Source organism: Trematomus bernacchii, unplaced genomic scaffold (assembly GCF_902827165.1).
Source record: "Trematomus bernacchii unplaced genomic scaffold, fTreBer1.1, whole genome shotgun sequence".
Classification (NCBI taxonomy): domain Eukaryota; kingdom Metazoa; phylum Chordata; class Actinopteri; order Perciformes; family Nototheniidae; genus Trematomus; species Trematomus bernacchii.
Window position 1 is genome coordinate 5,969,125 of NW_022987973.1, and position 117,814 is coordinate 6,086,938.

The 117,814-nt window shown below is 39.8% G+C and overlaps 1 long non-coding RNA gene across 1 annotated transcript; it reads right to left on the reverse strand.

Moving 5' to 3' along the window:
• Nucleotides 1-5,753: 5,753 nt before the first annotated feature.
• Nucleotides 5,754-93,983, reverse strand: LOC117471775. The gene is made up of 3 exons (XR_004554810.1): nt 93,947-93,983; nt 31,393-31,447; nt 5,754-6,436 (listed from the first exon to the last, which is right to left on the reverse strand). It is a non-coding gene; the product is annotated as an uncharacterized LOC117471775 (long non-coding RNA).
• Between the last annotated feature and the right edge of the window lie 23,831 nt (nt 93,984-117,814).

Consider the following 117,814-nt stretch of genomic DNA (forward strand, 5'->3'; position numbering starts at 1 on the left):
AAAACCCGGAATTCTATCGATCATAAATCTATCGATTAGATTTATGATTCGAAAATTATAAAAGTAGGATAGACATGTGGAGATTATCCGGCTGAACAAAACGTGATCTGTCTCATCAATTTGTGTCAACCACAGACCTTATTTCGAGCTATTTTCCAAAATCCTATGGAGAAATTGCATTGGTTTTTGTCGAAGGAACCGGAAGTAGTAAAATGCTAACTTACTTCCGGGTTTTAGGACGCGTCACTGTGGCACTCTATTACTTCCCCATCAAGGTGACTATACATACATAGGGTTAACGAGATAAAATATCACGGTTTCATTTATTGTGAAAACATTTAAACGTTTATTTTCATTTGACATTCCTTTTGCATATTATGGAAATCACTGATGTGTGCATGTTTCAGAGGAAGAGAGAAAGAGGTGTTGATATGTGTGACCAAGTAGAGTTGAGTGCCACTCTGACAGGCTATTAGTCATAAGGCTTTAGCCACCAACCATTATCACTATAGTAATCCATACTGTGGCTACTCCACATATTCCAATACTTACAATACACAGACACATTAACATGTGCACATCATCATAGTGAAAAATATCACTTGACTTACAACAAGGTCAATCGAGACTGACACGTAAAAATATATGTGAATGTTTAAATTGATCAGTGAAGATATCAATCATTGTAAGTCTAAGTGTCGGATAGGCCACAGTCCTGTGTCCTCTCAACTGTCACCTTTTCAGCATTAAGACACACTCCTGGTTTACCACAATTTCAGAGAGCGAAGGAGACACCATTTAGTAGCTTTGTGATATCACTGATGTATACCTATACGATTCATGTCAACATTCAAGTAGCATTTTCCTTTGACAAACATTGAAGTATTCACAAGAAACAATGAATGTTATTCAAAGAGAGATTATCACAGGATGGTGTGGAACTCTAAGAGTTGCTTAGAAACTGAGAGCCAATCATTGTCTTAGAGCCACAGGGGACTAGTTTGGAGCTAATTGCAGTGAATCCAATTTTTTAATTAAAATGAACATCATGACAATCTGACTGGATTGGGATTTGTTATTGCCATTTCTTTCTCTTCCCTCGTCTCATTTCCTCTCCCCTGCAGGACAGCTTGAAAGAGTCCTGTTGTTTTATTTTAATTGGGGCAGTGATGTAATTGGCCTACTCCATGCTGGTCTGTTCAATTTAGATCCTGGTGTGTGTGTGTGTGTGTGTGTGTGTGTGTGTGTGTGTGTGTGTGTGTGTGTGTGTGTGTGTGTGTGTGTGTGTGTGTGTGTGTGTGTGTGTGTGTGTGTGTGTGTAAATATGAGACGGATAGACAATGTGAAGTGTGTTATGTACACATCAAAATTAAAATAGGAAACAAAAGCCCTTTCTCAACATTAGTGTTAGAAAAAAAAAAATCAATTTGACCAGGAATTCTAGTAGCATAAAAGAGCATAAACAAATATCCATCTTAAAAGAGAAATATTAATAATAAATAGCCATCTACACCCGGGCTACACCCTGATTTTGCAGTTGATTACTCACACAGTACAAAAACATTTGATTATTTGGGTGGATTTCAAGATGAACACAACTAAAACAACATTACTTGGTATGGCATTCCTCGACAGTGTCACTGCAGTCACTTAGTCCCACTCAGGTAACCTTTAAACACACCTTGAATATGCCTCACCCAGGAATTATTTATATGCAAATTTCCTGATGGGAACACTAAGGGACAGGGCTGGGTGTTACAGGGGAAGGGGGACGTGGAGAAAAAAAAAATGCAACCTACAAATGAAATCTAAAACAGACTTTGAAAAAATCGATTCTTCATGCGTTGGCTTGGGGAGAGGTGGCACAGTGATAAATATTCATGTATTTCTTGCCCCTCGAAATGACTGTGCTTTTAAAAATCACAGGTCACAGGAGGGGAGGAGAGGGAGTTTTAAAAACAGAGACAACAGCCTAATCATTGCAGAGCAGAAATTCTCAATTCAATTGTGTAAAGTGTGGAGGAGATATAATAGTGACAATGTGATATTCATCGGTCAACCTTCAATCCCCTGATTTGTGAATCATGTGCTGGCAGAGATAGCACAGCTTTGAGCACAGACTCCCACTCATCTAATAATATCTCTGTAATTAGCATATGCTTTGATTATAAAGGTCACTAACTCGGCCTAACGGAACATCATATGGAGTGTATCAGGGGAGGCTTGTTTAACAGTCCATTTCCAACGTTTTTAATCTGCTTTCAACTATTTAACATGCCATATTCCCCTATGTCTATAGCCAGTGAATGAACTGTAAGAAAACCGTGCTAACTCGGGGGAGATGTAGCTCCACAAGAATCTTCTTCTACCTTTAGTCGCATAAAACGAGGTGTATGTTGACTGGATCTATACCTAAATCTTCCCTGGTGTTTCTTGGCTCAGGTTTTGCCTAGTGTTGTTGAATGTAATATATTAAGGACTGCTATGGTTATGGCTACATGTTCCCTTTTTGTTTTAGTTTTTTTGGAGGATGTTGCAGTACCTTTAAAAAAAGACTTGTGATGTGTTTTCAATCTGGTTTTGTGCACAACTGTAAAATCTGAAATCAGTCTTTATTCACTATGAAGTGCATTGTGCATTTTATTTGATTGTGTGAGTTGATTTTCATTTCATTTAATCGTTTATTTGAACCGGGACAGTGCACATTGATGAACATTTTAAACAAAATAATGCTTTTAAATGTAAATGAGCCGGATTTTAGCTTTGAGCTAGTTTCCATCCTTTAAAACTATTGAGAGTGAAACAATCCCGTATCTCAGTTGGGAGGCTATTCCACAAAGAGCTGCCTTTAATGGAGAGGACATTTTGTCCAAAGGTGGTCCGTCTACGGTGGACTTCACAGTCTCCTCTGGTTTCTGACCTAGTGCAGCGTCCAGTGTGTTTTTTGTGGATGAATTCCCCTAAGGGAGGGGGGGGGCCAGTCCATGTAAACATTTATAAAAAAAACACATAGTTTTAAAAGAATTAAAATGGTCAAAACTCAAGAAATTGTGTTTCTCAAGGATGGTACAGTGGTGGTATGAATGTGGCTTTCTGTCAAACACCTTGATAGCTCTCTTGTACAGCTGTTCTATGGGTTTCAGGTTTGTGGCACAAGCAAACGACCAGTTTGTAAAACAGTATTCAATGTGGGATAGAATCATACAGTGGAGGTATGATCTGCTATATGTCTATTTTAAAGTGTTACAAAAAGATTGAATGAGTAAACAAGCCTTTGTAACTGCAAAGACATAGTCATGCATCTACCTAATCTAATCAATCATTGACATGTTGTATCTAGTGTTAAAGTGTGTAAATTACAATTACAGCTACACATGAAGCTGAAGTCAGGATGTCCACTGTGTATTATCCACATAAATAGTATGTATGACTCTGGCCTAAGCAGTAGCCAATATAAAAAGACTCCATTGCTTACAGTGGCTGTTCATGTTTTAACTATTGCATATGTGCAAGCCTATATGCTGTACAGTATGGAGAATGTTAAATCGTTTTTTTCTTATCTTACTAAACCGATGCAACAAAGATCAAACGCAGGAGGATGAGACAGTCTGAATAAAGCTTATGCTGTTTACAGATCAGTAAAGTGAAGCTGGCTGCCGTGAACACACTCACAGCACAGACTGCCTATAGATGGTGCTCTGCTTGAGTTGGAGCTGGTGGGCTATTTTAAGTCTCTCCTTGCAAATACACTAACTAACAGAGAGGGGAGCCCCCTTGGGAGACCATTGTAAACAAGTGGGTATGATGCACTGAGTACAATCCCACTTTCTGTTTTATCGAAAATATGCTCCTTTCATCTGAGACAAACAAGTAGATGAACCAGCGCCTACACTCACACATCCAGCGTTAATTACCACATTCATTTACAATGTTTAATCTGTGTGAAAACTGAAAATACAACAAACAAACACAAGGAAGACCAAGATTTTCCTGTTGTTTTGTTTGTTTATACGGTGCAACATTTAGTAGTGAATTCTTATCTGTAGAAAATTGGTCTGCACAACAATGTCCTGGTTTTGCCTCCCTCCATCATTTCTACAGAAGATATTTCTGGCTTAATGATCTAGGTTACATACAATAAAAGAATGTATTAAAAATATCTGGGTTATGAACATACCAGAGTGAAAAAGTTTTGTTTTATCATATTCAGATTTTAGGTCAAGTAAAATGGATGCCCAACAGCTGATCAAACATTTAAACCTCTGTCCTGGTCGAAAGTCCTTTAGAGACTTGAAGGAAAATGTGACCGTGAATTATTCCTCTCATTAAAGTCAATAGTACTTTGAGTCACTATTCTGAAATGCAGCAAAGGCGACCATATTCAAATACAGGAGATGCTGTTTTCTTATATCAGAGTAATGTAAGGTCCCGCTATTACCTACAAGTCCATCAAGCCCGGTCACCTGAGCTCTCTCCATTTATTATCAAAGCACACAGCACATTTGAACCTGAGGGAAATATGATGCCTGACAGCTACTGTGTCCAGCCAGAAAAAAAAGCTGAAGTTTCACAATTATTGGTGACCAGGCAAAAACGAAATATATAAATAAATGAAAATCCCTCCTACGTACCAACACGCAACCCTACACCTGCTAGACGTTATGGATCGCGCTGCGGTTGCGGTCAACAAGGTGGCTCAAGGTATGGAAAAGTCTGACCATCCCAATGAAAATATCAGCGACTTCAAATATAATAACATGGAGAGGCAGTGTAAACTCTTAGTTCATTTTGTCATATGGTAATTGTTCATTTGACTTATTTAATGGCATCCAACTCTCGATACAAAATAGGTTTTCACATTTTTGAAATACTTATTTGTTCACTTAGATGTGTTCCTCTTCATTGTACAGAAATAACTTGTTCTTCTCTTTTATCTGTAAAGTCTAACAGACAAGCGGCCCACACACAAAGATGCTGTGTGGTTCAAATCAAACTTGATGCTTCAACAAAATGTCTGTACGTTTTACAAAAAGTACATATTTATTTTTGCTGTGACTCCTCTTAAAAGACTCATTACCGAACAAAAATAAATCATACAAGGTAACATTTGACTCATACAGTACAAGCAGTTGCAAAACCCGGATATCTGATAAATGCTATTTTTACTACTGCTATGACAGGGCCACGGACACACAGGTTTATTGTCTGTACTCTCAGGCTTTGATCAAACTGCTGTTAGAGAAGATGAAAAAGGTTCAGAAAGAGCAGCCTCCACATCTGGAGGGAAGTCCCCGGCACAAAGAAACAGGAAGAAGCAAAAGAAAGCGGAGGACACAAATGACACAACATTTCAATCAATCTGTCATAAATGTGCCACTTCCTCACTTAAAACACTGCAGTGAGACAGATATAGACCCGAAAGTGCCTCTTGTCTGAGCGTTTGTTGATAATTTACAACAAAGTGGATATATTAGGATACTGACCTTTAGTATGATGGGTTATTAGGTTAAAGCTTCAATGTCAACACGTTTTCCTTCTTGATTGTCTATTAGAACAAATGAGGACACCAGAGAAGATGCAATCCCCTCATGACACTAGGTTGGGGAGTTTATTTTCCTATTGTTTTTAATGCCTTGTAACTGTTCAAATAGGAATACAATATGTTGATTTGGATTGATTTGATTTGATCTGCCATCTTAGCAGTATCTTATTGAGAAAAAACACTCACACAAATCCTTATCTGTCCCTTTAATACGAAAAACACCAACACATTGACATTTTATTTTACATGTACTTGGAGAAAATATGAATTAATATAATAAATCGTTAAGAACATTTGCATAAAACTTTAAAGCAAAACCGTCTTCGTAGATGAAATGCATTTAAAGTGGGTGTGTTTTAAAACCTCTTCATTAGACAAGAAGCAAAGAAAGTCAGCTCACACCTGCATGCACATTTTATTATCATAACTAACATCCGCCTATGTTAGTTTAGACAGGAAGAGGAAAATCTCTGACACATATGACAACTCTGAATTTAACAGATATTAGAGGTGACCTTCGGCCTGTCTTCCTCAATATGATACACGTTTCCCTTTTTTGAAGATTTTTTTCTTTTGTAGTAATAGAAAAAAGTCTCCACCTCAATGTGCAGCCCTCCCCCTTGTTCACACGCACTTGAATAGCAATTAAAGTAATTCTTTCTTTTTTTTCATCTTGGGTCTTGTAAGGACTTTTGTGTTACAGGGGATTGGGGGAGGAAGGACACATCTTATCTAGCACAGCTTTGTATCTGGTGGAAGACTTATGAAATGAGAGGAAGACTGATCCTTATCAGTGTGGAATTAGTGCTTCTTCGTGCTTTGTCCAGGAAGTGTTTGTAGTGATTCCATTATAGAGGGGAAGCCTTCAAAGAGGCCAGCGCAGCCAGAGGACACCTTGGGAGGAAAGAGGGGACCATTTTGAGGAACAGGATGGAACCTTGCTGAACCAGCACTCTGCACACTGAGATCCCAATCAGGCATTTACACAGGGCCTGCACAATTACCTCCCAAATAAAGGTCATTTTTCCTTCCCTCAAACACTTGTATCGGAAGGTAAACGGATTGTAGTTATTCTAAAAGTAGATTGAATGGGGAATGTATTAAGTTTTACATATGAATTGATAAGCAGAAATACAAGCAAAATACAGGCAGCAGAAAACATGTCTCCAGGTAGGTAGCGAGTAGTAAGTGGCGCTTGCTAAAGGAGTATCGCCCCTTCTGGGGATGATGTACATCCTGGGTAAAAAGGGATTTGTATGCTTACGAGTTTAATAAAAGCTCATAAGTCCCTGATAGTGTTGGATTTCATGAAAGGGTGTTGCAGAATGAAAACATTCAATTTAATGAAGATTAAGGCAAACGTCACATTGTTTTGACCTCCAGAACCTCAACCTTTCAGTCTGTGCTTCGCTGTCTGCTCCTATTTCAAGACTGAGAGTAAGCCAATGGGTTTTACGTATAATGTTCCTTTGACAGGGACATCATTGGTCGAACACATATGCACCATTAGTGGTGCATTATCCTGATGCTTTCACAGCCACACACTCTGTGTGTATTGCTAAACAAGTTACCAGGTTCACACCTGGGGCCGGGGGTCTATTGAAGTGGGCCCACAGGGGCTCTGAAGTTACTGAGGACTGGCATTGTGGTTTAAAGGATCTGGCCCTGCGGAAATGTAGAATTTTACTCATGGCAGTAATTGTACCTCACAGCTGGAATGAGAGCAGAGAGAGAAGAGTGCATAAAAGGGATGGGGGGGAGCACATTTGATAGCATTCAGAGTCGTATCAGAGCAAATGATAATAGTAATAGATCTTTGTTTGTGTAAGAGTTACTGTCAGATTTATAATTTCAGTCATCATGCAACATGTGACTTTAACGAGAAGGTACAATTTCCCTCGAGAAGGCTTCACGGCAAATCCACCAACCATCTCACAGAATTTGTTGAAACTGTATCGTGATAAAAAATATGTTCTGGTATCTCTCTGATGTCCTCCCACTGCTCTGCGTTGACTGTGTGAGTTTCCTTGTTGTTGTTGTTGTTGCAAAATGAACACTAATTGTTAACTGCTACAAGATGTAAATGCAGGCTCAGAGTGACTTGGCCAGAACGGGATCTGGGAAAGCAGAGAACAGAACCGGTACAGCAGCCCCTACATGCATTATTGCTATAGGTGTATATATAGGCAAAGATACCTAAGAGGACGTTAAAAGAGGAAGCTTAGAAGAGAGAAGGAGAGAGTGACAGAGCAAGAGGAAGTTAGACAAGAACAGTTTGGACAGGCTTTTAGTTGTTGGCCAGAGCTTTGCAAAATACAGGATATTGGACAAGTAAGTAAGATTAGCTGGCCTGCTTCATCTTGTTTTGTTGCACTTGTTTGATGTCTGGCTGTGTCAGCAAAGATGTCGAACAACCACACTAATATATGCTCAATGTGTCAGCTTATTAAACATACTTTTTCTATAAACTATGCTGATGTCAAAACGTACCGATAACCGATTGCCAGACGTGAAATATTCATGTTGTGAAGGTTACATCTGTAATGCATACCATCATTTACTATTCTGTTACATGATAACATTATGAACTCATCAGTAAAACCTTTGTGTGTTGTACTTTAGCTAAATGTGTGTCACAGTCCATCACATAAAAAAAAAGGTTTAAATTATAAGTCAAACTATTTTAAACTTTGAGAGAACTTCCTGAACCCACAGCAACCTGAAGTGGGAAAAAAAGCAAATGGTAAACATCTCCTCTGATTGGGTGGCCATTCTGTAGAAGATCTAAAAACTTCCAAATGAGATATTTGTTTATCTGTACGTCAACTAAAGCCCTAGAGTGGGTGCAAATAGGGGAGGTGTACGGATGGTGCGCGCTGGACTGCAGCCCTCATGCCTAATTCATGCTGGGGCGTCTATGAGAAGCAAACGCAGCAACTGACCGGGCAGAGATTCCCTTTCATATTCTAATCAACTACCCTGCAAAGGATGTGTTTACTCCAAAACAGACCCACGTTAACAGGGAGCAATGCAGAACAAACGGTATGCAAACACAGCGCAGACACGTTTTGTGATTGCGAGTAAGAAATTGGTCACGGTATGTTAGTGAAAGATATAGAGTAATGTTAGTGAGGTTAATTATTACAAGATGAAGATATCACAATCTAGGTCCCATAAAGATGAAGGAAGAGAAACAAAATGTAATAATTAACCTGTTAAGCCCCGCGCCTGTTTTACAGGTTTCAGGCTCGAAAATGACATGCCCAAAACAAATGACTACAACTTAACTTCTAAAAGGGTTATATGAATAATGTCTTTTATCAAAGCAAGGTCACATCTGTGAGTTGGACGTAGAAGTGTCAGAATCAATATAGATTTTTCTCAGTCAGAGTAAATTCAGATGGAACATAGCAAAAAAAGGTAAATTCTTACCTCCGCCTAAAGAAAAAACATTACTTACAGTGAAAACCACCCTTGAATGATGGGATGGTAGACTAAAAGCTTTAGGAATCCAAACTATAACAGATAATAAGTACCCTGTATCAAGATTGATGCAAAACAAGTGAAATTTGACTTTTTTAGAGAGGTTTAGCAAAAAAAGGTTCCAGGCGGAATAAGCTTTCGGCACATTTGGGTACATCTGGTTCCATCAGTGCCATTTGACCTTTTTCAGGTACCAGACTTGTGTATTACATTGAATTATCACCATAGGTATTCATTCCATCCAAAAAAAAAAAGACCCGCCGACGGGGTCTTTGGGGCTTAACAGGTTAAGGAACCGAGCAAGTGTTAATAAATGAATGCATACAGTTGCCATGTTGAGAGCACTTGCATAACATTTATAAAAATGGCATACAAACGTTCCTCATGATAAAGCAAAGAAGCATTGGATCGAATGGTGAATATTGACTCTCAAAATAATGAAATCTTTCAATAAAACAAGAAAGTGCTACATTAGGTACAGGAACATTCATTAGGATGCAACTAAGAGGGTAAAAAGGTCATCTTTGATCTGTATCTAATTTAGCTTTTAATAAATTAATTTTACTTAAACCTATTACAAATTAAAAATGGGTTTCAATCTTATATAGGTTATTAAGATAAAAACATTTTTAAGAAATTGGAAGAAATGAAAAGTGCCATCAAATAAAATATAATCCAGAGTCAGGGCTAAAATGAAGCATTTTAAAAATCAATACAAAAGATTTCAGTAAAACTCATTGCCAGAAAGCCATGATTTTATTACAGTTTTACTGTAAAGAGAACTTTGATATCACTTCTTTTTGATTTGTGACGAGCCATCACTATTATGGTCTGATAAGATTTCTTAGAATCCATTGGATAGATGAGCACGTATAGGAGAAGATATCAGACGCTGTTTCAGCACTATTACAGTAGAAATGGAGACATCAGAATTGAAGGGATTATGACCACTGGAAACCAATAATTATAAAAGAAGTATTTCTACATGTATAATGTGAGCGATTGAGGATGAAATATTGTCTCTTTCGGCTCTCTTTAACCTTAAAGTTGGGGGGAAAAACTAGACCATGTACAGTAGCCCCCTCCCATTCAAAAGGATAATGGCAGCTCACTGTAATAGTGGCAATAAAAGTCTGACTGCGTCTTAACAAAGATGAGAGAGCCACTGAGGGAGAGAATAAGTGTGTGAAGACAGATGATTGACTGTCGATACAGCACCAGGATGAGGGAGTGTGTTTATTGATGGAGGACGGAGACGTTTTCTCTGCAGGAGCCCCATGACCCTCCTACGCCCATTGCATCCACGCAGCAGCACAGCGCAAGTTCGCATTCAATGCGGTATAAAAGACAGACCTTAAAAGATTCCCACACAAAGGCACATGTATAGATATGCATGCATGCATGTGTGTATACAGACAAACTGACAAACACAATTTCCATATTTACTGTTGGGTGTGAAAAGGAAAAGAACGGGAGGGCAGGGAAAACTCATAAATAAATGACAATGCACAGCTTGCCCTGGAAATAGAAGCATCATTTTGTGTTTGTATTATATTCAGGCGGGTACAATTTAATCTCCCTTTTAATACCCTCCATTGTATAAACAGGAGAGAGGTTGCTGAAATATAAACATTAGGAATGTAACCTTATGAAAATCGATTTGGCATTGAAAAAATAGTATATCTGCCTGGTTGTTTATTAATGCAACTTCAGGCATGTAGCCACTATCAATGAGAAAATCCCCCTATTACATTTTTATGTTGCATTCGAGAGAATCCATAAGAAGAGGCTGTAGCAAAATGTACTTGGAGGTTACCTGGATACAACATTTGCAGCATTGTTTTTAATAAGATTGTGATCAAAATGCATGAATAAAAAGTCCTTATCTCTGCCAAACAGAGATATTGGAAAAAGTTGCAGATTGAAAATAAAATAGAAAAGTTTAGAAAGGTTAAATGGATGGATAACAAAGTATGATTTCATGTATTTACTTGATTAGTAACGTGTGTGTGATGTAACAATATGAAAGTAAAAATAAAAAAGAATAGCAGAATAACGACACTGATGATATTTGAACCAACAGGACTAAACAGCATGGCTGATGATTTAAAGCCTCACGCATTAGGCCACAAATGTGAAGTGACAGTTGAGTAACAGCGAGCTGAGTTTTTTTTCCCTTTGGCTGAATATCAGCAGCTCTACAGAGAGCTGTGTTCAGAACTGGATCTGATCTGCTGTTATATCATACTGTAAATGGTTGAGCCACAGAAACCAAACAGTTCTGCCAGCAGACTAATCACTTGGGCTGGTAAACCAATCCTCCACGGACATGCACCGCAAGTATGAAAGTGTGTCTGCAGCCCCGATTATTTATTCATTTTGTTTGATTCAGGATGATGTTCCTCCCTTGGATTACCGTTTTTCCTATCTGGCAAGAGTGCTGGCACTATGCCCTATGTTTAAGATATCAAAGATGTGCGGCATCTCGTTGCCTTGTGTTGGCGCGCCTGGGGAGTTTCACTCAACATGAAATGGATAAAGCCACACTGATGTACTGTTGGGAATGAAAAAAAAATAAAGAGAGAGAGAAAGAAAGAGAGAGAGACCTAGACTGAGACAGTGTGCAGGGGGTTGAAATATAGAAAGTCGAAATGGGGTAACGGTTTCAGGGAGAAATGTGATGTTGTTGCCTCTGGAAGCTGATGCCTTCCCTGGGACACGGTGGTCTCAGGAGAGCAAGTCTGTAGGGGCGATCGCTTTAAAATATCACTGGAGAGGCCTGAGTGGGTCTGTGTGTTTCTGTAATCTGTGTACATTAGATAAAGCAGATTAATTCATTTCAATGCTTTGCTTTCATCTCACCATTATGAGGTGGAACACAAACAGAGCTGCTAAATTTAAGAGAACACACCCCATTAATTATGAGCGGCTTCTTTGGACCTTATTCTCCCATTAATTTTAGCTCAACAAGGGAGCTATAGAAGAACTTAAGAGATATCCTAGCAAGTTTAGAAAATGTTTAATATCTTCACATTGTGTGGCTTTAATCAAAGCAGGTATATTTCTGTTATTGTACTGTAACTGAGCAAATGCAAAGAAAGATGGATCAAATCACTGATACTGTAGATCAAGCAACTACTTAAGTTTCCAATACCTCCATTGTATTCTCTAATTGCTCATTAAAAGATTTATCGGGGTTCTTTTTTGGTCAAACACGGACATTACTGTCTGACAGCCATCTCTGTCAAGGTGCTCTTTTAAAAAAAAAAAACAGAACAGGGCACAACAACAACAAGATATGTATCCTTAAAACGGAACCATTATAAAATCACCTCTGCATAATGGGCTGGGATCACAGAAGGAGACACTTGGGCTAATACCACATAGGTTTCTGATTTCCTGTCTAAATCGGCATAAAGCATCTTGCCTTCAGATGGATTACCTGTCAGTGCATTAAGTACAACTTAGACCGCATCTGAAGCCACAAGAGACGCCAGCTTGCTCTTCCAGAGGTGCTTTAACCATGGCCTCTTCTAAACCACAGGGCTATTACATCTGCCCGTTAAAAGCTTTGAGGGAGGCGTCCAGTCAAAGTCAGAGCTCGATGGGAGCCTGTACCAAGGTGACTAAACTCATTCTTCTCTGTCCAGGTCGCAGTTGTTTCTGATGGAACTAGGGTCACTTCTATCGTCTTTGCACTTCCTACATAAACAGCTGAAATGAGACTCACTTTCCTTCATCGCCACCTTGCTAAACTTGCAAAAGAGACAGGTGAGTGAGCAGGACAACTTACATATTGGGGGGATGAATTAGAGAGCAAAACACTGCTTCAGACTATACAAGCCAGGCAGAGAATCAAACATAAAGGAGGCGCATTTGATCAATGGCCTCGATTGAGAGGACATGGATTTTGCATTATAACCACCCTCTTCATTATTGGCTGAGTTAGCGTCTGCTCGCTAACGCCCCCTCTGTCCTTTGCTGTTGAAGAGTGGTGATCAATTTGGAGAGATGTGTTCCCCTTTAGAAACACAGACATACACAGTGAAGTAGGCACACAAAACATCGTAACCCATCACTCCAGAAGCATTGGAGGAAGTGTGGGCTGGAGAGATCTGGGCCAATAGAAAATTGCACTGCTTACATGAACAATAGCTCAATTAGAGAGGTCCGTTCATGTTATGAGATTGCTTTTCTTATGCTAATCTTAACACTTAACTAAATGCTCTTCAGTAAAGGGTTTGTGCTCTCCCAAGTTAGCTTGCCATTTCATTATGTAGTCACGTGTAAGCTGTGCTACGCATTGACTGCCTTCGTAAATCATGTTCATGGGAGGAGGGATAAAAGTGCCTTGCTGATATGTAAGTGGATTTCGGGGGTCGTTTTCCTATCCTTGTATTGATAAAAGCTTCATTAATCAATCATACATCTCTTCCCATTGATGGTGATGGTGAAGTGCAGCTGTGGTAATTTTGTTTGTGTGTATGGGTGTGCATGTCAAAAACTTTGGCTCAAGACTCTCGTAACAGTAAATTACAAATACAATGTTGGAGTTTGATGTTGCATATCTCAGCAAAACATCAAAATAATGTAATCTGAAATGCACATGGACATCATCGTGCTGTCAAAAAGCAATGAGGATATTTATCAAATGGCCAAATTTGAATAATGGAAGTGTCAGCTAATATGTTTTTTGTACACAAACATTAGCAGGTACTTGCAAATTCCTGAAACACATGTAAACCCACTTGAAAACAAATTCATTTAGAGGAAAACACTCTCAGTTAAGAGCCAAAGAGGAATTGGTGGATTTCTTTTGTGTTGTATATTCACAGAAAGTTTTACAATTACAAAATATTTGTTTGGTAGTTTACTCATCTTTTTTTGCATTTTTGGAAGATATTTGAGACGTTAAGATTACTTTTTTACCAACGCATTGTCAATCTCAAGTTTAAAGGACATGGATGTTCTTTACCAAATGTCATGGCAACACAGTACATCCTTCTACAGTTGTTAAGTTAATTCAGTCCCAAGAAGGAATACAGCCAACCAACAAAAGACCAACACTTCCATCCCTTAACATTTAAAAAAAAAAAAAAGCCTCACCGAATATGCTAGTGTACAAAACAAAATGTGGTCCAACTCTTTATATCTTCAACAGCTGAGGTGTGTCTGCACATCTCGCCCATTTGTACACTGTGATGAATGGAGATGATCTCCGTTTAAGGGTGCAGCCCTAACAGCAGAATGCCAAAGTTTGTTTATGTTATAACCCAAGACACTTCATTGATGCAAGTACAAAGCACTCACAGTAAATAAGGCCTTCATCTTTCAGTTGTTCAGTCAAAGGCTGAGGGGTCTCCTCTCTCCTGCGCCCTTCAGGAATCCTATGTTCAGAAATGTAAATACACGTATTTAAGACTATACAACATTTTGAGATGGTAGGATAATTGCAGTCCTAAAGTCATATTATAATTGACTATTGACAAATGTTCTCCTTTCTCTTCTCTACAACGTGTGTTCTGCATTCATATGCCAAGCTTCTATTATCCTATGTACAGTTTTCTTCTCTGCTCTATATTTCTTAGCTCAGCTGTTTCTGTCTCTCATCCTTTCTCTCTCTCTACTCATCCCATAACAAACCTATCTATCATATCTGTAATCAACACAATGGAGTTGTCATGGTGGCCACAGTGACCCTCCCTGGACATGGCCCAGGGAAATTGACTGAAAGAAAAATAGTTGGACTTGCCAAACACTGAATCATCAGATTTATCAAATATTATAAAGAGGGATCAGAGAAGGAAAGACAAGAACAAGGAGGGTTTATTTCACAAGACAGCAGCTGAATAATTGCTTGAGGTTGCAGGGGTGATTCCCTTTGACTGCTCCCTTTTACAAAAACATATTGTACATGAGTAACAGTGCCCAAATCGCCTGTAGTTTCACTTCTTCCACCCTCCTGAAGATTTTGTGAAGATGTATTTAAACTAAGCATCTTAAGCTCCATGCTTGGCTCTCCTGTAATAGCACTTATGGCAGGATAAAAAAATGGTTGAGCATCGAGGTGAGACCTGACAATTGTATGAGCATGAGTTATTTATATTTAGAAAGGCCAACCTAAAGCATGCAAATGTGGCACTGATAGACCTCTTCATAACATTGTTATTTAGCTAATTTACCCTACATTGGCGGAAAATATTGTTTACGGCAATTTACTTTCAAATAAAAAATAATCCACCCACTTTTGAGAATTCCCTCTAAAGCTTGAAATTGTTCATATCCTTAATCGAGGCTTGGACATTCATCTAATACTGTTGCCGTAGGGAAAGGATAAGTGTTGAGAGTTCATATATTATTTCTCTTCGGCTCAATCTGATGTCTGATGCATTCAGATGGCAAAATGCTAAATTTTGACATGTGGAAAACAGCCTTTATATGGCAGTTTTATGAATAATGAATGCTAATTCACTATGAGTGTCAGGAAAACTTATAAATGACTAAATTGGAAGAGAACTGCTTCTTGTTGTGGAGTTAAGACTGTGTCACTGAGTTTGAGTTGTCAACTTTTAGGTATAAAGAAGTGACTCAAATCAAAAATAAAAACTGGTTTGAGTTTCCATTTGCTGACAAATGATTAATTAGAAACCTGTCCATTATACATGTAAAACGTCTGGGATTGAATGTCATGTACAAACTTATTATATTGATTAGGTAGTCTGTGTTTACAATATGCAGGGATTTCATGCACACACATTGACATTGTTAATGACACTTTGTGTATGATGTTTTAAATGATATTTGGCCTAAGTTAGGTTTACAATTGCAGATCCATTATAAGACCGTATATTGGAGTAAGTGAGAAAAAAGGTTGTTTTTCTGCATAATTATTTTTTGTTTTTTATAAAATTGTTTCTCCTGATTTTCCAAATAAAGTCCTGCGGTGCCTTGCAGCAAAACGTCCCATTACCTTCTGCAAATGGCCACTGCAGAAGAAGGGATTAACTAAGCATACATTTAGGGCTATGGAAATATGGACATGTCCACGGATTTATTGGCATTTATTATGGTTGTTCTTGTTTTAAGTGTAAAACCCCCTGTACACTGCATCATTGAATAGGGTGTTAGTCTGCCTCACATACACCATTAGTGAGAGAATTTATGCATTTAATACATTAGAATAGAAAATGAATTTAAAAAGAAAACGCCATAAGGGAACACATTATCTTAGCTGTCGGCAGTTTTCTGGTTTAACATTTGGCAGCCTCGTCAGTAAATGAAAGAATTATTTCAATTATTGTACAGCATTAAATTATAGTTTGTGGAGAAAATGGTGACAGGTCTGCAGAGCTATAACACTTCCCCTGCCTCTGGCTTCTCTGTCAGTTTTAATGAAGAAACCTCTCCACACTACACAGAGCGAGAGAGACAGAGAGAGGGGAGGTATTGTTCACTGATTCTCAAATTTGTTAGAATGACTGTGAATTGCTACTTTGTTTATAAATGAAAAAAAAAAGTATAATAAAGAATATTTACTGTATACTATTCAAGGTCAACAGGAACCACAGTGGCTTGACATTACCTATAATCCACAGACTATAATTGGAAGGGAAAAAAATATAATACAAACTGCAAAAAATGTATAGAATTGGTGTCCTATTGAATTTACTTACAGCATGTCATCCCATTAATAGCCCAACTGTCTTACTGTGCAGCATTTGGCCACAGGGTTCGAAGCTCAAACCAGACTTGCTATTGCAGATATTCCCTCAACAAACATTAGTGAATGTCATGTGTGGAAATATATTGCTATTATACCGGCTAAGAAAAACACCTAGGGGCAGGTGTATCCTCCTTATGCTCACATTAGCTCCCTGCTAGCTGCCCTGTCCTTCCGCACACAATGCCCTCTACAAAGGAAAAATAAAAGACTTGGCTTCCCTATGCCAACGGTTTCCATCCGCCATTGTAATGCTATCCCATCCATACAGATATCAAATGCTTGATCCCTGCAGCATTTAACCAAATTAAATACCACCTTCATTAGCAAGCCAACACCTATCGTAGGCATGCAAAATACCCCCAGCCCCAAGGACACACGGCTAAATGGGCTGGCAGAGCTTAAAATAAGTCCACACACTACAAAGACTAGCCTTCATTTGTATGTTCCTAATGTGCCAGCTTCACTCACTGTACATGGCCCGCTGCTCCGAACACATGGTGAGTAATTGCCAACACTCGACCTCCATACTGCACTTAATCAGCATGGTAACACCATGGGGATAAATTCACGAACAATACAGCCAGAATAATTCATAAATTGGTCAACAGAACTAATGTGCAAAGTGGTGCATAGCGTCAAAGTGTCACATGATTCAGAGCCAAGGTTATGGTGTGTTTTCTGAGAGAAATACCAATGGAGCCATGGAAAAAGAAGAAGAAGATAGTCTGAAACTTTCAATTTGATGAGCTTATCAGAAACAAATATTTCAGTTATTGTTTGTTTTTTATATAAAAACCTTTCTCTCAAAGACAATGTAGCTTTCGACATCACACCTAGAGTTTCTCGTGCAAGTTTTGAAATGTTATTCATAGACGTTTGTTGCGAGAGTTTATTGGAGATGTTACATTTAACAATTTATTAATAAATATATAATACAAATAAAATATCAGGCCAGTCTGAAATGCTTTCAGGATTGTGTGCATTGACTGTTGGGATCCACAAACTGGATGCATGTTTCCAGGTTCAGGACACACTGTTCATCATTGTACAGTTGGCCCATTTGTCTCCATTCTCACCTTTGACCTGCAGGCAAATGGTGATAAAAGCACCCTTCATTGCATTCGACAATAAAAGCAATAGGCAGTTCTTGAGTCAAGCAGCACAGTAAACAAACATAAATAAAAGAGAGTGGGAATCAATGAAAGAGGAAGCATGGAAAAGCAGCACAAAGACCCATATGCCGATACAGTAACACTCAGATATAACCACCAGTACAGATTTGAAAACAAAATCTGATAAAGTCTGACTATGAATGTATAGCTGTAGTACCGTTTATTTTATCAAAGCAAACTAAAGTCTTTAAAACCTGTAATGTTATGATTCGTATTGTTTGAGATAAAAAGAAAATAATTTTCTGACTTTCATCTGTAAACAACAAATAATTTCAAAAGCAATAAGTGACCTCCACAATTTCTGTCAAGATAACAATTTTGTCATGGCACTAGGCAGTGTAGCCTTTAATGTGCTGTTTACACGAGAACGCAAACGGTTGTATCCGCTACTTTTCTCTTTCGTATAGCCTGTTCGTTCATACGAGGCCGTAACGGAAACGCGGAAACGGACCCCGCAAACGATAACGGGTCCCAAGGTGGATAGATCTGCAAACGGAATGCTCTGGGGGGCCAAACGGCTCCGTGTGTACGCCCTATACGATCATTTCCTGATAACGATGAAGCCATAGCCTCATCTCTCCCCACCTCTGCTGCTCACTGCTGTAGCATGGTCAGTAGCTACTGTCAGTTGCTACTGCTACTGCTACTGACCATGCTACAGATGTTAGTGCAAAATCTACAGCTCCTCTACCACAACCATCAGCAACAAGTGGACATGGAGAATTACATGAACTACATGTAAATCCACCGCGGGGCATAAACAGAAGGGCAACCATGGCAACCAGGCTCGGGGGTCTTCTTCGCTGCTTTTGGTGTATTTTGTGGCGAAAGTACAGCGCCACTTACAGGCCTGGCATATGTACTACAGCGTCTCCAGCACTTTAGAGCGGTCTTGTGCGGAAGTACAGCGCCACTTACAGGCCCGGCATCAGTGTTAATTTTGGCAGCTGTTTTTGATTTAGTCTTAGTCTTAGTCTTTAGACGAAAATGGTTATTAGTTTTAGTCACATTTTAGTCATTTCTATCCTTCATAGTTTTAGTCTAGTTTTAGTCGACGAAAACTCAAAACGTTTTAGTCTACTTTTAGTCGATGAAAAATTACATTTTAGTCAACTTTTAGTCAAAATGTTTTCTCTTAAAACCAATTCAGTTAGGCAAATACAGGTATCTGACATTGTAATCAAGGTGACAGCATCAAGTGTTGAAATTCGTAAAGCAACATTTCACTCTCTTAACACTTTACTTGTGTAATATCTAGGGATGGGTATCGTTAAGGTTTTCTACGGTACTACTAGTCTTATCAATACTGCTTATCGATCCGGTACTTTAACGGTATTCTTGTATTTACTTTTTGTTATTTTTTAAAGGAAAAAACTAACAAATTGTTAACCGAATTAATTGCTTTATTTAAATGTGAAATAAATGAAATATATATATAATTATGTTAAAATATTGTACTGTACTTGAGTAAAATGTTGAGGTACTTGTACTTTACTGGAGTATTTAAATGTTTTGCTACTGTGTACTTCTACTCCACTACATGTATTTAATACCTTTAGTTACTTTACAGATGTGGATGAATGATGTGAAATATAATCAAGTGTTAACTCAGACTTTAGTAAATTCACAAGCTACCCTGCAGTATACAAAGTCCTTCAAACTAGCTGCACCTTTACTAGCTTTGAGAACACTTTCATGATCAATCATTATAAAACATATCATATATATTATTCTGAAATGGACCAATCTGCACAATGACTACTTTTACTGTTGCTACTTTAAATATATTTTGATGATCATACTTTGACTTGAGGAACTCTTCCTACACTATGGTATTTTTTTACTTAGCTACAAGATCTGAGTACTTCTCCCACCTCTGCACACCTGATGTGATAACGTTACTCGTAATTGGGGCAACAGAGCTACGAGTTAAGGAAGTCGAAAATTGTGCATTTCTCCGACTGAATATGACGCCTTTTGGCCGGCTGTTTGGACAGACTACTCTACTCGTGTCAACGCGCTAACGCGAAAACATGGCAAACGAGCTTTGTCCACATCGAGTCTTGTAGAGTGTCTCTATACTCTCTGAACGCTCCGTCCCCGGCAGATCTCTGTGTGCCGCTGCAGCGTGTCTGTTAGGCCCCGCCCCCGCACACAGAGAGAGAGGGAGATCGCTCTTCTGGAGTGAAGAGAGCGGAAATAATGATATTGCAAGTTAGAAATGTAAGATGCATTTTGACAGACAAGACGGGCAATTGGGGGAAAATACCCTGCATTTTGAATGTCCGATAGTCCACCATTAACACCTTAGTCCCGTCTCGTCTCGTCAACGAAAACTAAATATACATTTCGTCAAATTTTCGTTATCAAGAATCTATTTTTAGCTCGTCATCGTCTCGTCTTAGTCATGTAAAAAAGGTCGTTGACGAACATTTTTCGTCATAGTTTTCGTTGACGAAATTAACACTGCCCGGCATATGTACTACAGCGTCTCCAGCGCTCCCGAGTGGTCTCGTATGAACGGAAGACTTTTTTGATATCGTATTCGGTTCGTTTGCGTTTCGTATGCGTTTGCGTGTAAATGGGGTCTAAAAGTGTCAGGGATGTATCTTTGATGTATGCAAATGCCTAGAGGTGTGATACCCAGTGAGATCTAACAAAAAAGTTAGGATTGTTAAAAGGTGAGCATCATCAGTCATGAGAAAAGTGTAATGCTCAGTAACAGAGGTTTGTCATTGTGCAGCCTGTATTTGCAGTAGTTCCCTAAGTTAATCCTTCATGTTGGACAGGCCATTGGCCCATTACTAAGTGAGTGTAGCAGTGTCTCTCTAGTGATGAGAATAAAATACAGAGAGAGAAGTTGATAAAAAGAGTGAGTTAAATATCGCCTTAACCTTTAAGAGACAATGGAATAAATATGCTGATTCAAGAGTTGTTTCTACATGTCAACAAAGGAGACTGTACTACACTCACGCATGCTTATCACCCCTGTGTGGCCATTTTTATTTTAAGGATGGAACTCGGTAGCAAGCAAGGCATATAGACAGCCCAAGTTGTAGATGAAGATGGTCTTGTGTGGTTATTATGGGGTAGGTTCAGTTAGCCCAGCCCTAAATGACTAAGACTGGTTTGTCACAGGCCAAAAAAGCAAGCCAATGCATTGACGAAAAATACATTGGTACACTTTGCCGATTGTCAATTTTCCTTTTTGAACACCTTCATGATTCAAAAACCTTAATCTAACTAAAGCTCAGTCCCTTGAAATCAACACTAGTGCATTATTCACATTTTCCGAGGCATTTGGTTAGTATTGGATGTCTATTCAGCTCCTGACATATAAAAACAGTCGAGCTTGACCTTCCTCTTCTATCATCTTCTCTTTCCTCTGCTCCAAGCATCCAGCCCATAACAGATTAGCTCTGAGGAAGACCCATTTCCTCCCTGAGGCTGCTAAAATATTAATCAAAACACAGAGGAGTGTGCAGCAGCTCCCAAGATGCATGTCTTCTAATGGTAATACATGGGGAAGGCAGAGAGGGAGGAGTGCTGCCTGTAATAGCCTCACAGAGGGGGAGGAGAGGAGGAGGGCCAGAGGTGACAGGGGCTTTCACAAGGGACAAAGAGAATGAGAGAGAGGGATAGATGGGCAGGAAGCGAGGTGGAGGGAAGACATGAGGTGTGTGGAGAATCCACGAAGAGACTGCACTGATACAGAGTGCTTCAGAGAGATCCAGCAGGGAAGATCAAACAAGCATCGTGGCCTCTCACTACCCATTTTGTGCAGTACAAGGGTATAAGATAGCCTTATGTGAACTTTAAAGTATAAATAATAGATAAAAAGTGAATTTAGCTTCATATTTTTCTTGGATTATCAACAGTGCCAAATATTTGTTTGGGTTTGTTCGAGGCTATCTGTGAGCAATGTTAGAGAGATAAAAAGACAGAGATGTTACTGTTCAACAAGCACTTTTTTACCCTCCTCATGACAAAATGCATGATGCCATGGGGTCTGTATGAGCAGTGAAAGGCATTTCTCTCATGGGCCAAATCTAAGCCCTTCTCTGGCACTGAGCCACTGCCAGTGGGGAAAAATGATGGGACTATCCATGTTGGCGACACGGTAATCATGTAACTAAGCTTTGTTGCGGTGCGGGCAGACTAAAAGGTTTATTTCAGCTTATTTCCCACGCCTGCCTACTTGTCTTACTGTTAGTAGGTGTCTCAAGCACATTGGCAGATGTCCTGTTGTATGGAATATGGGATGTGAAAACTGTGAAATTAATACATACGTATGAAGCAGGCATCCTCCTGTTACCACTAAAGCAACACTGACAGTGTAAAGCTGACAACTGTTTAGAATACCAAGTCTATTGAGAACAACACCATTTTATGGGGAATGCAAAACTGGATATCCTCATGGGTCATCTTTAGCTAACCTGCAGACAGCTGTGACTGTGTTCCACTACTTGGTAATTAGGGAGATGTGGAGCCCCCATGGGTTACACACTCCCAGCGTGCTGCCACACTCCTCCCTCTTCATCCAACAGGCTCCTGGGAGAGGTGGCCGTTTTGTGAAAGGTGACACAAATCAGTGACCTCTGTCTACCTGACCATGTCGATAATGAAATGCAGCTGGAGCTTCATTGTATTCAAATGAGGCTGCGCGTGACAATAATGTTGAAGAGATACCAGTGGCAAAGGTCCAACGTTAACTTCTCTGAGAATAATAAAAAAGGAAGTGTAAAAAGGCAACAAGAAGCTACCTGACTGAGCAAGTGAAACTGAAAGAGTGATAATTCACACACTTTTGCCCACGTGTGTTCTTCATTTTGGATGGTTAGGGGTTAAACTGGTCTGTCCCAGTCATGGGCCTTTGTCTATTGTGTTGCTTTACTTAATGTAAACCGATAAAGCTGGCTAACCTTGTGGGCCCAATCAATGCTTATTTAGAATACCATTGATTAACAGTTCTGATTATTGATTATGTCATCCCACTCAAGATATGCCAATGGCTCTGATAAGAGGTTAGCCCAGAGCAGATAGGTCTACCCACCAGGCTGCCACACACACACACACACACACACACACACACACACACACACACACACACACACACACACACACACACACACACACACACACACACACACACACACACACACACACACACACACACACACACACACACACACACACACACAACACACACACACACACACACACACACACACACACACACACACACACACACACACACACACACACACACACACACACACACACACACACACACACACACACACACACACACACACACACACACACACACACACACACACACACACACACACAGGGCCCTGCTCGTACAATGGATCCAACGTATTTCTCTTTTTCTCTCATGCATGCACACACATTATGTACACACTTATGTATTCACTCACACAGACTGAAGACAGTACTACTCTCTGTTGACAAAGGGTAATGTCTGCTCATCTGAGACCTAAATATTGAAATTACCCCACCATCTGTTCCTGCAGCATGCCCAGTGGCCATCTTGAAATGTCTTTACTTGGAAAACACAGTACAGCTATATAAAGCATTCCCTAAACTACATTAGAACGTGCTGGGGATAGGAGCAGAAATGCCCCTCACTCTGTCCTACTGGGTAATCAAACCTATTCAGACATTTTCAAAACATGCTACAACTAAATCTACTGGAATTATTATTGACCAGTTGAAGACAATTTGCCATTATCCATGAGATATGTGCAATTACATAGTTCTGAACCCATTTTTTGGGTTTGCTCCAGTTATACAAATGCTGTCTTCTCAAAACTTTTTCAAACCATCAGCCCGCCCTATGTCCAGAAAAGTGTTTATATACTGTACAGTCCATCGTCTGAGGATTGTATCTTATCTTGTAACTGAGTGAAAACTCCTGAGTTTTGAACGGGTCTAGTATCTGTTCTCAGTGATGCAAATTTGATGTACAGTAGCAGTATGCTACATTCGACCTCTGTGACCTCCATCCAATTGACTTCCAGAGGTTAAATAATGTATATGAGAGATCTACATAATTCTCAGCCTAGTGTTATGTGTTAATAACTTAATTTAATTTAGTTTGAATTCAAATTGAAATGTTTTGTTAATATTTTTGGGCATCTTACTTAAAAAGCTGAAATTAAAATATGCAAGATCACATACAAAAATAACAGTTTTTAAAGTGTACACTACAATCCAGAGAGAGATCATAATAACATCCTATAAACAATCTAGCTTCACACAGTGTAAATGGGTCGTAAAAGCAAAAAGCATTTATAACAGAATGTTTAATTGAATGGTATAAATGGAACATGTTGGGGAGGGAAAGAAACCATTTCAGGAGATTTTGTATCCCTGGGAAATGCTCTAAAGCCAGTGCGGTCATTGTCCAGTGCCGTAAAGCCTGATGATAAAAACGTTTACAGCAGGGCCGCTATTAAAGAGAGAGTGAGTCAATCAAAACTGTCAATAACACAGTATCCATGACATACAATTACCAGAGCGTCCACTTGCACACTGGAGTGCGACATTTGTTTTTTATAGCTGGAGTGGAATGATTTAAACATATTGAAAATAATAAGTATGTGTAGATACAGTGTGTAGCACTTAATATCCGTGGATTGAAATTCACTTAAAAAAGGAACACTTTAAGGAAATGTGCTTTTTTGCTGAGAACTAAATTTAGATTGTTGTGCAAACAATAGAGTTAATGCGCGCTAATCAACTTTACAGGTGCTAAGTAAGCATAAGGCTGTCATATACTTAGCATACAGACAATGTGGTGAGAGGTATCAATCTTCTCACCTGACTCCTGGCTAGAAGCTGAATAAGCATATTTCCCAAAATATTTAACTTTTCCTAGAAACTTGGTGAAAGAGTAATAAGATCAAGCATGAATATGTGTTAAAGGTACCAGAAAAAAGTGGTCAGCGTCTCATTTTGTAAGGAGTCCTGATTAACGTGTTAAGCAGCTGCTGCTGGGCATGCTGATGAGGCAGCAGGACAGTGCTGGGGCAGTGTTTTTGAGAGGTGGGCACGGCGCTGTTGTCTTATTGTTAGGTCAGCAGTGCTAGGCTAGCCCCTGTCAGCCAGCCAGTGTTGAGCTCTGCACTTTGCATAAGGGGGCTCTTCCGTAATGAGCCGCTATGTATGGGTATCATGTGAGATATCTGAGCTAGCGCTTACTGTTCCATGGACCAAGGTCAAAGCCGGCCCACCCCACCTCCGACTCCCCTTCGCTATCCATCACCTGAGAACACAGACCGCAGCGAAGCTCACATTCCAGCCCCTCTGGACATCCTCACACCAATTTGGAAGGACTGTCTTTTTCATGGGAACTCCATTCATTATATATGTCAATATACTATCAAGATTGTATACATAAAAACACCGTCAAATGTATGTACAAATGTTTCAATAAACTTTGTTCAAAAAAGGGAAATGAAAAAAAGAGATTGCGAGACTGATTTCTTTGTCCACCCATTGAGGAGAAAAAAAGGCTCCATGGTGTCCGGAGCGTCCACTCTAAATATGTGCCTTTAAAAGACTGTTCCGGCTAATTGTTGTGGTGTAACATAATAGTCTCTTTATCTTGTCTTGCCCATGTGCATGTGCATGTTTGATGTTTGCTCTTTTCCAATGAGTACTTGCTAGCAACATGTCAAAAGTGGATACCTTATGTGGCTCCATAGAGTAACACAGGCGCTTAAGTGAACAGGACCCTGGAACAATCTGTCCACAACCACCATACTACCGCTTAAGTCCCCACAATAATCAATAAACTGCCCTCTCCAAGATCACATATCAATTGCTTGCTGAACTCAGGGGTAGAATAAAAAATGTGTGCCTCAAGAATGAATGACCTCTGTGCTGCTGCTGTCGACACGACATAAGGCATCAACATGCAGTTTAATTACAATTCGTAAATTCATTCTCTACTTTCATAAAAAGCGGTAAAAGTTGAAGCGATACAGATCATTTATCTCTTATATGAATAATTGTTTTATTAATGTTTTTATTTATCTTTTGATTTAGTTATCTTATTGTTAATTAACAATGATTGATGGTGGAGAGTAAAGTCGGGCGTTTTGAAAGATGGTTTGTATTTGTAACTCTGATTCCGCCTTCGATCCCCTGTATGAAACTAACACTTTTGGCTGGACTGCATGGATGCTGATGGATTTCATTATCAATCTCAAATCAATTAAGACTCACATATTCATGTCAGTCATAACACGAGCATTTTTCTTACCCCTCTACCCCACATCCTTTCTATTTAAGAAAGTATGATCGAAAGCATTGCCACTTATTCCTGCACAATACATTTTACTGAACACATTTTTAGTCTTGCGATACAGAAATACTGTGGACTAACAGGGAGACAGATTTTCTCATGCAGAGTAGGGAAAGAACGGGTTCATTTTAACTTCTGAACGGACTCTCTGGTGTGCAAAATCTGTGGGAACCTGTAGAAATAAAAAGGAGGAATGAACAAGGAGAGATGGATTTCCTGCCATTTGTGAGCTATGACCAATCACCCGTCTATCTTCTGATTCACTGTTAATGGCTATCGGCCAGGATTTAAATCCTTTCTTTTGTGCATTCCCCTAAATCAATAAATTGGCATCCATGTGATTGAATGCTCATCAATTGTGTTAAAATTAGAGTGAATGAGTTTTGTCCTTTTGGCCAATGAGGTGACTCATATTATTTCAGCTTTTTCAGATGTTTTAGAAAAAGTAAAGTTGAGGAATCCGTTTATGAAACACAAGCTCCTGGTTTATCAATAAGTTATTTGTCAGCTAATGATGAATTTAACAGAAATGTTAAGAGCAGAATAAAAATCTACTTTTATTCCTAAGCATTCCTATGTGATCATAATTGGTGCCCTTTCCCAACTTTCCATATAGTCTTAAATGATCAATATTTATTAAGCAATATAAATGAATATATATCAAAGCGGCAATGATATAGTGAAGACAGACTATCCTTTTAAAAGGGCAAACAGAAGAGTCGTATAAAATGATCATGAAGAAAATGGTCACAGAAAAGAAATAAAGAAAATGTCAAATCTCCGAAAATAAACAGCAACACCATAAATGTGATGTTAGAAGCCAGCTGAACGGATCTGTTCTGCATTTGACTTATTTTATGGTTAGATTGTTCTTTCTCTTGTTTTGCCGAGGTTAACTGACAGGGGGGATTGCTCTTTCTAATATGCATGTGTGCTTGCAACAGTGTGTACATTGTGTGTGTTAAAGAGGGTTATTCTGAAACGTTAACTATGTGAGGTTGAAACACATGGCACAAACATCATTTATTAGAATACCTTACAAATGAAATGCAACAATGTTTTTATTAGGACTATTTAACCCTAGACAGATGACATTATCTTTTTTTTTAAATAGTTGTTTTGCATTCCCTCACCTGCCACTAGCAGGCCTGTTCAAAGAGAAGAACCTATCCAAGCTTCAGGCTGACAGAACCAGTCATATTTCCCTTTTTGTATTCCTCAAGTTCCAATAACATAAACTGCAAATCAAAAACTGTACATCTACAATAAAACCTGTGCCAAAAAAGAAAAAACGTAATTTTATTTACATAATTTAATATCTCCCTTGAAATATGTGAAAGAAAAACACATTTCATTTATTCCTTTTAGAGGGGGATTGGTTGCAGCTTGATGAAATGAATCCTTTTAATTTGCATCTCATATCAAATATAATATAATAAGTAATTTAATTTGGTAGAGAACAACTAAAGATTGAGTGTGTTTAGCCATTGCATTTGCTGACAAATAGTGAAAGAATATGACATTGATACATTGACACTCAAATCAGTATTCAAACAAAACACATCATATTCAGTGGTCCTAAATGAAGAAAAGAAGAAAGACTCAAAGAAAAACAACAGCGCCCATGGATACCTATATAAACAAAGGATATGCTCGCTTTGCCTGTAGTTAAACAACAATGCCCTCTATTGGTGTGCCGCTGCATCTGTTTCCTCAACAAAGGCCATCACACTAAAAGCAGACTGATGTGTTTTCCAGCACACTCAGCAGAAATATCACATTGAAGTGCAATCACTTCAAACCTCAAAGACTGTCCTTATTAACCTCCTAACTACCACAGAATGCTTTAATATTAATCCACTAACGTTATTCAACTATAACAGTCATTGCCGCCGTGATCAGGGGGCCTTATTAAGGCTTAAAATGTATTAATTAGAACAATAATGAATGAAACCACAGTAGGTTAATGCAAGTGTAGCCAGCATGCCTCCAGCATTAGACGACTGCAGACTCACCGACGGCTTCTCAGAGGTAAGACGTGTGTGTGTGTGTGTGTGTGTGTGTGTGTGTGTGTGTCTGTGTGTGTGTGTGTGTGTGTGTGTGTGTGTGGTGCGTGTGCGTGTGCGTGTGCGTGTGCGTGTGCGTTTGTGTGCGTGAGGATGGTTTACAGGATCCGTGAAGGAGTTCTTGACAGGAATGCACATTGAGCTTCACGTCTCCCTGTTGCTCTCTCTACTGAACCGGAACAGTGGTGTAGACAAACAGGGGCGCCCCGGAGAGTGTGGCGAGCTAAGTGAGTGAGCACAGAGGTTTAATATGACAGCTACACTTCTCCACTGCTGGTTCAGGGTGAAGAAAATGTCCTACACTGTACATCTGTTGTAACATCATGGCCGATCAAACACATGCCACCTAGAAATACTGAACTGGACTCTGGACAGGTGAAGGAGCTCTGATCAGCAAGGCATCAATAACCAAAGACATATTCATTATAGATGTTACCATTGTAAGTGCATGACCCCAGGGTAAGGGCAAAATAAGTTTGTTATGCATTAACTTAAAGCCCTCCTTATAGGTTTTCGTATTAAATGTACATTATAAACAGTCCACTTGTTTACTGAGGGTTAACAAAGGATTGCCATCTTTATATTAGGTGGCGCGTCAGAAAAATGAAACAATCTTACTTATGGCACCATTCCTTAATATTCATATTCATTCATACATATTTGTACGTATTTTAGGGGAATTAATTATTTTAATTTAATTAAGAGTGCAAAACACTGGACTTCAGATCGTAAACACATATTATCATTTTTTAACTGAAAGCAGGAATAAACAACAATCAATACACAATGGTAACACTCCAGAAAAACTATAACAGAATGATACAGTATTTCTTCACTTGACTGTGTTCCCTTGTGTTTTTGCTTCTGCACTTGTGTTCCCTGCTTGTGTGAATGAAATGTGTTGGTATGCTTGCACCATCCTGGCAAACAACCCCTCTCCCACCTCCCAGACGACCATAAAACACCTGCAGACATGGGGCAGAGGTGGGGGCAACATGGCAAAGCAAGAATAGATGGAGAGAAATGGTAATGGCTGCGAAATGTTAAATGGGCTTATAGAAAAGATTGGCAGTAAAGTTTAACAAATCTCCTAGAGAATGATTTGCCAATAAGTGAAAGGATACCTACACCGTTCATGAATAATTTTGTTACACTTAATTTTCAAATACCACATGGACAATTATAAGAGGTGCCTTTCATTGTCAGTTAAAAGGCCTTAAGAAAGAAGCCACACAATGCAACCAAAATACGTTATGATACATGCCTGAGCATAACTATTAGCTGAGTCTCATCCCCCTTTTTATTTCAATTAAAGCTCTCTCTTTGAATCAAAGGCATCCAAATCTAAAGTGTCTTTGATCTCCTAACCGTAGTACAGACAGGCAAATAAGAGTCTCTTTAAACGGGTGGAGACGAAAGTTGTAATTCCAGAACGGGGGACAACTTCTTTCCCTGCTGCGGTTTTAAATGGCACAGGGGTACTTAAAAGACCTCACGCCTGGTTTGGCAGTATTGAACAAAACAATCCACTATAACAAAGAAAGAAATCCCAGACAGGCTGTAAGGGGCTTTCTTTCATTCTGATCTCACTTCCCCAAACGTGATTAATCCATTCTCTCAATATACACAAAGAGGAAGGAAAACACAGCCACCAAAGACTGAAGTTAAGTGCCATGAACAATAACACATCACTAAAAAAACAATTTACAATTCTGCTCAATATTATTTGATTAAACAATCGACTTTAGAATAATTGGGCTTGTAAGGAAGCTGATATTATAACAACAACTGTGCATATAAAATGGCACATCAACCATGTCATGTGAAAACATATCAAATGTAATCAAAGACAAAAAAGTTGTACAAATAAAGTGTTTTCAACTAAACTTCCATTTTGTATATGATACATATAAAGACATCTGTTGACGTCACGCCCCTCTGATTCTTGAAGCTTAAATCTAATTTCTCAATCTTTAATCTGCCACCATTCCCACTTTTTATCCTCTCTATTCCCCAGCAGGGCATGAGGGAACAGGTACATGACAGTCCCAGTGTGAGGGATTGTGGGTATTTAAACCACTCAAGAGCGGAGGATTATTGGCTGCTAACTGCTTTTGTGTGAAAGAAAAACATCAGTGTTGGAGCCCCAGCGAACAACAGTCGCTCCCTGGCAGCCAGGCTGGTCTTTGATGCGCTGCTGAGCGGCCCACACAAAGTGGAGGAGCACAATCAGTCATCTGTTAGAGAGGGTCTCGCAGGCCTCAGTACTACAGAGGGGTCACTCAACACTGGCCACAGACAGACAGGAGGGGAGGGGGGGGGCAGCACCAAGACCACACATTCACTCTCCAAGGTCCTGTCATGTCTGCTTTTCTTTCCATCTCTTAAATATTGTTAATCTGTCTTCTAACTCTCCCTTTGTTTTCTGCATAAGGAAATGATTAACACATCATTTTGATAATGCTGGTGTTTGTCTGTTGTGAGTAATATTCATCCATTTAATCACTGTTCTGTGACTTAACTGGATCTCTAAGCATTTCCGTGCCTTTTCTCTCAGCGCTTTATATGATGCAAGCATGCATATTAAAGCAAGGCAGCCAGCTGTGAAAACAGCTTAATTAGTAGTAATCACTTCTGATGGAACATGTTTCCACTATTTGCCTCCATTAGCGATGCCTTATTTCTCTTATTATATCAGCAGGCTCGTGTGCAACTGCTGCCACTCTGTGCCAGGTGGGGATAGCTGAGTGATGATGGTGTCCCAGGGGTATAGAGATAGTCACTGAAAACCTTCGGTACAATATAAGATTCCACCGGCCCCAGATAATGAGAAGGTGAGCAAAAAGAGAGGCACTCATCATGTCTCACAAAAGTGATCTTCATGTTCTTGTTAAAACAATTAAAGAAGCCAGTAGAACATAAGTCAAATGCCAATATGACAACATGGACTAACCAAGTGTCAAGAGTAACGTCATATTACATATTAATGAGTTTTCAATGGAAAGTTCACCTCTGATATAAAAATAAAATAAATTATTAGGCACTCTTAGTGACTTAGTGAACTTCATTACCTGAGTCTTCCGCTACCGAAAGGCCTCTCCATGGAGCCATTCGCAGGTGGGCACCCTGTGGATACATTTAAAACCATTAAAAGTCAGTCTGTCATACATGTTTGAGTCAAATACAAATGATATTATGTAAGTATGTTGGTGTTACACAGTAATGGTATTACTGCCAGGGACAATTTGACACACAGAATGGACTCCATCGCTCTATTGATCACATAAGCTCTTATTCAAAATATATTGTAACGCACGCATGCACACACACACACACACACACATTAAAAAAGCAGAAAACCGAAGGAAAAGACAATATTAACATTTTACCTGAGTGGCAATCACTGTGCATGGGGGTTAGCACTTGGCCCAAAGGAAAAATTCTCAATTCACAGTGGAGATAAAATACGAGTTTAATCCAATGTTTACAGTATAATGGTGTATTGGAGCTATTGTTATTTAAATTATCTTTTGTGGCCTCTTGAAACCAACAAAGTACATTACTGTTTCAAAGCATACATGAAAAGCTTTGCAAATCCATTCAACCCATTTGTTGAGGAAACTCAGATGGCTTTTTTTGCTAAGAAAACAATGACTGCAAACAAAACTGTTTGATTAAAATGAAAACACCACAGGATGCGTATTTACATTGATCTTATTCAATCTGTTCACTTCAAAGTCAGTCCGTGCAGATACCGAGGTGGAGAGACGAGGCTGTTACGAGCAGGAATTAAACATTGGACCAATTATTAGACAATAAGCAGCGACGATCACTTAGAGAAACATAACAGACACAGCACAAAAGAATGATACTTCTCCAGCCAACCTGTCTATGTTGCATTGATAAGGTGTTGCAAGCCGCCTGCTTCCTGTTGTATCCTCCTTCTAAGAAATCCAATAGTAACGCTCAGTGTCACTAATGCCCTCCGCCAAAACAAGAGGAAACGCTGATCAATGCTCAATCAGCCCATTGATCACACATGATATCACTGGCCGAATCAAGATAGATAACACACTTCCCTTCTTTTTTCAATAAACTGCTAAACCAACAGGTGCTTATTCACATCTATAATAATAATAATATAATACACCGCAGAGATTATGACAAAAATAATAGAGAAGTAATGTGAGACAAAAGAAGTGTGTAATTCAATCATGAGTTGTAGTTACATCTGTGAGGCACTTTTGTTGGTTTATCTGATCAGTTGCCAATCTGCTACAAGAGGTCAGTTGTGTTTCATAAGCTGCTGAGGAGAGCTCAAAATAATTCCTTATGTAAATTGGCTTAATAAAAATGACCAAAGCTGAGATCATTTAGAAAATTAATATTATGATAATTCCAATTTCTCTGCTTCCCGCTTTCATTCTCCTTTTCTCTGTGTCGGTTCTCACAGTCCTGCCTGCGGCCAGTAAGTATATGCACCATGAACACATTTAATTTTCCCTGTTAGTCCACAGCGCGGCCAGAGGTGAGCTTTAATAAGGATCAATGGCACTTTATCTGGGACAGGACCCTCTCCCATGCATGCAAATCACAACACCAGCAATGGATTCAATTAAAAAGAGAACCTCCAACCACCGGCACTGGAAATTCAATTAAAGGATTTATGCAAAGGTTCACTGGCTTTTTTGTGTTGCTGTTTCTGTTTATGTAATGAGCTTTTCATATCAAGAATCAATACGTAATCTGGAGTGGGGCCATGGGGAGGGTGTCGGGTTGCTTTCTCATATGCATTTTGGATACAATTCAAGAACAGGCCTTTCTATAGAGCAGTGAGGAAGATATCTGACCACAGTACTCCACCCACTGCGCATGAACTGCAGACTCCTGTTGTGCTTCCTTGGAACTTGGACATGTCTCATCCTATAGCCACATATTAAGTGTACATTGTGCATTAACTGATACAAACTTTGAAGTACAGTGATCTTCAGTAAAACCACTTACGAAATTCCCCCTCCCAACCTGCAAAGAAGCTAAAAGCCGGTGCCCCTGCAGCAGCCCTATTGTGCACCCTGAGGTGTGTGTTGTAGGCTAATGAAATGGGATCTCAATAGACAATAATCCTTGTAACAAGATTGAACGGGGAGACCCATGTCAATATGAGCAAATGGGATTGCTGGCTTTTCTAGTTTGTGTGCACACACACACGGTCTGTGTGCTCTTATACCCGTGTGCCCATCTATGTGAAAGGGCTCTCTCGTTGCTTCTCCACCTAAGATTTAAGTGGAACACAAAAATAAGAGTGTTCTGGGTGGACCTCAAGGCTGTGGGTGGTGACCCATAACATTTTCCCACACCTAAATGATTACAAAATTGAAGCCCCCCTGAAGATCCTCAAAAACGTTTTTGATTAATCGGCCACAGATGTGCCAAGAGGGGTTCTTCCAAGATAGAGGTGGAAAAAAGAAATGCTGTGTAGACTGAAAAGGGGTGCATAAAATAATATCTAGACTAAATATCTAGCCAGTTAATTAAGAGGTTCACATACATTAGCCACCCCACTACTTGGCATTCCCAGGATGACTGCAACAGTGGCATTCTTACACAACTTAGTCTAGTTTCAGTTACAGAGACAGTTCACTTCAGTAATATTACTAAAAAGGTTTACTTGCGTGTGCGTGCGCACGTGTGTGTGTGTGTGTGTGTGTGTGTGTGTGTGTGTGTGTGTGTGTGTGTGTGTGTGTGTGTGTGTGTGTGTGTGTGTGTCAGAGAGACAAACGTATAAAATATAAAAAAATAGATAAACCAGTCTAACGTGATATGGCCCGGATTTACTAGTTTTAGTTTTGACAATAAATATGATTATTAGAAAAATATAAATACAACATTTAAATAAAAACACCTAAAAAAGCATAGAATTCAGAAATAACCACAGAACTTAATGCCCTCATTAAAGCAATATTCTAAGCTGTTAAAAATGTAATGTTTGACAAAGTTTGCATTGAATTGCACATAGGAGCACTGTGTGTCCGTTAAAGCCGTTACAGCTCGCATTTTTTGCATCTGTTCAATGAAATCACAATAACTGCAACCACATTAACTTTGTCCAGACAACACACCATGAAGGGGCAATGTGAAGTGCTTTATCCTTCATCCCATCAGCACTCTCAGTGAAGGAGAGGGACGAGATGTGGAGCAAAAGAAGACTAAAATTACCATCTGTATGAAAAGTGAAACTAGACAGTCTATTCACATCCTGGCCTGGCTATAAATAGGGTAACACACACAGCTAATGTGGTGGATTAGTAGCAGGAAGCAGACAGGCAGTCATCACAGCTCGTCCTCTTTAGCCCACAAGGCCCTGGATCCCTGCAGACGTCACCCTATCTACCAAATCAGTATCTCGTCCATTCACAAAAGCAGCCCCTACAACTCTCAGCCTTATAGTGTCATTCAGAAAATGGGGAAAGGGTCCTGTTTCAGTAGTTGATATTCCGTCAGGATGTAACTTCCCCTTTCCTCTTCATTGCACCATATTAAGTAAATGGGAAACACTATCCACACCTTAGGGCCCTTTCTTCATATTTATATAGAGGTTGATGGTAGAGATCAGTGTTTAAGTGCCCCATTTTTTCTCAGATTCAATCACATGATGCTCACCAAAGCTCTGTCCCTTGTGATGAGCACTGATTGATGAATACCCTTCTACAGTTATTTGTTTGGCTTCAACCTCGTTTGATCCAGATAACTAAAATACATGACAACACTCAGGCCACATCACTCAAGCAACATGAAAACTGTTAAGGAGGAATGCTCTATTTAATATCATTTAACTCTTCCTCAATTTGTGTTGTAAGAAATAATGGTATTATTTATTGATGTGTTTATTTAACTACAGTTTATAGTTGTCTTCCTAGCATCTGTTTATGGGATGCAGCTAGTGCAGTAAACAGTGACACATCTGCATAAAAACAGTAATTGCTGTTTTGTTTCACTGAACTAGTAAATACAGCAGCCTGCTGCTTCATCCTGCTAACAGCGGACTGCCAGTAGACACTCCCTAACCTTTCCCTCCCTCCTAATCACCAATTAGGACTCCATTAGTCTGGCCTGGCAGCTCATTTGCTCTGGAGGCGACTGAGGGGGCCTGGTGTGTAGGACCTCTGCCCACTGTGTTCCGCCCCAGCGACCACGGCACCACACGGCTGTCACCGTGGCACCGCCGCCATGTCTCCCAGTTTCACAAGTGAAAGTCCCTTTCCTCCTCCCTTACCACTTCCTGCCTAACAATGCCTTGCCTGGGAAATCCTCTTTCACGCTGGCGCTGCGCACAGAGGTTCACCCTCTGAGATTGGAGGGCAGTAGGAGATGCGAGAGGGAGGCATGGGGGGGGGGGAGGCAACTGGAGGACAGTTAACGCAAGTCTGTGGAACCACTTGTTAGGCACTTCATTAAATGTCCATCCCCATGGTGAACAGGTGAAGTGGGACCCTTATTAACTGAGCAGGGAGACATCCTTCAAGAGCTGGGAGATGGCTTGCAGCTCCAGTGCCAGCTGCTTGAGAAGGCTTGGGGGGAGCAGAGGGAAATGCAGGACAGGGGAAGAAGTTTGATGAGAAAGGGAGCAGGGACTGAGTCACATTTAAAGCACTAAACAACCCCTTAGCTATATTGTGAAATTACCCCACTGGCTTGCAAGACAAGGCCCAAAGCTCTGAGCAACTTGTTATAGACGCTGGCTCCCTCTCTCCCTCCCCACCGCTCTCTCGGCTAATGTCACACCAGTGGGCCTTGGTCAAAAGTTCAGCACGTGCATATGTAAAAAGGTAGTTGAGAGCCAAAGGCAGCAGACAAGCAATGAGATAAGGTAAGTGCAAAATGCCATTGAACAATGTGCGCATGTGTTTATGTGTGTACGTGCAAAAATACATGTGTATAGCCTTTACATGGGTGCTTGGGTTTGGATGAGTGTTTTCGTGTAATAGTATGACAAGCCTGATGCCGGAAGGAAACATTTATTTCAGTTCAACCAAAACCACAGACGCGACTTTAATTAAGGATTGCTTTAATAGTAGGAGTGATAAAGTTGCGCTTTTGCTTCCGATATTTTCATCGAAATGTTCGTGCTTGTTGGATTATCAGGAAAATGTGACCGACGCATAAGTAACATGACTGGTATAAAATAGACAAACGACACAGTTATGCTGCTTTTCTGTAGGGTGTGATGTGTCTTAAGTATTAAACTTCACTTGCCTGTCTCCATAGATTTCTTGAATGCATTAAGGATATACAATCACGGAAAGCAATTTTGTCAAGTGAGTGCAAAGCAAATCAAATATAGCTAATGTATATTTTGGCTTTCTTTAGCTTCGTTTTGTTATCCCATTTCCAATATGCTGGCATCTGCAGTCTCTGTAATCTCCATGGATCCCAGGAGCATGTACAAGCAATTAAAACAATAGCATCTTTACGCCCCTGCAACCAATAAACAAGCTAATGTCACTGCTCTATAAAGACACTTGGCGTCTGGGGCAATACCCCAGCTGGATTAGAACACAGCTCTGTGCTTTTAATACCTCACCATAAAGAAGGTTTAAAGAAATGCATGAACATTATTAAAGAGACTCCAAGGAAATAATATCAAATACATAACCAAGACAATACTGAAGTTAGGGTGTAAATTCTGAGAGCATCCCATTTAAATTGAAGTTTATTTATCAACACTCATTCGGCATTGTTGGCGTCTTGGGGCAGTTCTTAAAAAGGGAAGTTATTTTTTAAGGAATTTTGAATGTAGTTATTCTTACCTCTTAATTAACACAACTACAGTACAGTCTCCTTTCTTCTCAAAATAAGTCATTTACTGTAATTGTGAAAAGGATTGAGTGTGATGTAACAACACGCAATGGGTTAGCTTTGCCATCCGTTTGAGTCTGAGGCCTGGGATCTAACCAAAAATGGATGTTGAATTTCTGTGGTGCTGACTGGGCATTGGCAAGGGAATCTCCAGCCATAACCTCCTCTGAAAGGGAAAAAGAGAGCAATGGGATCCCACACAGCCACAGGTGCCATCTGGGCCTGAACCTGAGAACTTCCCCATGTTCGACCACACCACAAGCCCAAGGGCAAGGAAGTCCTTTCCATGAGTCAGTGCATTTTTCCTGCTCAATTCTGACAATAAGAAGAGAGAGACATTTGAGAACAAGTGTATAGGGTCTATTTTATGGAAGGGGAGCGAGAAATGGAGAGAGCACTGGTGTTTGTGAGAAGAGAGAGACATGGAGTGTGTGGGACCACATCTCAGATTGCTAATATTCTGCTTTCATTGGCCTTGCCCCAAAGGTTTAACAGTGCTGTCGTGGGAGCAGTCCAGCGCATTCAGTTTCCTCTTACCCTGGCAGACCATATATTTGCCCTCGCCGCTTTCTCTTTCCTTTTCAGATTACATTTTATTCTGTGTTTTACGAAAGGTCTGGTGGGACTTCCCTTTACCCCAGGTAAATAGAACAGGCAGCTGGGCAAACAGAACCCCAACTTAGCACCGGGGTCAGTATAAAACAGGGAAAGACGAGAATGAAAGAGACTTTGAAAAAGTTAGAGAAATGGAAATATTATATTTGAAATGTATATGCACACACACACACACACACACAATATTTCAGGTTGTGCTCTGGTCAAAGAGTCAAGCTCCACCCTCCAAGGCCAAGTTATGCAATCTTCTGCTTAAGTGATGGAAGAACTGACCAAACTGAACTCAAAGTGACCCTTTGGGAATGAACAGAATATGACTGAAAGGAGCAAATCTTCAAGAGTGAACCATGAAAACATATTATCTTTGAACAGTCATCCATTGCATTAAACAGACACATGTTCTTTCTATGCTGGTGTATCATGCCATCATGTTCCCAAAAGTTTGGACTCACTTTTGTCTATCTTTGCCAAATAGCTTTAAATATGTATTACTCATGTTTACTTATATTCTGATATGAAATATTATCCGGTGCTGAGCAATTTATAGGTATATTTGGAAAAGGCTCAAACTGTCTTTTATCTAATGACCACATGAAGCTGGCTCTAGAAGGGAGCAACCTACATCAACATGTTGAAAGCCTGGCACAAAAAAAGGTTTTGTCACTGAAGCGTAGGAGGAAGACTGTGAACATAGGTGAATCAACAGATGCTTTTTACTGTTCAGAGGTGCAAAGAGTCTGGTCTTGAGAGGGCACAGCATGGAGCATAAAGCCTGTGTGACATACACAAGAATATTAGTATCCTTAAAACAGAGCAGAATATGATTTCCGGTCACAGAAAGAGCAAAGGACAGGTGGAGAGTTGGGGCATCATGAAAGCGAGCACTGGGAATAGTTCAGCTTTAATCGGTCAAGGACCTCAGCAACTGAAAGCTGATCTATTCCCAGTGCTGCCAAGGAAAGTATTATTATCCTGAACGATAGACGTTGTACTTTACCTTGAACAGTTAACACTTGTATTCCATCACCTACCTAGCCTCTTTTCAAAAAGTTATCTTAAACATGGCTGTAGTTGTATTGCAAGTATGAGTAACCACTCTACATGAAATATAACCTTTTGTATGTTATCTAGAAAATGTTACAATGTGTCTATGACAAAGAAATGGTTGGGAAATTACTAGAATTAAAATAAATACAAAATTGTGTTGATAGAAATGTGTGTATATGATCTTGCTTTCTTTGGGATGTATTGAGTAACACACATCATTAAAGGCTGTATGCTCTCATCAAGGCAGGTCATGCTTTATGTCTCAACAAAGTGCGATCAACTTGGTGTACCTGGTTCCATCTATGAAAAGTTGATTTCATCATATGGATAGAGAACAATTCATCTGCTATTTGATAACTTCAGCAGTGTCTTAATGGAATGCAACAAAAAAAACATGATGTAGTCTCAAGTAGATTTTAAGTATGGTTGGATGTCAGTCGTGTCCGAGTATATCATTTCTGACAGGTCTGGCACAAGTCACTTACTTTTTGGCTTCAGGGTTTGTTTATCTTTATGTTGGCCTTATACAATTCAGGGTCGAGTTGCTGGCTGCTCCATTCTCACCTGAGGATTCCCTGATCCAAAAGTACATCAGGAGTGATCCCAGACTTCACCAAAATGAACTCAAAACCCATGTGTCTTCTCATTTGAAAAGTGGGTGTTGTTGCTGCTGTACATCACTGCTTATAACTGAAGCTTAGGAAAGTGATTTACATGTTGTTTAAATAAAAAAAAAATGACAGTGTCTATACAATAACATGTTTACACTTGTATGAGTTACTAACGTAAAAAGAGAGAACGTGTTGTGTGCATGCAACAGATGGATCTGTTTAGTAGCTCTAGGCCTGTTTGTCTGTTCACAGTACCGCTTCTGTGTGTGAGCATAAAGAAGTATAAAACGGAGATAAACGCAAGCCTCGCAGGCACAAGAGTGGAGAGGAAACTGTGCCAGAGAGACAGAGCGAGACTTAGCGTTGGCAGAGCATAGGGATGTTTTCACAGCACATTATGTTTGAGTACACATCAAACATGCCACGCGCCACTCTTTGATTGTCTCTGGTGAAGTTGCTTTCTGACAGGTGTTAGACGAGGTCCCCGGGTAGAAAGGCAAGCATGCTGTAAATACACTTATAATGACACATCAGCCGCTTGGCAAATAGAGAGATCACAGGGACCTCCGTGATGATGTTTATGTCAATGTAAAGTTTGTGAAAGCAACACAATTCATATGCAGGGTATACTGTAATCAGATCATTGTAGAAATGTAACAGTGTCAAGACTTTTACAGGCAAACTTGTTATCATTTATATTCCCCTGAGCTACAGCTTGCAAAATGCTTGAATGAAACATACTACAAACCACATAGCCTTAATAAAAGGTGGCTGTATATTGTATAAGTAACGCCACTCTCTTTAGGCCAGCCTCACTGCTTCACTACACCGGCAATAAGAGCCAAAACCTGTTAAATATCGATTTGATGGGAGTAGGTTTACACTAAACAGACCCCAAACAGAAAGAGCAGACCAAACCACTTATATTGAGTATTTCCTCAGTGTCTGTTATTACCGTGTGTTTAAATACATCTCGTCTCTCTGCGCCTGTTTCCATTCCCTCATCAGACCACAGTGAGTTAGATATTAAACAATCTTGTAATTAACAGTAAAACCACAGTCTAGTGGTCACGTGTAATTTCTCCATAGGACACATTCTCCACCTCCAGCGCTCTGTGTGTGGAAGCTATGGGCTTTAATCGCATTGCCCGTGCGCTAGAATAACTGTGAGTACTTTCTTGGCAAAGGCGTCCACAGCTCAAGGGTTACTGCATGGTCGATCCTCCAGTGAGGTCCTTTCCATTCTGATTCAATCAATCTTTATTCCATCCACTGCCAAAATCAATTGCACTCCGCCTGGGATGCCTGGTTAAAATGTGGGGAGGCACAGAGTCAGGCAGGGTACTCCGGCTATATCTCAACACTCTGAAAGGGTTCCCTTACTCACCGCACAATGCATTGTGAAGAACCACGCCTACGCCTCTGATTAGACTGGATATTCAATTGTTTAGGTTATTTCTTTTACATTTTTACTCTGGAATTAGTTAATCAGTATGAATAGGGTCAAAATATTAATGTTATATAAACCTTAATGCCGACCTTATATTTCTCACGACACAAAATTGTTACAAATTAGTAAATCAGCCTTTTTTAAATATTTGACAGTGGTTTGAGTAAAAATAAACTATATTAGACACAAAGGATTTTGTCTTTGGGAAAGTTACAAACTGCTACATTTAGATCACGATCATATGCTTTTAACATACAGTCAACACATCCTGCAGGTGGCTCGGAGAGAAAACCATCAGTGAAAATAATTAATTGAACTTGGATTAGACGTTTTCTTTATGCTAATTTTGTTTTTCTTTGCAAAACGCATCACCTGCCAGCTTATTGGCTACAATATGTAATGACAGATTTCTTCATCTATTGCTTTCACCTTTTGAGACTTTTTTTATTTAAGTAGAGACAATTAAAATGCTCACAAGTTGTAAGGAGGCAAATATGTGACAGACAAAGGTCAAAGTGCCCCCTTCATTTGGAAACATGGTGAAAATGAACTGAATGTTGAAGTCGTCCATCAAAAAAGAGGGTTCTTTGAATATTCACTGGTCGTCTATCACCCACCAATCCGCCCCCACCACCCACTTTATTGTGGAGACGCAGCTCATAGAAACCTCAACTACTTTTGAAAAAAATTGAAGACAAAATACCTTTTGTTAGAGAGATGTTCCAGCATTTATGATTTCCAAAACAATGTGTATTTACTTAGTGCGATAAAGTTCATAAATGCACTCAAGAATTGCAAGCATTGAGGTTCAAAGTGAAATGCTTTGATGCACAGTCTCTCGACCTTCTATAGTCTGTAGGCCTATCTATCTCTAGCCCGGTCTATATACTCCTTGAAGTAACCTTGTAGTTTCCACCCCTGCCTGGTTTGGACACACTGGCCTCTTCATCCCAGTCTATGGCTGCCGGCCGGCACCTGGCAGCTGAGAAAATATGCGGCCTACTTAATGAGTTCTTTAAGAGAGTTGAAAGTGGCTGGTGTTCATGCTTCAATGCGTTATGAGATAACCATGCAGCAGCAGGGCCTCCACCACAAGCTGCAGATCTGAAACTACAGATGAAGGTCTAACCTCAAAAATGATGGATTGGTTTATTTAGTTAATTTTTTGCATTCACACCTCTTTAGTTTTCAAGATCCAGACCAAATCAGGTCAAATTTACATCTGAACTTAAAGCCAATATTCCTCTTTATCTTATTAAATGTTGAAAATGTTTAAAGCCGCCAACAACAACTTTTGCAGGTGTTAGGACGACAAGAAAATTGTATGAGCATTAAATATGATCAATTTTATTTCCTTGCTTTTACTTGCCAGTCTACAATCCGCCTACAGTTAATGATGAAGTGATGGAATGATTGAGAAGTCTCTTTTAGGAAACCTAATGACTGCCCCTGATTTAGCTGCTGTGCAGCAAACCATCCATATGGGAAAGGAGGGCAGATAGAAGAGGGTATTGGCCAACATCCAACACCAACACAGCCTTGAATCCTTAGCACAGAGCTCTCTGCCAAAACACTGGTTTTCTGTGAAGGCAGAAAAAAGGGGGATAGTAAGGGAGGAGGAGAGGAGGAGGAGAGGAGACTTGATTAGGCAACCTTAATGGGACTACCCTGTCACATCGCATGGGTGTCTGGGCCACGGTCCAAAGCATTACTGACACTGCACTAAAGAAACAAGAAAGAGGTGAGGATCATACAGCTGCTGCACTAAGAGACTTCCCAAAACTTAATTCCTCACTTACACTCTGTTCGAATAATACAATTACACTGAGGCAATAAGTATTCAATGAACTGTAGGCGAGACAACACTTTACTGTACAACACAACTGTTACTAGTAAGATGATGGGCTGTGTAACCACAGAGGCTGCATGTAATTACATTTCTGTTATAGCCACTGTATTAGTTCTGAATTTGAAGGTATTTGCCACAGAGAACATTGTATTATCAAAAATGTTTATCTTCTTTATACAATATTTCCATTCAGTGTTGTGAACTGAAAATAAAAAGGAATGGTATGCACACTGGAATTTCAACCACTTGAAATATAATCATTGTGCCACACGCTCAAACAATTACAGAAGTATTTAAAGTGTGGGCTTGTAGGTGGCTAATTTGGTCCCTTTGATTTTCCTTTTCCTGAGTTTAAATGCAGAATACCGAGCTCCAGTGAATAGATGAAATGCATGAGGTGACTGGGCAGCCCAGTGCAGGTTCACTGACAGCTGGGAAGGATGAAGACTAAGGTGTGGCCCCACAGCACTGAGTCTTGACACACAATATTTCAAAAATCAAGTAAAGAAAGAGACTGTGTTTTTCTGTTCCAGACAGTTTAGGCAGGAATAAAAGCAACACACATAGCACGTTCTACTGTAACTACCAGCAATTCCCGAGAGATATTCAATTTATATTCAAAGGTTTAACACTAAACAACCGTGTTAATACTTTGTGTTAAGATTGTATTGAGTTACAGATTGTTTTTGGCTGGGAATAGCAGTCCACTTTTAAAGCAAACTGAGATACAAGATAAACAAAGTTAAATGAAACGGGGTGAAAAGAGCGTAACTCAGACCATAGTAATTGCTCATTTGTAACCCAAAGCCTAGCTCCCCTGGTGGGTGCAGTGGAGAGAGTGATGGGGTGTGCTTGCTGGGCCCCAGTGTGATTGGGTGCTCTGAGCCAGTACACCCTCACTTGGATTCCATGTATGGTTTGCTTGATTTGAATAGTGACCTTGAGTAAGACAGCGTTCCCGCTCTCCTCCCTAAACCATCTTTTCCCTGTCTCTGTCTAGGGAATGTAAGCTTTGCCAAGCCACCGTCAACACAAGAGCTTCAGAGGAATTACAAGCTGCCCCAACCAGGGCTGTTGGATGAATGAAGCTAGTGTCCTCACTCCTACTGTGTCTTTGTGCCTTTATCCTTCTGTTATCCCGCTCCAGCACTCTGTTCAACATCTAGGAGCAGGTGAGCACAGAGACTAACACAGCAATGCCTCTCTGATGAGATTCCTTTTGGAACAATAAATATAATTACATTGCGACAAGGAACATTTTTAAACAGGGTAAGGTGAATAGCCACATTTAAGGGGAGTATCTTAATGCTTACCTCTTTAAGGGGGTGGCTACATCTAGATTCTCCTTTTACCCTTCTACAGACAACTGGCAAAACAAAGACCCCGTCAGTAATGGGGAAGGCACAACGTTTCAAGGGCAACAGCAAATGTGGGTTTGAGAAGGAGAAAAGGGTTAGAGCCATCAGCCCCCTGCAAAAGATGGACGTGGTACAATCAGAACGCAAGTTTAATGTGGATTTCCCACAAGAAGTCCTGTCAAAAAAACAAAATGAGGCATGTTTAACATAAACTGCTTGATCTTCTGGTGTAAAAATGTCCTTCAGCATTAATTGTATAAATCCTCATTCCAATCCAGCCATTCCCTAATTAGAGACAATTATTGAATAAAGGGTGCTTGAAGACCAAAGGAAGCTGCTTAAAGTGAGAAAGAGTGACAGCCCACAGCCGTACAGTAACACTGAGTCCAGTACTGAAGAGTACAGACAGCTAATTCATGGAACAACCACAGACATTGGAAAATATGGCACCATGATGACAACATAATAATAGGAAAGAGGAATCATCCTTAACAGGCCTTAAAGCCCCCTAGATTTACCCCGTCATATCTTTTAACATGAACAAACTGCCATAAGCACAAGGAGCAATTTCCACTGCTTTGGGGCGCAGTCTGGGTTTACATGAGGATTAAGGTTTGGCTGTCGAGTCAGAATCCAATGTGAAGCCTTCTATAACAAACTGAAGTAATTAACAGCTCACTTCTAAGGCTAACCTCTTTCATTTAGTGTCCTACGGAGCTGCCTCTTCCCAGGAGTGAAGACCTTAACAAATGGCTTTAATAGGCAGACCTTCATAATGTAAACCCATAGCCTTGTGGGACAGCTCACAGCTCTGACCACAGAGCAAATATGAGTAATTTGTATACACGTCTGCTGGGAGCCATAACAACCGCACAGGGAGGAATTACTTTATGTAATTACTTGCGAAAATATCTTGGTAAGACACATGCAAGGCTATGTCATGCCATGAAAGAGAAACACAGGAGCCGGATAGAAAGGGAAAAAGAGGAGGAGAGAGAGGGAGATTATGTGATCTATGCCCATGGTGGTTAGGGCACTCAGTGGAGAGGCTATGAGGCAATCACAAAGGCTCTTCAAATGCACCCAGCACATTTACTCACATGGAAAATTAAGCAGAGATGGTATTCTGTCCCCCTAAAGACTTTAAGATATATGGCTGCTTTTTTAATTATCATGGGTCAGGTCCTAAATTGAGATATGTTCATATACCAGTGATTTCAGTGTAAATCTTCATCTGTGTATGTGATGATTCTTTCAACGGACTACTTGCATTTGTGTCTGGCTTTTTATTCTACTGTTATTTGTATGTGTGTATGTCTGTGTATATGTGTATGTGTATGTGTATGTGTATGTGTATGTGTATGTGTATGTGTGTGTGTGTGTGTGTGTGTGTGTGTGTGTGTGTGTGTGTGTGTGTGTGTTGTGGGTGATATATGAGTTGCGGTAGGATTGAGAGAGCCCTGTCGACAGCTGCTGGCTGCCATTCACACCTGAGAGGACCCATGTCCTGATGAGAATTAATGTACTCTGACATCCTTTGGGACTTTGGCAGCCCCCAGAGGGCCTAATGAAGAAATACAACCTTGCCAAGAGAGAGGGGGCATATCAAAAGGCTCCCTCAGGCCCCAGGAGAGGGCATATAGAGAGGGCATACAGAGAGGGCATGGATAGACAGAGGAGACGCAGAACAAGGATGTTTGGGAGGGAGAGCTGAACGACTGAGATTATTCTTGGGGTTGTATACTTTATTTATATTTTTCTTCCTCAGATACTGTGTGAGCCTCAGATGTTCATCAATATGCTTTTCTGCCTCGCTGTGTTAGTTAAACATGCAGAGAAGGTCACCAATATGGACAATTCTTACCAGTTCATTAAAAACATAATAATCAATCATATTTCTTAAACTCTTGAGAATGAACCAATTGGCTGCAGGTTACATTTCCTGACCTCCCAGTAAACCACTATATAGAAACACTCTAAAGGTCTGCTAGGTTAGAGGACCAACCTCTCTGGGTCATCCGTGCCCTTGAAAAGGTCACATTTGGCCGATTCAAAAAGGACCTGTGTTTGAGATTTAAGTATTGGTCATTATGCAAAATCTATTTGGGTCCCAAGTGATGTATCATCCAAGTACCAATTAAAATGTGTCCCTTTAAATGCAGGGGGACTTGTACATCTCTGAAGGGACAGATGGTAAAGCATAATGGTATATTTGTCCAGGCAAGTCTGCCCAGCTCTCCATAGACCACAAAGTGAGGAGGTAAAAACAAGTATTCCAGTCCTTCAACCTCAGCCTTTACTCTCCCTAAATCCCGTATTGGTGCATCACTTTTCTTCCCCAACATCCTTGCCTCAATATGTCTCCTTGAAACAAAAAGCAGCACATTAGATTTCCAGTGGGTGACTTCCACGAGTGTGGAAGGCAGGCAAAGTTTATTCATCTCAGACTGTGAAATTTGCAAATAAAGACTCAATATGAAAGTCAGACCATCAGGAAAAGAAAAGTAGGAGAGGCAGACAGTCATACGTAGGGCGAACCAGGTTGGGGGATGTGGATTATGAGGGATGAAGATGTCCGAGCAGTTGTTCACTATAAATGATACCATGGGCTTTTTTCCCTGTAAAAGGGTATCTAGGGGTAGCCTGGGGCCGGCACAGTTGAGCTGCTCGCAGAGGTTCACTAAAGGACCGAGGCAGAGAACAGAGCACACTGGGACCCCTGCCAGGAGGACCAGCAGCCTCTGGATCCCCCCATGATGTTGAGTGGCCTTCCACAAACCACCAGGAAACGGCGGTAAGAGCTGACCCAGGCAGAATTCCAGGCGTGTGACCATGTGACGTCAGTACAACCAACATCTATCATTAGCCCATCCACAAGCTTAACCCGCCTGTCCTTCAGCGCATTCGAGCAACATGGAGGAACATCCTGTGTGAAGCTGGTAAGAGCTTTCAGAGTGACCGTATGTCTTTTTTAGCTATTGAGCAACGGCTTATTTAAAGTTCATTTCGACAGATTTTTTAAAAGCTGCTCAGTAGTCTGACAGCAATACTCGTTGCAGATATCCCTGTCTGAATTTGTCTCTGCCACTAATCCTTGAAAATTACAGTGTAACTGCATTCATGGAAAGTCATGGTGGCCACTCAGACCATGCACTTCAGTCACAATTGAAAAAAAGCGTTGGCATGAGCAATTTCATTGAACCTACTGAGAAACATATTCAGAAAAGTTCAAATGTAGGTATACAGCTGTCTTCAAGTTAAACTGAAATGTTTTTCCTGATTCATTTTAAAACAAACTTTCAATCACCACCTTAAAATTACTTTGCTGCACATGCATTAAGAAAAGAAAATGTCATTGAAAAACTGGGCAACAGTTGAAACAATGAATTCCTTAAACATTTTGTTTTTTTCTCTCTATCCTCTTTGCATATCAATTACCATTTGTCGGAAACTAAAACATTCTCTTAAGGGCCAAACAGTGACGTAGAAGGGAAAGGAGGTGCCTTCTTCTTAAGCCCCAATGTTTGCCCAGAAATTTCTCTTTTATCCTCTTAACATTTCCCACACATTTCTGTCAAAACAATCTCTTCAAAGTCTCCTGTCAAACATGTAGATGAGGAACACTCTCACCCAGTCATCCTGTGGGCAAACATTACTTCCAGCTGAGCAAACATGCCCAGACAGAGCCAGCTGTATGACAGAAGGCTCTAGTTTCTCTCTCCATACTGGCCAAACATTATACAGCATTAATACTTAATACATACTGTACTCAACCTGTACTGTTATAATGTGGGCTTGGATACTTTATATCGATATTTTCTTTTGTATACGACTTATGATTATATTTTAACAAAATAAAAACTTTACAAAAAAGAGCAAGAGCAAGTGGTAACCTGTAAGACCGGTAGAACACATATTGATGTTATGTTCCCATCGAGGACAGGATACGGAAACTCACGTTTACTGTTTTTTCTTCTGTGTTGTTCGCTTTTTGCAGATTTCTTATTTTCTGCCAATGGATATAGGTAGGGTGAACTAATTGTGGCTTATTATGATTCATGCACTGGTCTCTTCATGGATTTGGAAGCTGGGGGAAGTTAATTAGGGACTTTTATCAACTCAATCATTTCTCACTATCTCATTAAAAGAGAGACACAAAAAAACATTAATCAAGGTTTGGTTGTGATTTGCTTGAGTGTGGGATTATGGAATAGTCAATGATCCTCTGGACACCAGTTTGATGTAAACATTTTGCAGATGCAGGTCAGGTAAACCCTGACCCTTCACCATTAAATGACAATAGTGAGAGCAGACCCTTGGCCTTTCTCAGTATTAAACCTTGGTCACAAAGTCCACTGTGACCAATAATTGATGGAGTATTTTAAGCCTTGCTTATTTATTGCAATGCATCATTTTAATGAGTGAGTTAATGAACGAGAGAGAGAGAGAGAGTCTGTAATACAGGCAACATTTTCCAGAAAAATGCTGAAACATTTCTAAATCAACATTTAGAAATTGAAAGTTAACATTATCAACAAAGCTAGGAAGTATTAAATGAGGAGGTCATAGGTCATTAGGAGGAAAACAGAGTCTAAATATGAAGATGTTTTGGGAGTGAAAAGGAGTCCATGGCGTGGTGCTTGCAATCGTGAGAGTGGGTCCAAGAGAGTTATGGCTTAAGCTAGCCTGTAGTTTATGTGCACTCTGGGTAAAATGCAGAGCACTTTGAACACATTTATCATAAAACACAGAGAAGGGACCGCGATGTAAAATGGCTGCTCTGCTCAGCCTCAGTATCTGCAATCAGATATAAACTCTCCAGATAAATAATGCATGCCTGGTGAAAAAAATGTCAGAGTGCCTCTTATTTCTTGCTCTTACAATTATAATGCTTTGCAAGGTGTTTGTTTCCCTTTCTTTCCATTTGGGAAAACTCTAGTCCTCTTGTATTTAGAGCCAGACAGTGTGGGTCTGCTTGTCCCAAGGAGAAGCTATTCTTAAAGTTACATAGTGGTGCCTTTTTTTACACATTGGTGTAATACGTTAAAGGACATGAAAGGTAAGGGTTTGAGAAGATGAACAGACCAACAATGCTCAGATAAAGCTCAGGTGGGGGATAGATACATGTTTATGCATGCCAAAGTCCATTTAATATTTCATGTGCACTTAGGAATGTACCTTTATGCTCCCTAGTAGAACTCAACAACTACTTATCACACGTAATGTTCCCCTGACTATAACTATGATAAATTGTACCAAGAATACCTTTTTCACTTACAGGGGGAAAAATTGATAAAAGGGGAAATCTCTGCATACAAAAGGAATTAAAGCCACCATTAATTTTCATTTTTCCAAATTGCCTGACATTCCAAGACATAAAGAAGATGACAAAACATACAAAAAGCAGTGCTATTCATATATATTCTGCAATTCAACTTGTCAAAAAATGTACTTTCTGTTTAAGCACAACCGGAAACTCTTACTCTTCTCTATGTCTTCACTCTTTTCCTTTTATATTTTCCCAATGCCATAAATAAAACCTACACCTACCATTTCTAAAAGGACACAGGCAGTTGGAACTCCATGCACATTGGCAGCGTTTAGCAGGTGACAAATGGAGTTTCCCAGGCTGAACCGGCCCAGAAGGCTCACTCAGATGGGCTGATGAATATGGAAGCGATCCCCGACAGGCAGGTTTATTTTTATTACGTCTGTCATTGTACCTCTGCAATGTCTCCACAGTGAACACACGTACACCTGATATGCTATACCAGGAGGAGGAAGTCTTTAATCACAGTGAAGGATGTGTAGAGATGCCATCGCAACTGCTGGTTGTTATACTGCTATTTAAAATGGCTTCAGAAAATGTTCCATAACATGACTCGTATCTCAAAATTGATAATGGCAAAAAGAACGTCTTGGATCATTGAATGTAGCCCATTTCCTGATAAACAATATTGAGTGATGAGAAACATAAAATAATGAAGAAAAAAAAAATGTATGGTCAATATAGAAATTGGTATACAAAAATACATAATTAGGGTGTTCTGGAAGAGCAATGTCTGAGTGAAACTTAACATGTCTTCTTTGTGCCTAGCTACCAATTGAATACCAAAACTACAGTATGAAGGGCAAGAGTACAAGCAGCAAAAGGACATCCAATAACATTGTATCCCCTTTCTCTCCCACTGAGAGAAACACATGATGGCAGGGGAAAAACACCGTTTCTTTATTTGGTTGCACGTGGACTACTTTATCTATTTGACAGAGGATGTGAAATCACAGAAAAGGAGAGTGGAGAAGGGGGGGAAACATTATTTTTAAGAAAATGATTCATGGGCTCCAGGCTGTGCAACTCATGAGTCAACAATGTACTGTGGGTGTCTTTGGGGGTGTGTTCAGCGAAGGTGTGTATCAATAGGTAATAAATCTCAGAGCATTCCCAGGATGAGGACGGCCTCACAGGTGTCTCACTCTAAACACAGCAGCTTCAGCAGTACACACGGGTCACAGAAATACTGGTACTCAGTGCACACCACAGTTTAGAACATCTCATGTGTGGTGAATATAGCCACACCAACGTAAAATAAATTACAAAAAATGTGGTCATTTATTTCTCTTAAGAATTTAGTTATAGTGAAGTTACAGTATAGTGAAATCATATTATGTTGTCCCTTTCTTATCAATTTGAATGTCCCTGCATTTGTAAAATCTTGATCAAGGTCATGTAATAAAATATATATATTTTTTATATGTGCTTGTTGCATCTGAAAAGTGTATCTAATGTGTTTCCATTGTGCAGGAGTCTCTTACAATATTGCTGGAACTGGCTTGTTGTGATGTGGGTACTAACAGTTAAAAAGAGGAAGTTAATTCTCCCTTTACAGCTTCTTTACATGCTTTTATGTGAGTTTCTTGAGGGGCTTAATATGTACTGATAAAAGGAAAGGGAATGGTAAGTAAAAAAGTATCAATGGTATTGACCAAAAATGTGGACACGCACTTGCTTTCACCTTGTCGCATGTCAAGCGATTCAAGAGAATTCAATCAAATTAGGAGCAGCCAAGCTGATACCCACTCTTTTCTACTCAAAGGAGCAAGGAGAAACACTATGAACTGCTTAATGGTGATAAAATGCTCTTTAATGGGACTGGCGTGAGAGAGATTTAATGTAGTGACTTAATGCCGAGGTCACTCACCTCTTCCTAAGGCTCCAGGGAAGGCCACCATTATGTGATCAAAAACCCCTGCCACCTGATGGTCTAGCTGGAGACCCTGTATAATCAAGGTCAGCCGGGGCCTCTGGATAACACAGTGCTGCAACTAGTGATTATTTACATAGTTTATCACATGTAAACACATGCCCATCAAAAGTTACCTAATTTCAAAGAGATTTAGATGATTACAATGACTTAAAACTGAAAAAACAAGTAACATTTAAAAAATGTAGATGCTTTTATCTGCATTTGGATGTTTGACCTTCACTGTACCGAATGGAAAGCCAATCAGACCAATATGCAACTCCAGCAAATGTGGTGTGGAAACTTAAAGGGGACCTATCATGCAAAATGCACTTTTTGATGTCTGTTATACATAAATATGTTTCCCCGGTGTGTCCGGGAACTCACGCAGCGTCAGAAAATAAAACCCTCTCTCTTTTCCTCCGTACCCAAATCTCTAAAAACGGGGGTACAACGGAGCTGATCCAGATTTGCGTCCGATATGACGTAATATCGGAAATGTGGACCCACGGCACTATCAGAAAGGTGCTATCAGAAACAATTCCCGACTGTTTTGGACGTAATATGGTCGGTGTTTACATTAGCATCGCTAACACTCAGAGCTAACATGTACTGGAGAGCATGTGTGTGAAGAAGCTGGAAATAAAAAGGAACTCACCTTGTGGTATAACCGGCAAGAGAGAAAGCCTTTGAGCTCCATACTGTTTCAGAAATAATCCTTGATAATCCATGATATGGCGTTTCATCACGGCAGTATTTAGTTTAGACAGTAGCTGCCGGGTCCCGCATGAGCTCAGCCCCCTCCTTTTTTATTATTATTTTATTTTTTAAAGCTTTATAACCAAAATCAGCACTTTTGAAACAGGAAGTGAAATAGAGGGATATGAGGCATGGCTAGAATGGGTGATCTGTTTGGTATTTTGAGCAAAACACTTCATAGACATGTTTTTTATATATTTGTATATATCTGAGACCTATGCTATTGCCTAAAAATAGCATGGTAGGTGCACTTTAAAGCCTCCAGTGCATATGCTCTGAAAATGGACTTTCAGTTGAGTAGGATACATCCTGTCTTTAATAATGTAACCGTTTTCAAATGTTATAGGAAATGCATATAGCTGTAGTTCCAAAAAAATGTAGGTAATTTAACTATTTTGCAGAAAACGACATAAGAGACAAATTAATATTCTAAGAAAAAGTTATAAAACATTTCCGGAGCAGTTCTCCAATATATAACTGTATTAAAGGTGGGGTAGGTAAGTTTGAGAAACCGGCTCGAGATACACTTTTTGTTATATTCCATGCAATGCTCTTAACATCCCGGCCCGGCTAAAATAACTGGATGGCCTACCTGCCTGTCAGCCTTCCATCTGTGCACAAACTTATCTCGTGCCCTCATTGGTCATGGGCACGTTCGTGTGTGTTGGAGGAGGGGCTCTATAAGGAAGTGGCAGATTTTCTCCGGTTGTGTATTTTCAAATTCTAGCGATCTCGAGCCGGTTTCTCAAACTTACCTACCCCACCTTTAACTGGTTGATTGTTGGTTGGTGTCATTATTTAATTTGGGCAGTCATTGTTAAATTATTGGGATTTCATTGAAACAACCTATCGTTTAAACAATAGTCCACATGTATAACTAGCTTTTAAGCAGAGCAGAACACTTTGTAAATAGGGCACAATCGTTCAGTGCTGCAACCTGAGGTCAAATGTCTTACTATCTTGGGAAATGAGGGGAAAAAATGAACCTGCAAACTACTGAGAAGCTTTCTCCTATCTCAAGCACAATTACATGAAGAGTGGATTCAGCATTCTATTTACTTTAAATCAAATGATTCTACATGTGATATATCTTAACTCATCTTTCTCTTGTGTCATTTTGGTTTCATTCAGCCAGAGGAGTTTCAGTCTTCAGTTCAACTGGAGTTCAAATGAAGCGTCAGGGATTGTTCACCCTTTTGGTGTCTGTGAGGTGTCTTGTAATGAGGGGCCAGGGAGGAATCCTTTCAATTAGAGTGATTTATGAGAGACCGTATTGAGCTTATTACGCATGGTCTAAGACTGGGAGTTTTCTGCTCTGTACAGAGGGTCATTTAAGTGTTGGTTACATGAAGAATGATTGGAAGCTTCATAAATATCCCTTATAGTATCAAATCTAATCTCGACTGCCATCAATCTACAATAACTTGCACTCCATTAGTCTTAATGAACTTCATCTACCCAACACTTTCCTCTCTATTTTCCATTGTATGCCACCAACAGCAACCAGAAACAACTGAGCAGAAATTGTTTTCAAACACAGTCTTCCCAAATTGTTGCATCATAAAAAGGTGAAAATTATTAAACTCTCTCTGTGCGTATGTTAGATTTGAAAATTGTGCGTATGTTAGATTTGAAAATAATGCATATGTTTGCAGTTTCACAGACAACCTGCCTTCTCTAAGGATATTCTAATAGTGGCACTAATAATGTTATCTTGAATGTACCTGCGCTGCAAAGTGAGTTTTTAAATCTCAAACAATTATGTGCCTCATTGTGCGATTCAGCAAAAACATTTAACAGTAATGCTTTAACTTTGTAAAGAAGGAGAACAATATACATCTCAGGCACAGTTAAAAAGGTATAAACACATGTTATTTTTCCCTTGTCTTGCACAAAATGGGACGGGGAAAAGGTTTAATGACAATTGGGTGATTTTAAAACTTAGCAGAAAGATATTATTAACATACAAAGTACCTTCATGCTGATGGTTTCACAGAAAAACAGCTTAAGAGGATGTCTTTTGGCAACAATATAGGTGAATATGTGCCACTATTGAATGAAATTAGATGATTATACAATATAATCAGATATTACATTTGCATGTTTGGTATGTAATAATGTGAAATATAAGAATTTGGAAGTGTTGGTCTAATTTATGCAACGCTTGATAATAATTAAAAAAAAAAAGCAAAATACATTGAATGTGAATGGTTTCTGACATGGTTCTTCATCTCCATTGTTGAATGTAATACAAGAATGGACTTTTATAACAAGCTTGATCCTCTAAATGATTGTGATGGAGCGGACACAGGTACAAGGTACAAAAATATGTGTTATCAAGACAAGGAGGTTTAATTTTCTGTGGGCAAGGGCACATAAAAGGAAACAATACGTTGATCCCTGGAGCTGTGTGGAAGTCCCTCAGTCCATGCTGATGAAAAACCCCAAGGGTTGACTCTCCTCTATATTTAATACAACGTGTTAAGCTTGCAATATCATTAGGGATAAAAGAAATCCTATCTGACAGCTTTCATCGAGCTTGTCGTTTAGAGATATGGAATCTATGCTCTTGTTCCTTCACAATAGAAACATTGGTTCATTTCCTGTCTACATGGATGAGCTGCCCAATTTTACGCCAGCCTTTGAAGGTAATTTTACATTGCATAGGCCTCTCTGATATCAACTCTGTATGCATTATTTACAGAGAAAAAAGGGGGGCAGGGCAGGTCTATCAAAAAGCTCCTTGCCCCAGGTAATTATCCAGAAGTCTTAGTCCAGCCCCGTTGATGAAATGTGCTCATGTTTATGCACGAGGGGGATTACACATTCAAACAGTCGGACCACTATTTCACTTCCTCACTGTATAATTATAAACGGATTAGACTGCATTCTAAATGCAAAGACACCCCTTATTTTTCAACCATATTCTGTTTCAAATAATATTGCCCAGATGAATGCATGTGCTCTTCTTATCTCTGGTTATTGCATTTGACAGAAAAAAAACAACAAAGTGTTTTTGAGTGTAGAAACCGACATAGTAAGACAATCATTTCTATTTGAAATCCATTGAGCTTTAGAGTGTTAAAGTCATAATGGGCTGCAGGCAATGAGAGGAAAGACATGGTGAATTAATTAGCCTGGCAAATAGAGAGGCGCCCTGTATTGACCCCTCAGTGGTTCCCCCTCCGCCTCTCTGCCAGCCACACAAATCAGCAGTGTCACTAATTAAGAAATACCTGTTCAGATTGTGTCATTAGCTTGCATGGTTTTTCATACCATTGCTACGCTGACGACACTCAATTAATTTAGTCTTTTCCCCGTTCTGAAACCCAGGTTGTCGCACGCATCTTTGCTTGTCTAGCAGACATCTCTCGGTGGATGTCTGCTCAACACCTCAAGCTCAACCTTGACAAGACTGAACTGCTTTTTCTTTCCGGAAAAGATTGTCCCACTCTTGACCTAACAATCAACATCGGCCCCTCTGTTGTTTCCCCGACTCAGACTGCAAGGAATCTGGGTGTGACCCTAGATAACAAACTGTCCTTCACTGCAAACATCGCTGCCACAACCCGCTGCTGCAGATACACTCTTTACAACATCAGGAGGATACGTCCCCTCCTGACCCAGAAAGCGACGCAACTTCTGCTCCAGGCTCTCGTCATCTCACGCCTAGACTACTGCAACTCCCTCCTGGCTGGTCTACCTGCATGTGCCATCCGACCTCTGCAGCTCATCCAGAATGCAGCGGCTCGTCTGGTCTTCAACCTTCCAACATTTTCCCACACCACACCGCTCCTCCGCTCCCTTCACTGGCTTCGAGTAACTGCTAGAATCCACTTCAAGACACTGGTACTTGCGTACCATGCTGTGAATGGATCTGGCCCTTCCTACATCCAGGATATGGTTAAACCATACACCCCAGCACGTGCACTCCGCTCTGCATCAGCCAAACGGCTCGCTGCACCCGCACTGCGAGGGGGACCCAAGTTCCCATCAGCAAAAACACGTTGGTTTGCTATCCTGGCTCCAAAATGGTGGAATGAGCCCCCCCATTGACACCAGGACAGCAGAAAGCTTACACATCTTCCGGGCACAGACTAAAAACTCATCTCTTTCGACTCCACTTCGAGCAATAAAATTACTAACAAAGCACTTATATACTAACTAAAGCACTCGTATACTAACAAAGCACTTATATACCAACTAAAGCACTCATATACTAACAAAGCACTTATATACAAACTAAAGCACTCATATACTAATAAAGCACTATATACTAACAAAGGACTGGCTTATCTAAAGCCTGTTGAGTATCACTTAAAATGGTTTCGCTCTATTAAACCTAATGTACTTATATGATTCCGTTTTCTTCAAGTTTGTATCTTCTTGGTCGAATGCACTTATTGTAAGTCGCTTTGGATAAAAGCATCAGCTAAATGCAACGTAATGTATGTAATGTAATGTGTCCTTTGTAACTTGCATCAGACAAACCCCTGAATTAAAAGAGGAAATAGTGTACACTCACTAAGTGACTTAATGAGCACCGTCTATCTTCTCGTTTGAAGACTGAACTTCTTGTTCCGTTTGCTTTTTTGTATTTTCTGGTCTGTTTTGGAGTAGATTGTCACTATACAGTAAGCTTTTTTTTCATCAAAGAATAGCATACACAAAAGGTAGAATATTATGTTATACACAGATGCAGACACACACACATCTATAATCACATCACCAGTGGAGCAGAGGGTGATAATAAAAGCTGGTAATCCATGTGGTGCTTACACATCCATATAGAGTTCAAAGGTGACACTATAGTTGGAGCTAGAGCAGCCTCTGACTGAAAGATTGATACATTTTCTGACAAATGCAGAGTGTGCCTCTATGTTGATTGTATTTTTTATATTTAGGTTTAGATTTGGAACAGAATGTAAAATACTTGCCGATACCTAAAACTGAAGTCTGTAGCTGCAGTATTCAGAATCTATAATAAATAAGGTGTAAGTATTTTGACTCTACCATAGTAATGACATTCTGTTCCTAAAGCAGGGTATTAAGTACATAATCTTGCATTTTTTCAACACAATGTACATTTTGCTTATAGAAAAAAGTATCCTTATATCACATATTTCCCTCTATCCAACAACTAATACTGAGTTTAATCCATTTACTCTATTCGATTAAATTCATTCATAACATATTGCATTCAGGAAATAATGAACAATGTCCATAAGTCTTGAACAAATGCTGGTTTCCCCTGTAAACATATAAATACATACATAAAGATTCAGGGAATGTATCTCAACAGAAGTTATGCTGAACTTTTAATGCACATACAGTGCTTTACCAAAAGTTTAGTTGCTATTGTGCATTAAGCCAAACCATCAGTTCTTTGGTTCTTTATCCTTTAATCAGGGAGAAGTCCCGCAGCACAATGCCGTAATGCTTGCAGACGGGCAATATTACAGCTAAGGGAGCCCTCCAGCACATTAGAGAGGTGGAGGTTGAGAGAACAGGCCCTAGTCATTCCTACAATAAGGAAGAGTCACACCAGAGACAGAAACAATAACTGCACTTCCTCTACAATGGTGCCCCCATGCACCCAAATGCAGAAAAATGACAGGCGGTGACGTTCCCCGCTGCATTACTTTTGAGTTACGGAGGTGATTTGCAATTCAAAGAGTCTGAGGAGTGCTGACCACAACACTACCGCCTCCACGGGCCTTCTGAGGCAAATAAGACCTGGGGCAATTTGCAGATCATTTTGCTTGGAAACACACTTTTAGGCCAAGTCATGTAAAATAAAAATATGATAAATACCTAAACTAATGAGGTCAAATTTTGTTTTCTGAACTAAAAATAGGCAGGTGTTAGGAGTTAACTTTGTCAAGGCTACCTTTTCTTGGAGCAACTTCGATAGAGTTGGCCTTGACAATGTTGCACAGTAGCTTAGATGCTTCACTTGCAAATTAATGCTTTGCATATCTGCTTGACTGGTAAAATCACCAGTAAAAGCTTACTTATGAAAGCTGCATACAATGTTTAGATTTGCATTAGTTAGAAGCAAGTAGAATTCAAAAAGAAAACCTGTCAATAAGCATTTTATTCATTCAGAATAAAAAATATGTTATTTGAAAACTTTTTCAATTATGACTGCCACAATCTAAAAACGTCTTACCTGAACTATTAATCATAGAGTGTGAATGCTATGCTGCCATATGGAGGAGCAGCATGTGAAGAGCACCAAACTTGCTGATCCTCTGTAACTGGGCCCAATTAATCTTGCCGGCTGCATCATACACAAGTCTGTAGTGTGCTGTGCCCCAGCCACTGAGAAATACTAGGACTGTATTTGGCCCAGCAGCATGTCTGGTCAGAAACAGGAGAACTCAAAGCACCTGTGATTAATGATGGAGAGTTAAACTACTATAGCAGGTCCAAAGTAAAAAACAATCTGGTTGAAGTCAACAAAACAGTTGGCATAAACAGGCATGGTTGACAATCGAGGTGCAAGCTCGCATGCTTACCCAAAACAATCAAATCGTCCTTGTCCCCTGTAAAATATGTAAGGTGCATTCAATTGAGCCAGTGTAAAACAAGGTATCACTGAATAAAAACTCAAATTACTTTCATAACAATGAGGTACCAGGGAATGCACAAAAACAAGCTTACAGGAAAACACAATTACATTTTATATTATAAAAATGTTATAGAATACTACAAAGAAAATGCCACAGAAAGCAGCTTCTAAAATACTGGTTCATAAAAGCATATCAATGGCATTAGATATGCAAATGCTTAACCTGACCTGATCTCATTAAAAATTAAATATAATCATGTCTCTCAGAGCTTTGATATGACCCAAAACGAGGGACTATGCTAATCCTTAACAGCACGGAAACATCACTTACAAGGTGAAAGCAAAGGAACCCTAATTGGACAGGACTGATATCAGATGTTAATATACGTACAATTAGTTATTGGTAACCTTAATGTTATCACTACTAATCAGATTGATCCGGACAGATGTTGATTCTCTAAATAATTTGTGGAAAGTGTTTGTACCAACCAGAAGTTTGATTGAAAAAAAATCTCATGTGACTACCAGTAAAATCAATAAATTGAAAGATGTATTGACCTCAGCAATGTGAGAAGGCAAAAGCCACTTTCTCATGCAAAAGAATCAATCAGCACTTTAAGGAGAATCCATGTTGACTGATCACTTACTGCTTGGCTCAAGGTGAAGAGCCCAATTTTTTGTAAACCCCAGATGCGAGTACAGGATTTAGAGTTGGTCCGAAGATGGATTTGTTTTAGATTTGTTACAGACCCACACTGACCATACATTAGTTCATTTCCAAAAAAGGCTATCAGTGCCAGACTTCATTGAATACAAAAAACACATTTGTAAAGCGTTGTGATACATAGACAGACAAGAGACAAGAGACAAGAGACAAGAGACAAGAGACAAGAGACAAGAGAGTCTGTCATTAACTCAAACTGTTGGCTCATTGCAGCAGAGTTGCAGCACACTTTTAAAACCTCACCATGACATCTCTTGACACCAACTGAACTTCGGAGTTTTGCTTTAGTGTTATGGGGTCTTTCAAAGATGTAAGGGCCAATACGTCAATTAGATTAAAATGATGGATATCTCAACTAAATTTGATTTAGGTCAAAATGTATGAACTTGTGTTTTTGATTTATTATTCTTATTATTGTTCTAACACATTGGAATTAAAGCAAGGCTTCTTTGCTTAATCATATAGGCTATGTAGTAAAAAGGAAATGTTATAAAATCAGATATTTTGAAGTCTTTAAAACTAACAGTGGTGTTGGAAAACATTTAGCATTTTCTTAAAGAGAGTAGCTAAGAGCTGAATCCTTATGACTCATTCCAATACAAATGCATTGTCCTTCTCCAACAGGTGCCGAATAGGATGAGATAAAGAATCGTTGCACTTGTCAGCAAGATGTCAGAGGACAATTTCAACGTTGAATGACAGAGAACAAATACTGTGTGCAAACAATACCTCATGCAGATGCTGTCGAGCCGACTGGCCGTCGGTCTTACTTGTTTTACTCACAGTAATTGACTGACAGGGATGTATTCAGTTATTCCAAGCTGATGTTTACATGTACACAATGATGCATTCACTGTCAATACCGCAAGTGTTGTGATGTTTCAACGTGAACAATAATGTGACGGTGAGATGCAAAAATGTACACCAAACTAAACTGTGCTTAAAACGGGCTATATTCAGAGCTCTGTGATGTCAAACTCAGACTTAAACAGGCGTTAGTAATAGATAGATAGATAGTACTTTATTGATCCCAAATTGGGAAATTGTTGTTGTTACAGCAGCATAAAAGGCATTTAATTCATATTTGTGACATGCCATAGACAATCTTCAAATGCAATAATTAATTTAAACAATTTAATGCAGATTGGGCAATATTTAAGACTGGATTATGAAATAAACAACATCAGCATGCCTATTTAGCTTTATTTGTTTGGTTGTGTATGTATGTGTGACAGTGTGAATGTGTGCTTGAGGTGAAAACAGAGTGAATGCATATATGTTTTCAAGCTAATGATGGAAAGAAACTGAGTAAATGCAAAGGCACAGGAAAAGAAACCCGTTTTGAGGAAGAAAAAGGCTACTTTAAAGTTCCTGGCAGCTTGAAATAAGCAAGTGAACCACATAACGGTAGATAATTATCACAACATGTATCGCATTCAGCAACTCAGCATCTCATTATAGTCCAGCACATATTTTGTTTAAAGTCACTTTGATTGTGTTTGACTTGAGCAATAACCAAGCCTTTTGGACCAGAGTCTATCTGTGTTTGCCTATAACTCAAACCAACGCAGCGCACGCTCGATGCAGCATCTGGCTTTCACATTACATTTGAGGCAGAGTTTTGAGGAGCCTCTGAAATGTGTTGGAATTAAATTAAAACGTGCACACAGCCTGGGTAAACTGGACATTTTCCAAGAGTGCATTTCACACACCATAAACATTACAGAAATCTTTAAACATATAACCTGAAAGGGCACTGCTGAGTGTCTTAGATTCGTCGGGCAGCGTTTAAAAATCTCCCGAATAATAACAAGCTGTTTTGCATTTGAAAGAAAGAAGGAGGCACAAAATTCCTCACAATTTATGGTTCTCGAAATCAAAAGTTTTCTTTTTTTCACATCTTAATATTTCACATTCACTTCAGAATAGCTTGAGATGTGAGGGAGGTATCAGTGTGGGTGCATAGGAATTCATTACTGTAAATAATGACTGCAGAGATTAAAATCAACATTGAAAAAAAAGTTATATTTGCATAATAGTAATCAAGATGTAAATGTGAAATAATTAATCTTACATCCCTTTCTAGTATCTAGAACTTATTAAATTACTATTGTCAAAATCTTTCCTTTCAATTAAAACCATGTAACACACATTTTTGTACATATTGTATGCTGTCCTTGTTTTAAAAAAGGAAATGAAATGATTGAAGTATGGAGGGGAAGGAAAACAGGATTGGCATCACAGCTTCCACAATATCCCTGTAGGTGTTCAAAGTCAATGCATTCATAAAAGGAGTAAACAAGAAGCAGCTTTGAACCACAAAAAGAAAGGTATTTCTCAAGCAGTGCTTCTTATACAGGACCCAGACTGCTTAGAAATCCTTTTAGCCGAACCCAATGCAATATGTTACTCGACAGGTTCACATATCGTTTGGCCTCTGCAAAATCCTAAAAACAAACTGTTACTAAGCCCCAAAATCTATGTCAAATAACCACCATCTGTACCAGAGCCGATTTACAGTAACACCAATGTCTCGTTAGCAGCTTAAGCAAAACTACTGCACGATTTGGAAACAGATATGATTATATAACATAATACAATAACAAATCTGGTTAAAGCCAACAGGAGGGACAGAGAACCCATTGAGAGTTTCAACCTCTTCTTATTATTCCTCTCCAAATCTAATCCTGTCAGACAATAAACTACATAAATGTGTCTAATAGGATTATTGCCAGAGAAAATATGTTGGTGAGAAGAGGGATAGAGACATAGGGGAGAGAGAGTGGGGTGAGCGCATAAACGGGGTAGCTTTTCCACTTTCAAACACTCTAAAGAAAGCATGAATAGGGGGTCAAAACTTGAGAAGGACTACACATTTCCCAAACTGTGGCTCAGGGCTAATTCCTTCTGGCCCAAGGCTGAGTGGTGGGTTTTGGCTTCAAGCAGCAGTGAGTTTATTTAGTAGGTCTCTGAAACATTCCTCAAGTCTCAGCTGAAGCCCAACAATGAGATTTCTGGTCACCAATTGACCTCTGTCCTTTATTTTCAATGTAGATAAAATATTATAAAATGATAAAATCTGGGTGTTCCCATTGCACAACGTTTTTCCAAATGGTTTGAAAAAAATAAAAGTATTTCATTACATGAACTGCCAATGTGTTCTTCAATTGTTGCCATTCACCATTAGCACTGGTCTAACTCTGGTTATACTATGTTTGCTTTGGCATTGAACATGCTTCTCCCCACAAGGTTATAAGGCTCAGTGGAGGAATCTAGATTTGCTGACATCCACAAACACAAGGCAGCAGTCAAATGTTCACAAACTGGCACAAAGGAAAGAACCCTGAAGATGAGAGCAAATTATTAAAAGTTATAGAAAAGGACTACCATTACTTTTTCCACCGCTTTGCATTAGAAGATAAATTATTCCAGTAAAAGCACATCCTCACAGGACCCTTTAACAGGCCCTCCCCTTTAATTGACTATTGCTCTGGGATAAATGGTGCTGTGCCTCCTCAGGACCACCTACCCAGCAGGAGAATCAGGTCATGCACCTGGAAATGGTCAGAGCCACAAACACTAACAAACTGCAGGTGATTAGGAGTGGCTATTACTCAGGAACTCAGCCCACACAGAGCCAGACAAAGGTGGACATAGGGAACAGGGCACACTGTGAGAGGAGGGAGGGACTACACACATCAGAAGGGAGGAATTGTGAATATAAGCAAAGAACCAAATCCAAACACAAACACAGGTGCTGGGAAACACACCCCGATTGACACCTAAAATATTTGGCATATCTGTATTTTCTGTATCCCCTCTGGCTGGCTTTCGAATACATGTACCCTGTGATTTTTTTCCAAGATGCTGTAATGACAATAATCATTAGTTCCAGGCCTATGTATTTTAAAAAATACTGATGAAAAACAATAACATTAAACAAATAATAATGAACACACAAATACAAATGTAGACAAAAAAGTATGTTAAGCTTAAACTGAAAAAAGCAAAGACACATACATATATAATTATACCTACTGATATACATAGTTTGTGTATAGACAGATACAGTATAATGTCCTGACTGGGTCTTCCAATCAAAGGGGAGTGCATTTTACTTACTGAGTTTGATTATATTTTCTCTCACTATATATAACTGGCCTTGCTGTTTGTGAATAAACCCAGAATGTGTCTGCCAAAAGGAGAAAACCATTACACAAAAGTGAAGCCTCTGCTTGACTAGCTGTAGGTGGCTATTTAAGCAGCATTTAGTATATGGACAACATCAGTAATGATCTTTAAAGAACAAATCAGGGAGACATAACAGCCAGTTATCCCTGGCACTTGTACAAAGAATCATATAAGAATCAATCAAAATACATATAATAGTATTAAAAGATCCTTTGGTCTCGGTGTGGTTTATGTTCTGCTGGACATTATTAAGCTGTAAAACTTCTAGGAAGCACTGTCTTTCAGTGTTTGGACAGCAGACAAACATCCTCCCAGTTGTTTGTACTGTAAATCACATTATGTTCCACAACACCCTCCAACAAACCTGCCGTCTACCAACACCTCCTACTGTGACACATTAATTATAACTTCCTGTATACAGCCTATCCCAAGCCATGAATACGTAATGCCCCAAAATGAGTCATATTCACATAGCAGACGCCCAGCAGTGAATAAATACAACCTATCCATCACACGCTGCCCAGTGAAAAATTATTGGAAGGCCCACAGAGGCAGACAGGAGGCTGGGCCTAGCCCACAGGAAGAGTGGAAATAATTATACTTTATCTTTTAAAAAGGGAAAATTCAACAGCCATCACATCCCAACTATGCCCTCTATGCCAAATAAGAGCTGGGAACTGGCAGACTCAATGCAACAACATGTCATGATCAGAGCAGTTAACAAGCAGGTGCTCTTTTAAATTCTGACTTCATATCATTTCAGTACAAACAAGGTTCTCACATGGGCTCTGACTTGATTTTCCTCATTCCTCAAAGCCATCTCTGTCTTTCCTAAGGATGGTAAAAAATGGTGTGGAAACTGGCAGGTCATTCATCTCTTTTGTCCCAGTGGGTGGTGTTGGCTACAGGTTGACTAATGGTCCTGTTGAAATGCTTCGGATATCTGAGTAATGCCAAGCTATAAAAGCTAAGCTGACTACAGAGTTAACTAATCTGAAATCTACTGGTTATTTTCCCGTGATAAGAGCTGATGTAGTTTGACAAAAAGGTAAATGTCAGTATGGAGACTTAGCTCAGAGAGGGTTGGATCTTGGCAGTCATTTAGAGCTTAAAGGTCATACATATTTAGCAAGTTGAGACAATACACAAAAAATAACAGCTGTTATTTCAGCAGCTCGTGCCATGTCCAGGTCATAGCTGCAAGTTGTACAAATTAAAAGAGCTAGCTTAATAAATGAAAATGTTGATTAATTACCTACCACTAAAAGCTATCATGTTATTGGCTGCCAGAAACAGGTGATCACAAATCAAACCTGCATTTTGAAGCTGTAATTGTGTATTACTTTAGTTATTTGAACTTGATAAAGAATAATCTTTTGCTAAGGGATTACAAATATTTAGTTTTGATAAGGGGTTTTCATACTGTAATTTGTTTGTCAAAATGCTAATGAAGCCCATAGTTAACATTGGCTATTTTCCTCAAGTTATTCTTTCACTACTGGAGGAAAAACCATGGTTCTTTGTTTGCAGTTATCTTAGCAGTAAAAAGTGAAATGAATGAAATGCCTGAACTGACAAATCTCAATAGAAAAGCAGAACAGAAGAAAGCATGACAGAAGCAGGCCAGAAAGAAAGTAAGGAGAGGTAAATTCAGGATCGATGCTGCGTCTAAAAATCCACTTCCCATCCCTCCTTACACTCTGAACAGCCCCCCCAGCCCGACCTCCCCTTCAGTTATTGCTCCTTCTGCTCCTCATGTCTGTTAAGTCAGCATGACATTTTATGATGCCTGGATATTAAAAAGCAGTTTCTATTATGTGTACGAGGGAAGTGGAAACAGCTATGCTCATGTTAGGTAATTAGGGGAAGCAGGCGAGGGGGTATTTATGAATGCTGGGGAAAGCTAGGGGGAGACCAGGGGAATAGGTGTGTAATGTCCTGCTGTCAGTAACAGTTTTCTGTTTAACTCTATACTGAACACTGCTAAAAAGGTGGACATCGTTCTGAATCTCATTTGTGATCCATGAATCATCTGAATCATTTGGTTCATCTGTCCTTTGTGACACATCCAACTGAACAATGCAAATTGCAGCAATAATGAAGGAAGTGTTAGAAAACAAGGCCATGGCAGGCTAGATTTGATTATGATCAGACTGCTTAGGGTTGTCAAAAGAGCCTTTACCTTCAGTAAGACCCAACTCCTTCAGCAAAGGAAATTGCAATAAAAATGGCTTTAAACCTTTATCAATTCATTCAAGCTTTTTTCTTAAAATGTTCATTACAACCATGAAAAGTTAAGTCTTGGACCGTATTTTTCATTGTATATACTGTAGCTTGTTATATTCCTGCTGATGGATTAGCATTGTATTCATATTTGATTGGTTTTGATCTCTATTTAGAATCCCCAGGATCATTTTTAACAGAGATAGCATGGCACTGTTAGCAACAACGTTCACAGATTTCCTCAGCAGATATGCTATAAAACCACTTTGCGTTCTACCATGATGTGGTCAGCATATCCGTTACTGATACTCGCTTGAGGACTTTGATCAGCTGACCACAAACTGTGAAAATAACTTTTTTTCTTCAAGTTATAATAATAAGTACATTTGACCTGATTTGAAAGTAGATACACTCTGTGTTACAGCTACATAAGAAGATACATTTCCTTTGAATAGAGAGTTCGGGGGAAATAGTTGTGGATCTACGTTTAGTTTTTCAGTTGTTCTCTGTTGCCCATGTCCAGATCAAACACTCAAAACACACACAGTGTGAACTGCATCTATTCCCTTGTACAGTGGGTTGTGGCTTTTGGCTTGTGCAGCTGTACTGTATCTTGCCTTTTTCTGTTCAAAAACATTAAACAATATTTCCAGCCAGCTCTCCAGGCCCCCAGCTCAATAACAATTTGAGGCTGTGAGAGAAGTGAGTGGAGGTAGTTCAGACACCTCAGGGCCTAGGGGGCTGCTCTGGGCTCTCCCTGGAACCACAAACCAGCACAGGTCACACACAAGTTTGTTGCTTTTCGTTTTCTCCACAGCTCAGGGACAAAATGAAGCCTTAACCTCGTAATCTACCCAACGTGTCCCCCGGTAGCACTTCTGGATTTAGAGCTGGGAAATTACACTTCAGGCCTGAGAGGTGAGGAGGGGGAGATGTGATTTTGAGCATAGCCGATGAAACATGGCAGTTTGGATCACAGAACCACAACAGCAGGTAAATATTTCACTTTTCATGACTATACGTCCAAACATGATTTTCTTTATAGCATCAATAATTGAAGCAGGCAGTTACAGTACACGTTCAAGTAAAGAAGATATCAACATCTGTATTTATTTTTAATATGATTTAATCTTTGGTGGTTTTGGTTTGAGAGCTATGGAGGGATATAATGTGACAGCATTCTCTCTGCCACCTGTCACAGTGTGGCTTTAGGGGAAACATTCTTACCCAGCTTCTCCCCAAAGTCGGCTCAGGCCATCCAGCCCACTCTGTCTGCTGCACAATCACTCCTCTGTTCCTGAGTCAGGGTGGGTCCCGCTCCTTCCACCCGCATTACTGTGAAAACAACCCAATCTCAAACACACTCTTACTCAAGCATATGCATGTGTAAACACACACACACACACACACACACACACACACACACACACACACACACACACACACACTCCTGGACCCACTTCAAAACCCAATGCCCACCGCAGTGCAGCAGGACCTATGGGAAACCTAACCCCATTCCTGCCACTTGCCATTATACTCCTGCCTGTCCGCTTCATTGAAAACATGTGTGAGTGTGCGCTCGTGTGCTTAGCACATTATGTAAATGTGAGTCTGCCGGGGTATTCCTACTGTAACTTTTGTGTGACTGAACACAGACCCTGACGACGTTGTTAGGATACACTATTCCTGCTTTTTCACGCCTTCACTTCTAGCCTTGATCTTTGCACATCACTCAGGTATACGTGAGCAACCAGTCAGAAAGATCTAACAATGCCAGGGCATGAATATTTATAAGAAACATTTAGTAACCCTCATAACACTCATAGCCTCTTTTCACATAAAGCATCCCGTCACATAAAAGTCTCATGTCTGAGTAAGTGCACAGGTCACTAACCCTAACCCTAAGTCAAAATGGCAATCTCGGACCCTAATGTAATGTTAAGGGAGACAGATTTGGTTGCAACTTCTTTAATATCCATAGTTGCTTTCTCTGCTCTTACATCCTAATACAGACAACATGCTCCACTTTTTTCAAGACAAAAACATATATGATAACATTTCATCTTTGTTCTGTAAAAATATGTTTATCACTTTTTAAGTGGTTGCCACGCAGACTCGCAATTTCTCCTTCAGGTAGTGCTGTGACTGGTTCTAGGTCAGTAGTAAAAGAAAAAAAGATACCTGCACCTGTATACCGACAGCAATGTTACATTTTATAATGTCAGCAAAGGGCTATAGAACCACGCAGCTTGTCAACAGAAAACAAAATAGCTTCAATGTGTCAGTGTCTTTTCCGGTGGTCACATGATTCATAGTCCTACTTGGCCACAGCTTAACACCTCAGCCACAATATGGCAATCACCAAGTGTAAAACTCCCGTGTACTCCCTTTTGAATGTGATGACACAGGGGGATCCTCCTAATGTATAATGATGAAAATGTTCTGCCCCTGTGACAAGGCAGTCTTTGCTTCAGCGTAAAACACCCATGAGCCAACATATGGTTAAGTGTATTCCAGCTAACACTGACGTATAAAGAGGAGGCCCGTCCAAACCACTTAAATAGATCTTCAGAGATAGAGAGCTTTCCCTCAGCTGTATGCGCTCCTAAAGAAATGAAAATAGAGAGAAAGAGTACTATGTCTTCTGAGTGAATGTTCATTTATGTGTGTGGTAAAAAACTAGACATATAAGCATAAGGGTGGGCCAATACTTCTAACTTAGACCACACACATGCACACACAAATAATCATGCCAACATACATGCATAAATACACACACACTAACAGACACTCTCATTTAAACACATTTAAGCAACCAAACAACACCAAATGACAACCACTGGCCAAGAAACACAGGCCTGCACTGTTGCTGTATTCCCTTGCAGCTAAAGAGAGAGCAAACGAGCCTCAACATTTTCCACGGCTGGGTGCACTAGTTAAACGCTCTCAGAAGTGATGTCTCTTTGATGAGCTGTGGAAAGTGATATAATAATCACACTGGCGCATGTTTGCCAGAGTACTTGCCCATACTGCCCCGCTAGCTCAATGCCTCGAGGGGAGACTCCAAATAAACAGATCCCATTTCTAAAAAGGCAGACTGGTAATGAGGAGTCAAGCCCTGGCAGATCAACGCTCTCCCCATTACCAGCACTCTCCCACTAAAGCGTTGGTCCTGTTAACATTCCTCACTCACGACAGCAGTGTAGTTGCTGCTCGAGTCAGGATGAGAGTTTATACAGCCACCTAGCAAGGCCGTCCATCTCTATGAGAGCACACTGTAGGGCTTTGTGTCACTGGAACTTGAAGACAGACAGACGAAGAGACAGATAGAAAAACAGAGGCTCTCACTGGCAAACACACACACACACACACACACACACAGACAATACCCCAATTGATCATTTCTGCCACCAATCCGGCAGATGCCCCGTAACTCAATATGAGAGTACAACCACAAAAGGCAATGATACACTGGCTTAATTTGGAGACAATAAAGTACACGGGCAATTTTGTAAAAGAAGAAAATACTCCAACCTGTATTTTTTCATTATAGTTGTGTTCCTTAAAGGCTGTTTTATGGGCAACAGTTTCATCCCAAATGATACCACCCATACCTGCTGCAAGCAATATCTTACATCATTGTCTCAAAACAGAAATATCTCTTCTGTCCTTGCAGACAACAAAATACAACTGTGCATGCCCCTCACATACCAAGGTCCACAATCATATGCTATAATGTTTTAGGACATTTTCCCAAAACAATTATATTATCTCAACTGCCAAAACCTAGAGTTTATATTTCTCACCAAAATACATGTTGATCCTCGAGTCTTACAAACGTGTACAAATGCATTCCTCGTAAAAATTATGAAATCTGTTTTTCTTTTAAGCTCATGTTAGCCGACAGTGTTTTTTGCTTATTTTGTTGCTGCATTGCTATTTGTCCTGCTGTGTCTGTCCTCATGTGTGAGATAAATACAAAATAGTGATCTCCTCGTGAAAACATTGCACCCTAGAACTACTAGTCAAAACTCCACCGGGTACCTTTAAATGTGCAGAAAAAGTATTTGATTGTAGAGATCTGGGCTCAAATCCAGTGTCATGTAAATAGCAATATTATTTATGAAAATAAACATCAACAGATCGGTGCTAGGGATTGACTACTGCTGGTTCCCTGTCCTACTGGGAAATTGCCCCCTGATATAAATTAGTCAAGAACGCAATGCCATAAATGACAATAAGCGCTGGGACAGAGGATTAGCAAAAACTACACTTAAATACTTGCATAAGACCCATTTGTACAGATAAAATAAATACAAATACACTCATATCTTGTGTTGTGTTCTTTTCATTTCTATGCTCATAAACAAGGGTTGATGCAACTGTGTGCTTGTCCATAGAGAGGTTAAAGTGTGTGCATATGAAGTATCAAACAAATAAATATTATTTGGCACAACAGTTTCAATATTGACAGATCCACAGAATCCTTTAGTTCTTAGCTTTCTTTCTCGCCACCCTTATTTCCTGCCGGGTAATAAGCACCTGAATACATAAAAGATGTTGCTCAAGTCCTTCCTGTTTATATTAATGTTTTATTTAGTGTTTTGTATTATCATAATCAAAGTTCCAATAAAAATAACAAAGTAGAATAAAATATACATATCAAGTGACAGCCTAGTTCCGTAACTTGTCCCGCGCGGAATCTTGATGTTATGTTAACAAACAAATTAGCATTTAAATGAGTCCCGCATTTTATCCTTCAAGGTTATGTTGTTATGGATATTAAATTAGAGTGTGTGGCTTTGCCTGTGTGTGCACTTGTGTTTGCGCGAGTCTGCAAATGTGTGTGTGTATATGTCTGTGTGTGGTCCATAAGCTGCCAACCGACAAGTCCCCCAGAGAGGTGTTAGAGCAGGTTTGTTTAGGGTTGATTTGGGAGAGAGTGGGGTGGAAACGTGCACGTTACTGTGTGTGTGGTACAGGTCTTCACATGCTTGAGGCGAAACAGTCCAGACTTTTTTTCTAACTGCTGAAGATTTAATATCCATTTCTCCTGAAGGACGTCATCATAGTTGAAAAGCTTTAAGTTTTGTTGTCTTGTGTGTCTAATACTTCTGTCTTTTATAGAGGACAAAGTCTACAGAAAACGGACAGGAAGAACCGTTTGTCCCTGTGCGGGCCTTCTCTGGATTGTTATACATTTGGCTGAGCTCCTAGCACAGCAGGCACAGCGATGAAAGTGTGTGGACTGTTATTGCAGAAGTGCTACACACTGATTGTTTGACAGCAAACAGTGCTTAGACACACACAGCACCTGCCATATGGCTCAACTGCCAGTTTATGAAGTAAATTCCAAAATAGAGATGTTAAACTAGGTCTCCATAGGGGAAAAATCCAGACTTTCTGAACCTACGCAACCAGATGATCTATAACTGCAGTTGACATATCACCTTTTGCTAGTCACTTTTAAAGCCAGGTCTGACAGCTCCCTGTCTACGGAAAAAAATAAAAAGTCCCCGATCCAGAATAGATGTAATCTGAGAGGGTATAAAAAGTCCTGCTAATAAACCAGGTAATCTGTCCATATGCATGGTTTCTACAGGAAGAGATATTACATTGTTTCAGGAAGCAGAAACATTACCTTGCACTCACAATGCACACATTCAAATCTGCATATGATATTGAGGTGAGTCCACACTTAATCTCTAAAGCAAACTAATCTCCCCTTTAATATAGTTGATTCACGAACTTGCTCAAAAACATGTTGTTTTCAAATCTACCCCTCGCCGGCTCAGCAGCCATAATAAAATGTGGATTAACTTGTAAACTGGGTGAGATGTGGACTTTTTTTCTTCTGATTCTTATGGCAGAGCGTCTCCTTCAGTCTGCAGTAAATATGTATGCTGATATAGAGGCTCATAAGGTTTTAAAAAATATCTTTCCATGATATTTACAGGCAGAAAAGCTCACATATTCAAACACACACACACACACACTCCATATGCCCATTCACAAGAACATACACAGTGATGACTTTGCCTGAGGTAGGATATGTCTATAAACATCAAGTATATTAGGTGTATACTGTACATGTTGTTGCATTTACTCATTCAATCTTTCTTTGTCCAATCAGAATTTAGTTTGAGTTTTACTGCAGGATAACACTTAAAACCTCATAAGTATGACACTTGTTGAAAGCCAGAGAATATAATATGTCATGACTTCCTTTGGGTCTGTATTGATTTGAACCTGAGACTTTAATTAGACAGCTTTAGAATAATATTGTTCATTTTTGGACTAGCATTAGAGAAATGTACATTCCAGTTCGGAAGGAATTGAGCTGCTCTTTAAGAAGGGAAGTTTAAATTATTATCATTTCCAAAACTTGTTGCTTTATTTCTGTTTTAATGTTCCAACTTTACCTGTAATGTTTAAAAGGGTTGAGCAAACACACTTGATGTTTCCGTTTAAACAATATTACATCTTTTTTTCCTAAATCCTTAGGGAAGAAATTGACCAATATTAGTTAGTCTGTGGTCTTCCCACACCCTTTAATCCATAGGTGGGGTCCAGTGATTTGCTATACCCTGCGCAGAGAGCCAATCATCAAGGCCATGTGGGCAATGGTTACAGTTGGACCCACTCCTGCCCATTAATCTGTCTGAAACAAAGGCTACACCTCAGAACACCACTTGGACATTCCAAGACACACTGATCCATCACAGGGAATGTCAACCTGGAAGCACTCAGACCCCCAAGCAAACCATTTCCTGAAGTCTTACCTCCACCAATCGCCCAGGCCAGACATTTATTTATTTAGCATCGCTATCCTGAGCAGTTTGGGCCATTGAAAAAACTAATTTAGGAATTTATGGAGCCTGGTTTCAAACGTAGAGTCTATAGTGGAGTGTCTGATATGTTCTTGTGGGTTTGTGACAGGAAATAAAGATTTACAAACGGAGTGGAATTCCCTTTAAGACATGCCATTGGAAGGTGCGGTGTTGTTATTCCAAAGTCAGAAAAATCCGCCTCCACCCAAGAGACGCATATCCTGTAAATCCACATCCACAGGACATATCAGAGAGTTGGTTTTTCTACCTGAAAAGAACTTGAGACTAATGGAAAAATATCAATGCCAAACACAAAATACTTCAAACCAATAAGCCCGCAGTGAAAGCAAATTATATATAAATATTATATGTATTTCACCTTGTAAAAATTCTGGATATTTCAAGAAGGAGGGAAACTCTGAACTATTAATCCATGTCAATGTCCAGTTTGTTAACACACGCTCTGTGTTTCAATATTCATGCCAACATATTATTTAGATTGCAAGAAAAATATTTACATACTTGTATTTGAGTCTTAAGTCTGCCAACAATACCAGAATGTCCAATTCCATCCGGTTGCATTTTGCAAGCCAGAATGCTTTTCTGACTATTTTGACCTACAATCCTTTGCACAGCAGTTATATGACCAAGAGGGTCAAAGTACTGGCCGCAATTTTATGACAAAAGATTGTTTCAATTGTATTCATTTTGCATGCAACTGTAATTACTCTGTAAGGGCAGCTTCAGAAAACATTAAAATACATCAAATTAACCAGTATGCAAAGACTGTTTTCTCTCCGGTGTAGGAGGCTCATATTTTGTCTTTCGTTATGCACTTTATTTGTTTAAAAGCATAATCATAGATAGGGGAACAGGTCGGAGGATTAATCGTCTGTTATTTTACACTACAGAAAGCTTTTAGTATATCGGCTGGTCAGCAGGAGCTCAGACCTTTGTCAATGTATTGGGTGGCGAGGACAAAAAATGCAAACTGAAGAGACTTAAGCTCTTTCTCCCTGCCCTGTTTTATCTCTCAAACAGCCTTTCTGTTTCCCTCTCTCTCTCTCTCCACACACACACACACATATACACACACACACACACACACACACATACACACTGCAAGGGACTTGAAAGACCTGTTTCAGGTGTTTGAACTCATCATTACCAACTCCAGCCTGGGGATCTGCTCAACCTGACAGCCTTGTTGATAGATTGTAATTGTATGGTCGCAATTGATTGACTGCACCTCACTCAATGTAATATGCATTTGTTGGAGGTTACACGTAAGGGGAAAGGCAGTAATGACTTCCCTTCTTGTCCTTTGGCAAATGACCCTGTACAAACTCTGACACTTCACCATATTGAAGGGGAAAAAGGATACTTTTGCATTTCACTGTGGATATTCTGCTTACCAGGCAGAAGATTCTGGTTTCCCTTTTAATCAAATTTCAATTATTCCAATGGAGGAGAGGAAACACTTGTTTTGTGGCGGCCTCTCTCTGTGTTCTTTAAAATCTGTATTTTCCTCCAGCAGCTCCAAGTAATTAATCATCCATACATGTTTTAAAACATCAGCGACTCTCCTCGCTTCGTTCTCTCAGTCAGTACTTTGCCTCTGTTGTCCCAATGTGTGAGTGATTACCACCAAACTAAATATATTACATATTCCAAAGTGTGGAAAATACACATATGGCGTCGTCTTTGAAACAGTGTTTTATTTGAAGCATAAGCGGAAAAGAAAAAAGAAAGCTGAATGGAGTGTGACTTCCAAAGTACAGGTGCAGCTAACGAAGTTGTAGAAAAGGAAAGGGGAAATGTACAGTAGCAGGTCAACTTTTTTAACAAGCCAAGAGTGAGAGGAAAACAGCTTTCTTGCCAAAGCTGTCTGTATTAGCCATCAAATTGTTGGCTGGGAAATGTCTTGGCTGTATTCAATCAATGCTTTTTTTTGGCATTTCTTGGTAATAGTGTTATTTATTATGACCAACTCTGAAACAAATCTTAAATTATTATAATCAGCCTATATTTTGCCCAGGCTCGGCCCTTTCACTTGCCCAAGCCACACATTGAAATTCGCAAGACCGTGTTTGGCCAATCAGAATTGAACCAGCATCTCTACAAGCGGTAGGATGTCCATTTTAGCCCCACCTAGAGTCATGCTCTTTTTCTCAGCACGACAAATCAGACTATGGGGAGGTTGGTATACTTTATTCAGATTCTTAGTAAAGCGTTTTTACTGAATAATCTGGACTTTCATGGGTGGAGCTGGACAAACATGTACAAGCTTTCTATTAGGGACCTGGTAAAATAGAGTGGTGCAGGAACGAGTCCTAAAACCCGGAAGTGAGTTAGCATTTTACCACTACTGGTTCCCTCGTCTCAGAGTCAATAGGATTTCTCCATAGGATTTTGGAAAATAGCTCGAAGAGATGGATCAAGTTTTGTTCAACGACATTAAATACATCAGCAGTGACCCCACTGGTGATTTTTGAAGAGTTTACGTGTCTGAAAAACGATGGTTGTTAAAAAGTGGCTGAATAGGACTGCAGAAGTTGTCGAGGACGTTGTACGTCATTACGCCAAACACGTAAACACTCCCGCTAAGTTTGTTTGCCCCTGTTCTGCTTGAAAGCAAGTACCTGCGCTCTTGCAAACAGTAAAAAACAAACGCTTCAATTCAATGTACAATTTTGAATCTGTATTTTTGAATATCGATCTTAAGTTGGCGTGACGTTGAAGTAGTTTGTTTATAGCATAACGTTAGCATTTTGCTTCTGGCGATTAGATTTATGATTCGAAAATTATAAAAGTAGGGTAGACATGTGGATATTATCTGGCTGAACAAAACGTGCATTTATCAAACAGGTGCGTTTTCCACAGACCTTATTTCGAGCTATTTTCTAAAATCCTATGGATAAATCCCGTTTCTTTTTTGTTGAGGGAACCCATGCGCAGTTTATTTCCGGGTCGGCCTACAAAAATATGTTATCCCTGCACCACTATTGGCTACCTTATATATGGTCCAGCTTTTTATAAAACACATAGTAAGTAACCGTTCACTTTGTGGGCATATTGCATGAAGGTGGTCGCACAGGACAGTAAAAGTCATGGTGAGAGGTTGACACCAGAGGTTGAATTAAACCTCTTGAGGTTATTTTCATAGGATAGAAACAGCTTCCACAGCAGATAGTATGACATGCAGACACATTCGCAGACACATGGCTCCCTCGCAGTGACACTCGCATACTATGCACACACGTTCCTGATTCTAACAATAAAGCCATAATTCTTTTGTTTCATCGAGCAAGCTTGTGGAGCAGTGGGGATCTAAATCAGGCTTCTAAAAGCTGCATACAAGTCTGAGATGTTTCCTGGGTTATCTGACAAAGACAGAGGACATAATGAGAGACAGATCGGTTTCACCTCCTTCTTCTTTTCCTCTTCCTCCCCCCTTTGCTTAGTCTTCCCGTCTTTCTTCTCTGCCGTTCTGATATACAGGACCTATACCCACGCCTATCTTAATGCACAACCGGATGATACCAGGCCAGTCTTGCCTCTAGAAATAGAGGATGGCCGGAAAAAGATTCCCATTTGCTGACGTCACCCTATCGAAAGCAGGGGACACAGGGGAGTGCAAGGGAGTAGATTACCGGTCTCTAAAAATAAAATATAAAATGTGCATTCTGTTCTGCAACTTCCCTTTTTCAATCTCACTCTGAATGTTTTTCTCTGTAGTGTGATTCATGCAGTATGCACATTGTTCAAATGTGAGCAGCCTTTATGATAAAGTCAAGAAGTGTTGACCATGATCCTTTTGTTTAATAAAATACTTACATACGCACATTACATAGGTGTGGCCTGGTTGCACATTACTGTTTTAAGCCTCGGCCTCTTGCTCTGTTTTACTGGTCTCAGAGGACAGCGGGCATTGAGAACTAATTGGTTCCAGAGCGAACCATAACACGGACTCCACCAACGACTGTCCCCCTTCATCACCACAGGACCGTAACGAGTGTTTTGCAAACAACACAGTGGGGCTGATAAGAGGCCAGGTGGGTAATTGATGTGGTTACTAAGTGGCTAATTTGCATTCTTTACGCATATCAAACTAAGCAAAGGGAGAGATAGGGGTAAATTGGACAGGGTTTGGGAGGAATTATAGTCATAAATGGCAAAATGAACACAAAAGTGTAGTCTAAAGTGCCTTGAATTCTTGGAGACTCATTAATAACGTGCTCCACAACCTCAATGAGTTGCGCTAGGCCTGGACAATAAGGCAAAAATATTTTATCACAATTACTTTTTTCCCTGTCAACTGATAGACATGTTTCACAAAATAAATGATGTTGCACTACACAAATCCCTTAAGCTCAAACTTTTCTTGCATGGGTAAAAAGTGAAAATAAATTAAAACAAATGTAATAAATAGGCTTTGACATAGCCAGTTTAAATCATTTGTAATGCCTCATAGCTTGAGTCAATATCTTTGCTCAATATCTTTTATTGCAACGAAGCCAAACTGTTTGACAATTTGTACCAGAACTATGTATTTTAGCTTATTGTGCACTTTAAGATAGATACCTCATCTACAACATATTTCAGATATTATTTTTAATTAATAGTGCTTTTAAAGAAACTCAGACTGCCATCAATTTCACATACATGGAAACATGACCTAAACAAAACTTAACACAGCATGCATTAAGGGACTATTCTTTATTTACTCACAAATACATGAAGGAAGATTAGGAGCCATACAAAGTCAAACAGCTGGAGTGATTTATGTAGTTGTGAGGCACACGGCAGCTGTGCTACTATGACACAAAGCCTGACTGCTGGTGAGAATGATGAGATGCTGTACAGTGACAACAGTTGGAGAAGGAACGATAACTTGTGACCTTTGGGGTAGACGGGGGGGGGGGGGGTTAGTAGATATGATGAAGGCATCCTGGATTTCCTTTGCACTGCTGTTGTTGCACACTGTAATTGTGCTAATTGGCCAAAATATAGGGTATCAAGTGCTGTGGGAATATCATATATAAACCTAATTTACAGATGCTATTACTATTATCTCACACAGCTCAGTGTAAACTGTGAGAAAGAACAACTCTCTCAGGAATCCTGGAGCATCCTTCCTGACAAAGACCAAATTAATAGACTCTGAAAAACACTGTATTCAACAGGCATGATTGAAAGTAGAACGTTTAAAAAACATGCCTATCATTCTGTGGATGTTTCTTATTCCACCAAAGACAGCTAAATATTTAGTGGCATTGTAATCTATCCTACTATTTTCTTCCTTAAGAAAAGGAAGGTTTAATTAGTGACTATTTGTAGACTGCACCACAAAAGTATGCTACTGATCCCCAAGCTGGTTCCACCTCTTTTTATATCTTCTCAGCCTGTTCCCTGGCATGGCTCCGAGCTGCCTCGCTCTCCCTTAGGAGCGCATCTGCTGCTTTAATGCTCCACCAGAGTTTATAGAGGTTTCAACGCGGGCAAAAGCGGCACCTGCAGACCCATCTAAACAAGAGGAACAGCACTTTTGTTGTAAAAAGAACTCATGACGTAAATTTCTCTTCCCGTCTTCACTCTAAAATCACATAATGGGGCTGGCGAAACTCAGCCATGTATGTTCAATTGGTGTTCAAGGTTAGCTACAGACAGTAGACACAGGGGGCGGGAAGACGGCACTGAGATGTGGGGGGTAAAACAGATTGCAGGAAATAAAACAAGAGAATGTACAATAAAGTGGCAGTAAAGAAATGTGTTTGAAAAAAAGAGAGGGATGAAACAGTATCTTGCTTTCAATTCCTCTTCCGGTATAAAGAATCACTTAGGACACATGGGCCAGATGCTGGCTAGGATCATTAGGCATGTGGCTAAAGGAGAGGTGCCTACCCAAAGAGGAGAGCTGTGTACCAAGACCACCTGCCCAGGGGTAATACTCTCTCTGGGACGCTTAAGCTGAAAGGTAGAGTGCTGAGCCCCTCTTAAACAGATGAAGCTAAATAAAACCAAGGCTATTTATCAGTGTAGTAGCCACTCGACTTGTCACTCCTCACCCTGCCTCCTCTCCATTTAACCATCCATTCACAGTAGTGCTATCAGCCCACACAAAGCAAAACAGATGAATGAATCAGGACTAGCAGTATGGCTGGAGTACGCCAAAGATTACTTCTCCAGCTGGCCGAGAGGACAAATGAATAAATAGAGTCGGGCAGCACTTGAGAGTTGCCATTTGATTTTAATGCACTTCCATCTATGTGGAACCATACAAACGTTCAAAGCGATGCCAGTTGATGCGGTTGGCAAATGAATCACATTGTGAAGAACATGTGTGCCATCAAATGCCTGACCAAATACAGGATTGCCTGGCGACCACACCACTGTCCAATCACTTCGGCTTCCTAGGAAAGTCCCTGGGTTTTATTGAAATCACCAAAGCTATCCTAAAAACGTCACTACTTGGTCAACACTAACCACGGGTGATTCCCCTGCCTCTACATGTCCATCTCCACACTTCATCCTGGCAAAAGTAAGGTGATTTCTACGCTCCATTCATCATGTGAAGAGCCAACAGCTAAATCCTTGTCACAGCTAAAAAAAAAAGTGATTCCTGCTGTTACTGTGTATCACTGTCACTGCTTCCCTGTGGCAGACTTTCAGCACACACACACACGCACACACACATACACACACACACACACACACACACACTCAGAGTAGGAGACAGATTATTTTCAGCAGGCTGGCCCTCTCCAGGGTGCGATCTGTCTGTGTTACAGAGGCATTAGTCACAGGGATAAAGGTACCATTCTCCACTACAGTCTGCAGAATGCTCCCTCTTTCACAAAGTAATATTATTACAAAAGTAGTTACCCACGACGTGTTCAAGCAAATGAATGATCGCGGTGTGTACATGTAATTGCCTCCCTTCTTTACCATAACCACTGTATCGTACTGAAAAGAGAATATGGGGAAAAGTTAGAAACCATAATGGCACATTTGGAAACAGACACAATTGTCTCATTATGATGCATTATACAGACTCCTCAAAGCTGCAGACTCAGATACTTGGTAATGTTGGACCCACACGTGTATTGTTTAATTAGTATTGTTATCATTATCATTCTTACTCCTTCAGTTCTTCTCACTTAAGTGCCGAAGGAGGTGAATTACACCGTGGATCTTCACGATACTCAAGTGCATCTCTCCTTTGTGTTAGAATTGGTATGAAGCACTAATCCCCCACTAGCCTTTAATGATCAGCTAGTGCCCTTAAAAATAGATGTACCTTGCAAAACCAGCTCTACTGTACGTGTTTGTTTTTTGTGCCATTATATAATGAGCTCTAAACCTGAAAATTGATACGTCTCCTTGATTTTGTACAGCCGTAATAAGAAACAGCTTCAGTGGTAGGCAAACCATTCAGTGCGATAGCCATGTCTAATGGGGCTATAATGCAGGGTTGAATGGCTCTATCTGCTGGGGAGAGACGGCCCTCTCAGCGGCCCCTCAGGCCATCGCCTCAGGTCCATTTCGGAGAAAGTGTTTCATAATATCAACTCATAAATGGCTTGCTTTGATCACTGATCTATAACATAATGTCTTTTTAGCAGTTACCTGGCTGTTTGACAACCCAGATCCTCAGGTTTGTTCATCCTTAAAATGATTCCTGCTTATAATCTGAAAAAAAAGACAGTTATCGTGTAATTTATATCATCTTGTCACGACAAAACAACTAAGGAGAGACATTATAGGCAGATGTGATCTGGGTAAGAGATATAAAAATGCCCTAGTGTAAAGGGATGTGGCATCCACTGTGCACTTCAAAGCCATACAGTCTAGATAAACATGGGAAATTGCTCCTTTATTTCATTTTATTTTATTCCTGTGCGCTGGTCTCTGAGGACTGCTGGCATCGATTGCTGATTTAATGAAAGCATCTGTTCTTCTCCCCCATTCCTCACTCCTCCTCCAGGTCACTGCTTAAAATGCTCCTGTTAATCAGATTTCTGTTAAAAGCCGTAAATAGAATCAGAGGTCTGAGCCAAGACACTCTCCGTTACTATAGCCATCACTAGATGTCTCGATTTTCTACAATTTTTCTCAACTTGTGTAACAAACAACTCGACAATATAGCTTACAATAGTCCACAAAAAGACCTACAAAATGGTCGTCTTGGATGTTTCATGCCTTGCAATGAACGCATGGGGTCTCATTGACGACAAGCTGAATACCTTACCTTCAATTACGTCACTGGTTGGTTTTAAACTAAATTAACTGTCAACACTGATTGGTCAGCGGCATAAAAATGTGGCAAATTTCTCTTTTAAGCATTCACCCATGAAAGGCAATATGAAAGGGGGTCATACCAATATTTGAGATCAGACTCGGTCATCTTTAATATAATTGAAAGTCCCCACATAGATAATAAAAGTACAGTAGTGTGTCACATCACATTCGGCTCACCCTAAACGTCCCTTTTTTACATGCAGCGGGAAAAAGGGAGTAGTATTTCAAGCATTTTAATCATTTATACATCTGGCCCTAGGTATTTGGGAAAGTTGTAGGTTAAATTAAATGTACTATATGTTGTGGTTTTGGTATGATTTGATTATGCAGTCTACAAGAAACACTCCTTGGGCTTACAAAGACTTTTTAGTTATTGTATGCTAAAGGAGCCTTTAATATAAAGAGACTTTTCTTTTCTTTCCAGCAGATAAGCAGCACTTAGACTGCCACAAGGGCTAATCATCACATTGTTCCTGATGAATAGCCAGCCAGAATGATTATGCTCTCTACAAAAACTCTTAATTAGCAGAATCTCTTCCTCAATCAAGTATCTAAATTACATTTGTACAGTTCAGTGATCACTGACCAAAAGGAGGATTCTTGAGCTGTAAAGAATACGCTGGCCCATAAATGGTCCCGTCGAATGGGTGACCACTCACTGAATGAATCATGTCCTAATAATTAAATTGTATGGCATACCAAAAGTGTTAACTTTAGTGGATGCACATTGAGCGGTTCTGACTTCTCAATAGGCTTTTAAAGAAATTAAGTGATGGGCTTGGACAATAATTTTTCTTTTCTGGGTCATTGATTGTTCTCCTTTTTGGCTCGTCCAGACACATTTTGCTCATCTACTTAAGATTTGCATTCAGGGCTGTTTGCCTTATCCCTATAACCTCAGACAAGTCAAGGCAGTAAAGAGCAGCATGAGACTGAGCGGTTGTTACTTTTGAAATGTGGTCATTCAAATATTTACCTTGAACTTTAATCTCTTAATGTCTTTAGAAGTTGCTAACTCATTCATTTATTTTAAAGAAGGAATAACAACAGTAAATAAGTGTTTATTTGGGTGGGTTGAGCCATTCATTATTCTTTATAGGCAAAAAAGAGTTACTAAACAAACATCTCAAGCACAAGTGTACATGCGCCTTCAGTATGTCCACTTGCTCCCTTGATAACACAACTATAAATATATAAGTAACATTACTTATTATCAGTCAATTTTATTTCACTTTTATCAGTAAAAGCATAATTTTTCTGAATAAATTTACAATCAAAACCATCAGGATACCAATTTGAACATGAATTAAACGTAATCACAATCTGAATAGATGGATATGCCTATCCATCAAATTCTGGATATGTTTGCCCCCAATGTGAATGACATATACACTATGCAGTGAGTAGCACTTAAATCCTGTTAATTACTGTGGTTAATCTGCAGATTGATAGGCTGTTCAAGGCAATCGTGCTATCCTGCTTCCACGGGAATAAACCTTAAACCCTGGAAAATGGAAACAAGCAGCTGTAATGGTATCGAAGATGTTTAATTATTTAAGCTAGTCAAAATAGCTCAGATAAATTTGTGGCATAACAACATTTGTTTTACACACTGTCAAAACAGGAAAATTAGTCATATGATAACGATTTTTTCTTTTTATTAGATGTTCATTTTTCTTTTCTTTCTTTGACGATGGAGAACAAACAGTTTGCTGCAATCTGTTGGCATCAAGCTATTCATCTAGTGGCCGCTGAACAGCCTGCAGGATTGTTTTGATTTAAGAGTCATAACAGCGGCTTCTCTCCGTTCAAGCACCACCGTTCCATTTGTTTCCGTTATTCTGAGTGCTATAAGCAACCTGTCAGCATGTCATAATATAAATAATAATACCAATAATCAAAGTCAATTAGTGTCTGCCTTTCCTCTTTTTATTTGACTACTCCTGCCATCCCCCAGCCATGCCTCTGAAACTAACCGTTACTGCCTTTCTAAGATATTTTTTTTAGCTATCCAAAGGGGTTTTACTGATATCAAGCTTCTTCCTGATCAATAAATAGAACTGTAGGCTAGTGCCATTTATCATCTCCAAAGCAGCCTACCTGCCTCCTGATGAGTGATAGATTTCCCATGCCGTCTATAATCTAAAATTACTCATAAAGACTGATTAAGGGCAAATCAGAACCTTTCTCTTCTGAATCCAGTACATATCATCAAAAAAGGCTTTCCAAGAGTCAAGCAGCCATATGATAGACGAGCATTTCCAAGCCCGACGCCAGGGTATTGTGCGTGCCATGAAGCTTATTTTATAGGGTCCATGATAGATGTTGTTTAGAGCGATTTAAACGGCCCTTATGCTGGTGTCAGCATCTGACCCCTCCGCAGTGATAAAGCTATCAGAAAGAGAGAGTAGAACCAGAAGTGAAATATGGAAGGAGGGACATGTGTGCCAGATAAACTCCTGCATACTGGGCACGCGCCCAGCTCTGGGAGGGGGAAGCCTTCAGTCTTATCTGCACAACACTTGAAGAGTGGATGAGGGGAACAAGTGCAGAAAGAGGGGTTTCAGTGAAATTGCCGGTGAAATCAATCCAACTTCCAAAATATGTTTTCAAATTAAAAGCATTTTTGGAGGAAAAAAGGGAAAAACTGTAATGGCAGAAATCCGACATGAGTTTAAAACATAATTTACAAAATAATATGATTTAACCAAACTTGTAGCAGCTACATAGTGCACAATATGGTGAATATGTAATAAAACGGGCAAATCACTGGTAACAGATGCTTTTGCTTGTAGATTCCTAGTAAACCTAGTTCCTCTCAACAGAATAGCAAAATGTTTAAAATAAAAAGTACAATGAGAACATAATGTGAAAAATCCCCAAACTGAATAATTTAAAACAATAAACGTAAGGTAGATACATATAATGAATGTATTTAATGAATACTAAAAAAGGGGGACATAATACAAGTTGGACATGCTTCAAATAAAAGTGAATTTTAAGAATTGATTTAAAAGATAAAAGAAAAAGCATGAGGGGCAAAAGGCAAATCTCTGGGGCAAGACTGAGTGTGGGAAGTGGTATCAGAGGGATCAAATATAAAATCTGCCTCGCCCTTACTTGCGAGTTGTTCAAATAACCAGAGAGTCATACCTGAGGATCTCAGCTGGAGAGAGATTCAGCAGCAAATCAGTTTGTGTTGTTTTTGTTTTCAAAAACACATACCTGTCCCTTTCACCTCACAGCAGCTTTTTCTCACATCCGGCCTGAACACAGCTTTGCTTTGACTTAGAGATCTCCAAATAGATTGCGAGCTATAGGTGAAATGTTAGTGCGATGGTCACTGCTGATTGGATCATAAGGCCATTTTGTGTGCTGAAAAGCCCATCTGGAATATCACATTGTTCAGCTGAGATTAAACTCAGTAGCTTAAAGCGAGCAAACAGAAAACCTATTTTAGCTAATGACTTTCAATCTGGCCCACCTTTATAGTCCATAAGCACCAGACTAATTTGTCTGCTTTCTCAAACTTGCAGACCTTTTGCTCGGCTGATAAACTCTTTACCACGCTCACACCACAGACCATGGTGTCACATCGCATCAAAAGCTCTGTCAATAAAAATGACTGAACACTTTAGTTAACTCCAGGAAATTAACTCAACTAATAGTCACGACTCATTAATCTCACAATTAAACACTCATTTAGCAGTAATTTGCAAGGAAAAATACTTTAAAAAGGAAATTGAAATCCAGACTGTTTTCAAACCAGCTTGAATAAAAAGAGGACAGAGAACGAGGCATGGATTCAGAGTTGTACTGCAGATTAGGAAAAGTGCTGGCACAAAGAACACTCTTCATGATAGAGGTTACTCTTTTAGGAAGCTATCACAAATCCAACGGGACATTAACCCAACCTCCCCTCTCTCCTCCAAGTTCGATAATACAGACAGTGCCCCAGATGAGTACTTGGTGTTGTCATGTGAAATTGAGACCTATTGGTTGTAATCAGGAAAAGCGACAGGCCCGTCCACTCTCAGAGTGGGTCACCTCTACTCCCCCGCCCTCTCCCTGGTCTGGTCTGTTCAGCCTTCATGAGCCCCATGTTTTATTTCCCATTTCTGTCCACACACATTGGCCCTGTCATTTTTCACCCCGCTGACTGATTACCGGTTACACTCTTCGGCCAATCTCCACTTACAGCTCCTTGTCTTCTCTCGTCTTTATGACATTATTACGTGTCTTTATTACCACCATCAATACTCCTGGCCCCATAGTGAGATGTTCCAACATCCAGTCCAGACAAGGCAAAAACACTGTAATCTTAGGTCACAAATCTTCAACACAAGGTACAGTACATCATAATTATCCCCTTTATATCTTGTTTTAAAATGTGTCTTCTTATTCAAATTCAATGTATTATTATTATTGAGAATATCTAAAAGGTCACCTATTGTGCAAAATCCACTTTTTCCTGTCTTTTATACATACAGTAAACATGTGTCCCCTCTGTGTAAAGAGACTCTGAAAGTTTCAGGAAAAAAGATTCTCTCACTTTTTGTCCCGATCCATTTATATAAAAACCTGTCTGAAAATGAGCTGATCAGATTTTGGCCCCTTTATGATGTCATAACGATGTTTTGGCTTGTGTAACCATTAGCCAATAACCAACCAAGGTAACCCCCCCCACCTTATCGCCTGAATCTCCTCCTAGAGCACCATTGTGTTCTTTTTAACCAAATATCTCTCAGAGGGGCGTGGGGAGTGGCTCCTTATTGTCATCTAAAGTAACAGACAGAGAATCAGCGCTTTTGAAACAGGGCTGAAACAGAGGGGATTATGGGATGCTACAATGATCTGTTGGGTATTTCGAGCCAAACACTTCAGAGACATGTTTTGTATATATCTGAGACCTATAATATATTGATGAAAAACACTATAATAGGGGACCTTTAATATTACTTTCAATGATGATATTTGCACCTGGTATTAATATGCCTGTCTATGTCTACATTAAAAAAGTTCATTTAAAATTGTGTTCAATGTGGTCACAATGCATCCCAGACCACCTTATGGTGTTTTGGCCACCAGATCACAAATCATCCACAATGTTATTTAGGTGCTTCTGGACCTGTGTTTTAATGTGGTCAAGCACTATCTGAATGCAATCCGATCACCCAAAATGTGTTTTAATGCAAGGTGTAAAAAGGGTAATAGTTTTAGTTCGACAGAGACCTAAAGCAATAGACACAATTTATATATTTCCAATTCAACTTAATCAACATTATTACGCCTCATTGATAATATAGTAGTTACTTCTCTAGTTCTACTCTGCTCAGTCTGGGATATAATTGTTTTCCGTCTGGCTGCACACACTTGACTGTGATAACAGAAGTTCAATAGTTTGACTAACCAAGCATGTGTGAAATTTGTAATGAGATTCATAATCCTCCGACTCAAAATGAAATTCAGTTTGAAATCAATGGAAACAAGGCAGTAGTTCCTATATCACCCAGTCTAATAGATTCAACATGCGGAAGTGGTGAAATAAAGTCAGAATAGGGTTTGGCAATTGGACAAACATAACAGCAATTGGCTGAGCACATCTCAGGGTGGTCTTTTTACACAATCTTCGGACTAATTGCTGTCCTTGTATTTAGCTAGATTAATGGTCTTCCCTAAAAAAGCAGGTTTGAAATGTTCGCATACTTCAACCAAACCAGAGCTGGTGATTGTTGGGATAGTTGAAAGGCCTAACCAAAGCAGGTTTGGTTTATTTCAATTTCTTTTTTTAAAGTTGAAATTAAGGGGGTTGTACAATGCTCGATGGCTAGCAGGGAGGGAGCACTGGATTCCTGAACAAAAGTGGAAGTCACAATTGTTTATCGTTGCCGTTTAGTTTGGTTTACTTTTACATTGGCAACAAGTGAAGGGCAGAATGAATGGCGTAAAACAAAAAATAAATAAAAAATTGCCAGTTTTCCCAGAAGACACAGCCAGGCTGAGAGCCAGGAGAAAGTGTCATTGCTCATGTATATCTGGCATGAACTGCTAACACTGTTGTTAACACTATAATTATTTAACATATGTTTATATTTTTAATTAAATATCAAATGCAGTTCATAATAAAAAATGCACATAATAATCCAATAATTGATCTTATCCGAACAATGTAGAAGAACATGTAGGGGTTGTCCACTGCAACCCCACAGATGTACTATACATGTACGTGTATATACTATACTGGGTTTTTTGTGTTTCTTTGCATGCAATTTCATTTAATGTCAATACCAGCAGTAGCATATATTTAGTTGTGCAGAAACCTCCTCAATCTCGTGTTGGTAATGGGAAGGACTCAGGGCAATTACCACTCGCTCACCACAGTCTAGTGAACATGCGTCCATTAATAAACATTACAAATATTGAAAGAAAAATGAGCAACACTTATCTGTGTTTCACAGTCACTTTTCTCAAATGTTACTGAAAGTACTTGTGTGTGTATGTGTGTGTGTGCATCAGTGTCGGTTATTTGAATGCAGTCATGCATGCCTGCCCCAGGGTGTGGAGATGTGACTGTGTGTGTGTGTGTGTGTGTGTGTGTGTGTGTGTGTGTGTGTGTGTGTGTGTGTGTGTGTGTGTGTGTGTGTGTGTGTGTGTGTGTGTGTGTGTGCAAGAGCTGGAACACATACAGTAACTTGATTGAAATTGGGAATTTTAACATGAGAGAAGCGTAATCTCAGTCTCACAACAGGCCGCCTCAATGTCAGAGGAGCTCTGCGCTGGTGGCAATTACTATTGACATCACGCTAATTTTATAGCTGAATAATTAATCCTTACGGTTCTCGAGTACAGGGACCTGGAAAGGTGAGCTGGATGTGGCATAGTTTAACCCTGGCACAGTAGAATGGTGACTAATTGGATTAAGGATCATTGTAATTATTGGACAATATTATCTATTTCCATTTTCGTCATGTTTAAGAAAGACAAAGTGGCCATGAATAGACTATCAGGACCCCAGCATACCAATGTATAACATCTATTGTATACATTCAAATTTCCACACAATGTTTCTGAGAGCTAAATATATATACGCAATTATTGGAAGCCGAAATGGCATCATGAAACTAATGTAGTCTGTGTGTGGATGAGCCGAGTGAAACAATTGGATTAGTAGCACTTGTCTGCCATCTATTGGACATTATATTTCAATGTTCTCTTCATCATGTGAAGCACAATGTGTTATATACATGTTACATTTTCAACTTGGGTAATAAAATGTAATCTAAGGATTTTACAAAGAAGAATGATGGTAGTTCCAATGATTTAGGCCTAACAAGACAGTAAAATGTAAAAATAAATATAATGTATTGAGGTTGAAAGTAGGCCTGTGTTTGTAAAATGTACAAAAACTGTGGTTATGACAATGTCTAACATCAGGCTGCTTTGAGTAAAGAAAGTGCCGCTCAACAAGACAGAAAGTTGTCTATATGCAAGTAAAGTAGAGGAATAAAATAATAACTTACACTCTAGCTCCCGACCTCTGACCTGCCTAAAAGCAAAAAGAAGAATTTCCTAAGAAGGTCCAACAAGGGATCATAGAACTTGTTATATTTATTCAATTACAATAAAAAAGTAGCTTTGCTCACACAGTTTTAAAAAAAGTTGAAAGATTTGACTTCACCATTAATTCATTAAATATGAATAAAAAATAATCACGTGTATTGTCAATTCTTATACTTCAAATCAGAAACTGGCTAAGTCTGTCTTGTATACATTTTAAAATGTAATCAAGTATTATATTGAAAGCCATTTCAAAAGGCATGTTTTTATTGTTTCACTCTGAGAGAAAAGTGACTTTGATGTGTGTCTTCAATCAGACCTATGCCTCAGTAAAAACCTTTGTATGTCCTCCAACAACGATTAATTTCGACATCCTGACAAAGGGCATGAGGTGATGTCAAGTGCAATGTGGTTTGAAAGGACATGACACCTCTGATCATTTAGCAGGAACAAAATGTACCTGTGAAAATGTTGTTAGATGAACTACAGCGGCAGGATGAGGTGAAACATCCTGCTGAACACAGAAGATGGTAAAGCTCTGTTCATCTACGTCCTTCATTATCGTCTTATACTCGTCCAATATGGTGCTTGAGGTGTTATTCATGGAAAGTTGACTCATAACGGCTTTACCTAATGAGTCACTATGGAACATATACGAGTGGCATTGTGTGAAACTGACAACTACAACTTTATTTTAACTTCCCCACTAAAGAAACAAGAGCAAGATTTAACATTTAGAGGTAACCAGACCTTCTTTCAAATACAACACAACTGGACGGCTCATGGCTTCACTGTATAGTAAGACAATGTTGCCATCTAGTGAGTAACAGGGCAAACTGTTTACTGACCTGTTTGTTTCCATGTGAAAAGGCTATTGCCCACTTATTAATAGTTATCCCCTAAGCTTTAGTGGAACTGGTTTACCAAAATGTCTCTATTGATAATGTATTTCTAAATAATAGTGCTTTGTTTGTTTATACTGAATGCTGTAAGAACATTTTGTGTAAAGTGAAACAAACTTCTGTGCATGATACAGAGTCATGCTGTAGGACTATGCTTGTAACTTCTACTTATTGATCAATATGAAAACATAAAACAAAATGTCATTTTAAGCCAAGTAAAACAAGTAGCATAGGGGCAGGCAATAAACTTGCACCAGTTAATACAGGATAGACATTGGCTGTGGCAGGAAGAAAGTCCGAGGTGAACAGGATGCTACAATTGTAGATGACCATTTTATTTTTAAAATAATCATTCCTTTAACTAATTAATAAAAAATAGGCTTGGGAGTAAGGCCACTTGATGAAAAATGTGATGTTTATCAATGCATAATGAAGGTAAATATGATATGTAAACATTTACATATATATTTGTTTCAATAGGATTCAAATGAAAGAAAAATGCCATGCCTTATATGGAAATGAAGGGTGTTTCCAGACATCCTGTATAGTAAAAACAAACAACAACAGGGTATTGATAAAATGCAAAATGGGGGAAATTCGGCCCTGTCCATGGTGCTGATTGTGTCAGCAGACAGAAGTGACAGCTTAAATAATCCTTAAATAAAACATAAATACAGTAGCTTCAAACAAGGCATGATATTGTTACCATAACAACTTAGTTTGCACACACAAAAACACAGTGTGCTTTTTGGTTTTACCAGCAGCAACCTTCAATCCTATTTCAATAATCGGACTAATCCCGCAATCCCAAAAAGGGCAAAACGAACAATTGAGAGAGACTTGTTTTACCACATTCACATTCTCCCATTTTAAAGGTGAATGTATAGGTTATTCAATGTGTTTTACAGACCCAAGAGATAAAAGGGACAACATATCAATTGAATGAATGCAAAGCTTGTTCTGGCATTTTCTTCTGGTTCCACACTGTCCAAAATTCAACCATGATTGAAACCAGACGTCAATGTGAGCTGAGAGCGCTATCTGGGGGATAAACGGTGTTATGACATGTATATCACAGGGGAGGGGATCAAATCAGTATTATTTTCAAACCTAATTTAGGAATTATAATCGCATATGCTTTATAATCTTGTGCTCAAACATAAATCAGCAAAAATGAATAAAATATCTAAAACGGAAGCCCACTGTGTTATCATGTAAGGTGAAAGTATGCTTTGGAGGGAGAATTTTCCCCAAAAAAGGTAATTAAAGATCATGTCTGGGGAGGATGTGTGTATAGTCTGTAGGGGGTTTGTTGATGAAGGCTATTTTTTCTGCATCACCAACAGAAATTAGAGATTTGGTTTTGCAAGAGGGAATAGGCTACAAACTCCAAAATATATTAATAATTAATACCAGTATCTCTTTAAAGTTGATTATACACTTGTTTTCTGCTGACCTGCATCTGAGCCAAATATCCACACTCGACACTTTAAAAAGGAACATTCTGCCCATGCCTGGTTTATGTTATAGGCATAATGGTAATATGGTTTTGATAGCCATTTAAGATTATTGCTTTTGTATGTATAATATTTATAAATTCACATATTTACATAAACGTGTTAATCAAAGCTATTCAACGAAAATGTTTGAAAATGGTTTCAAGAATAATACATTTTCTAGACAAAAAAAACTGAAAACAGGAAAATGTGAAAATGTAGCAAAAATCAAGGCTACTGTAGAAGGTAAACAGACTCGTTTAGTGATTTGAAGATCTGAATGAATAAAGACGAACAATTCATAAAGTCACACTCCAAAGCCAATGTTTCATAATTCCTGCACTTTTAAGCATAACTTAATCAAGGTTTTTTAAATGTTAAACTCATACTCTTCAAGACATCACACCAACGTTGAAACAGATGATTTCCAAAAATCCAACTGTCAAGCTCAACCCTAAAGAGCGGGGTTGCATTCGAATAGTCCATTTAGCTTAGGAACCTTCCTAACGGAGTGAAATGACCCGGAAGTCCCTCAGTGGCAGCCATGATAAGTGCCGTTCGAATTCTCTAAATTAAAAGGAAAGGAGGTTTCAAACTTCCTTTATAACCTCCTTTAGCCTAGGAACCACTGGACCTCCCTAACCGAAAGGAGAGGAGAAAATGCTGCCCCACAATGCCTTGCGGCCGCAGCATTTGCCGTCACACAACAGTCGGCCGTTCACGGAAACAACCGATTATGAACGAGAAATGATATCATGAAAGTTACGGTGCTTATTAAGCATTTTAAAACGTATGTGGTAAGTTGCCAAAGTGCTTTGTTTTGAACGTTCATCAGTATTATAATCAAAAAGAGAAATATGAACGTTAGTTTTGACTGAAATGATCAAATAAAGTCAACATTTCAGTCTTTACTGAGCTGTGTGGGGTTTGTTCAACTTTTAAAAGATGTTTGAATGGTGATATACACAGTGATAGATGTTAAGGACTAACCGTTATAATAAATACATTTGTATTGATTTTAAGATCTTTTCATACAATCATACGTATTGGGATCATTTGTATTAATGTGGACCGGAGGGAGAGGGTGACGAGCATAAGTTTCACTTTCCTTTTTTATTTCAATTCCAACTTTGGTCATGAAGAATATGTTTCTCTGTTGTCCCCGTTCATAAAGCATAAAACAACAGCATCAGAGCACGGTGCAGAGTCTCTAGATGAGTTTACAGTAGTCCCTCGTTCTTATTAAACATCCATGTTGTAGTCCGCTGTATAGAAAACTGTAGTTTCCATAGTTTCCCCACAGCAGCAGACGCACATTTATGACGTCCGCTGGCGCATCATAAACACGTCGGATAGTGAAAGTGCAGTCGGATTCTCTAAGTACCGCAGTCTCTTCTCCTAAATCCTTTTGAATTCTCCTATCCACTATCCCTTAACCCCATGACGTTTCACTCCGAGGTCAAGGAATAGACGATAGGGATAGAACTTAGGAGCTGTTTTTTTGGAGTATTCGAACGCAACCCAAGAGGTGCAGCAATGTAGGCCGAGGTTGCATTCGAATAGTCCATTTAGCTTAGGAACCTTCCTAACGGAGTGAAATGACCCGGAAGTCCCTCAGTGGCAGCCATGATAAGTGCCGTTCGAATTCTCTAAATTAAAAGGAAAGGAGGTTTCAAACTTCCTTTATAACCTCCTTTAGCCTAGGAACCACTGGACATCCCTAACCGAAAGGAGAGGAGAAAATGCTGCCCCACAATGCCTTGCGGCCGCAGCATTTGCCGTCACACAACAGTCGGCCGTTCACGGAAACAACCGATTATGAACGAGAAATGATATCATGAAAGTTACGGTGCTTATTAAGCATTTTAAAACGTATGTGGTAAGTTGCCAAAGTGCTTTGTTTTGAACGTTCATCAGTATTATAATCAAAAAGAGAAATATGAACGTTAGTTTTTACTGAAATGATCAAATAAAGTCAACATTTCACTGAGCTGTGTGGGGTTTGTTCAACTTTTAAAAGATGTTTGAATGGTGATATACACAGTGATAGATGTTAAGGACTAACGTTTATAATAAATACATTTGTATTGATTTTAAGATCTTTTCATACAATCATATGTATTGGGATCATTTGTATTAATGTGGACCGGAGGGAGAGGGTGACGAGCATAAGTTTCACTTTCCTTTTTTATTTCAATTCCAACTTTGGTCATGAAGAATATGTTTCTCTGTTGTCCCCGTTCATAAAGCATAAAACAACAGCATCAGAGCACGGTGCAGAGTCTCTAGATGAGTTTACAGTAGTCCCTCGTGCTTATTAAACATCCATGTTGTAGTCCGCTGTATAGAAAACTGTAGTTTCCATAGTTTCCCCACAGCAGCAGGCGCACATTTATGACCACTGCTGGCGCATCATAAACACGTCGGATAGTGAAAGTGCAGTCGGATTCTCTAAAGTGCCGCAGTCTCTTCTCCTAAATCCTTTTGAATTCTCCTATCCACTATCCCTTAACCCCATGACGTTTCACTCCGAGGTCAAGGAATAGACGATAGGGTTAGAACTTAGGAGCTGTTTTTTTGGAGTATTCGAACGCAACCCGAGTTTAAACCAATCATAGATTAGTCAAGAACATGCAAATTGATGGCCACTTCAACAACACAGAAAGAACACGGAGGCCTGTGCGTCAACACACAGAGCCCAAAACATTGGTAGCCAATATACAACTCATACTGTTTGCCAAGAAATCACACACATCAGATATCTGGTGCTGAAATGAATGTGTCAATAAACAAGCAAACATCATCCAAGAACCATGCACGCAACAGATTACGATTTGTAATCAAAACCAGCTGCGTAGTAGGCTACATGAAACGAGACAGCAACTTCCTCGTAATGCCTTCCGAAATAATATTGCACCTTCAAATGCACACTTTATCAACACAATGGCTACTTTCTTTCACCAGTAAGCACAGCGTAAATCCCAAAACACTGCACTGCACATTTAACCAGTTATAGACATTATCACAACTAGCGGTCCTACCTTACAGCAGGTGCGTTCTTCTTGGCCTTGCTCCTCCTCGCAGACGCATCATCCATCACCATAAAATTCCATGTCCAAACTTGAAAGTGTCCAAACTTCCTGACCTGCTAGTCGTGAGTTCGTTAGACATGCCAGTTAACTCTTTGGCCGCTGTCATTGGGAGGGCGTTTTTGCTCAAGTATCGCAATGTTGAGAAAACGTCAAGCTAACTTTACGACGCGTCCTCGCTCTTTGTATCCTCACGTTTTTCCACAAAATATGTGGTTTTAGCATCCTTCTCAGTATTTGTTGCAGTAGTATTTTCCTTAATTTGCTTTCCCTTATTTTTGCAATGCAATGTGTCAATTATGTAGCTTGTGTCCACCAACTGGTCTGGAAGTTTTGTGTAGTAGTTCCCTCTCGATGCTGCGCCATTCGAACGTCGATCTTCTGCGCCGTCTCTACGCTCCTCATACTACGCATGCGTGCAGCAGCGCCATCCGGTGGTGAGTACAAACATGCGCGAAGTAGTTGTCATTGTAGAGCTTCTTTTCACAGCAGTCATTTGCCAAGAACGGTTACTATAGTTTGTAATATCAAACTTGCATGGATTACTTTAACCCTTACAAAGGGTTATGTATGGGGTTAGATTTGTCTCATAAATATTTGTGTGAACATAAAAATAATGTGTGTGTAAATATGTGATTTGTAAATGTAAAACACCATCCACAAATGCATTTAAAAGATTTGCAAACTCACAAATACATTTGCAAATGTAAAACGGATCTGCAAATACGCAAAATATGTTCACAAATAAAAAAAAGATCTGTGAATACTATAATTAATTTACAAATAAACAAAAGGAATTTGTGAATATCTCTTCAACATTGACAACTTTCGATCAGGCATTTGTGAATCCATTTTGTGTTTGTCAACCAAAATGCGCTTGTGGATCTCAAATCTCTGCTTGTGGATCTCAAATCTCTGCTTGTGGGTCGTCTTTTTACACACAGAGAGTTTTGAGACAAAATTTCCGCCGGTCTCGACCGAAATCTGCTCGTGTCACTCGGTTATTTTCGGAAACCACGTGATGGCTTGCTGATGACGACATTTCCGCATTTCAAGGTTTCAATTCAAAGTATAAGCATGATGGCTTCCCTCTGGGGTCGACGCGTGCAGCGCCATGTCGAAGTGCGCATATTCTACGTATTTAATCAGATCTTTTCGATTATAAGGAGTACAAATATCATGCAGATAACCACCGAATCGCTGGAACTGTAGCTTTCCGGCGGTACCTATTGTGAGACTTTACCCAACTCACAGCAGCCAATAAGGCCGCTCAAAGCAGCTTGACTTTGCGTTACACTGTGTGGGATTTGGTTGTATCGTATGTCGGTCAAGTAATTTGAGCTTGCCCCCGGACCCCCCTATGTGAGGTCCACACATCACCTATAAAAATAGCACTTTACCTCTGCTTACACCTATATGCCGTGAGCTGATTATCGAGCCTTCATTGTAACAGTCGCGGGTACATTGTGTACAGTATATGCGTGGGGATTGTTGCAGTAGAATATTCCACTGTAGCGACCTGTACATTAATGGGAAACCCTAAATGTTTGAGCACCCTCTATGAAACGTCAAGCTACCTCACAGCACCCCCAAAATAAATCTCTGGCGCCGCCACTGAGCCTGACTTGTGTTGGGGGGACCCGACTTTTTTTTTTCTCCAAAGGGGGGGGACTGACAGAAAAAGTTTGAGAACCACTGAGTTAACGTATGTGAGGAAACAAGAGAGAGACTGAGAAAATGGCTAAAAAAACCATAACAGTTACGGACGCGCTAGAGATTATTTTCGCTAGCACTCGTAAAAATGGAACATCAGAACCAGAAGGCTTCGACTCTTCTGAAGAAGAATACAGGGACAACAAGGATCCATCTGGACATGGGTAAGTGTAAATATTACAGTAATAGTGTACTTTCATTTTGTGTGGAATACCGCAAAAATGAACAATATGTTGATTGAACTTTTTCTTTTCATTTAATTTCAAACCTTTATTTAACCAGGTGAATCCCATTGAGATCATCAATCTCTTTTTCAAGGGAGACCTGCACTTGGGACAAAATAGACTCTCAAATAGTAAACTTTTACTCTGTGTAAACGTTTTTTATGTGTAAAAGTTATTTTGATGTGTAAAAGTGAGGTTACATGTGTAGATGAAAAAACAATCGTTTATTCGTCCCACAACGGAGACATTTACAGTGGCTATAGACATGTATTTTATCCTACTGTTTTGTAGAGAGGGGACTTTGTTATAGATGTATTTATATATGTGTCTGTGATTTTATACTGAATGTAGAGTAACTGGAAGTGTGTGTGTGTGTTGTGCACCGACAGAAATGCTAGAGAGATGCATGTTATTTACGTTTGCTTTCTCTCATTCCAGGCTTCCTGATTATTTTCACCTGTGTCTCCTGTGCTCATCAATGTCAGCCCCGCCCCTGATTGGTCCCACCTGTGTCTAGTTACCCTGTGCTTATATTCCCCTGTCTCCCAAGTGTTCTTTGTCAGTTCGTATTGTCTCTTGCTATGGTCAGGTCTATGCTCTTTGTACTCTTGTAAAGTTTGATTCCTCACTACGTGAGCGCTTTCATTTTGTTCCTCTATTTTTGTCATCTCGGTTAGAGATTTGATAGTTACCTTTTTTGTTGTTCATTGCTGTATTTTGGAAAATAAAGTATCTTACTAATACTTTACCTCTGTCTCCCGGGTCGTGCAATTGGGTCCTACATCCTAAGTGTCTGAGTTCGTAACAGAACGAACTGACCATTATGGACCCAGCCGACCCAAGAACGCTTCACGCAGCGCTGTCAGCACAGGGCGTGAAGATCTTTCATCACGAGGAACAGCTGGGCCTAGTCAACCAGGAAATGCAAGAACTAAGAGGACGCCAGGCCGGGATTCAGGAAGCATTATCCACACAGATGCAACAACTGGCTGTCCAAATGAATCATTTTTTCACTCACCAACAGACTGCTCCTCCGGTGACGTCATCCACAACTGAGAGGTTGCCTGTCAATGCTCCAGCTGATTTCCCAAGTCAGGCTGTTTCTTCCCCTTTACGGCTGGCTCTTCCGGAGAGATTTTCCGGAGATTCTTCTAATTGCAGAGCCTTTTTGGTACAGTGCGATCTGCATTTTCAACACAACCCAGGAGCCTTTTCATCGGACCATGGTAAAGTGGCGTTTATTGTGTCTCATTTAACGGGAAGAGCTGCAGCCTGGGCTACTGCAGAATGGTCAAAAGAAACTGAACTATGTTACTCATTGACCGATTTCATAGAGACTATGAGTCGTATTTTTGACCACTCATCGCCTGCTACAGAGGCCAGCAGAAAACTTTTTCATATACGCCAGCTCAACCGCCAGGTGGTTGATTACGCCATCGAGTTTCGCACAGCAGCAGCGGACAGCGGATGGAATGTTCCGGCTCTTCGTGACGCCTTCATGACGGGACTTTCGGAACCGATAAAAGACCAGCTGGCTCCACTGGAGACACCCCGGGATCTGGAATCTCTCATCGCCGTGGCCATCCGGATCGATAACCGTCTTCGGGAAAGAGAGAGGGAGCGTCGACGCAACCGAGACGTTATTCCCAGCTCCCAGAATGCATCTTGGTGGGTCGCGCCGCCAGCCGAGGATGTCCAGCCCATGTTACCACACCGTCAGAGGATTACACTTCCGAATGACTCCGGGGAACCCATGCAGCTGGGAAGAACCAGGCTTTCTCTGGAGGAGAGGCAGCGCCGTCTACGGGAGGGTTGTTGTTTCTACTGCGGCCAGTCGGATCATCAACTCGCTTCATGCCCGGGAAAAGATCGTGCTCACCAGTCAAAAGGAGGGCGCTGGTGAGCAAGTTTCCCGCAGACTTTCCTCCTCGACCTGTTACGCAGGTAAACATTTGTATTAACAATCAAACCATTGACCAGGGTGTGTTAATAGACTCAGGGGCTGACGAAAGTCTTATGGACTGGGGCGTAGTAAATCAGCTAGAAATAAAGACTGTTCCGCTATCTCATCCTATTAATGCCAGTGCCTTGGACGGCCGCTTGTTGTTCACAGTCACCCATTGCACTGAGCCCATTCAGATTACTGTGAATAAGGACCATACCGAGAGCATGCAATTCCATATTTTTGAGTCGGCTCAGCACCCGATTATTTTGGGGTTTCCATGGCTAAAGATCCACAATCCTCACATTGACTGGCGTTCAGGGAAAATTAAGGAATGGGGAGAGGATTGTATGGGCAGGTGTAAACTTTCACAACCTGTTAATGCACCAACAGACTCTCGTAAAATCATTATAGATCACCCCGACTATCCTGATCTACAGAAGGTACCTTCCTGTTACCATGATTTAAAGGAAGCCTTTAACAAATCCAAAGCCATGTCGCTACCTCCTCACCGAGATTTTGACTGTCCCATTGATCTCTTACCGGGAGCCCCCATTCCCAAGGGGAAACTTTATTCGATTTCGAGACCTGAGAGAGCAGCAATGGACGAATACATTTCCTCTTCACTCAAATCAGGAATTATCCGTCCTTCATCTTCTCCAGCCGGAGCGGGATTTTTCTTTGTGGGAAAGAAAGACGGGTCTCTGAGACCTTGCATAGACTACAGTCCACTAAATGACATTACGGTGAAGAACCGCTATCCTCTGCCACTCATGACATCTGCCTTTGAACTACTTCAAACTGCCAAAATATTCACCAAGTTAGATTTAAGAAATGCATATCACTTGGTTAGAATAAGAAAAGGGGATGAGTGGAAGACAGGATTCAACACTCAGAGTGGTCACTATGAGTATCTAGTAATGCCCTTTGGACTATGCAATGCACCGGCTGTGTTTCAAGCTCTTGTGAATGAGGTTTTACGGGAATTTTTGAATATTTCAGTGTTTGTGTATCTGGATGATATTCTGATTTTCTCCCCAGATACTAAGTCTCATGTTAACCATGTCCGTCAGGTTTTGCAGAAACTGCTAGAGAATCAGTTATATGTCAAGGCAGAGAAGTGTGAGTTCCACACAAAAGAGGTATCCTTCTTAGGATACATAATCTCACCTAATCATATGCAAATGGATCCGGCTAAAATCAGTGCAGTATCCCAGTGGCCTACACCAGACTCCAGGAAGAAGGTCCAACAGTTTCTAGGGTTTGCTAACTTCTATAGGAAGTTTATTAGGAATTTCAGTTCTGTTGCTGCCCCTCTACATGTTCTGACTTCTCCTAAGGTTCCTTTCAAGTGGACTCCCCAGGCGGACTTCGCTTTCCAACGTCTCAGAGAGAGATTCACATCAGCCCCCATACTCACCATTCCAGATCCCCAGCGCCAGTTTATGGTCGAGGTTGATGCTTCCAATGAGGGAATTGGAGGAGTACTGTCTCAACGTTCTGCAGAAGACAACAAGATGCATCAATGTGCTTACCTGTCGCGGAAACTGACAACGGCAGAGCGGAATTACGACGTGGGGAACAAGGAACTGTTAGCTGTAAAAGCTGCCCTCGAGGAATGGAGACACTGGTTAGAGGGTGCAGAGCAGCCGTTTTTAGTCTGGACAGATCACAAGAATCTGGAATATATAAGGAAGGCTAAGCGTCTCAACTCCCGTCAGGCCAGGTGGACACTATTCTTTAGTAGGTTCAATTTCACCCTCTCTTTTCGTCCCGGGTCTCAGAATCAAAAACCCGATGCTTTGTCTCGTCTTTATGATCCGGAACCACTTGCGGTAGAGCCCAAGACCATCCTTCCACTTAACCGTGTGATCGGAGCCTTTTCCTGGCAAGTGGAGTCGGACGTAAAAAAGGCGAATGTCAAGAATCCAGCACCTAGCGAGTGTCCCAACAATCTGCTGTTTGTTCCTGAGGCTCTTCACTCCAAGGTCATCCACTGGGCTCACTCATCTGTGCTTTCGTGCCATCCGGGGGTAACAAGGACAATGTTCAGGATACAACAACGTTTCTGGTGGCCAGCCATGAAGAAAGATGTGGCAGAGTACGTAGCGGCTTGTCCGGTGTGTGCGTGTAATAAGACCTCATCACAAGTCAAGATGGGCTTGCTCCAGCCCCTGCCGATTCCCCAACTTCCTTGGTCACACATTTCAATGGATTTTGTGACAGGATTTCCTTCATCCAGAGGCAAGACTACGGTCCTAACAGTGGTGGATCGATTTTCAAAGATGGCTCACTTCATCCCATTGACCAAGCTTCCCTCTGCCAAAGTCACCGCAGAGGTCATGATGAATCACATATTCAGGATCCATGGATTCCCTGATGACATTGTTTCCGACAGGGGTCCACAATTCATTTCCGTTTTCTGGAAGGAGTTTTGTCGACTCATAGGTGCCACCGTCAGCTTGTCATCAGGATATCATCCTCAGTCAAATGGACAGTCGGAGCGTCTGAACCAGGAACTAGAGACTACGCTACGTTGTCTCGTCTCCCGGAACCAGACTACCTGGAGTGACCACCTCACATGGGTCGAGTTTGCCCACAATACTCTTCCTACGGCAGCCACAGGTCTCTCTCCATTCCATTGTGTCAATGGTTTCCAGCCTCCATTTTTCCCTAACAATGAGGAAGAGGTGAGGGTTCCATCGGCTCATGCCATGATCAGACGTTGTCGACGAGTTTGGGCTGGTGCTCGCCAGGCTCTTCTCCGAAGTTCAGCTCGGATGAAGGCTGTTGCAGACGTCCATCGCAGGGTCGCTCCCTCCTACAGACCAGGCCAAAATGTTTGGCTTTCCACTAAGGACTTACCACTCCATGTCGCCTCAAAGAAACTGGCTCCGAGATTTGTGGGTCCTTTCCCGGTGTCCAGAGTCATCAACCCGGTGTCTGTACGCTTGCAACTCCCCAGAACTATGAGAGTACATCCGACGTTTCACGTCAGTAAAATCAAGCCGGTGTGCGAGAGCACACTTGTTCCCGCCTCCAAGCCCCCTCCACCGCCCGAGTTCTTTGAAGGGGGTGAGGTTTACAAGGTCCGTAAGCTACTGGAGGTCCGTAATAGGGGGAGGGGGAAGCAATTCCTGGTAGACTGGAAGGGTTACGGTCCTGAGGCTAGAAGCTGGGTAGCTGCGTCATTTATCGTAGACAAGACGCTTATCCACGATTTTTACAATCAGCCTGGGCCATCAGGAGTTGGCCCTAGAGGGGGGGGTACTGTTGTGCACCGACAGAAATGCTAGAGAGATGCATGTTATTTACGTTTGCTTTCTCTCATTCCAGGCTTCCTGATTATTTTCACCTGTGTCTCCTGTGCTCATCAATGTCAGCCCCGCCCCTGATTGGTCCCACCTGTGTCTAGTTACCCTGTGCTTATATTCCCCTGTCTCCCAAGTGTTCTTTGTCAGTTCGTATTGTCTCTTGCTATGGTCAGGTCTATGCTCTTTGTACTCTTGTAAAGTTTGATTCCTCACTACGTGAGCGCTTTCATTTTGTTCCTCTATTTTTGTCATCTCGGTTAGAGATTTGATAGTTACCTTTTTTGTTGTTCATTGCTGTATTTTGGAAAATAAAGTATCTTACTAATACTTTACCTCTGTCTCCCGGGTCGTGCAATTGGGTCCTACATCCTAAGTGTCTGAGTTCGTAACTGTGTGTGTGTGTGTGTGTGTGTGTGTGTGTTGCCCCGCCCCACCTCCCAAACTTTCTTTTTAGTTGTGCATTGTTATTTGTGCTTAAGCAACATACTTGAACTGTATTTCAATTAACTTAGTAGTTTAGTTTAGTTTATTTATTTTTTTCGAGCGTGTAAAACCAAAGAAAATACAAATGAAACAAAAGGTGATACAGACATGATACAGTACTATACAAATGAATGAATAGTAGTAATTATTGTCCTACGTTTTAATTTGTTTTACAGAGAGGTTTCACATCTGCCTGGGCCTAGCGCCCCACAGGCGGCATATATCCAGGAGCCAGAATCTCCAGCTGTGGCTGCCACCAGGTCAAGACACTGTGGCTCAAGGGCCTTCACCACTGCCATCACCACCAAGGACCAGCAGACCAGCATCACTACAGCTGCCTCCACCTCCATCTGTGCCTGCCACCAGGTCAAGATACACAAAGGCACAAAGGCCTCCACCACAGCCACCAACATCAACTCAGCCAGCAAGGAGGTCTCTTAGAACACACGTACCCCCCACACAGCCACCACCATCAACCCGGCCAGCAAGGAGGTCTCGTAGAGCACACGTACCTCCCACACAGCCACCAGCATCAACCCGAGACAATCAAATGTACCTCCCTCCAACACAGCCACCAGCAGCCCTGCACCATCACCCCCACCTGCACAACAGCCAGCCCCACTGTCTTGGAAGACGGACAAAGTCCCTGCCACTGCTCCCCCTGTCTTTACATTTATAATGAATAGTTGGTTGAACAAGTTCTGATTTTGTAAATAGTAAGATTTTCCTGTTTCTTATATTTTTATAAATAGTTGGTTGAAAAAAACATATTTATAATAAATTGTTGGTTGAAAAAGAATTCTAATGCTGAATTTGTATTTGTACACATCACACAACCTTGGTATGTCTTATGAAGTCATTCAGTCCCTGCTGTGGGGAAAATAGATTGATAAAAAACTATTTTACTCAAAATTCGATTTTAAACATTTTAATTTTAGACATGAATTACAAATGTATATACAGTGTTAGTCATATATTACACTACTTTTGTGAACCTAAGACTTTGGTAAACCAAATCTAAAACACCAGAAAATGGATGACATGAGTAAGTCTGTGTTTTCACAACAGTTTTGAAGATTTCAAAAAAATCGGATGTCAAATGTTCAGCTTTAGAGCTAATTATCTCATCACACAGTGCTCTAAGGTGAGTGACTTTATACCAAGAACAGAGACTGTCCTGAACATTTTGATATGTAACACACGGGGTGCCATGTATAACAAGTACATTTAAAAGGTGATTTAAGGAGACATCTAAAAAAGACTCAAGAGGGTTATTGCACCGTTTTTGTATTACTATAATGAACAGCAATACGTTCGGTGCATTCTTTATCACCATCATGTTAGTGATACAGTTAGTTTGTGTAAGTTTATTTGTTCAATACAGCCTATATCGAGCACATACATTCGTATGCATTGATGTTGAAGTACTTAGGCTACGCCACTTTCGGGTCCCGGGGGGCTACAGCTGGCAGCGAAGTAGCCCCAGAGATAACTCTTTCTTCATATATTTTGTGTATTAATTCAAGCGGGTCAAAGTTACAAAGCACTTCACATCTTATTAATCGGCCTAGTTTTACCTTACCAGTGCAGTGTTAAGGTTATCTGTAGAAAAGCACCGTATTTAGGTTAGCCTTCACAGTAAGGCTACATTAAATGTTGTAACATTCATTGTGTATACTGTATATTTGTGGAATTATGTTGTTGCCCTCTTGGCTTAAGCCTGAGCTCCCGCAGTGTGTGTTCACAAACTAACTCAGTCGATATTATGCCACTTTTTTCACCGAGGGCCACATACAGAAAAATATACGAAGGGCTGGGCCACTCACTAGAGGTGTATTGCCTCATAAGTTCAGTTATAAGTTAGCAAAATCAATCAAATGTAGGTAAATTATGCTTATGAGTGTTGGCAGCTCATCCCTTAAAACAGAAGCCTCAGATTAATTATAATAAGGGGAAATAGGAAGGGTGAATTTCAGGTTGTTATATAAATAGGTCATTGGGCTTTTTCTTATCAACTAAGATATGTGAGAAAATGTTTCCAACTTTAATTGACTGCATTTATTTGAAAAGTGGTCTTATTAACACATGAATACTACTGTGTAAAAATATGTTAACATTTGAAGTTAAAAAGTACTGTAGAAGAAAAGCACAAGTTTCATTTATGGGCCATATTCCATTATACTTCTTTAATTTGCTGAGGGCCGATTCAAAAAGGACCGCGGGCCGCATTTGGCCCCCGGGCCGTAGTTTGGACACCCCTGAGGCGGTCTGATCAACTGGAGAAACAGCAGGATTAGTCTGGAGTGGCCAAAGTCAGACTAAGTGCAACTCCAACAACCACAGTCAAAACAAGGAGTAGCAACAAACAAATATCCACCCTGATTCACCACCATCTCTTCCGCAGTGAGCCAAGACCATGTTGCCACACATTATACAATGACCTCTCACTTGCTGCTGTGGAGCTATAAAGGGCAGCTGGGGAAAATTAGCTGGAGTGTTATGCATCAAGAAAGACACATTTGAAATTGAAATTCGCTAAATCTGAATATTACTTGAAGGACACATCAGCAAGGCCATCATTATAGCGTTGTTTTGGAATAATACATGGATAAATAATTGTGCAAATTATTATTTTAAGTTATAAAAGTAGCCTAAACGTAAAAAAGTATGCAGTAGTTATGGCAACCTAAACTAAACCTGAAGATCTCCATTCAACATCATTTTTGTGGGAGCACTTATTGAAAAGCTAATGCAAAAAGTTATCTGTGTTGAAGTGTCCATCAATAAAAAAGGATGTGAAAAACTTTCTTTTGCTATCAGTTTTTTGCAACAGTAGACAAGTCACTGTTGGCCGTAGCCCACGCCAAAAGAACAAAGCAGTTATCCTAAGTTAATGCTTTCTGCACTAGCAGCATTTTGACTTTCCCACTTACCTAAAGCTAACATTCCCGCTCCCCAAACTTGACAACACAACACCAGATTATCTGCAGTACATAACATAACTGTGTGTAATTTCACAGGTAATCAAATCTCACTGTCATAGTAAGCGTTCACCATAATCTAGTCCTTTCGTGGTTCACCGACAGACTGGACGCTACCGTGCCTCTTGAAGTAAGTTTAAGTGGTAATTCAAGAAAGTACTTACAAGCCAGGCCTGACTGATTAGCATGCTCATTTCATCTCATCTCTATAACACAATACATATGACACACCATTAAACTGTTACTTGATTACTTTGTGGTGATGACAATGTTTTGTAATATTTTAAACAAGAATTCTGGCATTATTTTTACAGAATGCACCTTTAATCACTCACACGTCATCTAGTCCTTTACAGTCGACCTATGCTAGGCCTAAATCTAATTTAGTCACTTAAACATCTTAGTTAAAGGATATTTAGAAATAACACAAAGTCCTGACAATGACTTTATTTTCTTATATAACATTTTAATAGAGCCATTGATAGCATAGATTTTGATTCCTTATACCTGAAAAAGCACAGGTGTAAATTAATGAATGATGGCCTAACTATGAGGTTAGATTTGTCTCATAAATATTTGTGTGAACATAAAAATTATTTGAGTGTAAATATGTGATTTGTAAATGTAAAACACCATCCACAAATGCATTTAAAACATTTGCAAACTCACAAATAAATGTGCAAATGTAAAACGGATCTGCAAAATAAAAAAGATCTGTGAATACTATAATTAATTTACAAATAAACAAAAGGAATTTGTGAATATCTCTTGAACATTGACTTTCGATCAGGCATTTGTGAATCCATTTTGTATTTGTCAACCAAAAATGCGCTTGTGGATCTCAAATCTCTGCTTATGGATCGTCTTTTTACACACACTGAGTTTTGAGACAAACTTTCCGCCGGTCTCGACCAAAATCTGCTCGTGTCACTCCGTTATTTTCGGAAACCACGTGATGGCCTGCTGATGAGGACATTTCCGGGTTTCAAAGTAAGAGCATGATGGTTTATTTAATGTGCCGTTTTTGTATTACTTTAATGAACAGCCGTACGTTAGGTGCATTCTTTATCACCATCATGTTATAGTGATACAGTTAGTTTGTGTACGTTTATTTGTTCAATACAGCCTATTTCGAGCACATTCGTATGCATTGATGTTGAAGTACTTAGGCTACGCCACTTTCGGGTCCCGGGGGAGCAGCTGGCAGCGAAGTAGCCCCAGAGATAACTCTTTCTTCATATTTTTTGTGTATTAATTCAAGCGGGTCAAAGTTACAAAGCACTTCACATCTTATTAATCGGCCTAGTTTTGCCTTACCAGTGCAGTGGTAAGGTTATCTGTAGAAAAGCACCGTATTTAGGTCAGCCTTCACAGTAAGGCTACATTAAATGTTGTAATATTTATTGTGTATACTGTATATGTATACACTTCCTGTGTATTGCTTTTATTTGTATTTAATTGTATTATGTTTATACTTGTTTTCCACCTTTTCCCAGGCAGGGGAGTAGGCAAATTGGGAAATGTGTGGAAAACAAGTATTAACATAATACAATTAAATACAAATAAAAGCAATAAACAGGAATATAAACAGTAGAAAGGACAAGATGAATATTACAACATTTAATGTAGCCTTACTGTGAAGACTAACCTAAATACGGTGCTTTTCTACAGATAACCTTACCACTGCACTGGTAAGGTAAAACTAGGCCGATTAATAAGATGTGAAGTGCTTTGTAACTTTGACCCGCTTGAATGAATACACAAAAAATTATCTCTGGGGCTACTTCGCTGCCAGCTGTAGCCCCCCCGGGACCCGAAAGTGGCTTTGTGTGTACTTTAACATCAATGCATACGAATGTGCTCGAAATAGGCTGTATTGAACAAATAAACGTACACAAACTAACTGTATCACTATAACATGATGGTGATAAAGAATGCACCTAACGTTCATTAAAGTAATACAAAAACGGCACATTAAATAAACCATCATGCTCTTACTTTGAAACCCGGAAATGTCCTCATCAGCAGGCCATCACGTGGTTTCCGAAAATAACGGAGTGACACGAGCAGATTTCGGTCGAGACCGGCGGAAAGTTTGTCTCAAAACTCTGTGTGTGACGATCCACAAGCAGAGATTTGAGATCCACAAGCGCATTTTTGGTTGACAAATACAAAATGGATTCACAAATGCCTGATCGAAAGTTGTCAATGTTGAAGAGATATTCACAAATTCCTTTTGTTTATTTGTAAATTAATTATATTATTCACAGATCTTTTTTTTATTTTGCAGATCCGTTTTACATTTGCAAATGTATTTGTGAGTTTGCAATTTTTTTTAATGCATTTGTGGATGGTGTTTTACATTTACAAATCACATATTTACACGCAAATAATTTTTATGTTCACACAAATATTTATGAGACAAATCTAACCCCATAGTTAGGCCATCATTCATTAATTTACACCTGTGCTTTTTCAGGTATAAGGAGTAGAAATCTATGCTATCAATGGCTCTATTAAAATGTTATATAAGAAAATAAAGTCATTGTCAGGACTTTGTGTTATTTCTAAATATCATTTAACTAAGATATTTAAGTGACTAAATTAGATTTAGGCCTAACATAGGTCGACTGTAAAGGACTAGATGACGTGTGAGTGATTAAAGGTGCATTCTGTAAAAATAATGCCAATTTAAAATATTACAAAACATTGTCATCACCACAAAGTAATCAAGTAACAGTTTAATGGTGTGTCAAATAAGTATATGTATTGTGTTATAGAGATGAGATGAAATGAGCATGCTAATCAGTCAGGCCTGGCTTGTAAGTACTTTCTTGAATTACCACTTAAACTTACTTCAAGAGGCACGGTAGCGTCCAGTCTGTCGGTGAACCACGAAAGGACTAGATTATGGTGAACGCTTACTATGACAGTGAGATTTGATTACCTGTGAAATTACACACAGTTATGTTATGTACTGCAGATAATCTGGTGTTGTGTTGTCAAGTTTGGGGAGCGGGAATGTTAGCTTTAGGTAAGTGGGAAAGTCAAAATGCTGCTAGTGCAGAAAGCATTAACTAAAGATAACTGCTTTGTTCTTTTGGCGTGGGCTACGGCCAACAGTGACTTGTCTACTGTTGCAACAAAACTGATAGCAAAAGAAAGTTTTTCACATCCTTTTTTATTGATGGACACTTCAACACAGATAACTTTTTGCATTAGCTTTTCAATAAGTGCTCCCACAAAAATGATGTTGAATGGAGATCTTCAGGTTTAGTTTAGGTTGCCATAACTACTGCATACTTTTTTACGTCTAGGCTACTTTTATAACTTAAAATAATAATTTGCACAATTATTTATCCATGTATTATTCCAAAACAACGCTATAATGATGGCCTTGCTGATGTGTCCTTCAAGTAATATTCAGATTTAGCGAATTTCAATTTCAAATGTGTCTTTCTTGATGCATAACACTCCAGCTAATTCTCCCCAGCTGCCCTTTATAGCTCCACAGCAGCAAGTGAGAGGTCATTGTATAATGTGTGGCAACATGGTCTTGGCTCACTGCGGAAGAGATGGTGGTGAATCAGGGTGGATATTTGTTTGTTGCTACTCCTTGTTTTGACTGTGGTTGTTGGAGTTGCACTTAGTCTGACTTTGGCCAGTCCAGACTAATCCTGCTGTTTCTCCAGTTGATCAGACCGCCTCAGGGGTGTCCAAACTACGGCCCGGGGGCCAAATGCGGCCCGCGGTCCTTTTTGAATCGGCCCTCAGCAAATTAAAAAAGTATAATGAAATATGGCCCATAAATGAAACTTGTGCTTGTCTTATATTGTACTTCTTAAAGGAGACCTATCATGCAAAATGCACTTTTGTATGTCTTTTATACATGAATATGTGTCCCCGGTGTTCCAGGGAACTCACCAAGTGTCAGAAAACACAACCCTCTCTATTTTCCTCCATACCCAAATCTCTAAAAAAGGGGCTGCAACGGATCTGATAAAAACTGATCCAGATTTGAACACTGTCCTGACGTCAGGACAGTGGCGCTACGGCTATTGGGCCAACTCCACCAATCAGGAGGAGACAGCCACGGCCATTGCCGTTCGAAAGCGCTGGAGACGCTGTAGTACATATGCCAGGCCTGTAGGTGGTGCTGTTCTCACAGAATCAGCCCTTGCAAAAACAGAGCTAAACATTTTCAAATTGAGCGAAATGAGGCATGGCTAAAATGCATGATCTGTTTGGTATTTTGAAAAAAAAAAAGTATAAATATGCCTTATATAGGTATGGTCCTACACTATATTATTCAAATATAGCATGATAGGTCCACTTTAACTTAAAATGTAAAACTATTTTACACAGTATTTACATGTGTTAATAAGACCACTTTTCAAATAAATGCAGTCAATTAAAGTTGGAAACATTTTCTAACATATCTTAGTTGATAAGAAAAAAGCCCAATGACTTATTTATATAACAACCTTGATATATACCTTTCATATTTCTCCTTATTATAATTAATCTGAGGTTTCTGTTTTAAGGGATGAGCTGCCAACACTCATAAGCATAATTTACCTACATTTGATTGATTTTGCTAACTTATAACTGAACTTATGAGGCAATATACCTCTAGTGAGTGGCCCAGGCCTTCGTATAAAAAAGAAAAAAGTGGCATAATATCGACTGAGTTAGTTTGTGAACACACACTGCGGGAGCTCAGGCTTAAGCGAAGAGGGCAACAACATCATTCCACAAATTGTACATGAAATAGCGTCTTATCTAACATTTTATTGTCATCAAGCGTTATCAGTGTCCTTGGACTCCCTGCCGTCATTCTAACCAATGTCACTCTAATAGGGTGTTGCAAAGTAGCACCCGCTATAAACACCAGGATATGTTGCAGCTCATAGCTGTTTTTAGTTTTCTATTAATATTTGATCCATTCCTATCAAATAGCATATTAAATACATAACAATAAATAAAAACACTCATATGCATACATCCTCCAATCAGAGACACTGCCAGAATGTTATTTCCCAGAGTGAAATGATCATCAAGGTTACCTTAAGAATAACCATCTGAACCTGCTTGTTGTGAATATGACAACATTAATCAGGATGCAGCTTTTAAAACTGAGATTGTAAATAAGGAGCTAAACTCGGGGGGCAACAGACAAACATGCAATAAACATCTCTGACCAAACCTGTACAGGCTTTATTACCTTGTTTTATTGTTTTCATAAATGACCTTTGTTTATTCTATTTTGTAATTGCCCTGTGTATTTTCACACTTTGTAAACTGTGATGTTTGTCTTTTAACAAAGACTTGATTATGGTAGGGTTAGACAATCAATAATTAGTCAAACTAAAGGCATTGGATGGAGTGAAATGTTGCATTATCTTTCTGAAGTCTATCTTCAGGTGTAAATATAAATAGTAACGTGCTTGTTTTCTTTTACTTGTCATGCATGTAAGACATTTTCTAGAAAGACATTGGAAAAACCCCGAAGAGTACATACAGTTTCTTGCTTGAATTAGATTGTTGAAGAGGTTTGTTTGATGGATTGAAAATCTATTTATCGAGAGGTTGCAATTCTCTTCTGTGAAGAGTTGGCTGCACTGTTGTACTCACATACTTCACATTGACACCATGTTCTTTCTTTGGCAAGACAGATAAAGAGACATTATAAAGTTAAAGTTTGCAATATCAGAGGGGTTGGTAAGTAGTGTCTGTTAGCAAGACTAGTAAAACTAAATAGACTCTGATTTCGGTTGAATATTTGTATAGTATTCAAATATTAAGACATGTAATTTTGCTATATATCTTCTCCTCAATGAGCCAATGGTCTTTTAGGATAAACCTTGTCTAAATCAGTGAAGATAGAAGCAATTTCACTACATTCACGTGTGTTACATGCAGTTTTAGTAAAAAGGTGTAGGCCTAATGTAGGGGAGTAGTAGGTTTTCATGGGGACTGGGGAATGTTTGAGCTTTCAGTGCTGTCTATGCTATTTGACATATGGGAAATAACTGGTTTTGTTCATTCTCACTGAAATTGGCCTAACATGATTGTAGGTCAGCGATTATAAAATCAACATTACATGCAAACAGCCAAGCAGAAACGCCCAGAAATTGTTTAAGGTAACTGAACACTGTGCACAGAAAACAGAGGGAATGTCTTACACCACCTGGGAGAATGGTTGGCAACATGGGAGGTAAACCACAGGAGTCCAGATGTCCTTCTTGTCAGCTATGATGCCAAGAGAATTTGAAGGAGAGAATATGTGAAAGACAATCAGCTGTATCATTGACTACAAGGACAGCAAAGAGCAGAGAGCTTGTGGTGTGGACAGTTTGAGGCCAGAGTGGTGGTAGTCCGACTGGAGGGAGTTATTTAGAGGGAGGATGTCAAAACTGCAATATTAGCTCTTATATTCACCAAGGATGTTCTTTCTTAAGATGTGAGTTGTGAAAGAGTGAGACGATAAGCAGTGTGATGTACAAGAAGCTAGAAGCAAGTGATTACCGCACAATAACTCAACTAAGGGCAACGTGATCAAACCTGTAAATGTATCATTCAAAATGAATCACTTTATTTTATGACTTTATTTCTGAACATTTACCTTCTTGCCCTATTTTTATTTGTATTAGATCCACCATGGAGCTTATGTTCATGCGAGTGCTGGTGCGGCTGGGGTCCCCTTTAGACATTTAGATATTCTGCATATCTAATGCTTCCTATAACTGGTTGTGACATCCTTTACATTTGCTATAATATATTGCAATTGTTATTTTGTTCTCATTTTGTAGAACAGTCCTGGAAAAAAAACCCTTGAGTTGGTTTATTCTAATCATGTGTGTTTATTATTGTCGCCAGGATTATGAAGGTTTCTTATATCATGCATGTAACATGTGTATCCTTTAAAGGAAACCTATCATGCTATATTTAAATGATATATTGTAGGTATATATAAGGTATATTTATACGTTTCTGTTTTCGAAATACCAAACAGATCATGCATTTTAGCCATGCCTCATTTCGCTCTATGTGCTGTTTGCTGTCTACGGGTCTGATTCTGCTGACCACGCCCCTCTGCAGGAGAGGTGAGCCGTGCTCTGATCAGCTGCTGGGCTGTCAGAAGAGGGGGAGAAAAAGAGATCTCCGTCCTCCGTGTTTTATTATATAGAGTTGTTATTCATTTGTTTTAAAGCTCAATAAATAACAAAGAAGACCTTTGACCGGCACTTTTCTAATTTTGTCCGGAAGATTTAAACTTTAACGGACATCTTGACCGGCGAAAGAAACTGAAACTGAAACTCTGCCGCACGGTCCCCTCGTTCCTTGGAAGAGGCGGAGAGGTGGGTGTTTGTCATCTGCTGGTGGACTAACCGGAGAGAATTACAGTGCTTGCCTCGACGGGGAGGGATTGCATTGAATTAAAGCAGCAGAAGGAGCAAACGCTTGCCTCGGGGAGAGAGAAAAAAAGCCACAGTGGAGAATAAACAGAAGGGTAACCATGGTAACCAAGTCTTCTTCGCTGCTTTTGTGGCAGACTACAGCGCCACTTACAGGCCTGGCATATGTACTACAGCGTCTCCAGCGCTTTCGAGCGACAATGGCCGGCCGTGGCCCAACCCCACATTCCCCTGATAGGTGGAGAGTTGGCCCAATAGCCGTAGCGCCACCGTCCTGACGTCAGGACAGTGTTCAAATCTGGATCAGTTTTTATCAGATCCGTTGCAGCCCCTTTTTTAGAGATTTGAGTATGGAGGAAAATAGAGAGGGTTGTGTTTTCTGACACTTGGTGAGTTCCCTGGAACACCGGGGACACATATTCATGTATAAAAGACGTACAAAAGTGCATTTTGCATGATAGGTCCCCTTTAATATCCTGCAAAAATATTAGTGAAACTATTGAAAATCAAGGGGCGTTGGTGAATTCCAGTTCAAAACCTGCCTCGGCCGCCACTGCGTCAGGCCGTTGGGTACCACTTTACAATAAGACTACCCTTATAAAGGATTCATAAAGTTTATAATTAGGTTATTAATTAGGTTGTAAACACTTTATTAATCATTAAGAACCATTTATAAACCAGTTCTAACTAGTTTTCATACATCAACACAGGCTCACTATTTGGCAAGATGACTAAGCCTTATATTGGCTATCCTAGCTTACTTCATCTTCTTCATCAGCCAGCATCCTTGGTATCTGTTGCTCACTGAGTTGATTCCCCTCCTTCCATCTTGATGTTTCTTGGCATCTCTTTATGACCATTTATTTATGAGTTACTAACATGTATAACTGCCAAAAGGGAGCCTTGTCAAGTGTAAAACACATTCCCATTTATTAATGAGTTACAACCAGCCTTAAAGTTATGCATAAATTAGGGCGTGGTCACATTGAGTGACAGGTCATTCCAGTGACTGCTGCTGTTAGCTTTCTGCTCTGCTAGCAGCTCCGTGATGCTACAGGGGCTCTGTCAGCTCAACTCATCCGGGGAACATAACTTGAACTCTGCCGTGTTTGTTGTGCTGGTGCCTTGTGGACTATTCTTCATGCTTATATCGGACTATTGTGACTCGCTCTGCGTTTAAAACAGACGGTGCATGAATGCAGTTTTACGGTAAGTGAAATTTGAGTACTTTATTTATGTGTTGCTTATGTTTTTAGTCAGCTAACGTTAATGAATGTTATGGGCTTGGGTTAGCATGTAGTAAGCAAGTGGTAGCTACATCTGTGCTAACGATGCTAATCGTAGCCTCCAAGTTAAAACGTAATAGAGAAGTGTTAAGCATTAAGTGGGATAATACTGTAGAACAAACGGCTTCTGTTTGAGGTTGGTAAAATAAGGTCATCCTTGTAAGTTAGAGAGATATTTTATTAGGTAGGTAACTTTATGCATTGATAAGGTTGATTTTAATTGCTATGATCGATTATGTAGACAAGCTAACATCAATGTTGAAGAGCGGCGTAGTGTGAAATTAACCTCACAATAAGATGTGTGTATATTACAAATATTAATGTCATATTTCAAGATGATTACTTAGATATTACAATATGGTTGGTTGAGCTGGAGTTCATTATTGAGCTTACAAGTTAACGTCACAGTCATATCTGAAGAACGAACCCAAACCTTGTTCTTTTTATTAATTGTATTACCAAATTGGTATCAAATAAATAGTAAGCATTGGTAACACCAATAAACAATTTTATTTGAGTATTTGTGTCTGGGAGAAGGTACTGTAACCAGTTCCTATGTTCGGCAGTTATAGACTGTGTTACGAACTCAGACACTTAGGATGTAGGACCCAATTGCACGACCCGGGAGACAGAGGTAAAGTATTAGTAAGATACTTTATTTTCCAAAATACAGCAATGAACAACAAAAAAGGTAACTATCAAATCTCTAACCGAGATGACAAAAATAGAGGAACAAAATGAAAGCGCTCACGTAGTGAGGAATCAAACTTTACAAGAGTACAAAGAGCATAGACCTGACCATAGCAAGAGACAATACGAACTGACAAAGAACACTTGGGAGACAGGGGAATATAAGCACAGGGTAACTAGACACAGGTGGGACCAATCAGGGGCGGGGCTGACATTGATGAGCACAGGAGACACAGGTGAAAATAATCAGGAAGCCTGGAATGAGAGAAAGCAAACGTAAATAACATGCATCTCTCTAGCATTTCTGTCGGTGCACAACAGACTGGGCTTTCTTGTACAAGAGAATAAAAAATCAATATGGACCATTACTGTATAATTATCCTTAAATTATGTTATACAATGCACCTAATACACAAGTATGGCATTTTGAAACATGATGTGCAACAATTTTTATGTAATTTGTGTGCATTTTGTTGTTAACTAAGATGATGTGATGATTTATTTGTTGTTAGTATGCACGTGGACGCTTTGGACATACCTGGAGAAGGAAGAAATGGGTCTTCGGAATGATGGGAGTTAGAGACTAGTGTTGAAACTAGTGGAGAAAAGATCAAGATGCCACCTTGTCCCTCTGATTCGACGGCATGTTAAGTCAGGAAGTAGCATTATTAGTGGGCATACAGGAGAGTGCTGAGTAACATGGGGTACAACCACTACACCATAAACCACAGCAGGTGTGTGAACCCCCAGACGGCAGTCATACCCAACATATAGAAAGAGCTTGGTCGACCGTCAAAGGACATGTCCGTAGACTGAGACGAAACCGTACAGAGAGTTTGTTGGAGGAACACCTTAAGGTTCTTGAATGGTCATCTTGGCTTGGCTCTGCTCACCCTGATGGACTGCTTGGACGCTTGTTCAAGGATATACACAAAGCCTTTCCAGTCTGAGTACCATTATGTCTTACCAAGTCTTTCATTTATGTCTGAGAAAAGCTTTTATGTTTAAATATGTGTATCAGTCATACTAAACAGTCATTACTTTGAGTCTTAATTTTCTTCATGTGTGAATAAAATGTTTTGCTTGGCTCTTTTGCATCTTACTTTGCATTTCATGTGAAAAATGTGTATTAGGTCAGCGTGAATGTTATAACTCATTCATAAATGGACATGTGTATTAAACTTAAAAACAACGCACCCTTTCAGTAGTTATAAATGTTAGTGACTCATCAATAGATGGTGATGTGTTTCACACTTTACAATAAGGTTCCCTTTTACCAATTATAAATGGTTGTAACTCATTAATAAATGGTGATTTGTTTCACACTTTACAATAAGGCTCCTTTTTGGCAGTTATAAATGTTAGTAACTCATTCATAGATGGTCATAAGAGATGCCAATAAACATCAAGATGGAAGGGGGGGAATCAACTCAGTGAATAACAGATACCAAGGATGCCTGCTGATGAAGAAGACGAAGTAATCTAAGTAGCCAATATAAGGCTTAGCAGTACAGATAAATGTGGGCCCACTAAATGTGGGCTCTCCTGTTTATCTCATGTCTTATAAAAGTATTAATGATTTATAAAGTGTTCACAACCTAATTAATAAATAAATTACAAACTATTCGTAAACCCTTTATAAGGGTAGTCTTATTGTAAAGTGGTACCGGCCGTTGTGTCCTTGGGCAAGACACTTCACCCGAATTTGCTCCTGTGGGTAATGTCCACAGTAATGACTCTTACATGTCTAATATGTGTAATGTGTAATTGTAAAGCGCTTTGAGCAGCTGCAAAAGCGCTCTAATAAAAAATGTGATGCATTATTATTATTATTATTATTAAGGCTGAGAGTCCAAATGGCGGACAGGTGACGGACAGATAACAGGCAAACAACTAATGAAAACTCCATGCAGCAATGACGATAAACCAACAAAGTGGAATGGTAAAGTAGTGAGAGATAAGGGAAGTTGGAACATGTGAGCATAGGAATGAGGAAGTCAGGTGAAAAAATCTGATGTCATCTGGTGGACAGGTAGGGAACGACAACAACTCGTGTGATAGTTGGGATGTTGCTGAAGAGGACAGACCAAGGGACATCCATCGAATTTCATCCATTAACCACCTGAATACCTGCCTCATTTGATAATGAGCAGTGATGATTATTTAGAAAGTAATAGCGAAATCCAAAAATAATAAAATGCTTGATTTAATAATTGTCGTGTCATTCGTTTTGAGTTAAACATTACAGGTTAAATCATTGATGTACTTCCTAATATAGTGAACCAAACATACTAAAGGAACATAATAAGATCAATTTGTAATGTCCCTTTAACACTGTACCATCACTAAAGATTAAAGGTGGGGTAGGTAATTTTGGAGAAACCAGCTCGAGTGTGCTAGAATTTGAAAATACACAGCCGGAATAAATCTGCCACTTCCTTACAGAGCCCCTCCTCCAACACACACGAACGCGCACATGACCAATGAGGGCACGAGATAAGTTTGTGCACAGATGGAAGGCTGACAGGCAGGTAGGCCATCCAGTTATTTTAGCCGGGCCGGCTAAAATGATTGGTCGTACTTTTTACAGTACTACGGCTTCCACAGATGACATTTTTTTATGGATTTTTTGTCAAAGCACTTAAGATATTCATTGCTATCGGGATGTTAAGAGCATTCCATGGAATATAACAAAAAGTGTATCTCGAGCCGGTTTCTCAAACTTACCTACCCCACCTTTAACAGCTGTGAATGGAATTATTTATTGTAAAAAATGAAAGACAAGTCACAATCCCCCTTCTTACAATAGAAAATAGCAAATAGCTCAACATGAAAAAGGACATAACATAACAGTGACTTTAGGTTAAAAAAAAACATACGCAAATATGGTCACCTGGAAAGACATACAGTATATGGCAAACTAAGCAATTGGACTTTAGTGTGAAACATGATCTGGTAACTTATATTACATTATTGGATTAATACATTATATTTCCCAATGGAGAAGATATTTAACTAACTGTCTTCTGATATACAGCTAACTGAAATCTATCCAGATAACACTTCCTGTTATGCCATTTCCCCATGCTTTCGGCATACAGTTTGAACTGCTTTTAATTTACGAAACAGGACAAAGGTACACTATTTAATAAAATAGTAAAAACTCAACAGTAAGATTTTAAATTGCCTGAAACTGCATGATCTGGCCTTTTGGAACGGTTGTATAAATGTTTATTTTTTTCAGTTCAAGTCCATATAGTCCTATTTTTTGTACCATTCAAGAGTATTTCCCTTCTTGGCTTCATTAAACTTAAAGGAAAGTGTTCAGTAGCTTTAAAAGAAATTCAAAAGGGAGAGTGCCTCTTGAAGTATACTGTAACATATGCCTCACTAACCACAATAAATGGAGTCACAAGATCCCAGGACACCTTTTTATGTTCACACACATACTTTTAAATGTACGTACTTGTGAGGACAATGGTTGTTAAAATGCATTTCGATGCATTTTCTAGCCCCAACCTAACCATTTCAACTTAATGCTTAAACCCAACGTCACCCAAAAGTGCTCATTTTATTCAGCAATTTATTTCACAGGGATGGTTTTGTTTCAATGAAAACAGCATGTTGAGAGTTGAGTTTTTTCTTTGTAGCACACTCAGAGGAAAAGTGATGCTCCAAATCAACATCTGCACTGAGCTCCTTTCCCCAGACGTTAGCATCAATAATGTGAAGCAGGAAGAATTTGTTTTATATATGCTCCAAGACACAG